The following is a 144,179-nucleotide window of genomic DNA, read 5'->3' on the forward strand; positions in this document are numbered from 1 at the left end:
AAGGACGTCCTCTGTACAGTAACTTCAGTCTAGATGTCTCAGTACAGAGGTGACTAGATCAGAGTTGCTGTACTGAGATTCATAGTTTGTGTGCACTGTACTGTGTATAAGGACGTCCTCTGTACAGTAACTTCAGTCTAGTTGTCTCAGTACAGAGGTGACTAGATCAGAGTTGCTGTAATGAGATTCATAGTTTGTGTGCACTGTACTGTGTATAAGGACGTCCTCTGTACAGTAACTTCAGTCTAGTTGTCTCAGTACAGAGGTAACTAGATCAGAGTTGCTGTAATGAGATTCATAGTTTGTGTGCACTGTACTGTGTATAAGGACGTCCTCTGTACAGTAACTTCAGTCTAGATGTCTCAGTACAGAGGTGACTAGATCAGAGTTGCTGCAGTAAGGTTCATGATTTCTGTGCACTGTACTGTGTATAAGGACGTCCTCTGTACAGTAACTTCAGTCTAGATGTCTCAGTACAGAGGTGACTAGATCAGAGTTGCAGCACTAAGGTTCATGATCTCTGTGCACTGTACTGTGTATAAGGACGTCCTCTGTACAGTAACTTCAGTCTAGTTGTCTCAGTACAGAGGTAACTAGATCAGAGTTGCTGTACTGAGATTCATAGTTTGTGTGCACCGTACTGTGTATAAGGACGTCCTCTATACAGTAACTTCAGTCTAGATGTCTCAGTACAGAGGTGACTAGATCAGAGTTGCTGTACTGAGATTCATAGTTTGTGTGCACTGTACTGTGTATAAGGACGTCCTCTGTACAGAAACTCCATTGTAGATGTCTCAGTACAGAGGTGACTAGATCAGAGTTGCTGTAGTGAGATTCATAGTTTGTGTGCACCGTACTGTGTATAAGGACGTCCTCTGTACAGTAACCTTAGTCTAGTTGTCTCAGTACAGAGGTGACTAGATCAGAGTTGCTGTACTGAGATTCATAGTTTGTGTGCACCGTACTGTGTATAAGGACGTCCTCTGTGCAGTAACTTCAGTCTAGATGTCTCAGTACAAAGGTGACTAGATCAGAGTTGCTGCAGTAAGGTTCATGATCTCTGTGCACTGTACTGTGTATAAGGACGTCCTCTGTGCAGTAACTTCAGTCTAGATGTCTCAGTACAGAGGTGACTAGATCAGAGTTGCAGCACTGAGGTCCATGATCTCTGTGCACTGTACTGTGTATAAGGACGTCCTCTGTACAGTAACCTCAATCTAGATGTCTCAGTACAGAGGTGACTAGATCAGAGTTGCTGCAGTAAGGTCCATGATTTCTGTGCACTGTACTGTGTATAAGGACGTCCTCTGTACAGTAACCTCAATCTAGATGTCTCAGTACAGAGGTGACTAGATCAGAGTGGCTGTACTGAGATTCCAAGTTTGTGTGCACTGTACTGTGTATAAGGACGTCCTCTGCACAGTAACTTCAATTTAGATGTCTCAGTACAGAGGTGACTAGATCAGAGTGGCTGTACTGAGACTCATAGTTTGTGTGCACCGTACTGTGTATAAGGACGTCCTCTGTACAGTAACTTCAGTCTAGTTGTCTCAGTACAGAGGTGACTAGATCAGAGTTGCTGTACTGAGGTCCATGATTTCTGTGCACTGTACTGTGTATAAGGACGTCCTCTGTACGGTAACTTCAGTCTAGTGGTCTCAGTACAGAGGTGACTAGATCAGAGTTGCTGTAGTGAGATTCATAGTTTGTGTGCACTGTACTGTGTATAAGGACGTCCTCTATACAGTAACTTCAGTCTAGTGGTCTCAGTACAGAGGTGACTAGATCAGAGTTGCTGTAGTGAGATTCATAGTTTGTGTGCACCATACTGTGTATAAGGACGTCCTCTGTACAGTAACTTCAGTCTAGATGTCTCAGTAAAGAGGTATCTAGATCAGAGTTGCTGTACTGAGATTCATAGTTTGTGTGCACTGTACTGTGTATAAGGACGTCCTCTGTACAGTAACTTCAGTCTAGTTGTCTCAGTACAGAGGTGACTAGATCAGAGTGGCTGTAATGAGATTCATAGTTTGTGTGCACCGTACTGTGTATAAGGACGTCCTCTGTACAGTAACTTCAGTCTAGTTGTCTCAGTACAGAGGTGACTAGATTAGAGTTGCTGTAATGAGATTCATAGTTTGTGTGCACTGTACTGTGTATAAGGACGTCCTCTGTACAGTAACTTCAGTCTAGATGTCTCAGTACAGAGGTGACTAGATCAGAGTTGCAGCACTAAGGTTCATGATCTCTGTGCACTGTACTGTGTATAAGGACGTCCTCTGTACAATAACCTCAATCTAGATGTCTCAGTACAGAGGTGACTAGATCGGAGTTGCAGCAGTAAGGTTCATGATCTCTGTGCACTGTACTGTGTATAAGGACGTCCTCTGTACAGAAACTCCATTGTAGATGTCTCAGTACAGAGGTGACTAGATCAGAGTTGCTGTAGTGAGATTCATAGTTTCTGTGCACCCTACTGTGTATAAGGACGTCCTCTGTACAGTAACTTCAGTCTAGTTGTCTCAGTACAGAGGTAACTAGATCAGAGTTGCTGTACTGAGATTCATAGTTTGTGTGCACTGTACTGTGTATAAGGACGTCCTCTGTGCAGTAACCTCAGTCTAGATGTCTCAGTACAGAGGTGACTAGATCAGAGTTGCTGCAGTAAGGTTCATGATCTCTGTGCACTGTACTGTGTATAAGGACGTCCTCTGTACAGTAACCTTAGTCTAGATGTCTCAGTACAGAGGTGACTGGATCAGAGTTGCAGCACTACGGTCCATGATCTCTGTACACTGTACTGTGTATAAGGACGTCCTCTGTACAGAAACTCCATTCTAGATGTCTCAGTACAGAGGTGACTAGATCAGAGTTGCTGCAGTAAGTTTCATGATTTCTGTGCACTGTACTGTGTATAAGGACGTCCTCTGTGCAGTAACTTCAGTCTAGATGTCTCAGTACAGAGGTAACTAGATCAGAGTTGCTGTACTGAGATTCATAGTTTGTGTGCACTGTACTGTGTATAAGGACGTCCTCTGTGCAGTAACTTCAGTCTAGATGTCTCAGTACAGAGGTGACTAGAACAGAGTTGCTGTACTGAGATTCATAGTTTGTGTGCACTGTACTGTGTATAAGGACGTCCTTTGGGCAGTAACTTCAGTCTAGTTGTCTCAGTACAGAGGTGACTAGATTAGAGTTGCTGCAGTAAGGTTCATGATTTCTGTGCACTGTACTGTGTATAAGGACGTCCTCTGTACAGTAACTTCAGTCTAGATGTCTCAGTACAGAGGTGACTAGATCAGAGTTGCAGCACTGAGGTCCATGATTTCTGTGCACTGTACTGTGTATAAGGACGTCCTCTGTACAGTAACTTCGATCTAGATGTCTCAGTACAAAGGTGATTAGATCAGAGTTGCTGCAGTAAGGTTCATGATTTCTGTTCACCGTACTGTGTATAAGGACGCCCTCTGTACGGTAACATCAATTTAGATGTCTCAGTACAGAGGTGACTAGATCGGAGTTGCAGCACTGAGGTCCATGATCTCTGTGCACTTTACTGTGTATAAGGACGTCCTCTGTACAGTAACTTCAGTCTAGTTGTCTCAGTACAGAGGTGACTAGATCAGAGTTGCTGTACTGAGATTCATAGTTTGTGTGCACCATACTGTGTATAAGGACGTCCTCTGAACAGTAACTTAAGTCTAGTTGTCTCAGTACAGAGGTAACTAGATCAGAGTTGCTGTACTGAGATTCATAGTTTGTGTGCACCATACTGTGTATAAGGACGTCCTCTGTACAGTAACTTCGATCTAGATGTCTCAGTACAAAGGTGATTAGATCAGAGTTGCTGCAGTAAGGTTCATGATCTCTGTGCACTGTACTGTGTATAAGGACGCCCTCTGTACGGTAACTTCAATTTAGATGTCTCAGTACAGAGGTGACTAGATCGGAGTTGCAGCACTGAGGTCCATGATCTCTGTGCACTGTACTGTGTATAAGGACGTCCTCTGTACAGTAACCTCAATCTAGATGTCTCAGTACAGAGGTGACTAGATCAGAGTTGCTGCAGTAAGTTTCATGATTTCTGTGCACTGTACTGTGTATAAGGACGTCCTCTGTACAGTAACTTCAGTCTAGATGTCTCAGTACAGAGGTGACTAGATCAGAGTTGCTGTACTGAGATACATAGTTTGTGTGCACCGTACTGTGTATAAGGACGTCCTCTGTACAGTAACTTCAGTCTAGATGTCTCAGTACAGAGGTGACTAGATCAGAGTTGCTGTACTGAGATTCATAGTTTGTGTGCACTGTACTGTGTATAAGGACGTCCTCTGTACAGTAACTTCAGTCTAGTTGTCTCAGTACAGAGGTGACTAGATCAGAGTTGCTGTAATGAGATTCATAGTTTGTGTGCACTGTACTGTGTATAAGGACGTCCTCTGTACAGTAACTTCAGTCTAGTTGTCTCAGTACAGAGGTAACTAGATCAGAGTTGCTGTAATGAGATTCATAGTTTGTGTGCACTGTACTGTGTATAAGGACGTCCTCTGTACAGTAACTTCAGTCTAGATGTCTCAGTACAGAGGTGACTAGATCAGAGTTGCTGCAGTAAGGTTCATGATTTCTGTGCACTGTACTGTGTATAAGGACGTCCTCTGTACAGTAACTTCAGTCTAGATGTCTCAGTACAGAGGTGACTAGATCAGAGTTGCAGCACTAAGGTTCATGATCTCTGTGCACTGTACTGTGTATAAGGACGTCCTCTGTACAGTAACTTCAGTCTAGTTGTCTCAGTACAGAGGTAACTAGATCAGAGTTGCTGTACTGAGATTCATAGTTTGTGTGCACCGTACTGTGTATAAGGACGTCCTCTATACAGTAACTTCAGTCTAGATGTCTCAGTACAGAGGTGACTAGATCGGAGTTGCAGCACTAAGGTCCATGATCTCTGTACACTGTACTGTGTATAAGGACGTCCTCTGTACAGAAACTCCATTGTAGATGTCTCAGTACAGAGGTGACTAGATCAGAGTTGCTGTAGTGAGATTCATAGTTTGTGTGCACCGTACTGTGTATAAGGACGTCCTCTGTACAGTAACCTTAGTCTAGTTGTCTCAGTACAGAGGTGACTAGATCAGAGTTGCTGTACTGAGATTCATAGTTTGTGTGCACCGTACTGTGTATAAGGACGTCCTCTGTGCAGTAACTTCAGTCTAGATGTCTCAGTACAAAGGTGACTAGATCAGAGTTGCTGCAGTAAGGTTCATGATCTCTGTGCACTGTACTGTGTATAAGGACGTCCTCTGTGCAGTAACTTCAGTCTAGATGTCTCAGTACAGAGGTGACTAGATCAGAGTTGCAGCACTGAGGTCCATGATCTCTGTGCACTGTACTGTGTATAAGGACGTCCTCTGTACAGTAACCTCAATCTAGATGTCTCAGTACAGAGGTGACTAGATCAGAGTTGCTGCAGTAAGGTCCATGATTTCTGTGCACTGTACTGTGTATAAGGACGTCCTCTGTACAGTAACCTCAATCTAGATGTCTCAGTACAGAGGTGACTAGATCAGAGTGGCTGTACTGAGATTCCAAGTTTGTGTGCACTGTACTGTGTATAAGGACGTCCTCTGCACAGTAACTTCAATTTAGATGTCTCAGTACAGAGGTGACTAGATCAGAGTGGCTGTACTGAGACTCATAGTTTGTGTGCACCGTACTGTGTATAAGGACGTCCTCTGTACAGTAACTTCAGTCTAGTTGTCTCAGTACAGAGGTGACTAGATCAGAGTTGCTGTACTGAGGTCCATGATTTCTGTGCACTGTACTGTGTATAAGGACGTCCTCTGTACGGTAACTTCAGTCTAGATGTCTCAGTACAGAGGTGACTAGATCAGAGTTGCTGTAGTGAGATTCATAGTTTGTGTGCACTGTACTGTGTATAAGGACGTCCTCTATACAGTAACTTCAGTCTAGTGGTCTCAGTACAGAGGTGACTAGATCAGAGTTGCTGTAGTGAGATTCATAGTTTGTGTGCACCGTACTGTGTATAAGGACGTCCTCTGTACAGTAACTTCAGTCTAGATGTCTCAGTAAAGAGGTATCTAGATCAGAGTTGCTGTACTGAGATTCATAGTTTGTGTGCACTGTACTGTGTATAAGGACGTCCTCTGTACAGTAACTTCAGTCTAGTGGTCTCAGTACAGAGGTGACTAGATCAGAGTTGCTGTACTGAGGTCCATGATTTCTGTGCACTGTACTGTGTATAAGGACGACCTCTATACAGTAACTTCAGTCTAGATGTCTCAGTACAGAGGTGACTAGATTAGAGTTGCTGTAATGAGATTCATAGTTTGTGTGCACTGTACTGTGTATAAGGACGTCCTCTGTACAGTAACTTCAGTCTAGTTGTCTCAGTACAGAGGTGACTAGATTAGAGTTGCTGTAATGAGATTCATAGTTTGTGTGCACTGTACTGTGTATAAGGACGTCCTCTGTACAGTAACTTCAGTCTAGATGTCTCAGTACAGAGGTGACTAGATCAGAGTTGCTGTAGTAAGGTTCATGATCTCTGTGCACTGTACTGTGTATAAGGACGTCCTCTGTACAATAACCTCAATCTAGATGTCTCAGTACAGAGGTGACTAGATCGGAGTTGCAGCAGTAAGGTTCATGATCTCTGTGCACTGTACTGTGTATAAGGACGTCCTCTGTACAGAAACTCCATTGTAGATGTCTCAGTACAGAGGTGACTAGATCAGAGTTGCTGTAGTGAGATTCATAGTTTGTGTGCACTGTACTGTGTATAAGGACGTCCTCTGTACAGTAACTTCAGTCTAGTTGTCTCAGTACAGAGGTAACTAGATCAGAGTTGCTGTACTGAGATTCATAGTTTGTGTGCACTGTACTGTGTATAAGGACGTCCTCTGTGCAGTAACCTCAGTCTAGATGTCTCAGTACAGAGGTGACTAGATCAGAGTTGCAGCAGTAAGGTTCATGATCTCTGTGCACTGTACTGTGTATAAGGACGTCTTCTGTACAGTAACTTCAGTCTAGATGTCTCAGTACAGAGGTGACTAGATCAGAGTTGCAGCACTGAGGTCCATGATTTCTGTGCACTGTACTGTGTATAAGGACGTCCTCTGTACAGTAACTTCGATCTAGATGTCTCAGTACAGAGGTGACTAGATCAGAGTTGCTGCAGTAAGGTTCATGATTTCTGTTCACCGTACTGTGTATAAGGACGTCCTCTGTACAGTAACTTCATTGTAGATGTCTCAGTACAGAGGTGACTAGATCAGAGTTGCTGTAGTGAGATTCATAGTTTGTGTGCACCGTACTGTGTATAAGGACGTCCTCTGTACAGTAACTTCGATCTAGATGTCTCAGTACAGAGGTGACTAGATCAGAGTTGCTGCAGTAAGGTTCATGATTTCTGTTCACCGTACTGTGTATAAGGACGTCCTCTGTACAGTAACTTCATTGTAGATGTCTCAGTACAGAGGTGACTAGATCAGAGTTGCTGTAGTGAGATTCATAGTTTGTGTGCACTGTACTGTGTATAAGGAGGTCCTCTGTACAGTAACCTTAGTCTAGATGTCTCAGTACAGAGGTGACTGGATCAGAGTTGCAGCACTACGGTCCATGATCTCTGTACACTTTACTGTGTATAAGGACGTCCTCTGTACAGAAACTCCATTCTAGATGTCTCAGTACAGAGGTGACTAGATCAGAGTTGCTGCAGTAAGTTTCATGATTTCTGTGCACTGTACTGTGTATAAGGACGTCCTCTGTGCAGTAACTTCAGTCTAGATGTCTCAGTACAGAGGTAACTAGATCAGAGTTGCTGTACTGAGATTCATAGTTTGTGTGCACTGTACTGTGTATAAGGACGTCCTTTGGGCAGTAACTTCAGTCTAGTTGTCTCAGTACAGAGGTGACTAGATTAGAGTTGCTGCAGTAAGGTTCATGATTTCTGTGCACTGTACTGTGTATAAGGACGTCCTCTGTACAGTAACTTCAGTCTAGATGTCTCAGTACAGAGGTGACTAGATCAGAGTTGCAGCACTGAGGTCCATGATTTCTGTGCACTGTACTGTGTATAAGGACGTCCTCTGTACAGTAACTTCGATCTAGATGTCTCAGTACAAAGGTGATTAGATCAGAGTTGCTGCAGTAAGGTTCATGATTTCTGTTCACCGTACTGTGTATAAGGACGCCCTCTGTACGGTAACATCAATTTAGATGTCTCAGTACAGAGGTGACTAGATCGGAGTTGCAGCACTGAGGTCCATGATCTCTGTGCACTTTACTGTGTATAAGGACGTCCTCTGAACAGTAACTTAAGTCTAGTTGTCTCAGTACAGAGGTAACTAGATCAGAGTTGCTGTACTGAGATTCATAGTTTGTGTGCACCATACTGTGTATAAGGACGCCCTCTGTACGGTAACTTCAATTTAGATGTCTCAGTACAGAGGTGACTAGATCGGAGTTGCAGCACTGAGGTCCATGATCTCTGTGCACTGTACTGTGTATAAGGACGTCCTCTGTACAGTAACCTCAATCTAGATGTCTCAGTACAGAGGTGACTAGATCAGAGTTGCTGCAGTAAGTTTCATGATTTCTGTGCACTGTACTGTGTATAAGGACGTCCTCTGTACAGTAACTTCAGTCTAGATGTCTCAGTACAGAGGTGACTAGATCAGAGTTGCTGTACTGAGATACATAGTTTGTGTGCACCGTACTGTGTATAAGGACGTCCTCTGTACAGTAACTTCAGTCTAGATGTCTCAGTACAGAGGTGACTAGATCAGAGTTGCTGTACTGAGATTCATAGTTTGTGTGCACTGTACTGTGTATAAGGACGTCCTCTGTACAGTAACTTCAGTCTAGTTGTCTCAGTACAGAGGTGACTAGATCAGAGTTGCTGTAATGAGATTCATAGTTTGTGTGCACTGTACTGTGTATAAGGACGTCCTCTGTACAGTAACTTCAGTCTAGTTGTCTCAGTACAGAGGTGACTAGATCAGAGTTGCTGTAATGAGATTCATAGTTTGTGTGCACTGTACTGTGTATAAGGACGTCCTCTGTACAGTAACTTCAGTCTAGATGTCTCAGTACAGAGGTGACTAGATCAGAGTTGCTGCAGTAAGGTTCATGATTTCTGTGCACTGTACTGTGTATAAGGACGTCCTCTGTACAGTAACTTCAGTCTAGATGTCTCAGTACAGAGGTGACTAGATCAGAGTTGCAGCACTAAGGTTCATGATCTCTGTGCACTGTACTGTGTATAAGGACGTCCTCTGTACAGTAACTTCAGTCTAGTTGTCTCAGTACAGAGGTAACTAGATCAGAGTTGCTGTACTGAGATTCATAGTTTGTGTGCACCGTACTGTGTATAAGGACGTCCTCTATACAGTAACTTCAGTCTAGATGTCTCAGTACAGAGGTGACTAGATCAGAGTTGCAGCACTAAGGTTCATGATCTCTGTACACTGTACTGTGTATAAGGACGTCCTCTGTACAGAAACTCCATTGTAGATGTCTCAGTACAGAGGTGACTAGATCAGAGTTGCTGTAGTGAGATTCATAGTTTGTGTGCACCGTACTGTGTATAAGGACGTCCTCTGTACAGTAACCTCAATCTAGATGTCTCAGTACAGAGGTGACTAGATCAGAGTTGCTGCAGTAAGGTCCATGATTTCTGTGCACTGTACTGTGTATAAGGACGTCCTCTGTACAGTAACCTCAATCTAGATGTCTCAGTACAGAGGTGACTAGATCAGAGTGGCTGTACTGAGATTCCAAGTTTGTGTGCACTGTACTGTGTATAAGGACGTCCTCTGCACAGTAACTTCAATTTAGATGTCTCAGTACAGAGGTGACTAGATCAGAGTGGCTGTACTGAGACTCATAGTTTGTGTGCACCATACTGTGTATAAGGACGTCCTCTGTACAGTAACTTCAGTCTAGATGTCTCAGTACAGAGGTAACTAGATCAGAGTTGCTGTACTGAGATTCATAGTTTGTGTGCACTGTACTGTGTATAAGGACGTCCTCTGTACAGTAACTTCAGTCTAGTTGTCTCAGTACAGAGGTGACTAGATCAGAGTGGCTGTAATGAGATTCATAGTTTGTGTGCACCGTACTGTGTATAAGGACGTCCTCTGTACAGTAACTTCAGTCTAGTTGTCTCAGTACAGAGGTGACTAGATTAGAGTTGCTGTAATGAGATTCATAGTTTGTGTGCACTGTACTGTGTATAAGGACGTCCTCTGTACAGTAACTTCAGTCTAGATGTCTCAGTACAGAGGTGACTAGATCAGAGTTGCAGCACTAAGGTTCATGATCTCTGTGCACTGTACTGTGTATAAGGACGTCCTCTGTACAGAAACTCCATTGTAGATGTCTCAGTACAGAGGTGACTAGATCAGAGTTGCTGTAGTGAGATTCATAGTTTCTGTGCACCCTACTGTGTATAAGGACGTCCTCTGTACAGTAACCTTAGTCTAGATGTCTCAGTACAGAGGTGACTGGATCAGAGTTGCAGCACTACGGTCCATGATCTCTGTACACTGTACTGTGTATAAGGACGTCCTCTGTACAGAAACTCCATTCTAGATGTCTCAGTACAGAGGTGACTAGATCAGAGTTGCTGCAGTAAGTTTCATGATTTCTGTGCACTGTACTGTGTATAAGGACGTCCTCTGTGCAGTAACTTTAGTCTAGATGTCTCAGTACAGAGGTGACTAGATCAGAGTTGCTGTAGTAAGGTTCATGATTTCTGTGCACTGTACTGTGTATAAGGACGTCCTCTGTACAGTAACTCCATTCTAGATGTCTCAGTACAGAGGTGACTAGATCAGAGTTGCTGTACTGAGGTCCATGATCTCTGTGCACTGTACTGTGTATAAGGACGTCCTCTGTACAGTAACTTCAGTCTAGTTGTCTCAGTACAGAGGTGACTAGATGGGAGTTGATGTACTGAGATTCATAGTTTGTGTGCACTGTACTGTGTATAAGGACGTCCTCTGTACAGAAACTTCAATTTAGATGTCTCAGTACAGAGGTGACTAGATCAGAGTGGCTGTACTGAGACTCATAGTTTGTGTGCACCGTACTGTGTATAAGGACGTCCTCTGTACAGTAACTTCAGTCTAGTTGTCTCAGTACAGAGGTGACTAGATGGGAGTTGATGTACTGAGATTCATAGTTTGTGTGCACCGTACTGTGTATAAGGACGTCCTCTGTACAGTAACTTCAGTCTAGTTGTCTCAGTACAGAGGTAACTAGATCAGAGTTGCTGTACTGAGGTCCATGATTTCTGTGCACTGTACTGTGTATAAGGACGTCCTCTATACAGTAACTTCAGTCTAGTGGTCTCAGTACAGAGGTGACTAGATCAGAGTTGCTGTAGTGAGATTCATAGTTTGTGTGCACTGTACTGTGTATAAGGACGTCCTCTGTACAGTAACTTCAGTCTAGATGTCTCAGTACAGAGGTGACTAGATCAGAGTTGCTGTACTGAGATTCATAGTTTGTGTGCACTGTACTGTGTATAAGGACGTCCTCTGTACAGTAACTTCAGTCTAGTTGTCTCAGTACAGAGGTGACTAGATCAGAGTTGCTGTACTGAGATTCATAGTTTGTGTGCACTGTACTGTGTATAAGGACGTCCTCTGTACAGTAACTTCAGTCTAGATGTCTCAGTACAGAGGTGACTAGATCAGAGTTGCTGTAGTGAGATTCATAGTTTGTGTTCACTGTACTGTGTATAAGGACGTCCTCTGTACAGTAACTTCAGTCTAGATGTCTCAGTACAGAGGTGACTAGATCAGAGTTGCAGCACTAAGGTTCATGATCTCTGTGCACTGTACTGTGTATAAGGACGTCCTCTGTACAATAACCTCAATCTAGATGTCTCAGTACAGAGGTGACTAGATCGGAGTTGCAGCACTAAGGTCCATGATCTCTGTACACTGTACTGTGTATAAGGACGTCCTCTGTACAGAAACTCCATTGTAGATGTCTCAGTACAGAGGTGACTAGATCAGAGTTGCTGTAGTGAGATTCATAGTTTGTGTGCACCGTACTGTGTATAAGGACGTCCTCTGTACAGTAACCTTAGTCTAGATGTCTCAGTACAGAGGTGACTGGATCAGAGTTGCAGCACTAAGGTTCATGATTTCTGTGCACTGTACTGTGTATAAGGACGTCCTCTGTACAGTAACTCCATTCTAGATGTCTCAGTACAGAGGTGACTAGATAAGAGTTCCTGTACTGAGATTCATAGTTTGTGTGCACCTTACTGTGTATAAGGACGTCCTCTGTACAGTAACTCCATTCTAGATGTCTCAGTACAGAGGTGACTAGATAAGAGTTCCTGTACTGAGATTCATAGTTTGTGTGCACCTTACTGTGTATAAGGACGTCCTCTGTGCAGTAACTTCAATTTAGATGTCTCAGTACAGAGGTGACTAGATCAGAGTAGCTGTACTGAGACTCATAGTTTGTGTGCACTGTACTGTGTATAAGGACGTCCTCTGTACAGTAACTTCAGTCTAGTTGTCTCAGTACAGAGGTGACTAGATGGGAGTTGCTGTACTGAGATTCATAGTTTGTGTGCACCGTACTGTGTATAAGGACGTCCTCTGTACAGTAACTTCAGTCTAGTTGTCTCAGTACAGAGGTGACTAGATGGGAGTTGCTGTACTGAGATTCATAGTTTGTGTGCACCGTACTGTGTATAAGGACGTCCTCTGTACAGTAACTTCAGTCTAGTTGTCTCAGTACAGAGGTAACTAGATCAGAGTTGCTGTACTGAGGTCCATGATTTCTGTGCACTGTACTGTGTATAAGGACGTCCTCTATACAGTAACTTCAGTCTAGTGGTCTCAGTACAGAGGTGACTAGATCAGAGTTGCTGCAGTAAGGATCATGATCTCTGTGCACTGTACTGTGTATAAGGACGTCCTCTGTACAGTAACTTCAGTCTAGATGTCTCAGTACAGAGGTAACTAGAGAAGAGTTGCTGTACTGAGATTCATAGTTTGTGTGCACTGTACTGTGTATAAGGATGTCCTCTGTACAGTAACTTCAGTCTAGATGTCTCAGTACAGAGGTAACTAGATCAGAGTTGCTGTACTGAGATTCATAGTTTCTGTGCACTGTACTGTGTATAAGGACGTCCTCTGTACAGCAACTTCAGTCAAGTTGTCTCAGTACAGAGGTGACTAGATCAGAGTTGCTGTAGTGAGATTCATAGTTTGTGTGCACCGTACTGTGTATAAGGATGTCCTCTATACAGTAACTTCAGTATAGATGTCTCAGTACAGAGGTGACTAGATCAGAGTTGCTGTACTGAGATTCATAATTTGTGTGCACCGTACTGTGTATAAGGACGTCCTCTGTACAGTAACCTTAGTCTAGATGTATCAGTACAGAGGTGACTAGATCGGAGTTGCAGCACTGAGGTCCATGATCTCTGTGCACCGTACTGTGTATAATGACGTCCTCTGTACGGTAACTTCAGTCTAGATGTCTCAGTACAGAGGTAACTACTTCAGAGTTGCTGTAGTGAGATTCATAGGTTGTGTGCACCCTACTGTGTATAAGGACGTCCTCTGTACAGTAACCTCAATCTAGATGTCTCAGTACAGAGCTGACTAGATCAGAGTTGCTGCAGTAAGGTTCATGATCTCTGTGTACTGTACTGTGTATAATGACGTCCTCTGTACAGTAACTTCAGTCTAGATGTCTCAGTACAGAGGTGACTAGATGGGAGTTGCTGTAGTGAGATTCATAGTTTGTGTGCACCCTACTGTGTATAAGGACGTCCTCTATACAGTAACTTCAGTATAGATGTCTCAGTACAGAGGTGACTAGATCAGAGTTGCTGTAGTGAGATTCATAGTTTGTGTGCACCCTACTGTGTATAAGGACGTCCTCTGCACAGTAACCTCAATCTAGATGTCTCAGTACAGAGGTGACTAGATCAGAGTTGCTGTAGTGAGATTCATAGTTTGTGTGCACTGTACTGTGTATAAGGACGTCCTCTGTACGGTAACTTCAATCTAGATGTCTCAGTACAGAGGTGACTAGATCAGAGTTGTTGCAGTAAGGTTCATGATTTCTGTGCACCGTACTGTGTATAAGGACGTCCTCTGTACAGTAACTTCAGTCTAGATGTCTCAGTACAGAGGTGACTAGAACAGAGTTGCTGCAGTAAGGTTCATGATCTCTGTGCACTGTACTGTGTATAAGGACGTCCTCTGTACAGTAACTTCAGTCTAGATGTCTCAGTACAGAGGTGACTAGATCAGAGTTGCAGCACTGAGGTCCATGATTTCTGTGCACTGTACTGTGTATAAGGACGTCCTCTGTACAGTAACTTCAGTCTAGTTGTCTCAGTACAGAGGTGACTAGATCAGAGTTGCTGTACTGAGATTCATAGTTTGTGTGCACCATACTGTGTATAAGGACGTCCTCTGAACAGTAACTTAAGTCTAGTTGTCTCAGTACAGAGGTAACTAGATCAGAGTTACTGTACTGAGATTCATAGTTTCTGTGCACTGTACTGTGTAGAAGGACGTCCTCTGTACAGTAACCTCAATCTAGATGTCTCAGTACAGAGGTGACTAGATCAGAGTTGCTGCAGTAAGTTTCATGATTTCTGTGCACTGTACTGTGTATAAGGACGTCCTCTGTACGGTAACTTCAATTTAGATGTCTCAGTACAGAGGTGACTAGATCAAAGTTGCTGCAGTAAGGTTCATGATTTCTGTGCACTGTACTGTGTATAAGGACGTCCTCTGTACGGTAACTTCAATTTCGATGTCTCAGTACAGAGGTGACTAGATCAGAGTTGCTGCAGTAAGGTCCAAGATCTCTGTGCACTGTACTGTGTATAAGGACGTCCTCTGTACAGAAACTTCAGTCTAGATGTCTCAGTACAGAGGTAACTATATGGGAGTTGCTGTACTGAGATTCATAGTTTGTGTGCACCGTACTGTGTATAAGGACGTCCTCTGTACAGTAACTTCAGTCTAGTTGTCTCAGTACAGAGGTGACAAGATCAGAGTTGCAGCAGTAAGGTTCATGATCTCTGTGCACTGTACTGTGTATAAGGACGTCCTCTGTACAGTAATTTCAGTCTAGATGTCTCAGTAAAGAGGTATCTAGATCAGAGTTGCTGTACTGAGATTCATAGTTTGTGTGCACCGTACTGTGTATAAGGACGTCCTCTGTACAGTAACTTCAGTCTAGTTGTCTCAGTACAGAGGTAACTAGATCAGAGTTGCTGTAATGAGATTCATAGTTTGTGTGCACTGTACTGTGTATAAGGACGTCCTCTGTACAGTAACTTCAGTCTAGATGTCTCAGTACAGAGGTGACTAGATCAGAGTTGCTGTACTGAGATTCATAGTTTGTGTGCACTGTACTGTGTATAAGGACGTCCTCTGTACAGTAACTTCAGTCTAGTTGTCTCAGTACAGAGGTGACTAGATCAGAGTTGCAGCACTAAGGTTCATGATCTCTGTACACTGTACTGTGTATAAGGACGTCCTCTGTACGGTAACTTCAATTTAGATGTCTCAGTACAGAGGTGACAAGATCGGAGTTGCTGTACTAAGATTCATAGTTTGTGTGCACTGTACTGTGTATAAGGACGTCCTCTGTACAATAACCTCAATCTAGATGTCTCAGTACAGAGGTGACTAGATCGGAGTTGCAGCACTAAGGTCCATGATCTCTGTGCACTGTACTGTGTATAAGGACGTTCTCTGTACAGAAACTCCATTGTAGATGTCTCAGTACAGAGGTGACTAGATCAGAGTTGCTGTAGTGAGATTCATAGTTTGTGTGCACCGTACTGTGTATAAGGACGTCCTCTGTACAGTAACCTTAGTCTAGATGTCTCAGTACAGAGGTGACTGGATCAGAGTTGCAGCACTACGGTCCATGATCTCTGTACACTGTACTGTGTATAAGGACGTCCTCTGTACAGAAACTCCATTCTAGATGTCTCAGTACAGAGGTGACTAGATCAGAGTTGCTGCAGTAAGTTTCATGATTTCTGTGCACTGTACTGTGTATAAGGACGTCCTCTGTGCAGTAACTTCAGTCTAGATGTCTCAGTACAGAGGTAACTAGATCAGAGTTGCTGTACTGAGGTCCATGATGTCTGTGTACTGTACTGTGTATAAGGACGTCCTCTGTACAGTAACTTCAGTCTAGATGTCTCAGTACAGAGGTGACTAGATCAGAGTTGCTGTATTGAGATTCATAGTTTGTGTGCACCGTACTGTGTATAAGGACGTCCTCTGGGCAGTAACTTCAGTCTAGATGTCTCAGTACAGAGGTGACTAGATCAGAGTTGCTGTAGTAAGGTTCATGATTTCTGTGCACTGTACTGTGTATAAGGACGTCCTCTGTACAGTAACTTCAGTCTAGATGTCTCAGTACAGAGGTGACTAGATCAGAGTTACTGTACTGAGATTCATAGTTTGTGTGCACCGTACTGTGTATAAGGAGGTCCTCTGTACAGTAACTTCAATTTAGATGTCTCAGTACAGAGGTGACTAGATCAGAGTTGCTGTACTGAGATTCATAGTTTGTGTGCACCGTACTGTGTATAAGGACGTCCTCTGTACAGTAACCTCAATCGAGATGTCTCAGTACAGAGGTGACTAGATCAGAGTTTCTGTACTGAGATTCATAGTTTGTGTGCACTGTACTGTGTATAAGGACGTCCTCTGTACAGTAACTCGATTCTAGATGTCTCAGTACAGAGGTGACTAGATAAGAGTTCCTGTACTGAGATTCATAGTTTGTGTGCACCTTACTATGTATAAGGACGTCCTCTGTACAGTAACTTCAATTTAGATGTCTCAGTACAGAGGTGACTAGATCAGAGTTGCAGCACTGAGGTCCATGATCTCTGTGCACTGTACTGTGTATAAGGACGTCCTCTGTACAGTAACCTCAATCTAGATGTCTCAGTACAGAGGTGACTAGAACAGAGTTGCTGCAGTAAGGTTCATGATTTCTGTGCACCCTACTGTGTATAAGGACGTCCTCTGTACGGTAACTTCAGTCTAGATGTCTCAGTACAGAGGTGACTAGATCAGAGTTGCTGCAGTAAGGTTCATGATCTCTGTGCACCGTACTGTGTATAAGGACGTCCTCTGTACAGTAACTTCAATTTAGATGTCTCAGTACAGAGGTGACTAGATCAGAGTGGCTGTACTGAGACTCATAGTTTGTGTGCACCGTACTGTGTATAAGGACGTCCTCTGTACAGTAACCTCAATCTAGATGTCTCAGTACAGAGGTGACTAGATGGCAGTTGCTGTACTGAGATTCATAGTTTGTGTGCATCGTACTGTGTATAAGGACGTCCTCTGTACAGAAACTTCAGTCTAGTTGTCTCAGTACAGAGGTAACTAGATCAGAGTTGCTGTACTGAGGTCCATGATTTCTGTGCACTGTACTGTGTATAAGGACGTCCTCTATACAGTAACTTCAGTCTAGTTGTCTCAGTACAGAGGTAACTAGATCAGAGTTGCTGTACTGAGATTCATAGTTTGTGTGCACCGTACTGTGTATAAGGACGTCCTCTGTACAGTAACTTCAGTCTAGTTGTCTCATTACTGAGGTGGCTAGATGGGAGTTGCAGTACGGAGATTCAAAGTTTGTGTCCACCGTACTGTGTATAAGGACGTCCTCTGTACGGTAACTTCAATTTAGATGTCTCAGTACAGAGGTGACTAGATCAGAGTTGCTGTAGTGAGATTCATAGTTTGTGTGCACCGTACTGTGTATAAGGACGTCCTCTGTACGGTAACTTCAATTTAGATGTCTCAGTACAGAGGTGACTAGATCAGAGTTGGAGCATTGAGGTCCATGATCTCTGTGCACTGTACTGTGTATAAGGACGTCCTCTGTACGGTAACTTCAATTTAGATGTCTCAGTACAGAGGTGACAAGATCGGAGTTGCTGTACTAAGATTCATAGTTTGTTTGCACCGTACTGTGTATAAGGACGTCCTCTGTACAATAACCTCAATCTAGATGTCTCAGTACAGAGGTGACTAGATCAGAGTTGCTGCACTAAGGTCCATGATCTCTCTACAATGTACTGCGTATAAGGACGTCCTCTGTACAGAAACTCCATTCTAGATGTCTCAGTACAGAGGTGACTAGATCAGAGTTGCTGTACTGAGATTCATAGTTTGTATGTGACGCGCCCCTGGGCCTACTTGGTGTAGCGTTGCGTTGCGCACGCGGGAGCTTACCCGGAGCCGGATCTCTTGAGGGTTGTAGTCTCGTGGCGGTGATCCGGTCCGTGCCCAGGGAGTCAGACTAAGTGGCGCTGTATCAGCGGTAGATGATGGACGACTACGCCACCCGTTGAATGCAGCTATGGAGCTGCCGCTGCAGGGCAGACCGCTGAGGCCGGTGGAAGGATGGTGCAGCGTGGATGGTATAACCCCCAACGGGAGGGGTATGGCCTCAGGGCAGCCGACGTGGATGATGGGGGTAGCAGGAACCACTCAGAGACGATGCGGTGTAGTTCAGGGTCTTTACTGGTGACAAAGATAGACCCTCCCGGAGTACTGGCTAGCGGTTGGGGCCTGGTCAGTCCTTGAGCAGATGGGATCTCCCCTGGCCAGGCGGAGTTGTAGGCCTCCCAAACTAACGATACTCTTCTGGCTACCTTGCTAGAAGCGAGTATAAGTAGCCCACGTCCCTGAGTGTACCGTGTGGTGCTCACCCGTATGGCCGGTGACTCGGGGCCTTCTAGTAGCTTCCGCTCCACGACGGCGGTGCTGGTCCCATGCGTGTGACCGTGCCTTCGGGTTTCTTGGCCAGAGGACCTGAAATCCCCTGCCGGGCGGTTTCTGCTGCTGGGTAAAGATTAGTCCCCACAGCCTCGGACTCCGGGTCCGGTAAGAAATCTTCTCAGTCAGGGCGAGCTCTGCAGCTGCCAGCCCCTGACTCTTTGTAACACTGCTCCCACAGAGCTCCTGTTGTTTCTTCCTATGCTGCTTCTCTTCTCTACTTCTGGCATGGCCCAGCCGGAGCCACAGCTCCCTGTCAGCCCTCCTGGCTGAACTCTCCCTCTGAACTCCCTAACCCTGCCTCAGCCCCAGGTTTATATAGGGGAAGTCCTTCCCCTCCCAGGACTGGGCAGGAGGTGTGGCATGCATAGGATTCCTGACCAAGAGACCTCCCACCTGCTCTCAGACATAACATTGCATTACTGTGGAAACCAGACCCCTGGGGTGCCACATTCCCCCCTAGTGAAATTTAGTACTCCGGGACTAAACATATTTTTAGAAAAACATAACAAGGTATAAACAATAATAATACAATAAGAAAAACACATAAAGATGGTTACGGCGTGTCCGCAACCGGGTGCAGTCTTTGAAGAAAACAAAGGTGTCCATTTCACCAAAACAGGGAGACGTAACCAGGTAGGGGTCTGTCCTGCCCCGAGTCCTTAACAGTCTTTTAGTCCATTCCTGGGTTACGCTCCAACCAATTGTACAAGGATTCCCGGTAAATCCACCAAGGACTCCTAAAAATAACTAGAAACACATAATTATTTACAAGTAACAGACAGGTGACCACAAATAAAACAATTTAAACACTTCAAATCCTCCAACGTGCGGGTAACTGGCCTCTAGTGGCCCTAGTGGACCTACGGAGCTGACTGTCTGGCCCTGAACTACAGGGTGTAGGAGCTATCAAGGATAAACTGGGCAGCTGTCTACGGGCTCTTTGGCTCACTAGGGGTATGGCAGGCTCACTATGAGCAGAGGGTTGATCCTCCTGTTCTGCTTGTGTGGAGTCTGCTGCCTCCTGGACCGGCTGCTCTTCCAGCTCTACCTGTTGCTCCGTAGGCACTTGGGATGCTGGTTGGAGGAACGTGAGGACGAGTACCACAACTGCACCATTGACTTGAGTCCAGGATCGAGGGAAGTCTCCGAGCACAGTACTAACCATATCTTCCCTTTCCTCTACGGGTCGAGGGTCTTCTTGCTCTCCTTCTGGGTTCCGTAGCTGTTCGGGACACTTCTTCAGGTGATCCCGGGATACAATGGCTGTGGTTTCCCCTCCGTCTTTACTGATGGTACAAACCTTTGGGTTGTCGTGGCTTGAGGGCAGTACGGTGTACGGGTCCTTCTCCCACTGGTCGTCCAACTTGTGGAGCCGTCTCTTCCTCTTCAAGACCTGCTCTCCGGGTACCAGGGGAACAGCGGGAGCATACTGGTTGTAATTTTTCTCTTGTCTTTCCCTAGCGAGACAGAGACTTCGCTCCACGCTCTCTTGTACTTTCCGGTACTGCTGCTGCCTCTCTGTGTCCCAGTCTGTTTCCGGTGAAGTGTCCTCGGGTGTCAGGACTCCCATTTCCAGGTCTACAGGTAACTTACCAGGTCTCGCCCTCATTAGGTAAGCCGGGGTACAGTTGGTGGAACCTACCGGGATGTGGTTGTATAGGTCCACCAGATCGGGCAGCTTCTCAGGCCACAGACTGCGTTCTTCCAGGGGCAACGTTTTCAGGAGATCCATTAGCACCTGGTTCATTTTCTCACAAAGTCCATTAGTTTGCGGATGATAGGGTGTCGTCCTTATCTTCCGGCAGCCATACAGATTGCAGAATTCTTGGAAGATCTCCGCTTCAAAGGCAGGTCCCTGGTCCGTCAGCACTTGGTCCGGGTATCCGTGTGGACGGCAGAAGTGCTGCTGGAAGGCTCTAGCTGCTGTTTGAGCCGTTAAGTCCTTAACGGGGACGACAACCAAGAACCGGGAGTAATGATCCACAATGGTTAACGCGTAGACGTAGCCACTTCTGCTTGGGGTCAGTTTTACATGATCCAAGGCTACCAGTTCCAACGGCTGCCGGGTGACGATGGACTGCAGGGGAGTCTTCTGGCTGGCACGGTCCTTCCTTCTTAGGTTGCACGGGCCACAGTCTCTGCACCACCTCTCGATGGTTCCCCTCATGCCTACCCAGTGGAACCGCCCACGCAGCAGGAACTCCAGTTTCTTCCATCCGAAGTGTCCAGCCCCGTCGTGGTATGCCTCTGTGGCACCCCAGGGGTCTGGTTTTCCACAGTAATGTAATGTTATGTCTGAGAGCAGGTGGGAGGTCCTTTGGTCAGGGATCCTGTGCATGCCACACCTCCTGCCCAGTCTTGGGAGGGGAAGAACTTCCCCTGTATAAACCCGGGGCTGAGGCAGGGTGAGTCAGACAAGTGGAGTAGAGACAAGAAGCAGCATAGGAAACAGCAGAGTTACAAGGAGTCAGGGGCTGGCAGCTGCAGAGCTCGCCCTGACTAAGAAGACTTCTTTCCGGACCCGGAGTCCGAGGCTGTGGGGACTAACTCCTACCCAGCAGCAGAATCCGTCAGGCAGGGGATTTCAGGTCCTCTGGCCCAGAAGCCCGAAGGCACGGTCACACGCGTGGGACCAGCACCGCCATCGTGGAGCGGAAGCCATTAGAAGGCCCCGAGTCACCGGCCATACGGGTGAGCACCACACGGTACACTCAGGGACGTGGGCTACTTACATCAGCTTCTAGCAAGGTAGCCAGAAGAGTACAGTCAGTTTGGGAGGCCTACAACTACGCCTGGCCAGGGGAGATCCCATCTGCTCAAGGACTGACCAGGCCCCGTTCGCTAGCAAGTACTCCGGGAGGGTCTATCGTTGTTACCAGTAAAGACCCTGAACTACACCGTACCGTCTCTGAGTGGTTCCTGCTACCCCCATCATCCACGTCGGCTGCCCTGAGACCATACCCCTCCCGTTGGGGGTTATACTATCACGCTGCATAATCCTACCATCGGCCTCAGCGGTCTGCCCCGCAGCAGCAGCTCCCTGGCTGCACTCAACGGGTGGCGTAGTCATCAACTATTTACTACTAGTAGACTGCCGTCCAGTTTGACTCCCTGGGCACGGACCGGGTCACCGCCACGAGACTACAACCCTCCATGGATCCGGCTCCGGGTAAGCCCCCGCGTGCGCACCGCAGCGCGACACAGGCCCAGGGGCGCGTCAATTTTGGCGTAGTCGGCAGGATTTCGTGCCCGCAACCACCGGGTACTGCGTGCCTGAAAAGCAAAGACTGTTCAAACTTACCAGTGGTGAAGATTCCCGCTATCCGTGGAGGTTTCCCGCCATCCGGCGCCATCTTCTACCTTCTTCCCGCCATCCGCGAAGTTTTCCCGCCATCCGGCGCCATCTTCGACCTTCTTCCCGCCATCCGTGGAGTTTTCCCGCCATTGGACGCCATCTTGAGGACGCCGCGCGGGAAGAAGAGGGGCGTGGACTCCGAAAGCGCGCGAGAACTGAAGCCCCGCCTCACGTCCGGACGTTGCGTAAGGTCCTGGAAGGAGCCCAGCAGACGCCGACGTCACAGGAGCGCGACGGAAGGTCCTCAACCCTGACGATCCACTGCGGAGCCGCGGCCTACGGAAGAGGATCATCGCAAGGTAGGCCACGGTCCACTAGGGGGGAGGAAGATGTCGGATACGGAGGAGAGCTTCACTGCCTCAACCCCCGCCAGCGCTACCGCTGCTGCAGTTATGCCCTTCACCATGCCCTATATCCCGGGAGCAGCTTGGCTACCCCAGTACTCAGGGGAGTCACATACCCTGCATGACTTTAGAGAAAAGCTGGATAGCCTCTTCCAGGTATACCCCCTCACAGAAGAGCAAAAAGTGAGCATCCTGGTGGCCCAACTAACAGGGGCAGCCAAAAGGGAAGTAAAATCCTGGCCACCTGGGAGGAAGACTGTCGCAGGGATACTAACCCGGCTGAAGGACACCTTTGATACCCGCACCTCAGCCGAGATTAAGCTTAGATTCTACGGGTGCAAGCAGCGAGCGCATGAGAGTATAAGGGACTATGCACTAAACCTACAAGAGGCCCTGAGGGCCATAAAGCAGACCGACCCTGATGGGGTGGGAAACGAGGACAGGCTGTTGACTGAACAATTTATAGAGGGTTTATATTGCAATGCCCACCGAACCCAGTTGCGGGCAATGGCCTTACAGGATCCCCATCTGGACTTTGCACAGTTCAAGGACAGAGCCATCCGGGTGCTCCGAGAACCGGCACCGGGTGGCGTTGTGACCCACAGGCGCCCAGCTATCACTTACCACCAGGAGGCGGCGCCCTTGTCGGCAGGGCCTGTGGGAGCTGATGCGCAGGCTTTGGACAATGACCCGGCTCCAGACCTACGCCATCAGGTCCAAGAGCTAGCTAAGAGCGTTGCTGCGCTAACCCGAACTGTGCAGTCTTTACAGGTTTCCACCCCAGGGAAGATCCAGCTGGCATCCGGACCGGAGGACATCCCGTGGCGTCGACCAAGGAGGACCCCACCGGCCAGAGGAAGACCCAGTGACCGATACAGCGAGGACGGACGACCCATCTGCCGCCGCTGCAATCAACCCGGACATATGGAAAGGTACTGTTCTTTAAACGGGCACAACCTGGGGTAGAGGGCCAACCCCCAGGAAAAAGATCACCAGGCCCATCGAACTGGCGCGACAGATATGTGGGAGGACGTCCAGTCTTGCCTGTGGTACTGGATGGCATTCCCATGAGTGCCCTACTGGACACCGGGTCACAGGTCACCACTATCCCGTACGTGCTCTTTAAGCAGTACTGGAATGACTCGGATATTACCCGCTACCCTGACGACGACTTGAGTATCATCGCCAGCAATGGCCAGCCCGTGCCACAGATCGGATTTAAAGAGGTGACCATCAAAATCGGTAGAGTCGAACTGGCAGCACAGGGACTGATCATTGTAGACATTGACAAACATGAGAGCCACCCAAAAATAACTCTAGGAACTAATGTAATTGAGAATTGTCTTGCAGAGGTGATTTTCCTTCTACAGCAGGTTGCCAAGAACGCCAGCTCCGGCGAGCAGCGAGTGCTCCAGAAAGAGATCCGGGCACTGATGCGACGGCAACAGGTGGAACTCTCCGGCGGTGAGATTGGTAGCGTAAGAATGTGTGACCCTTTCCCTATTGCCATGCCCCCAAAAAGTGAAATGATGATTTGGTGCCGGGCAGCTATTGGTCTGAGAGGTAGAGATTACCAGGCAATGGTAGAACCAGTTTACTCAGACAGTAGGCCCACCATTTTGACAGCACGGGGGGTCGTCAATGTACGCCATGGGAGGGTGCCCGTTCGCATAATAAATATCGGGGAGAGGGAAGTGTACCTGCCCCGGTATGCCACGCTAGCCAAATTATATATCACTAATCAAAATTCTATACAATCTGTGGAACCCTTGCCTCCATCTCACCCGGAGGAAGGTAACGGCTCTAAGAAAGACATGGAGGACTGGTGTCAGCAACTACATCTGGGTACTGACTCCACTCCCTCACATCAGAAACAAGGAGTCTATCGGGTGGTTCAAGAGTATGAGAGAGTGTTTAGTAAACACCCGTTAGACTTCGGGCGAGTCAAGGGGGTAGAACATCGCATCCCCACGGGAGATCATCCTCCCATAAAAGAGAGGTATCGACCCGTACCCCCTGCACATTACCAACACGCCAAGGGGATGCTTAGAGACATGAAGGAGGCTGGGGTAATCCGGGATAGTTGTAGCCCCTGGGCAGCCCCATTAGTTTTAGTCAAAAAGAAAGACAACACCATGAGGATGTGTGTAGATTACCGGAAAATCAACCGTATCACACACAAGGATGCGTACCCCTTACCAAGGATAGAGGAGTCATTGGCTGCTTTAAGATCTGCTAACTTCTTCTCTACCTTGGATCTCACTAGCGGGTACTGGCAGGTTCCTGTAGCAGAGGCGGACCGGGAGAAGACCGCATTCACCACCCCGATGGGACTTAGCGAGTTCACCTGCATGCCGTTCGGACTCTGCAACGCACCAGGAACCTTCCAACGCCTAATGGAGTGTTGTCTGGGCCACAGAAACTTCGAGACGGTCCCGTTGTACCTGGACGATGTCATCGTATATTCCAAGACGTATGAGGACCACCTGAAACACCTGGCGGAAGTGTTCGAGGCTCTGGCGAGTTACGGCCTAAAGGTGAAACCCTCCAAGTGTCACCTCCTGAAACCAAAGGTGCAGTACCTGGGACACGTAGTGAGCGCTGACGGAGTGGCTCCCGACCCTGATAAAATCACCGCAATTAAGGAATGGCCAAGCCCCTCCAGCGTAAAGGAAGTGCGGCAGTTCCTCGGGTTGGTAGGCTACTACCGAAGGTTTATTCCCGGTTTCACCAAAAAGGCAGCACCTATGCAGGACCTCCTGATAGGCCAGTCCCGGAAGGCCAAGAACCAGAAGCCGCCCTTCAAATGGGAAGAGCTGGAAGAAGAGTCCTTCCGCCAGCTGAAGATGGCCCTCACGGGGGACGAAATCCTGGCGTACCCGGATTATAGCCAGCCCTTTATCCTCTACACCGACGCCAGTAACATCGGGCTAGGAGCCGTACTGTCCCAGATCCAGCAGGGGAAGGAACGAGTAATCGCCTACGCCAGCCGAAAACTGCGACCCACCGAAAGGAACCCCGAGAATTACAGCTCATTTAAGTTAGAGTTCCTGGCCGTAGTATGGGCAATCACTGAGCGCTTTAAGCATTACCTCGCTTCTTCCCGGTTCACCGTGTACACGGATAACAACCCGCTGACACACCTGGACACGGCAAGACTCGGTGCCCTGGAGCAGAGGTGGATGGCCCGTCTGTCCAACTACGAGTTCACAATTAAATACCGGGCAGGACGCTCCAATACCAACGCGGATGCCCTGTCCAGGATGCCCAACCTGCCGGACGGAGGAGAAGATCCGGAGGGACTGGAAGAAGTTGAACTCCCTGCGTTCCACCGTCATGGGACTATTCAGTATTCCCACCGGGTAAGGAGTAAGCAGGCTGCTACGTTGAACCCCTTACCCCACTACAACTGGGCGGAAACGCAAGACAGCGACCCTGCCGTCCGACTGGTGAAGGAGATGCTGACTCGGCCGGAGGCTCGCCTTGAACCAGACGCTCCGGAGGAAGCCAAACAACTGTGGGCAGAGAAGAGTCGACTGTTCCTTTACAAAGGGAAGTTGTGCCGCAGAATGGTTAACTCCCGGACGCATGAATTACTCTGGCAAGTAGTGGTGCCACGAAGAGACGCAGCCATGGTGATGGAGGCATACCACGACGGAGCTGGACACTTTGGGTGGAAAAAGCTGGAGTTCCTGCTGCGCGAGCGGTTCCACTGGGTAGGCATGAGGGGAACCATCGAGAAGTGGTGCAGAGATTGTGGCCCGTGCAACCTGAGAAGGAAGGACCGAGCCAGCCAGAAGACTCCCCTGCAGTCCATCGTCACCCGGCAACCGTTGGAACTGGTAGCCTTGGATCATGTAAAACTGACCCCAAGCAGAAGTGGCTACGTCTACGCGTTAACCATCGTGGATCATTACTCCCGGTTCTTGGTTGTCGTCCCCGTCAAGGACTTAACGGCTCAAACAGCAGCTAGAGCCTTCCAGCAGCACTTCTGCCGTCCACACGGGTACCCGGACCAAGTGCTGACGGACCAGGGACCTGCCTTTGAAGCGGAGGTCTTTCAGGAATTCTGCAATCTGTATGGCTGCCGGAAGATAAGGACGACACCCTACCATCCGCAGACTAATGGACTTTGTGAAAAAATGAACCAGGTGGTAATGGATCTTCTAAAAACGTTGCCCCTGGAAGAACGCAGTCTGTGGCCTGAAAAGTTGCCCGATCTGGTGGACCTATACAACCACATCCCGGTAGGTTCCACCAACTGTACCCCGGCTTACCTAATGAGGGCAAGACCTGGTAAGTTACCTGTTGACCTGGAAATGGGAGTCCTGACCCCCGAGGACACTTCACCAGAAACAGACTGGGACACAGAGAGGCAGCAGCAGTACCGGAGAGTACAGGAGAGCGTGGAGCGAAGTCTCTGTCAGGCTAGGGAAAGACAAGAGAAAACTTACAACCAGTATGCTCCCGCTGTTCCCCTGGTACCCGGAGAGCAGGTCTTGAAGAGGAAGAGACGGCTCCACAAGTTGGACGACCAGTGGGAGAAGGACCCGTACACCGTACTGCCCTCAAGCCACGAGAACCCGAAGGTCTGTACCATCAGTAAAGACGGAGGGGAAACCACAGCCATTGTATCCCGGGACCACCTGAAGAAGTGTCCCGAACAACTGAGGAACCCTGAAGAGGAACAAGAAGACCATCGACCCGTGGAAGAAAGGGAAGATATGGTTAGTACCGTGCTCGGGGACTTCCCTCAGTCTTGGACTCAAGTCAATGGTGCAGTTGTGGTACCCGTACTCACCTTCCTCCAACCATCATCCCAAGAACCTACGGAGCAACGGGTAGAGCTGGAAGAACAGCCGGTCCAGGAGGCAGAAGACTCCACACAAGCAGAACAGGAGAATCAACCCTCTGCTTATAGTGAGCCTGCCGTACCCCTAGTGAGACAAAGAGCCGGTAGACAGCTGCCCAGTTTACCCTTGACAGCTCCTACACCCTGTAGTTCAGGGCCAGACAGTCAGCTCCGTAGGTCCACTCGGGCCACTAGAGGCCAGTTACCCGCACGCTGGAGAATTTAAAGTGTATAAATTGTTTTATTTATGTTTTTCTGTGTCTTGTTGCTTGTGTATAATTTTGTGTTTCTAGTTATTTTTAGGAATCCTTGGTGGATTTACCGGGAATCCTTGTACATAGTTGGAGCGTAACCCAGGATGGACTAGAGACTGTTAAGGACTCGGGGTAGGACAGACCCCTACCTGGTTACGTCTCCCTGTGTTGGTGAAATGGACACCTTGCTCTCTTCAGAGAATGCACCCGGTTGCGGACACGCCGTAACCATCTTTATATGTTTTCTTATTGTATTATTAATGTTTTTGCCTTGTTATGTTTTTCTAAATGTGTTTAGTCCCGGAGTACTAAATTTCACTAGGGGGGAATGTGGCACCCCAGGGGTCTGGTTTTCCACAGTAATGTAATGTTATGTCTGAGAGCAGGTGGGAAGTCCTTTGGTCAGGGATCCTGTGCATGCCACACCTCCTGCCCAGTCTTGGGAGGGGAAGAACTTCCCCTGTATAAACCCGGGGCTGAGGCAGGGTGAGTCAGACAAGTGGAGTAGAGACAAGAAGCAGCATAGGAAACAGCAGAGTTACAAGGAGTCAGGGGCTGGCAGCTGCAGAGCTCGCCCTGACTAAGAAGACTTCTTTCCGGACCCGGAGTCCGAGGCTGTGGGGACTAACTCCTACCCAGCAGCAGAATCCGTCAGGCAGGGGATTTCAGGTCCTCTGGCCCAGAAGCCCGAAGGCACGGTCACACGCGTGGGACCAGCACCGCCATCGTGGAGCGGAAGCCATTAGAAGGCCCCGAGTCACCGGCCATACGGGTGAGCACCACACGGTACACTCAGGGACGTGGGCTACTTACATCAGCTTCTAGCAAGGTAGCCAGAAGAGTACAGTCAGTTTGGGAGGCCTACAACTACGCCTGGCCAGGGGAGATCCCATCTGCTCAAGGACTGACCAGGCCCCGTTCGCTAGCAAGTACTCCGGGAGGGTCTATCGTTGTTACCAGTAAAGACCCTGAACTACACCGTACCGTCTCTGAGTGGTTCCTGCTACCCCCATCATCCACGTCGGCTGCCCTGAGACCATACCCCTCCCGTTGGGGGTTATACTATCACGCTGCATAATCCTACCATCGGCCTCAGCGGTCTGCCCCGCAGCAGCAGCTCCCTGGCTGCACTCAACGGGTGGCGTAGTCATCAACTATTTACTACTAGTAGACTGCCGTCCAGTTTGACTCCCTGGGCACGGACCGGGTCACCGCCACGAGACTACAACCCTCCACGGATCCGGCTCCGGGTAAGCTCCCGCGTGCGCACCGCAGCGCGACACAGGCCCAGGGGCGCGTCACCTCCATCACCATGGCTGCGTCTCTCCGTGGCACCACTACTTGCCAGATTAGTTCATGCGTCCGGGAGTTAACCATTCTGCGGCACAACTTCCCCTTGTAAAGGAACAGTCGACTCTTCTCAGCCCACAGTTGCTTGGCTTCCTCCGGAGCGTCTGGGTCAAGGCGAGCCTCTGGCCGAGTCAGCATCTCCTTTACCAGCCGGACGGCAGGGTCAATGTCTTGCGTTTCCTCCCAATTGTAGTGAGGCAAGTGGTTAAACGTAGCGGCTTGCTTACTCCTTACCCGATGGGAATATTGGATAGTCCCATGACGGTGGAACGCGGGGAGTTCGACTTCTTCCAGTCCCTCTGGATCTTCTCCTACGTCCGGTAGGTTTGGCATCCTGGACAGGGCGTCCGCGTTGGTATTGGAGCGTCCTGCCCGGTATTTGATTGTGAACTCGTAGTTGGACAGACGGGCCATCCATCTCTGCTCTAGGGCACCGAGTCTTGCCGTGTCCAGGTGTGTCAACGGGTTGTTATCCGTGTACACGGTGAACCGGGAAGAAGCGAGGTAGTGCTTAAAGCGTTCGGTGACTGCCCACACCACTGCCAGGAACTCTAGCTTAAATGAGCTGTAATTCTCAGGGTTTCTTTCGGTGGGTCGCAGTTTTCGGCTAGCGTAAGCGATTACTCGTTCTTTCCCCTGCTGAACCTGGGACAGTACGGCTCCTAGCCCGATGTTACTTGCGTCGGTGTAGAGGATAAAGGGCTGGCTGTAATCAGGGTACGCCAGGATTTCATCCCCCGTGAGGGCCATCTTCAGCTGGCGGAAGGACTCTTCTTCTAACTTCTCCCATTTGAAGGGCGGCTTCTGGTTCTTGGCCTTCCGGGACTGGCCTATCAGGAGGTCCAGCATAGGAGCTGCCTTTTTGGTGAAACCGGGGATGAATCTGCGGTAATAGCCTACCAACCCGAGGAACTGCCGCACTTCCTTTACACTGGAGGGACTTGGCCATTCCTTAATTGAGGTGATCTTATCAGTGTCGGGAGCCACTCCGTCAGCGCTCACCACGTGTCCCAGGTACTGCACCTTTGGTTTCAAGAGGTGACACTTGGAGGGTTTTACCTTTAAGCCGTAGCTTGCCAGAGCTTCGAACACTTCCGCCAGGTGTTTCAGGTGGTCCTCATAAGTCTTGGAATATACGATGACATCGTCCAGGTACAACAGGACCGTCTCAAAGTTTCTGTGGCCCAGACAGCACTCCATTAATCGTTGGAAGGTTCCCGGTGCGTTGCAGAGTCCGAACGGCATACAGGTAAACTCGCTAAGTCCCATCGGGGTGGTGAATGCGGTCTTCTCCCGGTCCGCCTCTGCTACAGGAACCTGCCAGTACCCGCTAGTGAGATCCAAGGTAGAGAAGAAGTTAGCAGATCTTAAAGCAGCCAAAGACTCCTCTATCTTTGGTAAGGGGTACGCATCCTTGTGTGTGATACGGTTAATTTTCCGGTAATCTACACACATCCTCATGGTGTTGTCTTTCTTTTTAACTAAGACTAGTGGAGCTGCCCAGGGGCTACAGCTATCCCTGATCACCCCAGCCTCCTTCATGTCCCTAAGCATCCCCTTGGCGTGTTGGTAGTGTGCAGGGTGTACGGGTCGATACCTCTCTTTTATGGGAAGATGGTCTCCCGTGGGGATGTGGTGTTCCACCCCTTTGACTCGCCCGAAGTCTAACGGGTGTTTACTAAACACTCTCTCGTACTCTTGAACCACCCGATAGACTCCCTGTTTCTGGTGTGAGGGAGTGGAGTCAGTACCCAAATGTAGTTGCTGACACCAGTCCTCCATGGTTTCCTTAGAGCCGTTACCTTCCTCCGGGGAAGATGGAGGCAAGGGTTCTACAGACTGTATGGAATTTTGATTGATGGTATACAATTTGGCTAGCGTGGCATACCGGGGCAGGTACACTTCCCTCTTCCCGATATTTATTATGCGAACGGGCACCCTCCCATGGCGTACATTGACCACCCCCCGTGCTGTCAAAATGGTGGGCCTACTGTCTGAGTAAACTGGTTCTACCATTGCCTGGTAATCTCTACCTCTCAGACCAATAGCTGCCCGGCACCAAATCATCATTTCACTTTTTGGGGGCATGGCAATAGGGAAAGGGTCACACATTCTTACGCTACCAATCTCACCACCGGAGAGTTCTATCTGTTGCCGTCGCATCAGTGCCCGGATCTCTTTCTGGAGCACTCGCTGCTGGCCGGAGCTGGCGTTCTTGGCAACCTGTTGTAAAAGGAAAATCACCTCTGCAAGACAATTTTCAATTACATTAGTTCCTAGAGTTATCTTTGGGTGACTCTCGTGTTTGTCAATGTCTACAATGATCAGTCCCTGTGCTGCCAGTTCGACTCTACCGATTTTAATGGTCACCTCTTTAAATCCAATCTGTGGCACGGGCTGACCATTGCTGGCGATGATACTCAAGTCGTCGTCAGGGTAGCGGGTGATATCCGAGTCATTCCAGTACTGCTTGAAGAGCACGTACGGGATAGTGGTGACCTGTGACCCGGTGTCCAATAGGGCACTCATAGGGATGCCATCCAGTACCACAGGCAAGACTGGACGTCCTCCCACATATCTGTCGCGCCAGTTCGATGGGCCTGATGATCTTTTTCCTGGGGGTTGGCCCTCTACCCCAGGTTGTGCCAGTTTAAAGGACAGTACCTTGCCATATGTCCGGGTTGATTGCAGCGGCGGCAGATGGATCGTCCGTCCTCGTTGTATCGGTCGCTGGGTCTTCCTCTGGCCGGTGGGGTCCTCCTTGGTCGACGCCACGGGATGTCCTCCGGTCCGGATGCCAGCTGGATCTTCCCTGGAGTGGAAACCTGTAAAGACTGCACAGTTCGGGTTAGCGCAGCAACGCTTTTAGCTAGCTCTTGGACCTGATGGTGCAGGTCTGGAGCCGGGTCATTGTTCAAAGCCTGCGCATCAGCTCCCACAGGCCCTGCCGACAAGGGCGCCGCCTCCTGGTGGTAAGTGGTAGTGGGGCGTCTGTGGGTCACAACGCCACCTGGTGCTGGTTCTCGGAGCACCCGGATGGCTCTGTCCTTGAACTGTGCAAATCCCAGATGAGGGTCCTGTAAGGCCATTGCCCGCAACTGGGTTCGGTGGGCATTGCAATATAAACCCTCTATAAATTGTTCAGTCAACAGCCTGTCCTCGTCTCCCACGCCGTCAGGGTCGGTCTGCTTAATGGCTCTCAGGGCCTCTTGTAGGTTCAGGGCATAGTCCCTTATACTCTCATGTGCCCGCTGTTTGCACCCGTAGAATCTAAGCTTGATCTCAGCTGAGGTGCGGGTATCAAAGGTGTCCCTCAGCCGGGTTAGTATCCCTGCGACAGTCCTCCCCCCAGGTGGCCAGGACTTTACCTCCCTTTGGGCTGCCCCGGTTAATTGGGCCACCAGGATGCTCACTTTTTGCCCCTCTGTGAGGGGGTACACCTGGAAGAGGCTATCCAGCTTTTCTCTAAAGTCATGCAGGGTATGTGACTCCCCTGAGTACTGGGGTAGCCAGGCTGCCCCCGGGATATAGGGCATGGTGAAAGGCATGACCGCAACAGCGGTGGCGCTGGCGGGGGTTGAAGCGGTGAAGCTCTCCTCCGTATCCGACATCCTTCTCCCCCCTAGTGGACCGTGGCCTACCTTGCGATGATCCTCTTCCGTAGGCCGCGGCTCCGCAGTGGATCGTCAGGGTTGAGGACCTTCCGTCGCGCTCCTGTGACGTCGGCGTCTGCTGGGCTCCTTCCAGGACCTTACGCAACGTCCGGACGTGAGGCGGGGCTTCAGTTCTCACGCGCTTTCGGAGTCCACGCCCCTCTTCTTCCCGCGCGGCGTCTTCAAGATGGCGTCCAACGGCGGGAAAACTCCACGGAAGGCGGGAAGAAGGCTGAAAATGGCGCCGGATGGCGGGAATCTTCACCACTGGTAGGTTTGAACAGTCTTTTTCAGGCACGCAGTACCCGGTGGTTGCGGGCACGAAATCCTGCCGACTACGCCAAAAGTTGACGCGCCCCTGGGCCTACTTGGTGTAGCGTTGCGTTGCGCACGCGGGAGCTTACCCGGAGCCGGATCTCTTGAGGGTTGTAGTCTCGTGGCGGTGATCCGATCCGTGCCCAGGGAGTCAGACTAAGTGGCGCTGTATCAGCGGTAGATGATGGACGACTACGCCACCCGTTGAATGCAGCTATGGAGCTGCCGCTGCAGGGCAGACCGCTGAGGCCGGTGGAAGGATGGTGCAGCGTGGATGGTATAACCCCCAACGGGAGGGGTATGGCCTCAGGGCAGCCGACGTGGATGATGGGGGTAGCAGGAACCACTCAGAGACGATGCGGTGTAGTTCAGGGTCTTTACTGGTGACAAAGATAGACCCTCCCGGAGTACTGGCTAGCGGTTGGGGCCTGGTCAGTCCTTGAGCAGATGGGATCTACCCTGGCCAGGCGGAGTTGTAGGCCTCCCAAACTAACGATACTCTTCTGGCTACCTTGCTAGAAGCGAGTATAAGTAGCCCACGTCCCTGAGTGTACCGTGTGGTGCTCACCCGTATGGCCGGTGACTCGGGGCCTTCTAGTAGCTTCCGCTCCACGACGGCGGTGCTGGTCCCATGCGTGTGACCGTGCCTTCGGGTTTCTTGGCCAGAGGACCTGAAATCCCCTGCCGGGCGGTTTCTGCTGCTGGGTAAAGATTAGTCCCCACAGCCTCGGACTCCGGGTCCGGTAAGAAATCTTCTCAGTCAGGGCGAGCTCTGCAGCTGCCAGCCCCTGACTCTTTGTAACACTGCTCCCACAGAGCTCCTGTTGTTTCTTCCTATGCTGCTTCTCTTCTCTACTTCTGGCATGGCCCAGGAGCTGGGCCCAGCCGGAGCCACAGCTCCCTGTCAGCCCTCCTGGCTGAACTCTCCCTCTGAACTCCCTAACCCTGCCTCAGCCCCAGGTTTATATAGGGGAAATCCTTCCCCTCCCAGGACTGGGCAGGAGGTGTGGCATGCATAGGATTCCTGACCAAGAGACCTCCCACCTGCTCTCAGACATAACATTGCATTACTATGGAAACCAGACCCCTGGGGTGCCACATTTGCACCGTACTGTGTATAAGGACGTCCTCTGTACAGTAACTTCAGTCTAGTTGTCTTAGTAAAGAGGTGACTAGATCAGAGTTGCTGTACTGAGATTCATAGTTTGTGTGCACTGTACTGTGTATAAGGACGTCCTCTGTACAGTAACTTCAGTCTAGTTGTCTTAGTAAAGAGGTGACTAGATCAGAGTTGCTGTACTGAGATTCATAGTTTGTGTGCACTGTACTGTGTATAAGGACGTCCTCTGTACAGTAACCTCAATCTAGATGTCTCAGTACAGAGGTGACTAGATCAGAGTTGCTGCAGTAAGTTTCATGATTTCTGTGCACTGTACTGTGTATAAGGACGTCCTCTGTGCAGTAACTTCAGTCTAGATGTCTCAGTACAGAGGTGACTAGATCAGAGTTGCTGTACTGAGATTCATAGTTTGTGTGCACCGTACTGTGTATAAGGACGTCCTCTGCACAGTAACTTCAATTTAGATGTCTCAGTACAGAGGTGACTAGATCAGAGTTGCTGTAGTGAGATTCATAGTTTGTGTGCACCGTACTTTGTATAAGGACGTCCTCTGTACAGTAACCTCAATCTAGATGTCTCAGTACAGAGGTGACTAGATCAGAGTTGCTGCAGTAAGGTTCATGATCTCTGTGCACTGTACTGTGTATAAGGACGTCCTCTGTACAGTAACTTCAGTCTAGTTGTCTCAGTACAGAGGTGGCTAGATCAGAGTTGCTGTACTGAGATTCATAGTTTGTGTGCACCGTACTGTGTATAAGGACGTCCTCTGTACAGTAACTTCAGTCAAGTTGTCTCATTACAGAGGTAACAAGATCAGAGTTGCTGTACTGAGATTCAAAGTTTGTGTGCACCATACTGTGTATAAGGACGTCCTCTATACAGTAACTTCAGTATAGATGTCTCAGTACAGAGGTAGCAAGATCAGAGTTGCTGTACTGAGATTCATAGTTTGTGTGCACCTTACTGTGTATAAGGACGTCCTCTGTACAGTAACTTCAGTCTAGATGTCTCAGTACAGAGGTGACTAGATCAGAGTTGCTGTAGTGAGATTCATAGTTTGTGTGCACCGTACTTTGTATAAGGACGTCCTCTGTACAGTAACCTCAATCTAGATGTCTCAGTACAGAGGTGACTAGATCAGAGTTGCAGCACTGAGGTCTATGATCTCTGTGCACTGTACTGTGTATAAGGACGTCCACTGTACGGTAACTTCAATTTAGATGTCTCAGTACAGAGGTAACTAGATCAGAGTTGCTGTACTGAGACTCATAGTTTGTGTGCACCGTACTGTGTATAAGGACGTCCTCTGTACAGTAACTTCAATCTAGATGTCTCAGTACAGAGGAGACTAGATCAGAGTTGCTGCAGTAAGTTTCATGATTTCTGTGCACTGTACTGTGTATAAGGACGTCCTCTGTACGGTAACTTCAATTTAGATGTCTCAGTACAGAGGTGACTAGATCAGAGTTGCTGCACTGAGGTCCATGATTTCTGTGCACTGTACTGTGTATAAGGACGTCCTCTATACAGTAACTTCAGTCTAGTTGTCTCAGTACAGAGGTGATTAGATCAGAGTTGCTGTACTGAGATTCATAGTTTGTGTGCACCGTACTGTGTATAAGGACGTCCTCTGTACAGTAACTTCAGTATAGATGTCTCAGTACAGAGGTGACTAGATCAGAGTTGCTGTAGTGAGATTCATAGTTTGTGTGCACCGTACTGTGTATAAGGACGTCCTCTATACAGTAACTTCAGTATAGATGTCTCAGTACAGAGGTGACTAGATCAGAGTTGCTGCAGTAAGGTTCATGATCTCTGTGCACTGTACTGTGTATAAGGACGTCCTCTGTACAGTAACTTCAATTTAGATGTCTCAGTACAGAGGTGACAAGATCGGAGTTGCTGTACTAAGATTCATAGTTTGTTTGCACCGTACTGTGTATAAGGACGTCCTCTGTACAATAACCTCAATCTAGATGTCTCAGTACAGAGGTGACTAGATCAGAGTTGCTGTAGTGAGATTCATAGTTTGTGTGCACTGTACTGTGTATAAGGACGTCCTCTGTACAGTAACCTTAGTCTAGATGTCTCAGTACAGAGGTGACTGGATCGGAGTTGCAGCACTGAGGTCCATGATCTCTGTGCACTGTACTGTGTATAAGGACGTCCTCTGTACAGTAACTTCAATTTAGATGTCTCAGTACAGAGGTGACTAGATCAGAGTTGCTGTAGTGAGATTCATAGTTTGTGTGCACCGTACTTTGTATAAGGACGTCCTCTGTACAGTAACCTCAATCTAGATGTCTCAGTACAGAGGTGACTAGATCAGAGTTGCTGTAGTGAGATTCATAGTTTGTGTGCAGCGTACTTTGTATAAGGACGTCCTCTGTACAGTAACTTCAATTTAGATGTCTCAGTACAGAGGTGACTAGATCGGAGTTGCAGCACTGAGGTCCATGATCTCTGTGCACTTTACTGTGTATAAGGACGTCCTCTGTACAGTAACTTCAGTCTAGTTGTCTCAGTACAGAGGTGGCTAGATCAGAGTTGCTGTACTGAGATTCATAGTTTGTGTGCACTGTACTGTGTATAAGGACGTCCTCTGTACAGTAACTTCAGTCAAGTTGTCTCAGTACAGAGGTAACAAGATCAGAGTTGCTGTACTGAGATTCATAGTTTGTGTGCACCGTACTGTGTATAAGGACGTCCTCTATACAGTAACTTCAGTATAGATGTCTCAGTACAGAGGTAACAAGATCAGAGTTGCTGTACTGAGATTCATAGTTTGTGTGCACCTTACTGTGTATAAGGACGTCCTCTGTACAGTAACTTCAGTATAGATGTCTCAGTACAGAGGTAACAAGATCAGAGTTGCTGTACTGAGATTCATAATTTCTGTGCACCGTACTGTGTATAAGGACGTCCTCTGTACAGTAACCTTAGTCTAGATGTCTCAGTACAGAGGTGACTGGATCGGAGTTTCAGCACTAAGGTCCATGATCTCTGTGCACTGTACTGTGTATAAGGACGTCCTCTGTACAGAAACTTCAATTTAGATGTCTCAGTACAGAGGTGACTAGATCAGAGTTGCAGCACTGAGGTCCATGATCTCTGTGCACTTTACTGTGTATAAGGACGTCCTCTGTACGGTAACTTCAATTTAGATGTCTCAGTACAGAGGTGACTAGATCAGAGTTGCAGCACTGAGGTCCATGATCTCTGTGCACTTTACTGTGTAAGGACGTCCTCTGTACGGTAACTTCAATTTAGATGTCTCAGTACAGAGGTGACTAGATCAGAGTTGCTGTAGTGAGATTCATAGTTTGTGTGCACCGTACTGTGTATAAGGACGTCCTCTGTACAGTAACTTCAGTCTAGTTGTCTCAGTACAGAGGTGACTAGATCAGAGTTGCAGCACTGAGGTCCATGATCTCTGTGCACTTTACTGTGTATAAGGACGTCCTCTGTACGGTAACTTCAATTTAGATGTCTCAGTACAGAGGTGACTAGATCAGAGTTGCTGTAGTGAGATTCATAGTTTGTGTGCACCGTACTGTGTATAAGGACGTCCTCTGTACAGTAACTTCAGTCTAGTTGTCTCAGTACAGAGGTGACTAGATCGGAGTTGCTGTACTGAGATTCATAGTTTGTGTGCACTGTACTGTGTATAAGGACGTCCTCTGTACAGTAACTTCAGTCTAGATGTCTCAGTACAGAGGTGACTAGATCAGAGTTGCTGCACTGAGGTCCATGATTTCTGTGCACTGTACTGTGCATAAGGACGTCCTCTATACAGTAACTTCAGTCTAGTTGTCTCAGTACAGAGGTAACTAGATCAGAGTTGCTGCAGTAAGGTTCATGATCTCTGTGCACTGTACTGTGTATAAGGACGTCCTCTGTATGGTAACCTCAATCTAGATGTCTCAGTACAGAGGTGACTAGATGGGAGTTGCTGTAGTGAGATTCATAGTTTCTGTGCACTGTACTGTGTATAAGGACATCCTCTGTACAGTAACTTCAGTCTAGTTGTTTCAGTACAGAGGTAACTAGATCAGAGTTGCTGTACTGAGGTCCATGATTTCTGTGCACTGTACTATGTATAAGGACGTCCTCTATACAGTAACTTCAGTCTAGATGTCTCAGTACAGAGGTAACTAGATCAGAGTTGCTGTACTGAGATTCATAGTTTGTGTGCACCGTACTGTGTATAAGGACGTCCTCTGTACAGTATCTTCAGTATAGATGTCTCAGTACAGAGGTGACTAGATCGGAGTTGCAGCACTGAGGTCCATGATCTCTGTGCACTGTACTGTGTATAAGGACATCCTCTGTACAGTAACTCCATTCTAGATGTCTCAGTACAGAGGTATCTAGATCAGAGTTGCTGTACTGAGATTCCTAGTTTGTGTGCACCGTACTCTGTATAAGGACGTCCTCTGTACGGTAACTTCAATTTAGATGTCTCAGTACAGAGGTGACTAGATCAGAGTTGCTGTAGTGAGATTCATAGTTTGTGTGCACTGTACTGTGTATAAGGACGTCCTCTGTACAGTAACTTCAGTCTAGTTGTCTCAGTACAGAGGTAAGTAGATCAGAGTTGCTGTATTGAGATTCATAGTTTGTGTGCACCGTACTGTGTATAAGGACGTCCTCTGTACAGTAACTTCAGTATAGATGTCTCAGTACAGAGGTGACTAGATCAGAGTTGCTGCAGTAAGGTCCATGATTTCTGTGCACTGTACTGTGTATAAGGACGTCCTCTGTACAGTAACTTCAGTCTAGTTGTCTCAGTACAGAGGTAAGTAGATCAGAGTTGCTGTATTGAGATTCATAGTTTGTGTGCACCGTACTGTGTATAAGGACGTCCTCTGTACAGTAACTTCAGTATAGATGTCTCAGTACAGAGGTGACTAGATCAGAGTTGCTGCAGTAAGGTCCATGATTTCTGTGCACTGTACTGTGTATAAGGACGTCCTCTGTACAGTAACTTCAGTCTAGTTGTCTCAGTACAGAGGTGACTAGATCAGAGTTGCTGCAGTAAGGTCCATGATTTCTGTGCACTGTACTGTGTATAAGGACGTCCTCTGTACAGTAACTTCAGTCTAGATGTCTCAGTACAGAGGTGACTAATTGGGAGTTGCTGTACTGAGATTCATAGTTTGTGTGCACCGTACTGTGTATAAGGACGTCCTCTGTACAGTAACCTCAATCTAGATGTCTCAGTACAGAGGTGACTAGATCAGAGTTGCTGCACTGAGGTCCATGATTTCTGTGCACTGTACTGTGCATAAGGACGTCCTCTATACAGTAACTTCAGTCTAGTTGTCTCAGTACAGAGGTAACTAGATCAGAGTTGCTGCAGTAAGGTTCATGATCTCTGTGCACTGTACTGTGTATAAGGACGTCCTCTGTATGGTAACCTCAATCTAGATGTCTCAGTACAGAGGTGACTAGATCAGAGTTGCTGTACTGAGGTCCATGATTTCTGTGCACTGTACTATGTATAAGGACGTCCTCTATACAGTAACTTCAGTCTAGATGTCTCAGTACAGAGGTAACTAGATCAGAGTTGCTGTACTGAGATTCATAGTTTGTGTGCACCGTACTGTGTATAAGGACGTCCTCTGTACAGTAACTTCAGTATAGATGTCTCAGTACAGAGGTGACTAGATCGGAGTTGCAGCACTGAGGTCCATGATTTCTGTGCACTGTACTGTGTATAAGGACATCCTCTGTACAGTAACTCCATTCTAGATGTCTCAGTACAGAGGTAACTAGATCAGAGTTGCTGTACTGAGATTCCTAGTTTGTGTGCACCGTACTCTGTATAAGGACGTCCTCTGTTCGGTAACTTCAATTTAGATGTCTCAGTACAGAGGTGACTAGATCAGAGTTGCTGTAGTGAGATTCATAGTTTGTGTGCACTGTACTGTGTATAAGGACGTCCTCTGTACAGTAACTTCAGTCTAGTTGTCTCAGTACAGAGGTAAGTAGATCAGAGTTGCTGTATTGAGATTCATAGTTTGTGTGCACCGTACTGTGTATAAGGACGTCCTCTGTACAGTAACTTCAGTCTAGATGTCTCAGTACAGAGGTAACTAGATCAGAGTTGCTGCAGTAAGGTCCATGATTTCTGTGCACTGTACTGTGTATAAGGACGTCCTCTGTACAGTAACTTCAGTCTAGTTGTCTCAGTACAGAGGTGACTAGATCAGAGTTGCTGTACTGAGATTCATAGTTTGTGTGCACCGTACTGTGTATAAGGACGTCCTCTGTACAGTAACCTCAGTCTAGTTGTCTCAGTACAGAGGTGACTAGATCAGAGTTGCTGCACTGAGGTTCATGATCTCTGTGCACTGTACTGTGTATAAGGACGTCCTCTGTACAGTAACTTTGTTAAATGGTTAATTATGGAAATTCATTTGGAATGTTAATTAATAATCGATAATCATTTTTCTTAAATCTGAGTTCTATGCCTCAGCCATCGTGTCTAGTTGACATGCGCTATTTGTGTGTGTATTTTTGGTTTACTACCATATGTAGAACAGGTGTGCCATACGACTGGCTATAAAAGCCCATGGTACAGAAAGGGGGGACTCTCTTGCTCTTCTCACCCCACAAGACACAGAAGAAGAATCTTCATGCTGAGAAGCAGATGACATGTAGGCCTGGACACGTGCTGGACAAAGACATGATTTACCAGCCAGGATCCAAGGAAAGATGGGTGAATCTCAACAATTAAGCTAATTATGGACAATTACTTTATAACTAATTATTATATGTACCTGCTGCAATCTGATTCTTTTTAATGGACAATCCAAGAATAAATAGATACATTTTTTCATAAGAATATCGTGATATTGATACTTTGAGAAGTCCTCAGTAGAAAAAATAATACAGAGAAGAGTATTATTTTACAATGGTGAGCCAGCCAGCCCTGTTTTTTCGTTTTTTTAAATTACGTAAGTGAATTTCTTCCCGTGAACAAGGGGGGAAGTCCTGACGAGCTGAACAGCTGTTGTTCACGTGTCAGTAAATTCACTAATTTGTCACGAGAAGCAGAAAGGAGCCTACAGACTGAGGACTAACGGGAAGCAGAGGTACTAACAAGGAACAGAATCAGACGAACTGAAGACAGGACGTGCTGATAAAGAAAAGCTAAGGAATCTTAAGGTAAGCAAAATATGGGTATAATTTCTTCTTTTGCTAAACAAAGTAATATTAATTTTCAAATTAATGTAGGAAATGACTTAGACGTTTTGTGGCTCAGTTTATACAAAGAATGTGAATTGCAGAATTTACAGTTAACTTCTAAATTGGTAAATAGAGACAAACAGAAGTTGAGAAATATTCTACATTTGGTAGATTTTTTTCATAGTCTTGTGTCAGAGATTTTTAAGCAGAAAAATAGTGCAGAAGTGTCAGATGGTGACAATGATTCTGACTGTAATGTGGAAAATGAACAAGAAGTAAGACACGTGTCTGTAACTGAAGGAGACCTTGGGTCTGACCAAGAGACGGACAAACAGAAACCTGACATGGGAGGAGACATGACTGACATACGAGAAACCGACATACTAGGTGATGTGGGAGTAGACGTGAGTGACGTAGGAGGAACGGACGTACAAGAGCCACTAAAAATATCAGAGAATTCAGGAATTACCCAGGCTCAACTGCAAATTAAAAGGAGGAAAAATTTGCTGAAATTATACAAAATCATGCCAAAATATGATGTCAAAATCCATGCCTGTAGAAATTCAGAGACATTTGAGAGCTTCTCTGATAAGTTTGATTTATCCCATGAGGAGAGGAATCAATTATTTAAAATATGGATTCCTGTGACATTGTCCAGATGTTACTCTCCTAATGGATGGGAAAAATGATTCGGACTGGTTAAGATATTTGATTTATTGTGTCACAAAGGATTTTCCCAACATAGAAGATCTGCAGAAACTAAGGATTGGTAGGAAGGAATGTACATATACATTCATGTCCATATTTGAACGGTTGTACAAAGCTCTCATCAAAAATGGAAAAGTACAACAAATGATAACAACTTTTGTACAAAAATTCAAATTCCTAGATCCAGTATCTAGAGTTATAGCGTCACAAAAAGAATCCCTATTCAAATGTGCGCAGTTGCTGGATTCTGTTAGAAAACATGAGAATCGTGCAAAGAAAAGAAATCAAGTTAAATTTATAAAACCAGGAAAGGTAAAATCTTACCAAAAGCCAATATCAAACTCTTCTAGACTGAGTCATCCCCATAGTGAACTCTATCAAATACGCAGGAGATTTCATATCTGTTATAAGCCATATCAGCCAGGGCAAAGGTCCATCTCTTCACAGAAAGAGTTAAAAATCCAAAGCTGTGACTTCTCCCTGGAAAGGAAAATGGCCGAAATAGATGGACAGAGACAGGTGAGACGACCAGGTGAGAGTGACGTCAGGGAATGTGGACAGAAGGACAGGCAGTTCTCTGAGGTTTTGAAGAATAGAAAAATGTCTTTCCTAAATAGGACGTTCCTGGAGATATTTGAGAGAGACAGAAGATTTGGTTTAGGGAGTGGCTAAGAAAAAACTGTAATTATGATGTTGTATCAAAATGTTATACAATGTCTCAATATTTATTTATAATCTTATACAGTAAAATTGTAGTTACATAGTTTCTAATAGTTCATATATATATATGACGCGCCCCTGGGCCTGCTGTGTCGCGCAGCGTCTCGCGCACGGGGGCTTACCCGGAACCGGATCAGATGAGGGTTGTAGTCTCCGAGTGGCGGGGACCCGATCCGTGCCCAGGGAGTCAACTCAGTGTGTGGCAGTCTTGATAGATGTTATTTGAGTGTCGACTACGCCACCCGTTGATTTGCAGCTATGGAGCTGCCGCTGCAGGGCAGACCGCTGAGGCCGGTGTAGAATTGTGCAGCGTGATAGTATAACCCCCAACGGGAGGGGTATGGCCTCAGGGCAGCCAACGTGGAAGATGAGGGTAGCAGGAACCACTCAGAGACGGTGCGGTGTAATTCAGGGTCTTTACTGGTAACAACGATAGACCCTCCCGGAGTACTTGCTAGCGAACGGGGCCTGGTCAGTCCTTGAGCAGATGGGATCTCCCCTGGCCAGGCGGAGTTGTAGGCCTCCCAAACTGACTGTACTCTTCTGGCTACCTTGCTAGAAGCGGATATAAGTAGCCCACGTCCCTGAGTGTACCGTGTGGTGCTCACCCGTATGGCCGGTGACTCGGGGCCTTCTAATGGCTTCCGCTCCACGATGGCGGCGCTGGTCCCACGCGTGTGACCGTGCCTTCGGGTTTCTGGGCCTGAGGACCTGAAATCCCCTGCCGGTCGGCTTCTGCTGCTGGGTAAGAGTTAGTCCCCACAGCCTCGGACGCCGGGTCCGGTAAGAAAGCTTCTCAGTCAGGGCGAGCTCTGCAGCTGCCAGCCCCTGACTTGTAGTAGTATTGCTCCCACTGAGCTTCTGCTGTTTCTTCCTGTGACTGTTTCTTGTCTCTACTCTCCTTGACTGACTAACCCTGCTTCAGCCCCGGGTTTATATAGGGGAAGGTCTTCCCCTCCCAAGACTGGGCAGGAGGTGTGGCATGCACAGGATCCCTGACCAAAGGACCTCCCACCTGCTCTCAGACATAACATTACATTACTGTGGGAAACCAGACCCCTGGGGTGCCACATTCCCCCCTAGTGAAATTTAGTACTCCGGGACTAAACATATTTTAGAAAAACATAACAAGATATAACAACAATAATAGTACAATAAGAAGAAACACATAAAGGTGGTCACGGCATGTCCGTAACCGGGTGTAGTATTTGATGAAAAGCAAGGTGTCCATTTCACCAAAACAGGGAGACGTAACCAGGTAGGGGTTTGTCCTGCCCCGAGTCCTTAACAGTCTTTAGTCCGTCCTGGGTTACGCTCCAACTATGTACAAAGGATTCCCGGTAAATCCACCAAGGACTCCTACAAATAACTAGAAACACAAAATTATACACAAGCAACAATACACAGGTAAACATAAATAAAACAATTTATACACTTCAAATCCTCCAACGTGCGGCTAACTGGCCTCTAGTGGCCCTAGTGGACCTACGGAGCTGACTGTCTAGCCCTGAACTACAGGGTGTAGGAGCTGTCAAGGGTAAACTGGGCAGCTGTCTACCGGCTCTTTGGCTCACTAGGGATATGGCAGGCTCACTGCAAGCAGAGGGTTGATCCTCCTGGTCTGCGGGTGTGGGGTCTTCTGCCTCCTGGACCGGCTGTTCTTCCAGCTCTACCTGTTGCTCCGTAGGTGCTTGGGATGCTGGTTGGAGGAAGGTGAGTACGGGTACCACAACTGCACCATTGACTTGAGTCCAAGACCGAGGGAAGTCCCCGAGCACAGTACTAACCATATCTTCCCTTTCCTCTACGGGTCGATGGTCTTCTTGTTCCTCTTCAGGGTTCCTCAGTTGTCCGGGACACTTCTTCAGGTGGTCCCGGGATACAATGGCTGTAGTTTCCCCTCCGTCTTTACTGATGGTACAAACCTTCGGGTTCTCGTGGCTTGAGGGCAGTACGGTGTACGGGTCCTTCTCCCACTGGTCGTCCAACTTGTGGAGCCGTCTCTTCCTCTTCAAGACCTGCTCTCCGGGTACCAGGGGAACAGCGGGAGCATACTGGTTGTAAGTTTTCTCTTGTCTTTCCCTAGCCTGACAGAGACTTCGCTCCACGCTCTCCTGTACTCTCCGGTACTGCTGCTGCCTCTCTGTGTCCCAGTCTGCTTCTGGTGAAGTGTCCTCGGGTGTCAGGACTCCCATTTCCAGGTCAACAGGTAACTTACCAGGTCTTGCCCTCATTAGGTAAGCCGGGGTACAGTTGGTGGAACCTACCGGGATGTGGTTGTATAGGTCCACGAGATCGGGCAGCTTCTCAGGCCACAGACTGCGTTCTTCCAGGGGCAACGTTTTCAGAAGATCCATTACCACCTGGTTCATTTTCTCACAAAGTCCATTAGTTTGCGGATGATAGGGTGTCGTCCTTATCTTCCGGCAGCCATACAGAGTGCAGAATTCTTGGAAGACCTCCGCTTCAAAGGCAGGTCCCTGGTCTGTCAACACTTGGTCCGGGTACCCGTGTGGACGGCAGAAATGCTGCTGGAAGGCTCTCGCTGCTGTTCGAGCTGTTAAGTCCTTGACGGGGACGACAACCAAGAACCGGGAGTAGTGATCCACGATGGTTAGTGCGTAGACGTAGCCACTTCTGCTTGGGGTCAGTTTTACATGATCCAAGGCTACCAGTTCCAATGGCTGCCCGGTGACGATGGACTGCAGGGGAGTCTTCTGGCTGGCACGATCCTTCCTTCTTAGGTTGCACGGGCCACAGTCTCTGCACCACTTCTCAATGTTCCCCTCATGCCTACCCAGTGGAATCGCTCGCGCAGCAGGAACTCCAGCTTCTTCCACCCGAAGTGTCCAGCTCCGTCGTGGTATGCCTCCATCACCATGGCTGCGTCTCTTCGTGGCACCACTACTTGCCAGAGTAGTTCATGCGTCCGGGAGTTAACCATTCTGCGGCACAACTTCCCCTTGTAAAGGAACAGTCGACTCCTCTCTGCCCATAGTTGTTTGGCTTCCTCCGGAGCGTCTGGTTCAAGGCAAGCCTCCGGGCGAGTCAGCATCTCCTTCACCAGTCGGACGGCAGGGTCGCTGTCTTGCGTTTCCGCCCAGTTGTAGTGAGGTAAGGGGTTCAACGTAGCAGCCTGCTTACTCCTTACCCGGTGGGAGTACTGGATAGTCCCATGACGGTGGAACGCAGGGAGTTCAACTTCTTCCAGTCCCTCCGGATCTTCTCCTTCATCCGGCAGGTTGGGCATCCTGGACAGGGCGTCCGCGTTGGTATTGGAGCGTCCGGCCCGGTATTTGATTGTGAACTCGTAGTTGGACAGACGGGCCATCCACCTCTGCTCCAGGGCACCGAGTCTTGCCATGTCCAGGTGTGTCAACGGGTTGTTATCCGTGTACACGGTGAACCGGGAAGAAGCGAGGTAATGCTTAAAGCGCTCGGTGACTGCCCATACTACGGCCAGGAACTCTAGCTTAAATGAGCTGTAATTCTCGGGATTCCTTTCGGTGGGTCGCAGCTTTCGGCTGGCGTAGGCGATTACTCGTTCCTTCCCCTGCTGGATCTGGGACAGTACGGCTCCTAGCCCGATGTTACTGGCGTCGGTGTAGAGGATAAAGGGCTGGCTATAATCCGGGTACGCCAGGATTTCGTCCCCCGTGAGGGCCATCTTCAGCTGGCGGAAGGACTCTTCTTCCAGCTCCTCCCATTTGAAGGGCGGCTTCTGGTTCTTGGCCTTCCGGGACTGGCCTATCAGGAGGTCCTGCATAGGTGCTGCCTTTTTGGTGAAACCGGGAATAAACCTTCGATAGTAGCCTACCAACCCGAGGAACTGCCGCACTTCTTTTACGCTGGAGGGGCTTGGCCATTCCTTAATTGCGGTGATCTTATCAGGGTCGGGAGCCACTCCGTCAGCGCTCACCACGTGTCCCAGGTACTGCACCTTTGGTTTCAGGAGGTGACACTTGGAGGGTTTCACCTTTAGGCCGTAACTCGCCAGAGCTTCGAACACTTCCGCCAGGTGTTTCAGGTGGTCCTCATACGTCTTGGAATATACGATGACATCGTCCAGGTACAACAGGACCATCTCGAAGTTTCTGTGGCCCAGACAACACTCCATTAGTCGTTGGAAGGTTCCTGGTGCGTTGCAGAGTCCGAACGGCATGCAGGTGAACTCGCTAAGTCCCATCGGGGTGGTGAATGCGGTCTTCTCCCGGTCCGCCTCTGCTACAGGAACCTGCCAGTACCCGCTAGTGAGATCCAAGGTAGAGAAGAAGTTAGCAGATCTTAAAGCAGCCAATGACTCCTCTATCCTTGGTAAGGGGTACGCATCCTTGTGTGTGATACGGTTGATTTTCCGGTAATCTACACACATCCTCATGGTGTTGTCTTTTTTTCTGACTAAGACTAGTGGAGCTGCCCAGGGGCTACAGCTATCCCTGATCACCCCAGCCTCCTTCATGTCTCTAAGCATCCCCTTGGCGTGTTGGTAGTGTGCAGGGGGTACGGGTCGATACCTCTCTTTTATGGGAGGATGGTCTCCCGTGGGGATGTGGTGTTCTACCCCCTTGACTCGCCCGAAGTCTAACGGGTGTTTACTAAACACTCTCTCGTACTCTTGAACCACCCGATAGACTCCCTGTTTCTGATGTGAGGGAGTGGAGTCAGTACCCAAATGTAGTTGCTGACACCAGTCCTCCTTTGTTTTCTTAGAGCCGTTACCTTCCTCCGGGTGAGATGGAGGCAAGGGTTCCACAGATTGTATAGCATTTTGGTTAATGGTATATAATTTGGCTAGCGTGGCATACCGGGGCAGGTACACTTCCCTCTTCCCGATATTGATTATGCGAACGGGCACCCTCCCATGGCGTACATTAACCACCCCCCGTGCTGTCAAGATGGTGGGCCTACTGTCTGAGTAAACTGGTTCTACCATTGCCTGGTAATCTCTACCTCTCAGACCAATAGCTGCCCGGCACCAAATCATCATTTCACTTTTTGGGGGCATGGCAATAGGAAAAGGGTCACACATTCTTACGCTACCAATCTCACCGCCGGAGAGTTCCACCTGTTGCCGTCGCATCAGTGCCCGGATCTCTTTCTGGAGCACCCGCTGCTCACCAGAGCTGGCGTTCTTGGCAACCTGCTGTAAAAGGAAAATCACCTCTGCAAGACAATTTTCAATTACATTAGTTCCTAGAGTTATTTTTGGGTGACTCTCATGTTTGTCAATATCTACAATGATCAGTCCCTGTGCTGCCAGTTCGACTCTACCGATTTTGATGGTCACCTCTTTAAATCCGATCTGTGGCACGGGCTGGCCATTGCTGGCGATGATACTCAAGTCGTCGTCAGGGTAGCGGGTAATATCCGAGTCATTCCAGTACTGCTTAAAGAGCACGTACGGGATGGTGGTGACCTGTGACCCGGTGTCCAGTAGGGCACTCATAGGGATGCCATCCAGTACCACAGGCAAGACTGGACGTCCTCCCACATATCTGTCGCGCCAGTTCGATGGGCCTGGTGATCTTTTTCCTGGGGGTTGGCCCTCTACCCCAGGTTGTGCCCGTTTAAAGAACAGTACCTTGCCATATGTCCGGGTTGATTGCAGCGGCGGCAGATGGGTCGTCCGTCTTCGCTGTATCGGTCACTGGGTCTTCCTCTGGCCGGTGGGGTCCTCCTTGGTCGACGCCACGGGATGTCCTCCGGTCCGGATGCCAGCTGGATCTTCCCTGGGGTGGAAACCTGTAAAGACTGCACAGTTCGGGTTAGCGCAGCAACGCTCTTAGCTAGCTCTTGGACCTGATGGTGTAGGTCTGGAGCCGGGTCATTGTCCAAAGCCTGCGCATCAGCTCCCACAGGCCCTGCCGACAAGGGCGCCGCCTCCTGGTCGTAAGTGATAGCTGGGCGCCTGTGGGTCACAACGCCACCCGGTGCCGGTTCTCGGAGCACCCGGATGGCTCTGTCCTTGAACTGTGCAAAGCCCAGATGGGGATCCTGTAAGGCCATCGCCCGCAACTGGGTTCGGTGGGCATTACAATATAGTCCCTCTATAAATTGTTCGGTCAACAGCCTGTCCTCGTTTCCCACTCCATCAGGGTCGGTCTGCTTAATGGCCCTCAGGGCCTCTTGTAGGTTTAGTGCATAGTCCCTTATACTCTCATGCGCTCGCTGCTTGCACCCGTAGAATCTAAGCTTAATCTCGGCTGAGGTGCGGGTATCAAAGGTATCCTTCAGCCGAGTTAGTATCCCTGCGACAGTCTTCCTCCCAGGTGGCCAGGATTTTACTTCCCTTTTGGCTGCCCCGGTTAGTTGGGCCACCAGGATGCTCACTTTTTGCTCTTCTGTGAGGGGGTACACCTGGAAGAGGCTATCCAGCTTTTCTCTAAAGTCATGCAGGGTATGTGACTCCCCTGAGTACTGGGGTAGCCAAGCTGCTCCCGGGATATAGGGCATGGTGAAGGGCATAACTGCAGCAGCGGTGGCGCTGGCGGGGGTTGAGGCAATGAAGCTCTCCTCCGCATCCGACATCTTCCTCCCCCCTAGTGGACCGTGGCCTACCTTGCGATGATCCTGTTCCGTAGGCCGCGGCTCCGCAGTAGATCGTCAGGGTTGAGGACCTTCCGTCGCGCTCCGGTGACGTCGGCGTCTGCTGGGCTCCTTCCAGGACCTTACGCAACGTCCGGACGTGAGGCGGGGCTTCAGTTCTCGCGCGCTTTCGGAGTCCACGCCCCTCTTCTTCCCGCGCGGCGTCCTCAAGATGGCGTCCAACGGCGGGAAAACTCCACGGATGGCGGGAAGAAGGCTGAAGATGGCGCCGGATGGCGGGAATCTTCACAGATGGCGGGAAGAAGGCTGAAAATGGCGCCGGATGGCGGGAATCTTCACCGATGGCGGGAAAACTTCACGGATGGTAAGTTTTAAAAGTCTCTTTTTCAGGCACGCAGTACCCGGTGGTTGCGGGCACGAATTCCTGCTGACTACGCCAAAGTTGACGCGCCCCTGGGCCTGCTGTGTCGCGCAGCGTCTCGCGCACGGGGGCTTACCCGGAACCGGATCAGATGAGGGTTGTAGTCTCCGAGTGGCGGGGACCCGATCCGTGCCCAGGGAGTCAACTCAGTGTGTGGCAGTCTTGATAGATGTTATTTGAGTGTCGACTACGCCACCCGTTGATTTGCAGCTATGGAGCTGCCGCTGCAGGGCAGACCGCTGAGGCCGGTGTAGAATTGTGCAGCGTGATAGTATAACCCCCAACGGGAGGGGTATGGCCTCAGGGCAGCCAACGTGGAAGATGAGGGTAGCAGGAACCACTCAGAGACGGTGCGGTGTAATTCAGGGTCTTTACTGGTAACAACGATAGACCCTCCCGGAGTACTTGCTAGCGAACGGGGCCTGGTCAGTCCTTGAGCAGATGGGATCTTCCCTGGCCAGGCGGAGTTGTAGGCCTCCCAAACTGACTGTACTCTTCTGGCTACCTTGCTAGAAGCGGATATAAGTAGCCCACGTCCCTGAGTGTACCGTGTGGTGCTCACCCGTATGGCCGGTGACTCGGGGCCTTCTAATGGCTTCCGCTCCACGATGGCGGCGCTGGTCCCACGCGTGTGACCGTGCCTTCGGGTTTCTGGGCCTGAGGACCTGAAATCCCCTGCCGGTCGGCTTCTGCTGCTGGGTAAGAGTTAGTCCCCACAGCCTCGGACGCCGGGTCCGGTAAGAAAGCTTCTCAGTCAGGGCGAGCTCTGCAGCTGCCAGCCCCTGACTTGTAGTAGTATTGCTCCCACTGAGCTTCTGCTGTTTCTTCCTGTGACTGTTTCTTGTCTCTACTCTCCTTGACTGACTAACCCTGCTTCAGCCCCGGGTTTATATAGGGAAAGGTCTTCCCCTCCCAAGACTGGGCAGGAGGTGTGGCATGCACAGGATCCCTGACCAAAGGACCTCCCACCTGCTCTCAGACATAACATTACATTACTGTGGGAAACCAGACCCCTGGGGTGCCACATATATATATATATATATATATATATATATACATACACATATATATATATATATATATATATACATACACTTGTCTAAGTAGAGATTGTGTATAATTGTATTTATATATATATTTATAAAAAATATATATATATTAATTAATAAATTAGAACTTCATATATAAATTTAAGTAGCAATATTTTGAATTACATTAGAACCAACCAATATATGTATAAGATATTTAAATAATTCTGTTTCTGTATGAATTTGATATTTAATTTTATTTTCTTATATTTCCTTAGAGGTTTCATTCCAAAGCAGGATTTGCTCAAACAACTCTAAAATGGATTTATTTCTTTATTCACACAGGAAGTTGAAAAATTGCATGATTTTATGTGTATAACATTTTAAAATAATAACAATATAACTAGTTGGATTATTATTAGTGTTGAGCCACCCCCGTAGTGTTCGAGTTCGGTTCGGTTCGTCGAACACCCGTGTGTTCGCCGAACTGTTCGTCGAACTCCTTCGAACACCGTTAAAACCAATGGCAGGCAAACAAAAACACATAGAAACACAGAAAACACCTTCAAAGGTGTCCAAAAGCTGACAAACTGCTCAGAAGACACAACTAACACATGGAAAAGTGACAAGTACATATAGTCATGCGAAAAGAAAAGAGGTGGAGGAGTAAAAGGAGGGGGAGACACAGATATAGGCATGTCATGCCCTTCTAAAATCCAAAAAGTGAGAAGCCGACACGTTCAGTCCGCTCCTGCCCGTGCCACCTCCGTGTCGCCGGGTTTGTGCCAGAGCCGCGGTGAACCCTGACAGCCAGCCCCCCTCTCCCAATACTGGTGCCTGTCCGCTGGTGGGTCGAGCGAGCCCCCCTGTGGTGGAGGCAGCTCTAAGCTTTTTAATTTAAATTGTCTCTCTAATTTGAATGAATACACTTTAAATCCATTTACAAGGATCTATTGGAGGGCAAGTCTCATGCCAGCAGCCGCGTAATTCCAGCTCCAGTAGCGTCCACTAAAGCTGCTGCAGTTAAAAAGCTTTTATAAGGATCGAGCTCGGCTGTCCACCGCAAGGCATCCTACTGCCAGTCCCAGCCCCTATGCCTTGGGGTGCCTCCTGATGCTCTTCACTGAGTATCCCGTGGTCCCGAAGCATTTCCTTTGAAAAAATTAAGTGTCCAAACTACAGGTGGTGTAGCTTGCTTAACAGCCGGGATAATCCGCTGACTAGCAGACACTGCTACTAGGCACAAAGTATTTCCTGGGCGAGATGCAGTTAAAAATTTGTAATTAGATACTCTCGTTGGATGCTGAGAAAGCATTCCATAGAGTCTCCTGGCACGCCATATATGATTCTCTTAAAAAGCTTGGGGTAGGGGTCTAGGGGACCCTTTTATAGCCAAAATCACGGCCCTGTATCGCAATACGTCACCTAGGCTGAAGATAAATGGAACTGTAGCACCCTGAGGGCTCGGTTGCTACAGAGGTATTGCACCTCACCCAGAGGTGTTGTAGCACCCTGAGGACTCGGCTGCTACAGGGGTATTACACCTCAAGCCAGAGGTGTGGTATTCCACTCCCGGGTAAGGATGGAGTGTGGAACTGAGCTCAGTAGGCTGCATGCACTACATACATCCCATTTCCGGGGGACAGATCGACGGTACTCCCACCAGTTTATGTGCAGGTACGATAGTGTCTGTCCCTGGCTGGAGTGGGAAGGGGGTGGAACATCCCAGTAGTGTAGGGGCAGATAGGGGGAGCAGTCTGGGTAAAGCTAGGAGCTCATTGGGTGCTGGTCACCTGAGCTCACACATAGAGGGAGTATATAAGGTGGGAACCATCTTAGATCAGGGTCAGACAGGCAGACAGCTACTAGTCAGTCTGTTGTAGAGGGTCAAGCAGTCCTGAAAGAAGAGAGAGAGGAGTTAGAAGGACCCAGAGGGGAAGAAGAGGGAACCCCAAGAGCCCAAATACAAGCAACAGGGTGAAGGGTTGGCACAAGGGTACCGGATCCCAAGCTGGTGGAGGGCACTAATCCTCAGCCAGAGACCGGAGGTTGTGGGCAGGATCTGCCACGACCCCCCACTAAATCCACCAGGAAGGCAGACCAAGTATAGGGTCAGGGAACCCAGAGGAGGTGTACCCACCAAGAGACCCGAGGGAGCCGGACATAGGTGGATACCTGGTGGGGAAGGCCAGAGAAAAGGAACGTCAGAAAGGGAGCTCAGGATCACGCTCCAGAATTACCTGGGGGTTGGCCGAGTCCAGGACCTGGTGGACGCAGCACGGCTCGGGCGGTCACTCAAGGCCGGAGTGACCAGAACAACAGCAGTAAGTAAACACCCTGAACTGCACAGCCCGACTCTGAGTCTTAATACCATCCTCACTGCACCACCACAACCACCACCCTCTACAACTGACCCCCTGAGGCTATACCCCTCCTGTTGGGGGTTATACCACCAGAAGCTGCACACACACCACCAGCCTCAGCGGACCCTGCTGCAGCGGCGGCCGTATTAACCGCAAATCAACGGGTGGCGTAGTCGACACGAAAGAACATCCAGCAACATCTGTAGGACTGCCACACACTGAGCTTGACACCCTGGGCACGGACCGGGTCACCGCCACTCGGAGACTACGACCCCCATCTGATCCGGCTCCGGGTAGCCCCCAAACAACACTGGCCCAGGGGGCGCGTCAGTGTGATATCTCACTCTCAGGTAAGGATGTAGTGTGGATCAGGACCCGACACCTGCATGCATTACACCACATTGCCGTGGGGCAGGGCGACCAATATGCCCCTGAGATGGGCACGACAGTCCCTGTCCCTGGCTGGAGTGGGGGGAGGGAACACTGAGGAAGGGGAACCCTGTAGTGCAGGAGCAGGGAGGAAGCAGTTCCTGGGTGCATTGAGAAAGGAGTATAAAAGGTGGGCACCATCTTAGTTCAGTGCAGAGAAGTCTGAGCAGAAGTGGCAGGGAGCAGGGGCTCTGCATGAGCTCTGCTCCGGAGGCGGGCCTAGTAACAGAGGCCCAGGCCTGGAAGAGGGAGAAGGAAGGAAGAGGAGCGGAGAAGGCTCCAGGAACGAGGAACGAAGGGATCCCAAGGGTGCGGACGGGCGAGTCGCCACCGCACGCCCGAATCCACCTGCGTGGAGGGGTCAGGCCAAAGGGGGAGACCGGTCCCCGAAACTAGTGGAGGCAGGAAACGACCCTCAGCTAGAAACAGGAGGCTGTGACATTTTATGTGGCGCAGCCCCTCGCTACACCCGCTAGGAAGGCACCACATAGGGTCAGGGAAACTGGCGCCAAGTTTACCAAGAGGAGGCCCGAGGCAGCCGGACAGAAGGGTTGGTAAGAAAGGCCAGACAAAGGACACACAAAGGGGGTCCTGTGAAGCGCTCCAAAGTTATCTGGGAGTTGTCTGAGCCCCTCACCTGGTGAGCACAGTACGACGTGGGCAGCCGTTACCTGCAGACGTGGTCTGGATAATAAGAACTGTGAGTAAAGGCCCTAGACTGCATCACTGACTCCGTGTCGTTACTGCTGCTGCCCTGCACCATCACCCCCATCCTCCGCATACACTGCCCTGAGGCTATACTCCTCCCGTGGGGAGTTATGCTACGCTCTGCTGCACCCACAACACCAGCCTCAGCGGTCTGCCCTGGAGCGGCGGTTCACTCTGACCGCAATCCACGGGTGGCGTAGTCGGACATTTAAACATCAAAACCACATAAATAGTTCCGCCACTGGTTTGACCGCCCTGAGCCACGGAACCGGGTCGCCGCCACGGAGACTACAACCACCAGCATCCACCAAAAAGGGTCCGGCTCCGGGTGTCCCAAGGCCCAGTGGGCGCGTCAGAACATTTTCATCACCTTTCACAATCACCAATGGGACAAGGCAGGGATGTCCTCTGTCCCCTCTCTTATACATCCTAGTGACGGAGCACCTGCTCTCATCAATTCGCCATAACCCCAATATTAGGTGGATTGAGGTGGGAGGCACCGAGTACAAGTGCTCTCTATTTGCTGATGATGTCCTAGTATATATCACTCAATCACATATATCCATCCCTGCTGTTATGGCTGAAATAGATCACTTTGTTACATGGTCAAATTTTAAAATCAATGCAGCGAAGTCTGAGGCCCTCGATGTCTCCCTCCCCAAATCCATATAGGATTCCATCCAGTCCAACTTTCCCTTTGCCTGGCCCTCACAGGGTATCAAATACTTAGGAATTCCTATTCATAGAGACCTCTCCCATCTATGTTATCTTAATTTTGGGCCCTTTATTGAACAACTCCATACAGACCACGGTTGGCAAGTTAGAACTGTAAGATTCACTACGTAAACCTCTGGTGTTTTGTGGAAAAGCACATGTACACTGTGTTCCAAATTATTATGCAAAAAGTGTTTAGGAGTGATAAGGGAAGAATTTGTTTGTTTGTCAGTTAAACTCATTGATGGTGATGTGTGTCAGGGCTCTTTATATCACTGTAAGCAATTGCAGACACCTGTGCTAATTAGTTTGGCAGGTGTGTCCAATGAAAGGCAAGACTACTTAAGAAGGCTCTCTCACATTATTAAGCAGCCTACATTTTCTGCCAAAATGGGAAAGAAAAAGGATGTGTCGGCTGCTGAGAAGCAACAAATTGTGGAGTGTTTAGGTCAAGGCATGACTACAATCAACATTGTGCGATGATCAGGATGAAGTGTCTTGGCAATCAAGAAGTATGTAGCTGATTCACAGTACACACGTGTGCGTGCTGATAAGGGCAAATTGAGGACTCTTTCCTACAGGCAATTACGTCAGGTTGAAAGAGCAGCGGCAAAAAAGCCTTGTCATAGCAGCAGACAAGTTTTTGAAGCTGCTGGTGCCTCCAACGTCCCCCGAACAACAAGATGCAGGGTCCTTCAGAGGTTTGCAGCTGTGCATACGCCATCCTGTCGACCTCCTCTATCCACTTCACACAAGCAGAAACGGCTCCAGTGGGCCAAACATTACATGAAGACTGATTTCAAAACTGTTTTGTTCATGGATGAGTGCCGTGCAGCGCTCGATGGTCCAGATGGATGGAGTGGAGGATGGCTGGTTGATGGACACCCCATGCAAACACGGCTACAGCGTCAACAAGGAGGAGGTGGAGTAATGTTTTGGGCTGGAATCATGGGGAGAGAGATTGTCGGCCACTTTAGGATCCCTGAAGGCGCTAAAGATGAACTCCATAATGTATGTGGATTTTCTCAAACAGCACTTCCTGCCATGGTTCAAGAAGAAGAACCGTGTATTTCACAGCAAGATCATTTTTTTGCATGATAATGCACCATCTCATGCTACACATAAAACATCTGCATCTCTGGCTGATATGGGCATAAAAGGGGACAAACTTATGGTGTGACCCCCATGCTCCCCTGACCTCTACCCCATTCAGAACCTTTGGAGCATCATTAAAAGGAGTGTCTATGATGGCGGGAGGCAGTTCACATCTAAGCAACAGCTCTGGGAGGGTATTCTGTCCTCATGCAAAACAATTGAAGCAGAAACCATCCAAAACCTGACAAATTCAATGGACGAGAGAGTTCAGAAGCTCCTTTCGAACAAGGGGTCCTATGTGAAAATGTAACATCACCTAGAATAAAGTTTTGAGTTGAAAACTGTTTGATTTCAGTTTCTAACAACCTGCTAATGCTTATAATTTCAAAAATGACCATTTTTTTGGTCTTTATTAAAATGAAAAGGTTGATCGAAAAGTTTGGGGGATCTAAGAGTGTGGCAACCCAGTAGACATGATTACTTCGAATTCTGACAATATGAGGGTCATGCTGCAGGTAGTGCAGCAAGAAGGCACTTATGTGTCTTGCACATCTCGGAGCCCCAAAATTATTTTCCGGGCTAGATGCAGCTAAAAATTATTATTAATTTTAAATCTGGTGAAGCTTTAGTATAGATGGCCTAATAGGATCAGTGCTGCACACTGCTACAAAGCCCAAATTATTTTCCAGTCAAGATACAGATAAACATGATTAGTAATTTTAAATCTGGTGGAGCTTATTATAGATGGCCTAATAGAATCAGTGCTGCACACTGCTACAAAGCCCAAATTATTTTCCAGTCAAGATACAGATAAACATGATTAGTAATTTGAAAGCTTAAAACGGTTGGTAGGGTGATTTTAACCAATCATCAAGCTTTTACTCTCCCCAGGATGACACAGGGGTAGAAAAGTCGTTTCGGATCCATGATTTGTTCATCTTTATGAACGTGAGTCTGTCTACATTATCAGTGGAGAGCCGCGTGCGCTTATCTGTCAGCACACCACCAGCAGCGCTGAACACACGTTCAGACAGAACGCTGGCTGCGGGGCATGACAAGATCTCCAAGGCGTAAGTGGCTAGCTCCGGCCATTTATCCAGATTGGAAGCCCAAAAAGAGCAAGGGTCCAGTGACACAGTCATGGCTTCAATGTTTACTTGGAGATACTCCTGTACCATCGTCTCTAGGCGTTGACTATGTGTCAGACTTCTTGTCTCCTGTGGCCTTGCAAAGGATGGGCTAAAAAAGTGGTGAAATGATTCCGCAAAATTGATGTTACCAGCAGATACTGTGGTTCTGTTACGGTTTGAGTGCTGAACACTTGACGGTCCCACGGTTGGCAAGTTGGAACTGTGAGATTCACTACGTGCACCACTGGTATTTTGTGGAAAAGCACATGTAAGATTCTGCAACAGTCTCTGCTGATACTCCTGCATGCGTGCATCCCTTTCTATGGCAGGAATAATTTCTGCAAATTTACTTTTGTACCGGGGATCTAACAGTGTGGCAACCCAGTAGTCAGGATTATTTCTAATTCTCACAATTCGAGGGTCATGTTGCAGGTAGTGCAGCAAGAAGGCACTCATGTGTGTTGCGCATCCAGGAGCACCAAGTCCCTGTTGTGTTGGTGGCGAGGTAACAATCATGCTTCCTTCCTCTGTCCTCTCCCCCCAACCTCGCACAACAGAAATGTGATCAAGGTCTCCCTCATCTGATGAGTCTTCCATCAGTTCGTCCTCCACTTCTTCCTGGGCTCCTGCACCTTCCTCACTAGTTTGGCTGCTACCATGCGCCCTGGTAAAACCATCTCCCCCACCCTCACATGCCTGCCGCCTTGGTGCTGCCGACCGTCTGGACCTTGCAGATGTTAGCCCTTCCGCATACAACTCCTCCTCCTCTACTTCCTCCACCTCCTCTTGTGCCACCACCTGACTCCGAATTCTGTTTAACATGTGCTCCAGCATGTAAATCACCGGAATAGTCATGCTGATAATGGCATCGTCAGCACTAAACATCTTCGTCGCCATTTCAAAACTGTGCAGAAGGGTGCATAGGTCCCTGATCTGAGACCACTCCTCCAGCGTGATTTGCCCCACCTCTGAATCTCGTTGGCCCAGGCTATACGTCGGAACGTATTGCACCAGGGCTTGTCGGTGCTGCCACAGTCGCTGCAACATGTGCAGAGTTGAATTCCACCGGGTAGGCACATCACATTTTAGCCGGTGAAGTGGCAGGCCCAACGACTTCTGTAGAGATGTAAGTCGCTGAACTGCGGGATGCGAACGGCGGAAGTGAGCACACAGCGACCGTGCCCTCTGCAGAAGGCCATCTAGTCTGGGATAGTGGGCTAAAAATTGCTGGACAACCAGGTTCAACACGTGAGCCATACAAGGCATGTGTGTGACATTGCCCCGGCGAAGGGCCGCACCCAGGTTTGCAGCATTGTCGCACACGGCCTTCCCTGGTTTCAGGTCCAGTGGAGACAACCATTCATGAAATTGGTTCTCCAGAGCTGACCACAACTCCTCAGCTGTGTGACTCACATTTCCCAGACATTTCAATGTAAAAACCGCCTGATGACGTTGAGCCCTACTGCCAGCATAGTAAGGAGGTGTGCAGGATCCCTTCTGCGCAGTTAGAAAGCTTGTGGCATGACCAGACAGGCTTTGGGTGCAGGTGGAAGACCGAGAGGAGGTTGAGGAGGCAGAAGCAGTGGAGGAACTTTGACATAAAGAGGATTGACGCACAACTCGTGGGGACGGCAAGACTTGGACAGCAGCCCCTTGTCCTGCTGTCACCATAGTTACCCAGTGCCCAGTCAGCGACATGTAACGCCCCTGTCCATGCCTACTCGTCCAAGTGTCTGTGGTGAAATGCACCCTGTCACACACAGAGTTTCTCAAAGAAGCGGTGATGTTGTGTGCGACATGCTGGTGGAGCGCAGGCACACCTTTCTTTGAGAAGTAGTGCCGACTGGGCATCTGGTACTGGGGCACTGCGACGGACATAAGGTCTCGAAAATCCTCTGTGTCCACCAGGCGGAAAGGCAGCATTTCTGTAGCCAAGAGCTTGCAGATGGTGAAATTCAACCTCTTAGCTTTCTCATGGCTAGGAGGAAATGGTCTTTTACTTGTCCACATCTGAGGGACCGAGGGCTGGCTATTGTGCTTAGACGGGGTTGATAAGGGTGTCCCCGGCAAACTGCCGGTCTGTGAGGAAGATGCAGGCGGACATGTTAGGTTGCCTTGATCCAAAGGTGGTGCTATCGATGTCGGACAGCGCTCAACACCAGCTGGTGTTACCACCTCCAAAGAAAATGATGACCTGCCAATCACGCTGGCTGTTGCGGGTAAAGAGGTGGCAGGTCTGCGCCCCAAAACAGGTGTGACTGCTGTCCCCCCAGTCACAGAGGATGAAGAGGCCGCAGATGCACAAGATATGGCAGACGGTGGTTGGCCCGGCCGGCTAGGCCGCATTGTAGCACACTGAGCTTCCCACTGCAACTTATGCTTCATGTCCATGTGCCGGTTCATGCATGAAGTACTCAAACTATGTATTTTTTGGCCTCTACTTAGCTTTTGCTGACAGATGTTACAGATAACACGAGTTGGGTCATCTTTATCGATCTGAAAAAATGCCCAGGCTATGCAAGGCTTAGCACCCATGCGACCTGAAGAGCCACCACGACTTGTGGTGAGAGGCAGAGTTGTGTTTGAGGATGCAGTTCTTGACGTGCTTCCAGTACTACGTCTCTGTCCAGGAAGGCGCAACCTGACCTCGTCGTCACTAGCATCTTCCTCCTCTGCTGACCTCATCTCTTGGCTGACTGTGGGTTGACAGTAAGTGGGATCTCCAACCTCATCATCATCACCCTGTGCGTTATCACACCCGTCGTCCTCAGAGCCAACCTGTTCCTGCCCTGACAAAAAACTAAAGTTGTCGCTCCAATCAGGTATTTGAGTCTTATCATCGTCTTCCTCATTGTCTCCACCAACAGGAGTTACAGTTTGGGAATGAGGGTCTACATTATGGTCAGAACCTTCTGCGTCTGGTCCTGGATCCGACTCATAAAGATTCTGGGCATCAGTGCAGATGATTTCCTCGTCTGGATTCACAGAAGCGCTGGAGTCGACCTCTGATTCCCAGGCTATAGTATGAGTAAACAGCTCTGCAGACTCAACCATCTGTTCTACCTCATACTCAGACGGGCAGCTGGAGATTTGGGAGCTGTGAGGAAGCAAGTGCGATTGGGGCGACACCTTTGAGGACTGGAGTATTTGTGATGTTGAAGTTGATGTGGAGGAGAGCCCACTTAAAGGAGCACTTGATATCCGTTGAAGCACCTGCTGTTTTTGTGCCTCATCTGGAATTTGTAGCGATTGGCGTGGCCGTAAGAAAGGGATCTTATCACATTGTCCGCTAAAAGAAGTAGACATTTTAGTTTGGCTGGAAGATGGTCTTTCTTCTGCAGATGTTACTGTTGCTTTAACACCTACCCCACGGACACAACCTTTTTTCCCCTTCCCAACACGCCTATTCCCCTTTCCACCAGCAGCAGGCCTTTTTCCACTCATTTTGGTGGTTAACTAATTCACAACTCTGGAGTTGTTTGCACAAAAAAACAATGGATGGGAACCGAGCAGAGCTGAGTGGCCAAACTGTGGTATTAGGCCAAAACTATTGGCTGGGTTAGATGCAGAAAAAAATTATATTCAGTTTGCAACCTGATGGAGGTCTGTATAGATGGATTAATAGAACAAGTCCCACACACAGCTACAAGCCCAATATTTTTTCAGAGGTAGATGCAGAAAAAAATATATTCAGTTTGCAACCTGATGGAGGTCAGTATAGATGGACTAATAAAGAAAGTCCCACACACTGCTAGAAGGCCAAATATTTTTTCAGAGCTAGATGCAGACAAAAAATTATTTTGAATTTGCAACCTGATGGAGGTCAGTATAGGTGGACTAATAGAACAAGTCCCACACACTGCTAGAAGGCCAAATATTTTTTCAGAGCTAGATGCAGAAAAAAATTATATTCAGTTTGCAACCTGATGGAGGTCTGTATAGATGGATTAATAGAACATGTCCCACACACAGCTAGAAGCCCAAATATTTTTTCAGAGCTAGATGCAGATAAAAATTATTTTTAATTTGCAACCTGATGGAGGTCAGTATAGATGGACTAATAGAGAAAGTCCCACACACTGCTAGAAGGCCAAATATTTTTTCAGAGCTAGATGCAGAAAAAAATTATATTCAGTTTGCAACCTGATGGAGGTCAGTATAGATGGACTAATAGAGAAAGTCCCACACACTGCTAGAAGGCCACATATTTTTTCAGAGGTAGATGCAGAAAAAAATATATTCAGTTTGCAACCTGATGGAGGTCTGTATAGATGGATTAATAGAACAAGTCCCACACACAGCTAGAAGCCCAATATTTTTTCAGAGGTAGATGCAGAAAAAAATATATTCAGTTTGCAACCTGATGGAGGTGTGTATAGATGGATTAATAGAACAAGTCCCACACACAGCTAGAAGCCCAATATTTTTTCAGAGGTAGATGCAGAAAAAAATATATTCAGTTTGCAACCTGATGGAGGTCAGTATAGATGGACTAATACAACAAGTCCCACACACAGCTAGAAGCCCAATATTTTTTCAGAGGTAGATGCAGAAAAAAATATATTCAGTTTGCAACCTGATGGAGGTCTGTATAGATGGATTAATAGAACAAGTCCCACACACAGCTAGAAGCCCAATATTTTTTCAGAGGTAGATGCAGAAAAAAATATATTCAGTTTGCAACCTGATGGAGGTCAGTATAGATGGACTAATACAACAAGTCCCACACACAGCTAGAAGCCCAATATTTTTTCAGAGGTAGATGCAGAAAAAAATATATTCAGTTTGCAACCTGATGGAGGTCTGTATAGATGGATTAATAGAACAAGTCCCACACACAGCTAGAAGCCCAATATTTTTTCAGAGGTAGATGCAGAAAAAAATATATTCAGTTTGCAACCTGATGGAGGTCTGTATAGATGGATTAATAGAACAAGTCCCACACACAGCTAGAAGCCCAATATTTTTTCAGAGGTAGATGCAGAAAAAAATATATTCAGTTTGCAACCTGATGGAGGTCAGTATAGATGGACTAATACAACAAGTCCCACACACAGCTATAAGCCCAATATTTTTTCAGAGCTAGATGCAGAAAAAAATATATTCAATTTGCAACCTGATGGAGGTCAGTATAGATGGATTAATAGAACAAGTCCCACACACAGCTAGAAGCCCAATATTTTTTCAGAGCTAGATGCAGAAAAAAATATATTCAATTTGCAACCTGATGGAGGTCAGTATAGATGGACTAATAGAATGATGCTATGCCCAAAAGATTTTACTTCACTAGGTGCAGTAAAAAAATTGGTATTCTATACACAGGTGGTATATCTTGCAACACAGATAGGCTACTCCACTGACTAACACACTCTGCAATAGGCCAAAAAGGATTAGCTTTGCTAGATTCAGCCAAATGCTGTGGAAAAAACTTGCACAGCACTGGCACAGACCTGCCTGGCAAAAACTGATAGGAACTGATGTAACTTAGTCCTGAAAAGGACTCCAATTACAATTAGTCTTTACTCCCACAATCTATCTATTTAAGAGCACAGACCTGCCTGATAAAAGTCGTAGGAAATGCTGTAACCTAGTCCTTAAAAGGACTGCAATCACAACTATTCCCTACTCCCAAGCTAGCTGTAGATTTGTGCGAAAATTGGCTTGAAATTAACAAGGCATAGCGCACACAGCAACAGCGGTGCCGTCTAACACGCAGCTGCAGCAGTGAGAAAATGGTGGCGACGGGGAAAATGGCTTGGTCTTATAGGGCAAGGACATGTGACATACACTGCCAATGACACATTCCCTTGCTTGTGTGAAAAAAAGCACTTCGCTCCGTGTGTGCGCTGCTGATAGGCTGACAGATTGCACCTATCCACTGTAAATGCGGGAAAGAGAAAAAAAAAATGGAGATCTTCATTATTCCTGCAGAGATCCATCCCCTGCCCCTCCCCCCACCCCGCTGTACACTCAAACTGCGCATTAACATTAATTTTCATCATTACTGAGAAAAAATCCAGTTATGATTTTGGTGCACGAACAGTTATCGAACATAACCTCGAACAGCCAAATTTTTCTCAAATTGTTCGTGTTCGCCGAACGGCTCGAAGACCGCCCAAAACAGCTCGAATTTGAGATTGGCGAACAGTTCGAGTAGAACAACGCTCATCTCTAATTATTATGTGTAGCACTTATGAATTAATATTTTCTGTGCATGAAGTGTTCGTTATAACAAGTAGCTTTACAGCATGACGTGTGACAGCTGCGGCCTTTGAACTTTGAGCTAATAGTATAGATCCCATTCATTCTATTTTCAGCTGATGTAACTTAAAACCTGGCAGCCAGTGAAAAAAGAATCTAAGTCAAGAGTTTTTTCAAGTGTCTGAAATTCCAGTGACTTACTCTCATATTATATAATATGTACTTGGGGAATATTCAAAGAAATATAAAGATATTCAATTTAACTGATAGTTTGCAATGCGCATTAATAAATTGGGATACAATTTTGGGTTAAATATATATATATATATAAAACTTCATATGTGGAATGTTTGAGTTGAACAGATCTGTGAATGTCAGAGTGAGGGTGACAGATGAGTAAATCAGCAGCTGCTAAGTGTGATTGATGTGACAGAGGCCTCGTATGTTTGTATGTTTGGAAAAAAAAAAAATGTTTCTTTATGTGAAGGTACAAAAATATATTTAATTCTGAGGAAATTATAATACATAATTAGGTATTATCTACATATATAGATTTCTATATTTCTTTAATAATTATTATTTCTTGATTTAACTAATAGTGGATAAGGGCAACCACACATCAAATGGTTTACAAAGCAAATTTACATTTAGAATAATTTTTCCACATGATAATATTCTTGAATAACTATAATATTATTTTTAATGGTTACCTAAATAGGTACACACCTCTCTTTAGACAAATCTATGCTACTCATCGATATGAAATTTATGCAAAATATTTCTAGAAGAATAATTATTTTAATTTGGTTCTGATATATACATAAATTTTATAAAATAATATTTTTTGGTATTAAGGGGGAAAATGTGTTTTTGATCCTGATTACATAATCACTTTTGATCAATACTTATTTTCCACACATTTTAATAAAGGTAAAACAATAATAAGGTACAATGGTATAATTAAGAAGGGTATTACATGCAAAGTTGCATAATTTAATAATTTTTGGTGATACAAGGTTATGACAAATATGAAATCATCCAGATAATGGAGATATAAGGGTATTTTTTATGGAGAATATAATTACTCTGCATTTGTCATTACAATTTAAAGGCCTTATTTTTATTTTTATTCTTATTTTTACTCTTAATTTTATTTTTCATTTTTAAAATTGTATTCTTACTTATTTTCTTATTTTTCCATTTTTCATTTTTAATTCTCAATTTTTGATTTTAATTCAGTTCAAGATTTCAATTGAGAAAACACATTAATATTTAATGGGGTAATGTCAAGTACAAGAATATTGCTTCATCAAACATAATGATATGAATTAATATAAGAAAAATGTTTACATTTTCTGAGTAAACACAACAATTCATTCATTCATTCTTACATTCATATATTTATTCATTTTAGTTCAGCAGTATACATTCTTTGGTATTATTGGTTTAATAAAGATATAAACACTTGTTTCAAAACACACTGACACCTATGGGTTGGAAAAGGTAATTACCCCTATGACATAAAAATGTTCTATCATATGGAGAACTTGATTAATAATGAATTATTATCTATTATTGTTTATTATTCCAAACATAATTTATTTAATATTTTGATAATAATTAGATGGATATTATTGATTGCTATGGTACGCTGTGATATTATAGGTTAGGAAAAACTGCCAGATTTGGTATCAGATTAGGGAATGAAGACTTCAATCAAGACAACACAATTATGAATTCTATCTTAATAAAGACTTTTCATATTTATAAATCAAAGAGACTCTCAAAAGTTACAAGAAGAAGCAACTGATATCCGGAAGTCTCAGAAGGTAACAGGTGTGAATGCTGAGTGATAATAGACTGTGTCAGATACAATTCACACCACTGATCACCAGGACGGCAGAGGACGATGATCCTATATGAACTGTGCTGTGTTCAGGTTTCATCACGTTCCAGTGGTTTCTTATCACCTGCAACGCTTCAATGAAAGCTGGTGAACAGGTAATACCTGACATATGTGTCCTGTATATAAAGGACTGAGTACTGGTTATGGGGCTATATAAAGCAGGGAAGTGTCAAGTTAACCCTTGCTTTACTGACCAAAGACGTCACATCTGTTCCAAAAGTGACACGAGACCAGTGCGGACGACACGGAAGATTCCAGAACTATCCACCGTAAGTCCAGGTGACATCGCACAGATATTAAAGCTACATTTCATCCATGGACTTTGTTTTCTTATCAGTTGACACACATGATCTTTCTAATAAAGAGCACAGTTTATAGACTGCACAATGATGAATACAATTATGGACTGTACAATATCTACATGCTATAATTTATTTCAAAGGAGTTTTCATCTAAAGACTGTGTTATAAAAGAACCAAGAAGAAGACGAGACGACGACCCGATGACATCAGACGATGACGATTGGACCCGCGATTGCTTCAATTTAGATATAGGGAAGTATAATTATACATATTAAATGAATATTAGTCACGGCTTACCATAACATGAATTCACATCATTATATAACAATAATCCGATATTGATATTAATAATAATAATAATAATATCAATATTATTATTATGGAAATTTAATAATATTGCCAAGGAAGAAGAAAAGGAAAAAAATGATTGTTATCCTAATGATAAACCTGTCTTCTTTTGAGGATTTTTCAGTCCTTTTTATCCTCAAAAAGGGGGGAATGTTAAATAATTAATAATCGATAATCATTTTTCTTAAATCTGAGTTCTATGCCTCAGCCATCGTGTCTAGTTGACATGCGCTATTTGTGTGTTCACTACCATATGTAGAACAGGTGTGCCATACGACTGGCTATAAAAGCCCATGGTACAGAAAGGGGGGGCTCTCTTGCTCTTCCCACCCCACAAGACACAGAAGAAGAATCTTCATGCTGAGAAACAGATGACATGTAGGCCTGGACACGTGCTGGACAAAGACATGATTTACCAGCCAGGATCCAAGGAAAGATGGGTGAATCTCAACAATTAAGCTAATTATGGACAAATGGACAATTACTTTATAACTAATTATTGTATGTACCTGCTGCAATCTGATTCTATTTAATGGACAATCCAAGAATAAATCGATACATTTTTTTTATAAGAATATTGTGATATTGATACTTTGCGAAGTCCTCAGTAGAAAAAAATAATACAGAAAGAGTATTATTTTACAGTGTTACAGGGGCCCACTGAGACCCTTTCGCCCAGGGCCCACGAAAACCTGGAGCCGGCCCTGGTTGAAAGCAGTGATGGAGGAGGGAGCATCATGTGACACTCCCTCTCCCATCATTCCTCCTCTGCGTCTGACGCAGCGGCATGATGACGCGCCACGCTGTGCCAGACAGTGGAGCTGGCAGCTGCTGAGGTGATCAGCTGCAGAGACTGAAGCAGCAGGGAACGAGGAGCGGTAAGTATGCATTTATTTATAAATCAGTGTGTACTGATAATACTGGAGGACTGGGGCTGCATTTTACCCTATGGTGGGGGACCGCATTTTACTCTTTGGGGGGCTGCACTATACTGCGTACAGGACCATGGGGAGTGCATTATACTGTGTGGAGGACCATGGGGTGTGCATTATACTGTGTGGAGGACCATAGGGTGTGCATTATACTGTGTGGAGGACCATAGGGAGTACGTTATACTGTGTGGATGACCATAGGGAGTGCATTATACTGTGTGGAAGACCATAGGGAGTGAACTATACTGCGTGGAAGACCATAGGGAGTTCATTATACTGTGTGGAGGACCATAGGGAGTGCATTTTACTGCATGGAGGACCATAGGGAGTGCATTATACTTAGTGGAAGACCATAGGGAGTGCAATGTACTGTGTGGAGAACCATAGGGAGTTCATTATACTGTGTGGAGAACCATAGGGAGTTCATTATACTGTGTGGAGGACCTTAGGGAGTGCATTATACTGTGTGGAGGACCTTAGGGAGTGCATTAATCTGCGTGGAGGACCATGGCGAGTGTCTTATACTGTGTGGAGGACCATGGCGAGAGTCTTACACTGTGTGGAGGACCATGGTGAGGACCTTACACTGTGTGCACTTTCTGCTGCTCACGGCACTTTACTAAAACTGTGGATGGATGTTAGCAGAAATAACCATATCAAACCCACTAAAATGTAACGCTAATTCCCAGGTGCCGGTACGTGTGATCCTGATGCGGCACACTGTTGCCACACGTGTGACAAACAGGGACACACGGGACACGGATATCTCTGGTACCGTTTTTTCCTTTCCGGTACTGGAAATAAATGGACGTGTGAAACCGGCTTTATAGGGAGTCTGGCCGACTCTGACAGCGGCTCACCGCTCCTGCAGCTGCACGATCTCGCGACCTAAACACAACAAGGTAAAGGATTGAACTTTATAAAGACACAACGATCAATGACAATGATGTAAATGATTTATCACTTTTTATTAATTCTTCAATACCTTCAATATTTGTCACAGTTGTTAATAGTAAACTAAAATGTTCTATGGAGAAAAAAAAGACAAATGAGGAATAAACCTACACATTATTTCCCATATGACGGAGTATATCTTTTGGGTGTGTTCACAATTGGCTGTTTTTCTGCGGCAATAACACTGCACTTTAAAGTACGAGCTTAGTGTATGAGATTTCTGAAGTCTCATTCACATGCTGCGTTTCTTTTCTAGTGTTTTTTGAATTCTGCAGCTTGTCAATCCTTTTAGGGCCGTTGCAGCGTTTTTCACCAATTCAAATGAATGAGAAAAAAAACAATTAAAAACACAGCAAAAACGTGCGTATTTTACTCAGTGTTTTTCCTGCCACCAGTTTGGTTTTTGTTGAACAAAAAATGCTGCAAAAATGCAGCGTGTGAACATACCCTTATACTGGTTGTGTTCTAACTGGAAATAAAAGAGAACGGTCATGATAACATGGAGATGGATTTTATTCTATGGAGTTTCCACTGTACACATTGCTCGGCAGCATCTGTTTGTGCAGAGTCGCCTCTTGAAGATTCTATCACAAGATTCCATCATGACATCACTGGTGATGCTCGCCCATTATGACATCACAGCTCACAGTCACTACTTCTACAATGTACACAGGGTAGCGGGTGCCATTTTGGCTCCATAGCTAGTTACTGAGCGCACTTACAGTTTCTCACTATGGCCGGATTTTTTCTGGATAATTTTCAGGTACAAGCACTATGGGGTATTCTTATCAACAATCGCCCTAACATTGTGCTTCTACCACCCGATGGCGTTCTCAGCTTCACTCACCGGCTGGTGGTGCAGCTAGTAAGGAACTGCCTGACCAAACACCAACAAGGTCATCTCACCTCAGAGTATGTGACGGATTTACTTCATAACATCAGGACATTACTACAGCAGGTAAATAGCGGACGCTCCGCACAAAACTTCTCCATATAGATAACTAGCTATTGAACCCTTTCTACACCCTGGTGACAAGCATTTTTATTGGTACAATTTCGGCACCATTTTTTTAAAGACTGTGTCTGCAAATTCACACATAGAGTGTCTTCAATAAAATGCAGCCGGATAGCGTAGTATGCGCACACGCAAACCCCCATAGCCTCCCCACGTCCAGCAGGAGAACCCCATAACCTCCCCACCTCCAGCAGGAGACCCCCATAGCCCCCCCACCTCCAACAGGAGACCCCCATAGCCTCCCCACGTCCAGCAGAAGACCCCCATAGCCTCCCTACGTCCAGCAGGAGACCCCCATAGCCTCCCTACGTCCAGCAGGAGACTCTCATAGCCTCCCTACGTCCAGCAGGAGACTCTCATAAACTCCCCACGTCCAGCAAGAGACCCCCATAGCCACCCCACATCCAGCAGGAGACCCTCATAGCCTCCCTACGTCCAGCAGGAGACCCCCATAGCCTCAATGCATCAAGCAGGAGACCCCTATAACCTCCCCACGTCCAGCAGGAGACCCCTATAACCTCCCCACGTCCAGCAGGAGACCCCTATAGCCTCCGCACGTCTAACAGGAGACCCCCATAGTCTCCCCCGGTCCAGCAGGAGACCCTCATAGCCTCCTCACGTCCAGCAGGAGACCCCCATAGCCTCCCCATGTCCATCAGGAGACCCCCATAGCCTAAACACGTCCAGCAGGAGACCCCCATAGCCTCCCCACCTCCAACAGGAGACCCCCCATAGCCTCCCCACGTCCAGCAGAAGACCCCCATACCCTCCCCATGTCCAGCAGGAGAACCCCATAACCTCCCCACCTCCAGCAGGAGACCCCCATAGCCCCCCACCTCCAACAGGAGACCCCCATAGCCTCCCCACATGCAGCAGAAGACCCCCATAGCCTCCCTGCATCCACCAGGAGACCCCCATAGCCTCAATGCATAAAGCAGGAGACCCCTATAACCTACCCACGTCCAGCAGGAGACCCCTATAGCCTCCACACATCTAGCAGGAGACCCCCATAGTCTCCCCCGGTCCAGCTGCAGACCCTCATAGCCTCCCCACATCCAGCAGGAGACCCCCATAGCCTCCCCACGTCCATCAGGAGACCCCCAGAGCCTCCACACATCTAGCAGGAGACCCCCATAGTCTCCCCCGGTCCAGCTGCAGACCCTCATAACCTCCCCACATCCAGCAAGAGACCCCCATAGCCTCCCCACATCCAGCAGGAGACCCTCATAGCCTCAATGCATAGAGCAGGAGACCCCCATAGCATCCCCATGTCCAGCAGGAGAACCCCATTGCCTCCCCACGTCCAGAAGGAGACCCCTTTAGCCTCCGCACATCCAGCAGGAGACCCCATAGCCTCCCCTGGTCCAGCAGGAGACCCTCATAGCCTCCCCACATCCAGAAGGAGACCCCCATAGCCTTCCCACGTCCAGCAGGAGACCCCCATAGCCTCCACACATCCAGCAGGAGACCCCCATAACCTCCGCACATCCAGCAGGAGACCCCCATAGCCTCCCCACATCCAGCAGGACACCCCCATAGCCTCCATACATCCAGCCGGAGACCCCCATAGCCTCCGCATGTCCAGCAGGAGACCCGCATAGCCTCCCCACCTCCAGCAGGAGACCCCCATAGCCTCCATACATCCAGCAGGAGACCCCATAGCCTCCACACGTCCAGCAGGAGACCCCCATAGCCTCCGCACATCCAGCAGGAGACCCCCATAGCCTCCTCACGTCCAGCAGGAGACCCCCATATCCTCTGCATGTCCAGCAGGAGACTCCCATAGCCTCTGCACGTCCAGCAGGAGACTCCCATAGACTTCTCACGTCCAGCAGGAGACCCTCATAGCCTCCACACGTCCAGCAGGAGACCCCCATAGCCTCAATGCATTGAGCAAGATACCGCATAACCTCCCCATGTACAGCAGTAGAACCCCATAAACTCCTCATGTCCAGCAGGAGACCCCCATAGCCTCCCCACATCCAGTAGGAGACTCCTATAGCCTCCCCACGTCCAGCAGGAGACCCCATAGCCTCTGCACGTCGAGCAGCAGACCGCCATAGACTCCCCACGTCCAGCAGGAGACCTCCATAGCCTCCACCCCTCCAGCAGGAGACCCCCTTAGCATTTGCATGTCCAGCAGGAGACTCCCATAGCCTCCGCACATCCAGCAAGAGACCCCGATAGCCTCCCCACGTCCAGCAGAAGACCCCCATAGCATTTGCACGTCTAGCAGGAGACCCCCATAGCCTTCCCCGGTCCAGCAGGAGACCCTTAAAGCCTCCCCACGTCCAGCAGGAGACCCCCATAGCCTCCCCACGTCCAGCAGGAAACCCCCATAGCCTCTGCACGTCCAGCAGGAGACTCCCATAGACTCCCCATGTCCAGCAAGAGACCCCCATAACCACCCCACATCCAGCAGGAGACCCTCATAGCCTCAACGCATCGAGCAGGAGATCCCCCATGGCCTCCCTATAGTCCAGCAGGAGACCCCCATAGCCTCCGCACGTCCTGCAGGAGACCCCCATAGCCTCTGCACGTCCAGCAGGAGACCCCCATAGCCTCCGCACGTCCAGCAGGAGACCCCCATAGCCTCCGCATGTCCAGCAGGAGACCCTCATAGCCTCCGCATGTCCAGCATGAGACCGCCATAGCCTCCTCACGTCCAGCAGGAGACCCCTATAGCCTCTGCATGTCCAGCAGGAGACCCCCATAGCCTCTGCATGTCCAGCAGGAGACCCCCATAGCCTCCGCACATCCAGCAGGAGACCCCCATAGCCTCCCCACATCCAGCAGGAGACCCCCATTGCCTCCCCACGTCCAGCAGTAGACCTCCATACAGGGGCGTACATAGGAATCATGGGGCCCCATAGCAGAAGCGCTAAATGGAGCCCCTCCAAAAAAGTGAAAATTGTCGGGGGTCAAGGAAGAGCATATCTCATAACTTTCCAGCCTTTACACAGTAATTTTTCTCCTGCTGAAGTCCTAGATTCCTCTTTTATTTCCCCATAAGGTATGATGCCAACAACAGTGCCCCCCCTAAACACAGTATGTTACCCCCATGGTGAATTCCTCCACATGCACAGTATAATGACTCTACCGTACCCCACCTCAACTCTCAAGGCAAAGTATGGTGACTCCAACACAGTATGATCCCTCAACTGTGACCCCCACACAGCCCTCCATGTAGTATAATGGCCCCACACCTCTCCACACAGTATAATGCACTCGCCATGGTCCTCCACACAGTATAATGCACTCGCCATGTTCCTCCACACAGTATAATGCACTCGCCATGGTCCTCCACACAGTATAATGCACTCCCTATGGTCCTCCACACAGTATAATGCACTCCCAATGGTCCTCCACACAGTATAATGCACTCCCTATGGTCTTCCACACAGTATACTGCACTCCCTATGGTCCTCCACACAGTATAATGCACTCCCTATGGTCCTCCACACAGTATAATGCACTCCCTATGGTCCTCCACACAGTATAATGCACTCCCTATGGTCCTCCACACAGTATAAGACATTCTTCATACAGAATACTGGCCCCCATATAGTCCTCTCCATACAGTATACTGGCCTGCATATAGTCCTCCATACAGTGTACTGGCCCCCATATAGTCCTCCATACAGTATACCGGCCTCCTTATAGTCCTCTATAGAGAATACTGGCCTCATATAGTCCTCCACACAGTGTATGGGTCCCAATATAGCCCTCCATACAGTGTATTGGCCCCCATATAGTCCTCCATACAGTATACTGGCCCCCATATAGTCCTCCATACAGAATACTGGCCCCCATAGAGAATACTGGCCCCATATAGTCCATACAGTGTACTGGCCCCCATATAGTCCCATATAGTCCTCAATACAGTATACTGGCCCTCATATAGTCCTCCACGCAGTGTATGGGCCCCCATATAGTCCTCCCTACAGAATACTGGCCCCCATATAGTCATCCATACAGTATACTGCCCCTCATATAGTCCTCCACACAGTGTATGGGCCCCCATATAGTCCTCCATACAGAATACTGGCCCCCATATAGTGCTCCATACAGTGTACGAGCCCTTATATAGTGTATGGGCCCCAGGCCTCCATACATTAAAAAAAAAAAAAATGACATACTCACCTCACCTGCTGCCGCTGCTCTGCTCCGGACTCCTCAGCGTCGCTGTCTTCCCGCTCTGCAATGTGACTGCTCAGCAGAGGGTGTGGTGGAAAGACGTCATCCCACCCTCTAACCTGAGACGTCACAGCACAGGACGCGGAAGACACCGGAGCTGCGGAGGCACGGGGAGAGGTAAGTATTGTGCCGGGGCCCTGAGCGGAGTGGGGCCCCCTGCCTGCTCAGGGACCTGGCACTTGCCCGGGTGCTAACGCCGGGCCTGGGAGCGGAGCCTGTTGCAAGGGCCCCGATGCGGGGCATACACGGTGCAGGCAACTGCTATGGGCCCCCCCCCCCCGGCTCACGGGCCCCATAGCAGTGGCGTGGCCTGCCGCCATTGGCGGTACGCCACTGCCTCCATAGCCTCCCCACTTTTAGCAGGAGACCCCCCATAGCCATGATGAAATGACGCATACCTCTATTTCTGGCACCACACTCCTCCTCCATCCCCGTCCTCCTCCCGGTCTGGATGTGTTCTTCTGTCTGCGGCCACATTGTGCAGGCACAGTGCGCTTGCGCAGTCTATAGAGGCTTCGGAAAGAAGGACCCATCCCTGGTTATATTATAGATAATGGTGGGATAGAAGTTTCTTTCCTCCAATATAAAACACGATGAGTCCCCAGAGTTATTGTATCTGCAGAGAGGAGCAAATGTCACATACAATGGCGGCCTCCTCCATTGTGACCTTTCTCATCTCCAAATTTTCCTTTTTGTTTCTTTTCCTCTTTGTAGGCTGAAGAAAGATCTCAATATGGAGATTTGGCTTTTATTAAAGACCTGGCCGAAAAAGTCCTGTGTGTACTGGAGCGTCCGGCTCGCTCATTGGAACGCCTGGTAAGGAGCCGTCATCTTCTCTAGCACACGTCTGATTTGTACAGTTACAATTGGCTGCATCTGTAAATGCAGGTTTAGTCCTTCCTGATTTATCTATGTGATGATTTAGTGTAAGGTTCCACATGTTAATTATATATATTATATCTACCAGGAAACAGCAGAAGGCGACACCAAAGACGAGCAAAATCTAATCCCGGGACTGAACAGCGATCTGACTACAGGTAAGCCGATCACCCGACCTCCTACAAGAAATATCCAGATATTATAGCGAACAGGGGATAATCTTACATTTACTCTGTATATTCTGTGTAATGGGAACCTGTCAGCACATTTTTGCATATTGTGGTATGACTGTACTGGCCATTTCTCTGTAATAATTTTTTGCAGAAATCCAATGTCTCAGTCAAGGGAAATCTAATGTAGAAGCCGTATACAAATCAGCATGGAAGTGCACTGGGGGCGTGGAAGAAGAAATCCATACTGTGACACGCCCCCAGTGCACTTCCAGGATAATCTGCATATGGCTCCTACGCTTCAGCTCTCTTACCATCACTCACATGTACAGCGAGGGTGGGGGGGTCCTCATTCATGTGATGATTGGGGGAGTCCTTCATCATTTCCATTACGTTTATTCATGGATGCTCCGTACGTTCTCATATTTAGAATCCCTATATAATAAGTATTATTCCCATTTACAGACATCTTGTCATGTCTGAGTTATATTGTTGTAATATATATGTAGGATTAATATTGTCTAATACATTTTATTTCTTCATCATTTTTTCACTCTTTTAGAAACAACTGTGTTGGCGGATGCTGACAGTAGAATCTGTGAGATCCCGGAGATCCAAGAATCTGACGGTGTAAGTATCATGGAGAGAGATGTCGGTGTATCACCAGATTATGGGGTGTGAATGACACCTCCAGTATTGTCCCCCATATAACCATGGGATGTCTCTATTCTAAGAGGAGATGACAGAAGGGAGATGTTTTTGCATCTGGAGCTTTTTTCCAGCAGCTTCTATATCTTTATATAATTTCTTATTCTTTTATAGAGCGTGATCAAATCATTGACCCCGTCAAGACAGCCGCATAAGAGCGACTATGGGACATCCAAACTGATCAGCAGTGGAAGTTTTGGGTGAGTTTTCTGTTGGCATAATCCACATTTCTCAAGGTTCCCAATGACAATGCTCCAGACTCTGTGCTCTTCCCTTCAGTGTTATCATAGGGAAATTATATGATCTGTAGGAAAACAAACTATTAAGGAAAGGGATTAAAATAGAATAATATATTACACCTGCCTGTCCTAGACCCTCATCTGTTCTTACACTGCCACCCCCATCAGAGCTTCCCCCTCCTCCGCACCGGTCTGTTCTTTTCGGAATCCATTAGCGAACTGATAAGAGTAATTGGCAACACATGGTCAAGTGAGGGGGTGACACGAAATTTCATCAATGACATCTGCACCCCCCAACCTCCACCATGACCATGTGAGTCTACTCCCTGGTCTCAGCAATAAAGACTGGCACAGAGGACAAGTGGCTATAATGGGTTTCATTTTTTGTAGCTCCTTCGCTCCCCTCCATTTATTATGTTGTTATGTCTTGGGGTATGCGGGAGCATAATTAACGTCATGTTATGGCAATTGGAGCACTTTTAATTTGGACCAACTTTTATTTGCACTGAATCGTATCTACTGGTCTAATGTAGTGAATCTGCCCAAGAATAATTTCAGTAGATTCTCTCATCTGTAATGTGACCTGGGTGAGGGCTCCGGCGGACGTGGCATTGTGGACACCTCCCATAGGTGATCTATGTAGTGATCTTTTATCAAATTCTAGACATGGATTTCCAGTGACGGACAGACTTCTAGCATTAAACATTAGTACAAAACATTATATAATGACTTCTATAGATGTTCTTGTAGTAAAGATTCATTCTAACCATTGATTCTCTTTCTCTCCAGTGCCGTCTACTTAGCGCACCATAAAGACTCACACCAGATCTTTGCTTTGAAGAAAATGTTCAAGCGAAACCTGAACACTCCAAAAAGAGTGGCATTGGCCTTTCTGGAGAGGGACATCCTAACATTCGCAGATTGTCCCTTCGTGGTCTCCATGCTCTGCTCCTTTCCAACAAAATCTCACCTGTGTGTGGTCATGGAGTATGTAGGAGGTAGGACATGTATATTGTAGTATATTCAGCCCATGTCTGCTTACATCTTATCACTGCTCTTATAATTAGGATAATTAGGACAGTTACATCCTCACAGTGCGTTTACTGTAGGTTTTCTATTACCAAGATGCCTGGAAATTCATTGATCTGTGTGCAGGGGTGCTATGGTGCCAGTGAGTCAGATCGGGCCTGGCACCGCTCGGCACTGGGCCCCATTCCACCACCTGTCATCACAATTTCAGTGGTATTCACATTGTCAGAATATGAATACCGATGAAAACAATGGTGGATCAGGGAGCCAAAGGTTCCTAAATCCACCATTCAGCCTCCGCAGATGGGTCCGAGACTCCGTGTACTGCAGGTTCTTCGATGACGCCACAATATTGCATCTGTAGTGTGGAGTCTCAGTACTTACACTGCACAGGTGGGGCTGGTGGGGGCCATAACACTGAGTGATGGGGCAGGTGGAGACCATATGCTGAGTAGTAGGGCTGGTTGGGGCCATAATACTGAGTGATGAGGCTGGTGAGGGCGATAATTCTAAATGGTGAGGCTGGTGGGGGCCATAACACTGAGTGATGGGGCAGGTGGAGACCATATGCTGATAGTAGGGCTGGTTGGGGCCATAATACTGAGTGGTGAGGCTGGTGAGGGCGATAATTCTAAATGGTGAGGCTGGTGGGGGCCATAACACTAAGTAGTGGTGGGGGCCATAATACTGAGAGGTAGGGCTGGTGGGGGCTATAGTACTGAATGGTGGGGCTGGTGGGTGCCTTACTACTAAGTGGTGGGGCTGGTGGGGGCCATAACACTGAGTGGTGGGGCTAATAAGGGCCATAATTCTGAGTAGTGGGGTTGGTGAGAGCGATAATACTGAGTGTTGATACTGGTGGGGGCCATAATACTGAGAGGTGGGGCTGGTGGAGGTGGTAGTACTGAGTGGTGGGTGCCTTACTACTAAGTGGTGGGGCTGGTAGGGGCCGTAACAATGAGTGGTGGGGCTGGTGAGGGCCATAATACTGAGTGTTGAGGCTGGTGGGGGCCATAATACTGAGTAGTGGGGCTATTGTGTGCCTTACTACTAAGTGGAGGGACTGTTGGGGGCAATAACACTGAGTGGTGGGGCTGCTGAGGGCCATAATACTGAGTGGTGGGGCTGGTGAGAGCAATTATACTTAGTTGTTGGGCTGGTGGGGGCATAATACTGAGTTGCGAGATTGGTGGAAGCCATAATACTGAGAATTGAGGGTTGTGGGTACCATAATACTGAATGGTGTGCCGTGTGAGGGGCTATAGGGGACTGTGAATGCCGCTATATTGAGTTGGTGACTGTACATGCCCCTACACCCCCTGGGGGTCCTCATATTGACTGGTGTGCAGTGGGGGTCCTTATTCTGTGTGGGGATCCTAATTCTGTTTGATTGGCTTTGGGGGCCATCATACTGAGTGGGCAGTGGTGGAGACCATTATATTGTCTGAGGGGCTATGGGGGCCATTATATTAAGTAGGGGGGGCTGTGGGCGCCATTATACTGAGTAGGGGGTTGTGACTGGCCTCATACTGAGTGGGGACATTATAGACAGGTGCTACATTATATCTGTAAGGTGAAACTGGATTAAGATTTCACTGTGGGGATATCTAACTCAGTCTGTGGGTGGGGGCATTTTTGGGAGCATCATATGCTAAAATGGCTATAAAAGGTGTATTGCTGTTGAGAACATCGATTGACTTCAGTAAGGGTTTTTTTTGAAGGGGCGTGCAGTTAGAACTTTTGCTATGGGGCCCTGAGATTTCTCTGTCCGCCACAGTCTGTGTGATCTCCCTGTAAGTCCGCACTGAGCATGTCAGTATCTCCAGCTGTAGACGAGATGTGACATCACTTTATGTTATTAGTTACATGGACGACATTTCTCCATCGATTCAGACTAATATTATGTGCACTATACATTATATCTGTTTATATTCTCTCCTATCCCAATGTCTCCGCTCACTTCCCATTATACATCATGGTGATCTGCCGTATAAACCACTCACCCGTCATATTTCCTTTCTTCTATAGGTGGTGACTGTGAGACCCTCCTAAGCACCAGGGGTCCTCTATCTGTCCCCTTGGCCCGCTTATACTTTGGAGAAGCGGTTCTTGCTGTGGAATACCTCCATAGCTACGGTGTGGTGCACAGAGACCTGAAGCCGGATAAGTAAGTGCCCCTCGTAGTATAATAAAGGGGGGAAGTTATCATTTATTATCATACGGTCTGTGAGGCTAAAACCATCTTCTCTTCCACAGCCTCCTGATTACATCTGCTGGACACATAAAAGTTACCGATTTTGGGATTTCAAAAGTTGGTGTCATGATACCAAAAACCAACACCTACAAGGAATTAGCGGAGGACATCACCAGGGAGTTCCTGGACCGTGAGGTGGGTAACACTTACAGGAATTTAGCTTGTTCTTTACAAATCTCCAAGGACCAAAGCAAAGAAAGATCTTAAATATAACTTTTAATAGATACATTTAAAAGCACCCATATCAATATATAAAGACAAAATCCATAAAATGTGGCGGCAGCAGTATTCTCCGATCGGGGTGTATTTATCTCCCGCGTCTGTCCACTGACTCATTGTGGCTATCTCCTAATATGATCCCCTGATGAACCCCAAATTAGGAGGGGGAGAAACGTGTTGGGACAATTTACAGATAAGTCCTCTGGTTACTGCTGACTAAAATGCTTTTTTGGCAACTTTTTTTGTAATTCGCACACTGGATAATGCTCTGTCCCAACATTTGGACGTGTCCTGTGTAGATCAGTCCTGACTATAGATTAGCCAGGGTGGTTTTGAGGTTGTCTATATGTACGGTCTGTCCTAGACTATTATCTTCATGCTCAATGTCATTATATAGGTGACTTGTTACTACTTTGGACATATTTATGTTCCTATATTTACCGTTAATTGAGCACACGTGCTTTTATAATATTGTTCTTGTTGCCCGTAATTGCCAGCACTAATGTACTTTATGTATCTATAATAGGCTTCTGAATGATGGTTTATATATCATACTGAATTGTGTATAGATTGGTGCATTTGATATCCTATCTGTACTAGTGGAACTACATTATTTCAGCTTCCCTGTTTCCATATAATTGATACATTGAATATTGCCTTTTTTTCATTCAGCATGTTAGCAGCGACATGACTGTCTGCCTTTCATCATTATCTGTATATGTCTGTCTAGGGGTGGATAGGGTCACGGAGGGAGTGCCGATGTGGAGCGGGGGCGCCAAACCGATTAGCTAGGGTGTCAACCTCCACTGGCAGGCGGGATCTCAGCCCATTTGGGATCTCTAGGGCAAGCCTGCATGTCAATTATCCTACGTTTATCCCACTACCCATATATTGTACATTTTATGCATTTTGTCTTCATATATTGATATGGGTGCTTTTAAATGTAGCTATTAAAGATTCTATTTTAAGGGGTTTTCTTTGTTTTGCTTTGGTATTTGGTTAACTAATATACCCCATCTGTTCACCTTGCCTTTGGCATATGTTTTTTTTTCTTTACAAATCTCATCACACTATTGTGTCTTCTCTACATTCTTCATTTCTAGAGAACGTTTCCATTGATATTTTATCTTTTGTCATTGTGTTTTTATGGCGAGAACGTGTTATAATAACCATTTTATCATTTTCATCTTTATCTTCTGTTGTTTTCCAGTTATGTGGCACCCCATATTACATCGCCCCAGAGGTCATCCTCAAAGAAGGCTATGGAAGACCTGTTGACTGGTGGTCAATGGGGATAATCCTACATAAATTTCTCACGGGATCTGTACCATTTGATGGAGATTCTGTAGCTGAGCTTTATGACAGGATTGTCATTGGTAAGTGGAATGATCCGACCATTGCTTTGATCAGTTACATTGGTTTAGGTGTTTACTTTGCTTTAGCTTACAGTCCAGTAAAGAGATTTTATTTTCTGTATAACAGGTGACATAATTTGGGATTGTAATTCCGCTCCTACTCCCAATGCACAGAACCTGATTACTGAGCTGCTCAGAACAAATCCTGCAGATAGACTTGGGACAGGTAAGAGATATAATACTATTCATATTAGTATTAATATTCACCTATCACACTTATCACTCATGTCCTTGAGGATCAACACTTCTCTATCAGATTGTCCATTTCTAGTTCTCCACACTATAACTTTCAGTCTTCTTCCTTCATGTTGACTCAGTTATGTCATTAATTCAGATTAAGTTAAACTGTTCAGATGTGAAGCAATCTCTGACAATGTCCACATCACTTTTGTTTTGTTCTTTTTCCAGGAGGATCACTTGAGATCAAGAGTCATCCATTCCTGAGTGACTTAGATTTTAACAACCTTCTAAGTCAGAAGCCAGAGTACATTCCTCAGCTTGCCTCAGATGTGGACAACAGCTTATTTATCGGTAAGTAGAAGAAGACATCATCTAGACTAAGCGGCTGTTTGTCTTGTCTTCCATAAAATGTAATAATCAGTACCCACTAATATTGTGATAAATGACGCCTGTTTTATACTAACAACCTCTAATAATACTTCATTACTTTTGTAGATCACTCTGAAATAGACCATTCGGTCTCAGAGGATGAGGAGGGTACAAGTGAGAACAATGAGAACCTTGACTTCCAAAATTTTACATCATCTTCTGAAAGGCTTTCTAAAGTAAGTACCGTATGTGATCAATAAATCCAAAATATGTGAAACAAAAAAGACCTCTAAAAGTAAAAAAAAGTATTTCATATCTTGTTTTTGTCCATGTTTAGCTCTGTACCATCACTACCAGAACGATGAATGATGAGGACCAGAAGTCTCCTCCAGAGTGTACGCCAGCAACCAATACAAATATCTCAGAAATGTGAGTAGATTATGGGGTCATTAATGGGAGTTCCAGGCTGATATATATGCACAACACATAATATAGGACATAAATACCATAATATCAAATTCAGCCTCAATGATTAGCGGTCATTGTGCTTTTGGCTTCAGAAACCGTTGGTGATAATAGCCCATAATTGCAGCCATTCACGTGTATTAGAGCTGCCCATACTGTAGGAGAGATGTAGTATTACATGCCAGCCATTATTGCTAGTTGTTTTTCGCTCTGATCCATAGAAGGTAGATTGGAGCATAAAACCTTCCTCACTATGACAGTCATATGTCCTATTAGGCCCTCTAGTCGGTGTTCTTCTAGTGAGACCACCCCTTTTATTCTGCATTGACTTGTGATTTACATGTTTTTCTTAAATCATAGAATGGGAGAGTTGGAAGTTACCTCCTGGGTCTTCTGGTCCGACCCCCTGATTCTTCCTGACAGGCAGACAGAATCGCTTTCTGAATCTGATAGCGACAATGCTATAAACAGCTTGCCCTCCTCGTTCCCATCATCAGGTATGTATGTACAGCATCAAAAGGTGAATGTTGACTTCAAGGCTCAAATATTTGGTTTTTCTGTATTAGGTCTCCTATGTTGTCCAGGTTTCATGGATCCCAATTATTTTTTCCATGGGCCCATACTGTATTTCTATTTCCTTAATTTTATCCAGGAATTGTTTTCATGGATTCTGTAAAATACGTTTTAGCATCCAGGAACTCACTTCAATATAAGAAGACATCGTCTCCTATAGTAGAATATCGCTCATTAGTGATGCACCACGTGGCGGCACACAGGGCGCTTACTGCTCCATATCAGTGATACATCTAATGCCCCTCAGATTAGGTCATGAACGGTATATAGGACTTATTCTGCCCTATAATAATGCAATGCCAGATTATCAGGACTATAGGGGACAGGACTAGAACAATTCTTCTATATACAGTACACAAAGCAGATCCTATAAGAATATTTCTTTACTGAGTTTTTTTACTTTCTGATCAGAATTTACAACTGAAGAGGAAAGAAAATCTGAAATGAATCTGAGTATAGACCAACAAAACTCAGAAAATGGGAAAAAGGGGAAAAAGAGACGAGGTAAGTGTGAGAATCATCTCCATGTTGTGTGATGTTAGTGATGAGAATAAGTCATGGGGAGCAGATGTCATCTGTCAGTGATGGGATTGTCACATGTATGATGGCTGACAATGACCCCGGACATCTGTGTGAATAAGATTCCTCTGCTGTCCGGCCGGCCACACTGACCGCACAGTAGCATCATGTAATATGGAGTCCCATCACTTACATTGTATGTATTTCTCTTCTCTTAGGTTCCATCTTCCGCCGGATCTTATCATCCTGCCGGCGTGGACTATCTAGCGCAGCTCGTGCATTTGCATGCTGTCGCTGTTGCCCAAGTGTCATCTAAAAGACGGAAAAGCTCCGCATCTAGCGGAGTACAGCTGATCCACCATCACTGCTGGACCTGTAAAGAAGGACCTTCACCATCTACCTGTGGCCTTCTAACTGTAACACCTCTACCCGGACTTGTTTCGGTAATGCCTCTGTCACCAGGCTCCGCTCTATCCATACTGCTCGCCTGACTTGGCTTTTTTTACTGATCACCTGGTATCTGACCCGGATTTCTTCCTGACTATGATTTTGTCTACTGATTCTGTCCCTGATTTTGTTCATCCCTTATCCTTCTACCCTATCCCTAATAAAAAAAAAAAACAACTTCTATATTTATTGAGATTTTCTTATATCTATCAAACTTCACTCTGCATTCTGCTAAGCGATAAAAAATACATATTAACACTTCTGCTTTTAAAAGAATTTTAATTATATATATATATATATATATATATATATATATATATATATATATATATATATATATATATATATATATAATAGAGAGAGAGAGAGAGAGAGAGAGAGAGAGATCAGGGCTGGAATGGGATGAAAAATGAAAAAGCACGCCTGTCACACAAACCCCACCAGCCCACATACCAAATCACCGCCCCCCTCATCCCATTGAGGCACAATGAAAAGTTCAGCACATTTTGCTTTCTTGTTCATGCCCCTCACCACTCCATTATAGGGGATGTTTATTAAGCCACGTGTGAATGGAGCTGCAATGCGAATGATCGACTACCGCTCCATTCACCCAGAGCTCTTCAGATCCCTGGTTCTCGGAAACAGTGGGGGTCCCGGCTGTTGGACCCCCAGCAATCAGAAAATTATTCCATATCCCAATGATAGAGGACAATTTCCAAACTTCAGATAACCCCTTTAAACAAGATGTTCAGGATTAATTTTTATTTAACCATAGGATTGTAGACATAGAAAATAATAAACCCATCAGTACTGACCCTCCCCAAAGCCAATGCCACCTCTTCTTCAGCAGAACAGGAGAAGTGGTACTGTGCAGAGTATATATACAGAATAATACAGATACTGAACATTACACCCAGTATACAGGACAGGAGAAGTGGTACTGTGCAGAGTATATATACAGAATAATACAGATACTGAACATTACACCCAGTATACAGGACATGAGAAGTGGTACTGTGCAGTGTATATATACAGAATAATACAGATAGTGAGAATGACACCCAGTATACAGGACAAGAGAAGTGGTACTGTGCAGTGTATATATACAGAATAATACAGATAGTGAGAATTACACCCAGTATACAGGACAGGAGAAGTGGTACTGTGCAGTGTATATATACAGAATAATACAGATACTGAGAATGACACCCAGTATACAGGACAGGAGAAGTGGTACTGTGCAGTGTATATATACAGAATAATACAGATAGTGAGAATTACACCCAGTATACAGGACAAGAGAAGTGGCACTGTGCAGTGTATATATACAGAATAATACAGATACTGAGAATGACACCCAGTATACAGGACAAGAGAAGTGGCACTGTGCAGTGTATATATACAGAATAATACAGATAGTGAGAATGACACCCAGTATACAGGACAGGAGAAGTGGTACTGTGCAGTGTATATATACAGAATAATACAGATAGTGAGAATTACACCCAGTATACAGGACAAGAGAAGTGGCACTGTGCAGTGTATATATACAGAATAATACAGATACTGAGAATTACACCCAGTATACAGGGCAGGAGAAGTGGTACTGTGCAGTGTATATATACAGAATAATACAGATACTGAGAATTACACCCAGTATACAGGACAAGAGAAGTGGTACTGTGCAGTGTATATATACAGAATAATACAGATAGTGAGAATTACACCCAGTATACAGGACAAGAGAAGTGGCACTGTGCAGTGTATATATACAGAATAATACAGATACTGAGAATGACACCCAGTATACAGGACAAGAGAAGTGGTACTGTGCAGTGTATATATACAGAATAATACAGATACTGAGAATTACATCCACTATACAGGACAAGAAGTGGTACTGTGCAGTGTATATATACAGAATAATACAGATACTGAGAATGACACCCAGTATAATATACAGAATAATACAGATTGTAAGGCAGCGCTAGTCATCATACTGGGGGTTACTCGCTTCGCTGCGTCAATCAATGCACACGTGCAATGTCTTTACGTTTTTCTCACAATGTTGCAGTTTATTACATCATAAGCCACAGTTCACCAGGTCCAACTCCGTGGCACGCCGACACACATATCTACAACATTCATGAGACAAGTGGCACACAGGCCCACTTGCTCCAGGTTACAGCCTACGGCAAGGTAATAAATTATCAGTGACCATAACACAGTCCATGTAACAAAGTGTACTACCTTTGCCGGGTTTAGTTGCTGCAGTCCATTTTAATCCGCCACCACTGTGGCTTTGTGGCTTCCCAGGTAGGGGTCTCCAGCCGTCGTTCCCTCAAAGGCCACTGACATCCACACAGGATCCAGGCTCTGCCTTTCAGGACTCTTCCTCAATAATCCGCCACCACTGTGGCTTTGCGGCTTCCCAGGTAGGGGTCTCCAGCCGTCGTTCCCTCAAAGGCCACTGACATCCACACAGGATCCAGGCTCGACCTTTCAGGTACCAGGCTTCACTCCAAAGCCGCTGCCTTCCAAGGCCACTAGCATCCGCACAGGATCCAGTCTTTGCCTTTCAGGCTGCCAGGCTTCACTCGGCCTCACTAGGCGTCTCACAAACGGTGTCCCACACACACGGAGCACAGGCCTCACGCCTCACACCGAACACACCTGTCTCCAATTACCGGGGTTTATATATCCTGTGCACACATACACCCATACTGACAGGACCTTGCTGATGTCACAGTCATGTGATCAGTCAGCTGTGTGTATAGGTCCTGTGTGCTGTCCCAGTCATGTGTACAGACCTTTACTGTGCATACAGGACCTGTGTGATGTCACAGTCATGTGACCAGTCAGTTAAAGGGGAAGGTACATGGTCAGGTAAAACACATCCTGGACCATTTACAGTAATGCTAGCAAGCTGCTGCATTACAAGATACTGAGAATTACACCCAGTATACAGGACAAGAGAAGTGGTACTGTGCAGTGTATATATACAGAATAATACAGATACTGAGAATGACACCCAGTATACAGGACAAGAGAAGTGGCACTGTGCAGTGTATATATACAGAATAATACAGATACTGAGAATTACACCCAGTATACAGGACAAGAGAAGTAGTACTGTGCAGAGTATATATACAGAATAATACAGATACTGAGAATGACACCCAGTATACAGGACAAGAGAAGTGGTACTGTGCAGTGTATATATACAGAATAATACAGATACTGAGAATTACACCCAGCATACAGGACAAGAGAAGTAGTACTGTGCAGAGTATATATACAGAATAATACAGATACTGAGAATGACACCCAGTATACAGGACAGGAGAAGTAGTACTGTGCAGAGTATATATACAGAATAATACAGATACTGAGAATTACACCCAGTATACAGGACAGGAGAAGTGGTACTGTGCAGTGTATATATACAGAATAATACAGATACTGAGAATGACACCCAGTATACAGGACAGGAGAAGTGGTACTGTGCAGTGTATATATACAGAATAATACAGATACTGAGAATGACACCCAGTATACAGGACAGGAGAAGTGGTACTGTGCAGTGTATATATACAGAATAATACAGATACTGAGAATTACACCCAGTATACAGGACAGGAGAAGTGGTACTGTGCAGTGTATATATACAGAATAATACAGATACTGAGAATTACACCCAGTATACAGGACAAGAGAAGTAGTACTATGCAGAGTATATATACAGAATAATACAGATACTGAGAATGACACCCAGTATAATATACAGAATAATACAGATACTGAGAATTACACCCAGTATACAGGACAAGAGAAGTGGTACTGTGCAGTGTATATATACAGAATAATACAGATACTGAGAATTACATCCACTATACAGGACAAGAGAAGTGGTACTGTGCAGTGTATATCTATATATATAATCGTCTTATCCCGTCTGTCTGTCTGTCTGTCTGTCTGTCTGTCTGTCGGTGTGTCTGTCTGTCCAGGAAATCCCGCGTCGCTCATTGGTCCGGCAGTGGCCAATCAGCGCCGGGGGATTTCTAAAAAAAAATGGCGGCCGTTAGCGGCTCATCTGCGGGACGGAGCTGAGCGGCAATGCAGCCGGGAGATGAGCGCCGCGAGGCGCTCATCTCCCGGCCGGCAACAGCAGAAGGAACCCGACCGCCGGACCCATCTACGGGAAGGAGATGCAGCCGGGAGATGAGCGGCGCGAGGCGCTCATCTCCCGGCCGGTAGCAGCGGAAGGACCGCCGGCGCCGCTGACCTCCATGCGGAAGGGAGGATCGGGGACCAGCGCTGCGGGTCGGGATACTTCTGCTGCGAGCGCCCGCGATGTCCCGGGTTCTCGCAGCGTAAGTAGCCGCACAGGCAGCGCCGCTCCCCGGTCCTCACCAAGACGATTCGATGATTGGTCGGGGTCTATCACTGATCTTAGACTTAAACACCGCTGTGCTGATTGGTCGCCGACGCTGCCCGCGACCAATCACCGATTTGGGCGCCGAATTTAAATATCGGCCGTGACCAATCACCACAGCGGTGTTTAAATGTGGAGCCAAGATCGGTGATTGGTCGCGGCCGATATTTAAATTTGGCGCCCAAATCGGTGATTGGTCGCGGCCGATATTTAAATTTGGCGCCCAAATCGGTGATTGGTCGCGGTCAGCGTCCGCGACCAATCAGCACAATAGTGTTTAACTTTGGCGCCAAGATCAGTCATTGGTCGCGGGCCAAGACAGCGACCAATCACCGAATTGTGCGGCAATTTTAAATAGCGTCCGCGACCAATTGGATGTCAGCGCCGCTGCCTGTGCGGATACTTCCGCTGCAAGAACCCGGGACATGAGCGGGCGCTCGCAGCAGAAGTATCCAGATTTGCAGCGCCGCTCCCCGGTCCTCCCTTCACACCCTAGCCACTGATGTCCCCACTGTATCCGCATGGTGTTACAAAGGTCCGGAAATTTGTGTTAAAAATCGCTGATTGGTCGCGGGCGCTGCCCGCGACCAATCACCTATTTGGGCGCCAAATTTAAATATCGGCCGCGACCAATCAGCACAGCGGTGTTTAAATGTGGAGCCAAGATCGGTGATTGGTCGCGGCCGATATTTAAATTTGGCGCCCAAATCGGTGATTGGTCGCGGGCAGTGCCAGCGACCAATCAGCGATTTTTAACACAAATGTCCGGACCTTTGTAACACCATGCGGATATTGTGGGGACATCAGCGGCTAGGGTGTGAAGGGAGGACCGGGGAGCGGCGCTGCGGGTCGGGATACTTCTTCTGCCAGCGCCCGCTCATGTCCCGGGTTATCGGAGCGGAACTATCCGCACAGGCAGCGCCGCTGACATCCATGCGGCTATGGTGTGAAGGGAGGACGGGGGAGCGGCGCTGACATCCAATTGGTCGCGGACGCTATTTAAAAGTGCCGCACAAATCGGTGATTGGTCGCGGTCTTGTCCCACGACCAATCACGGATCTTGCCGCAAAAGTTAAACACTACGGTGCTGATTGGTCGCGGATACTGCCCGCGACCAATCACCGATTTGGGCGCCACATTCAAATATCGGCCGCGACCAATCACCGATCTTGGCTCCACACCGCTGTGCGGATTGGTCGCGGACGCTATTTAAATGTGGCGCCAAAATCGGTGATTGGTCGTGCCCAGCGTCGGCGACCAATCAGCACAGCGGTGTTTAAATGTGGAGCCAAGATCGGTGATTGGTCGTGGCCGATATTTAAATTTGGCGCCCAAATCGGTGATTGGTCGCGGGCAGCGTCCGCGACCAATCAGCACAGTACTGTTTAACTTTGGCCGCAAGATCAGTGATTGGTCGCGGGCCAAGTCGGCGACCAATCACCGATTTGTGCGGCACATTTAAATAGCGGCCGCGACCAATTGGATGTCAGCGCCGCTCCCCGGTCCTCCCTTCACGCCCTAGCCGCATGGATGTCAGCGCCGCTGCCTGTGCGGATACTTCCGCTCCGAGAACCCGGGACATGAGCGGGCGCTCGGAGCAGAAGTATCCCGACCCGCAGCGCCGCTCCCCGGTCCTCCCTTCACACCCTAGCCGCTGATGTCCCCACAGTATCCGCATGGTGTTACAAAGGTCTGGACATTTGTGTTAAAAATCGCTGATTGGTCGCTGGCGCTGCCCGCGACCAATCACCGATTTGGGCGCCAAATTTAAATATCGGCCGCGACCAATCACCGATCTTGGCTCCACATTTAAACACCGCTGTACTGATTGGTCGCGGACGCTATTTAAATGTGTTGCGCCAAAATCGGTGATTGGTCGCGCACAGCGTCGGCGACCAATCAGCACAGAGGTGTTTGAATTTGCCGCCAAGATCGGTGATTGGTCGCGGCCAGCGCCAACGACCAATCAGCGATTTTTAACACAAATGTCCGGACCTTTGTAACACCATGCGGATACTGTGGGGACATCAGCGGCTAGGGTGTGAAGGGAGGACCGGGGAACGGCGCTGCGGGTCGGGACACTTCTGCTGCGAGCGCCCGCTCATGTCCCGGGTTCTCGCAGCGGAAGTAGCCGCACAGGCTCCCCGGTCCTCACTAATACGATTCCGCTCCCCGCTCCTCACCAATACGATTCGCTGATTGGTCGCGCTCTCCACACCCGACCAATCAGTGATCTTGGCGCTAAAGTTAAACACCGCTCTGCTGATTGGTCACGGCCGCTGCCCGCAACCAATCACCGATTTGGGCGCCACATTTAAATACTGCTGTGCTGATTGGACGCGGACGCCGGACGCGTCCAATCAGCGAGATTGGCGCCAAGTTTAAACAATGCTCTGCTGATTGGTTGCGGACTCCAGCCGCGACCAATCAACGAGATTGGCGCCACATTTAAGCAACGCTCTGCTGATTGATCGCGGTCGCTGGCCGAGATCAATCAGCAGTATTGGCGCAAAATTTAAACACCGCTTTGCTGATTGGTCGCGGTTGTCGGCCGTGACCAGTCAGCAGTATTGGCGCCAAATTTAAACCTCACTCTGCTGATTGGTCGCAACCACCGGCCTCGACCAATCTGCGTTTTTTGTGCCAAATTTAAACAACGCTCTGCTGATTGGTCGCGGTCGCCGGCCGCGACCTATCAGCATTATTGGTGCCAAATTTAAACCCTGCTCTGCTGATTGGTCGCGGCCGCCAGCCGCGAACAATCAGCGAGATTGGCGCAAAATTTAAACACCGCTCTGCTGATTGGTCGCGGTTGTCGGCCCTGACCAATCAGCAGTATTGGCGCCAAATGTAAACCTCACTCTGCTGATTGGTCGCGGCCGGTGGTTGCGACCAATCAGCACTATTGTCGTCAAATTTAAACACCTCTTTGCTGATTGGTCGCGGTCGCGACTAATCAGCGATTTTGGTGCCAAATTTAAACACCGCACTGCTGATTGGTCGCGGCCGCCATCCGCGACCAATCAGCGAGATTGGCGCCAAATTTAAACAACTCTCTGCTGATTGGTCGCTGTCGCCGGCCTCGACCAACCAGCGATTTTGGCGCCAAATTTAAACAACGCTCTGCTGTTTGGTCGCGGCCGGTGACCAATCAGCGATTTTGGCGCCAAATTTAAACCCCGTTCTGCATCGCTCTGCTGATTGGTCGCGGTCGGCGGCCGCGACCAGTCAGCAGTATTGGCGCCAAATTTAAACACCGCTCTGCTGATTGGTCGCGACTAATCAGCGATTTTGGTGCCAAATTTAAACACGCTCTCCAGTCTTCACTAACACGGTTCGCTGATTGGTCGCGGCCTCCGCCCGCGACCAATCATCGATATTGCCGCCAAATTTAAACACCGCTTTGCTGATTGGTCGCGGTTGCCGAACGCGACCAATCAGCGATTTTGGCCCCAAATTTAAACACAGCTCTGCTGATTGCACCCGGTCGGCCGCATACCTATTCTAGAATACCTGATGCATTAGAATCGGGTCACCATCTAGTCTATATATATAATCGTCTTATCCCGTCTGTCTGTCTGTGTGTCTGTGTGTCTATGTGTCTGTCTGTCCAGGAAATCCTGCGTCGCTCATTGGTCCGGCAGCAGCCAATCAGCACCGCGGGATTTCTGAAAAAAGATGGCGGCCGTTAGCGGCTCATCTGCGGGACGGAGCTGAGCGGCGATGCAGCCGGGAGATGAGTGCCGCGAGGCGCTCATCTCCCGGCCGGCAACAGCAGAAGGAACCCGACCGCCAGACCCATCTGCGGGACGGAGATGCAGCCGGGAGATGAGCGGCGCGAGGCGCTCATCTCCCGGCCGGTAGCAGCGGAAGGACCGCCGGCGTCGCTGACCTCCATGCGGAAGAGAGGACCGGGGAGCGGCGCTGCAGGTCGGGATTATTCTCCTGCGAGCGCCCGCTCATGTCCCGGGTTCTCGCAGCGGAAGTAACCGCACAGGCAGCGCCGCTCCCCGGTCCTCACCAAGACGATTCGATGATTGGTCGCGGTCTTCGGACCCGACCAATCACCGATCTTGGCTCCAGATTTAAACACCGCTGTGCTGATTGGTCGCCGACGCTGCCAGCGACCAATCACCGATTTGGGCGCAACATTTAAATATCGGCCCCGACCAATCAGCACAGCGGTGTTTAAATCTGGAGCCAAGATCGGTGATTGGTCGCGGGCCAAGACCGCGACCAATCACCGATTTGTGCGGCACATTTAAATAGCGGCCGCGACCAATTGGATGTCAGCGCCGCTCCCCAGTCCTCCCTTCACACCCTAGCCGCATGAATGTCAGCGGCGCTGCCTGTGCGGATACTTCCGCTGCGAGAACCCGGGACATGAGAGGGCGCTCGCAGCAGAAGTATCCCTACCCGCAGCGCCGCTCCCCGGTCCTCCCTTCACACCCTAGCCGCTGATGTCCCCACAGTATCCGCATGGTGTTACAAAGATCCGGACATTTGTGTTAAAAATCGCTGATTGGTCGCCGGCGGTGCCCGCGACCAATCATCGATTTGGGCGCCAAATTTAAATATCGGCCGCGACCAATCACCGATCTTGGCTCCACATTTAAACACCGCTGTACTGATTGGTCGCGGCCGATATTTAAATTTGGCGCCCAAATCGGTGATTGGTCGCGGGCAGCGGCCGCGACCAATCAGCAGAGCGGTGTTTAACTTTAGCGCCAAGATCACTGATTGGTCGCGTGCGGAGAGCGCAACCAATCAGCGAATCATATTGGTGAGGAGCGGGGAGCGGAATCGTATTAGTGAGGACCGGGGAGCGCCGCTGCCTGTGCGGCTACTTCTGCTGTGAGAACCCGGGACATGAGCGACTGCTCGCAGCAGAAGTATCCCGACCCGCAGCGCCGCTCCCCGGTCCTCCCTTCACACCCTAACCGCTGATCTCCCCACAGTATGCGCATGGTGTTACAAAGATCCGGACATTTGTGTTAAAAATCGCTGATTGGCCGCTGGCGCTGCCCGCGACCAATCACCGATTTGGGCGCCAATTTTAAATATCGGCCGCGACCAATCAGCACAGCGGTGTTTAAATCTGGAGCCAAGATTGGTGATTGGTCGCGTCCGATATTTAAATTTGGCGCCCAAATTGGTGATTGGTCGCGGGCAGCGCCAGCGACCAATCAGCGATTTTAACACAAATGCCGCGACCAATCAGCAGTATTGTCGCCAAATTTAAACACCTCTTTGCTGATTGGTCGCGGTCGCGACTAATCAGCGATTTTGGTGCCAAATTTAAACACGCTCTCCATTCCTCACTAACACGGTTCGCTGATTGGTCGCGGCCGCCGCCCGCGACCAATCAGCGATTTTGGCGCCAAATTCAAACACCGCTCTGCTGATTGGTCGCGGCCGCCATCCGCGACTAATCAGCGAGATTGGCGCCAAATTTAAACAACGCTCTGCTGATTGGTCGAGGCCGGCGACCGCGACCAATCAGCAGAGCGATGCAGAGCGGGGTTTAAATTTGGCCCCAAAGTCGCTGATTAGTCGCGTATGACGGCCGCGACCAATCAACAGAGCGTTGTTTAAATTTTGCGCCAAAATCGCTGATTGGTCGCGGCCATCAGACGCGACTAATCAGCGACTTTGGGGCCAAATTTAAACCCCGCGCTGCATCGCTTTGCTGATTGGTCGCGGTCGGCGGCCGCGACCATTCAGCAGTATTGGCGCCAAATTTAAACACCGCTCTGCTGATTGGTCGCGACTAATCAGCGATTTTGGTGCCAAATTTAAACACGCTCTCCAGTCCTCACTAACACGGTTCGCAGATTGGTCGCGGCCGCTGCCCACGACCAATAACCGATATTGCCGCCAAATTTAAACACCGCTTTGCTGATTGGTCGCGGTTGCCGAACGCGACCAATCAGCGATTTGGGCGCCAAATTTAAACGCCGCTCTGCTAATTGCGCCCCGTCGGCCGCATACCTATTCTAGAATACCCGATGCGTTCGAATCGGGCCACCATCTAGTATACAGAATAATACAGATACTGAGAATTACACCCAGTATACAGGACAGGAGAAGTGGTACTGTGCAGTGTATATATACAGAATAATACAGATACTAAGAATGACACCCAGTATAATATACAGAATAATACAGATACTGAGAATTACACCCAGTATAATATACAGAATAATAGAGATACTGAGAATTATACCCAGTATACAGGACAAGAGAAGTGGTACTGTGCAGTGTATATATACAGAATAATACAAATACTGAGAATTACATCCACGATTCAGGACAGGAGAAGTGGTACTGTGCAGTGTATATATACAGAATAATACAGATACTGAGAATTACATCCACTATACAGGACAAGAGAAGTGGTACTGTGCAGTGTATATATACAGAATAATACAGATACTGAGAATGACACCCAGTATACAGGACAAGAGAAGTGGTACTGTGCAGTGTATATATACAGAATAATACAGATACTGAGAATTACATCCACTATACAGGACAGGAGAAGTGGTACTGTGCAGTGTATATATACAGAATAATACAGATACTGAGAATTACATCCACTATTCAGGACAGGAGAAGTGGTACTGTGCAGTGTATATATACAGAATAATACAGATACTGAGAATTACATCCACTATACAGGACAAGAGAAGTGGTACTGTGCAGTGTATATATACAGAATAATGCAAATACTGAGAATTACATCCACAATTCAGGACAGGAGAAGTGGTACTATGCAGTGTTTATATACAGAATAATACAGATACTGAGAATTACATCCACTATACAGGACAAGAGAAGTGGTACTGTGCAGTGTATATATACAGAATAATACAGATACTGAGAATGACACCCAGTATAATATACAGAATAATACAGATACTGAGAATTACACCCAGTATAATATACAGAATAATATAGATACTGAGAATTACATCCACTATACAGGACAGGAGAAGTGGTACTGTGCAGTGTATATATACAGAATAATACAGATACTGAGAATTACATCCACTATTCAGGACAGGAGAAGTGGTACTGTGCAGTGTATATGTATTTCACCCAAAATTGTACTAATAAAAGCATCATCTAGCCAAGGCAAAAATAAGCCATCACACAGCTCCAGTATATAGAGGAAATGTCCAGTGCGCTGTAGTATATAGAGGATGTGTCCCGTGTGGTGTAGTATATAGAGGATGTGTCCCGTGTGGTGTAGTATATAGAGGATGTGTCCCGTGTGGTGTAGTGTATAGAGGATGTGTCCCGTGTGGTGTAGTATATAGAGGATCTGTCCCGTGTGGTGTAGTGTATAGAGCATGTGTCCCGTGTGGTGTAGTGTATAGAGGATGTGTCCCGTGTGGTGTAGTATATAGAGGATCTGTCCCGTGTGGTGTAGTGTATAGAGCATGTGTCCCGTGTGGTGTAGTATATAGAGGATGTGTCCCGTGTTGTGTAGTATGTTATGCACACACCTGGGCTGACTGGCATGTGCGTGATTTAGTGATTCCACTGTGCCATGAACCGGAGAGTGCCTGGAGGGGCGTAACTAAGTATCAACCCGATCCGACCAAGTTCGCACGACGGCTAACGACGCCGTGCACCAGGGAGGAACCGAGCAGTGGGACCAGGTGCTACTCCAGGCCAGATCCCGGACACGGCTGTTGACCCACACCGGGGAATACAGGAACAGGCGGGTTAGGCTTGCACACAGACAGGTGGGTATTGGCATGCACAGCTGGAGTGCAGACAGGAGGATACTGGCAGGCACGGCTGTTATGCAGACAGGAGGGTACTGACCAGTGCGGCTGGCGTGCAGACGGGGAGGTACTAGCAGGTTGGAGCACAGGCTGGATAGAGTCCAGTACAGACTGGGATACAGGAACAGAACCGCAGATGCAGTAGACAAGCAGAGCAGAGAGGTACCGCCGGAGTGGTGGGAAAGGCGGAGCAGAGAGGTACAGCTGGAGCTGTAAGCAATCAGAGCAGGGAGAAACCGCTGGAGCGGTGAGCAAGGCAGAGCGGGCAGGAACCGCCGGAGCGGTGAGCAAGGCAGAGCAGGCAGGAACCGCCGGAGCAGTGAGCAAGGCAGAGTAGGCAGGAACCGCTGGAGCGGTGAGCAAGGCAGAGCAGGCAGGAACCGCCGGAGTGGTGAGCAAGGCAGAGCAGACAGGAGCCGCCGGAGTGGTGAGCAAGGCAGAGCAGGCAGGACCCGCCGGAGCGGTGAGCAAGGCAGAGCAGGCAGGAACCGCTCGAGTGGTGAGCAAGGCAGAGCAGGCAGGACCCGCCGGAGCGGTGAGCAAGGCAGAGCAGGCAGGAACCACTGGAGCGGTGAGCAAGGCAGAGCAGGCAGGAACCGCCGGAGCGGTGAGCAAGGCAGAGAAGAGGGGACAGGGCTCTGTTCACACGGAACAGACTGGAAGGGAAAGGCAGATACTTGCAATGAAGTAGCGAGTGGACTCTAAACTCACAAACGGAAGTACAGCGACAACGAGTAGGAGTTAGGTGCAGGTTCAGACTCTGCAGAAAAAGGGAAGGTACGGACATAGAGAAAAACAGGTAACAGGCTTGGAGAGTGTTCAGACAGGAACTGAGTGTTCAGACAGGAACTGACACTGCAGCGAGATACAGGAGCGAGTCTGGGTATGCGGCCCCCAGAATGGCGGACAAACAGGCTAGAAGACACAGATAACAGGTCTGGGTATGCGGCCCCCAGAAGGCGGGACGAACAGGCTAGGAGCGTGTTCAGACAGGCCTGGGAATACAGCCTCCAGGAAGGCGGACAGGCAGGAAAAACAGAACAGGACCGGGCACATCAGGCAAGAAGCCCTCGGAGGATAAGAGTTGCTCAGGCACCAGCTTCAAGGTGGAGCTGGTTTAAATATCCAGTGACAGACAGCAATAGGCTGAGGACGCATTAGGGGTGTGCCCACAACAGCTACAAAAAACAGGAAGTAACCGGGCTGCTGCCCTAAGCAGTCAGAACAGAGACAAACAGACAGCATGAATAGAAGCCAGGCTAGCAGACTGGACTGAAGATCAATTTGCAATCTTGCATAGTGAGAGATGGTGCACCATGCAAGCCCGCCACCAGGTATGTTACAGTGTATATAGAGGATCTGTCCCGTGTGGTGTAGTATATAGAGGATGTGTCCCGTGTGGTGTAGTATATAGAGGATGTGTCCCGTGTGGTGTAGTATATAGAGGATGTGTCACATGATGCGTAGTATATAGAGGATGTGTCCCTTGTGGTGTAGTATATAGAGGATCTGTCAGCTCTCCTGTGTGGTGTAGTATATAGAGGATCTGTCCTGTGCGCTGTAGTATATAGAGGATGTGTCCCGTGTGGTGTAGTGTACAGAGGATCTGTCGGCTCTCCTGTGGGGTGTAGTATATAGAGGATCTGTCCTGTGCGCTGTAGTATATAGAGGATGTGTCCCGTGTGGTGTAGTATATAGAGGATCTGTCCCGTGTGGTGTAGTATATAGAGGATGTGTCCCGTGTGGTGTAGTATATAGAGGATGTGTCCCATGTGGTGTAGTATATAGAGGATGTGTCACATGATGTGTAGTATATAGAGGATGTGTCCCTTGTGGTGTAGTATATAGAGGATCTGTCAGCTCTCCTGTGTGGTGTAGTATATAGAGGATCTGTCCTGTGCGCTGTAGTATATAGAGGATGTGTCCCTTGTGGTGTAGTATATAGAGGATGTGTCACATGATGTGTAGTATACAGAGGATCTGTCCCGTGTGTTGTAGTGTATAGAGGATCTGTCGGCTCTCCTGTGTGGTGTAGTATATAGAGGATCTGTCCCGTGTGGTGTAGTGTATAGAGGATCTGTCGGCTCTCCTGTGTGGTGTAGTATATGGAGGATCTGTCCTGTGTGGTGTAGTATATAGAGGATCTGTCCCATGTGGTGTAGTATATAGAGGATCTGTGCCATGTGGTGTAGTGTATAGAGGATCTGTCGGCTCTCCTGTGTGGTGTAGTATATAGAGGATGTGTCACTTGTGGTGTAGTATATAGAGGATGTGTCCCGTGTGGTGTAGTATATAGAGGATGTGTCCTGTGTGGTGTAGTATATAGAGGATGTGTCCCGTGTGGTGTAGTGTATAGAGTATCTGTCGGCTCTCCTGTGTGGTGTAGTATATAGAGGATCTGTTCTGTGCGCTGTAATATATAGAGGATGTGTGGCGCCCTGCTGCGCAATAGTGCCACAGATCCTAGAGGGGTGCTTGGACGGATTTCTCCACAAGAGGCCCTCAGAGCATACACACACCTCCACCCTACCTCAGACCACCAGACGGAGCCCGGATAGGGACATATATATACGGAGGGTGGAGTTAGGCAGTCAGAACAGAGCAGGAAGCTCCTGCAAGTACAGCCTGTGAGTCTGCTGCAGCCACAGAGCAGAACAGTCTAGTTGTGTTTTAGTGTAGGCTCAGACACAGAAACAGGTCTGCAGCCAGTTCCTGCAGGAGTCAGTCTGCAGAGGTAGGCCAAGCTAGACTCAAGTAGCTCAGGTTAGTGAGCTTAAGGTGTACCAACGCCATAAGAGCGGTGAAGCGCAGCCTGCCAGCTGCTAGTGTGTATAGCCTAGTGAGGGCCCCGAGTAGGCTGAAGGCTAGTGGAGTGAGTAGCATTGGGGGCAGAGGAGCTGTACAAGCTCACCACAGAAACATATACCGGACACCGGGTCCGCGTCTACAGGGCCATATATTCCCCTGTAGAGACAACCGGATTCCCTGGAAGACTTCAGGTCCCAGGATCACCCAAGAGCTGATACGTACCAGAGCCAGGAGTCACGGAGGCCCCGCAAGCAGGGAGTGTGAACTCCAAGAGAAGGCCCTATCAGAAGATCAGCAGGTGCAGGACAGTGACAAAGTTAGGCCTAGCTCCAGGCAGGTCAGAAACTTACTACACAAAGGCAAGAAACAGGAGGCCCTATACCTGCTCACTGGGGAGAATCCTGATATGCACCCTTCACCCTATAGTGCTCCGGAATGTGCCTGAATTTCCACCAGTAAAAGGTACTGAAGTGAACTGTGTGTGGTTGCCAATCCTTCTTCAGACCCGGCTGGGTCCCCTCTGTCCTGCATCCCTACATTTACACTGCCCTGAGGCCCAGCTCCACCTGTGGGGAGCTATACCACCCAAGCTGCCTTAACACCGGCCTCAGCGAACTGCCGCAGCGCTGGTGATCCTCACCAGACACCACAGGTGGCATCACGAACTTTCACATAATTATCCACCTTTTTAAAGAGAGGCCCAGGGTACGGGCCCGGGAGCCGACTACCGCGACATCCCCCAAGGCCAGGCATCAAGGCCCAGGCGCCAAGTACATCCCCATCCCCTGGGCTCGTCATCTCTTTCCTGGCGTCACGAACAGGATAGCGTGCCCGCGGCTACGGAAGGAGTTGTGCCCGTTGCCACCGGATACTGTGCGCCTTTATTCACGAACTGTATATTGTACTGTGGCGAAGATTGATGCCATTGTTACGTCACTGTGCGAGAAGAAGGGCGTAACCACGCGAAAACTAGGAGGCGTACCTGTGTAACCGCGCGAAGTCTCTGACACGCCCCACGCACTGACGCAGAGTCAGGTCCTGGCAGGAAGCCCCAACGCACGCTCTGACGTAAGACGAGAAGCGACGCAAGGTCCTATCCGAAGACCGTCACCTGCAGAGCTGCGGCCTACGGAAAAAGAAGGTAGGCCACGGTTCGCTAGGGGGGTGCCAGGATGTCGCAGGAGCAGCCCGATACCGGGGTTCGGGTCGAGAACCCCAATGATCCCACCGGGGATGATGCCGCGCGGGATGGAGCAACCGCCCCATCAACAGGGCCTGTAGCGCCTATCGTACCATTGACTTTACAGTACATGCCTGGAGCAAAGTGGCTCCCCCAGTACAGCGGCAAGCCAGACACCCTGTCTGGATTCAAGCGAAAAATATGCAGCATACTGGACATGTATTCTATGATGGGCAAACAAAGAGCTGCACTTGTTGTGGGACAATTGACTGGTGCTGCGGAGAGAGAAGTAGAGACTTGGTCGGCCGCAGACCAGGAGTCAGTGTCCGTAATCTTCAAAAAGTTACAAACTTCTTTGAGGCAGACCTCCAGATGAGGTTCTACCACTGCTCACAGAAACCGGTGGACAGTGTTCGGGACTATGCCTGCCGTTTGCAAGGGGCCCTGCGGGCTCTGAAACAGGTCAGTCCAACCAGCATAACTGATGAAAGTAAAATGCTAAAAGAACAATTTGTCCGGGGGCTGAGGTCCCAAGAGGAGAGCAGGACTGTGCGTTGGTGGTCCTTGGATCATCCAGATGCTACCTTTAAGGACATGGCTATAAAGGAACTGCAACCCCTGGAAACAGCAGATACTGCTATACAACATTACCAGGGTAGGGCCACTCCAACGCCCGCAGCACCCACCTTTTCCCCACTGGCTAATGAAGCCAAAGTGCAGGCAGCGCCCCCTTGTGAGCTGGACAGTCTGGGCTCAGAAGTGCGCCAGCTGACTAAAAACCTGGTCACTCTGATGAGTGCCCTGCAGCTACGGACGGAGCCAGAGACGGAGGGAAGGATCCTGCTAGCCGACTGCCCTGAGGATGTCCCCTGGAGGAGAAGAAGGAGGAGGACGCCGCCGCCCCGGAGGAGGACAACGCCGCCCGGGAGGAGGACAACGCCACCTCGTGGAAGGACCAACAACCAGCGCCACCCTCAACGAGAGTTTGTCAGCCACCGCTGCCAGAAGGCAGGCCACACAGTGCGCAATTGCCCTTTAAAAGAGCAAACCCTCGGTCCGAGGGCCAACACCCGGGAATAGACTCAGCAGGCCCCTCAGACTGGCACAGCAGGTTCGTGGGAGGAAGACCTTTCCTGTCCATAATCCTGGACGGCATTGAGATACCTGCCCTGCTGGACACTGGATCTCAGGTAACCATAATGCCTGATGCCCTTTACAAGAGATTCTGGTCCATGGACAATCTCCAACCCCCAGATACAGATTTCTCCGTTTATGCCTCTAACAACCTCCCTCTTAACCTAGTCAGGGTTAAGGATGTGGCGGTAAAGGTGGGGAGAGTGGAGCTGAAGGACCAGGGGTTCATTGTAGTAGAGACTCTCTCTGATGAGAATGGACTGTATATGGTACCAGGTACTAATATTGTTGATAACTGTTTGGAGGAAGTGGTGTTTTTACTCCAACAGCTCGCTGACGTCGCCAGACCGGGGCAGAGGAGAGCCCTCCAGAAGGAGATTCGAGCCCTGATGTACCAGCAGCAAGTAAAGTTATCCGGTGGTGAGATTGGTAATGTGCGGGTAGCAGACCCGATGCCCATTGTGATTCCCCCAATGAGTGAAATGCTTATATGGTGTAGAGCAGCAATAGGTCTTAAAGGACAGAGTTACCAGGCGGTAGTAGAACCCCTTAGCTCAGAGCACAGACCTACACTCTTAACTGCCAGAGGGGTAGTGGATGTACGCAATGGGAGGGTGCCCGTCCGTCTTCTCAACTATGGGGAAGACGAGGTCAGATTACCACGATATACCACTGTTGCCAAGTTACATGCTGTAAATAACAACTCCATCCACACGGTGGAGTCCTTAACCTCCCCAGACCAAGTGGAGGATAATGACCCGGCAACCCAGGTGGAGGACTGGTGTCAACAGATCCATGTTGGGACAGACACCACTCCAGCTCACCAGAAACAGGGGGTACACCGGGTGGTTCAGGAATACGCGCAGGTATTCAGCAAGCACCCACTTGACTTTGGGAGGATTTAGGGGGTACAACATCACATCCCCACAGGCAACCATCCCCCCATCAAAGAACGGTACAGGCCTATACCACCAGCACACTACCAGAAAGCCAAGGAGATGTTGCACGACATGAAAAAGGCAGGGTAGTAAGGGATAGTTGTAGTCCCTGGGCAGCTCCCCTAGTGTTAGTCAGGAAGAAGGATGGAAGCATGAGGATGTGTGTAGATTACAGAAAAGTAAATCGCATTACACATAAAGATGCATACCCTTTATCACGAATAGAGGAATCCCTGGCTGCCTTAAAGTCTGCAAATCAAATTACTTTTCCATCCTTGACCTCACTAATGGGTACAGGCAAGTAGCTGTGGCTGAAGAGGATCGGGAGAAGACGGCCTTCACCACCCCGATGGAACTCTGCGAGTTCAACAGTATGCCGTTTGGACTCTGCAATGCCCCTGGAACGTTTCAGAGATTGATGGAGTGCTGCCTGAGACACCACAACTTCGAGACTGTGTTACTATACCTGGACGACGTGATTGTGTACTCCAAGACGTATGAGGACCACTTGAAGCACCTGGCGGAGGTATTTGAGTCACAGTCCCAGTATGGGATGAAGCTGAAGCCCTCAAAGTGCCACCTTCTCAAGAGAAAGGTACAGTACCTGGGGCACATTGTCAGTCCAGAGGGAGTGGCACCAGACCCGGAGAAGGTCACTGCCATCCAGAAATGGCCGGAGCCGAAGAACCTCAAGGAGGTACGTCAGTTCCTGGGACTAGTAGGATACTACCGGAGGTTTGTAAAAGATTACACCAAGAAAGCAGCGCCTCTGCAAGACCTCCTGGTAGGACAGTCCCCCCAAAGGCAGAAATCCCCCATTCCACTGGGGTGAGGAGCAAGCCGAATCATTTCAAGAGATGAAGGAGATACTGACAGGCGACGAGATCCTAGCCTACCCTGACTACAGCCAACCGTTCTTGCTGTATACTGATGCCAGCAATGAAGGATTAGGAGCTGTCCTAAGTCAGAAGCAGAATGGCCTAGAGAAAGTGACAGCCTATGCAAGCAGGAAGCTCCGCCCGACTGAGAGGAACCCAGAGAACTATAGCAGCTTCAAGTTAGAGTTCCTGGCCTTGGTCTGGGCCATCACTGAAAGGTTCAAGCACTACTTAGCCTCCAGCAAGTTCACTGCCTACACTGACAATAACCCCCTGACTCATCTTGAAACAACCAAGCAAGGAGCCATGGAACAGCGATGGATGGCTCGGCTGTCCAATTACCAATTCACAATTAAATACCGGGCGGGCCGCAAGAACGCCAACGCCGATGCCCTGTCCAGGATGCCTCACCAGTCAGACACAGAAGAAGAAGTGGATGACCTGGAGGAGATTGAGCTACCTGCCTTTCACCGGAATGGGATGATCCACGAGTAACGAGCCTCCAGGAGGCAGCGTGGTAAGGTTCCTCCCTGGAGAAGGATGCGTCTTTCCAAGCAAAACAGCTGTGGAATGAGAGAAGCCGGCTGTTCATCTATCGAGAGAAGCTGTGTCGGAGGTACATCAATCCCAAGACCCACGAGATGGTATGGCAGATAGTGGTCCCCAAGATGGACATCCAGATGGTGTTGGAGGCCTACCACGATCAGGCGGGGCACTTTGGCTGGAAAAAGCTAGAAACCCTGCTAAAGTGTCGATTCTACTGGGTGGGAATGCGCAGCTCCATTGAGAAGTGGTGCAGAGACTGTGGATCCTGTAGCCTCAGAAGCAAAGACTACAGCAGCCAGAAGGCGCCCCTGCAACCCATCAAGATGGCTTGACCCCTGGAGATCGTGGCGCTGGACCATGTCAAACTGTCACCCAGCAGGTCAGGGTACTCCTATGCCCTGACCATGGTAGATCACTACTCCAGGTTCCTGGTGGTCGCCCCTGTCAAAGACCTGACGGCAGAAACAGCAGCAAAAACGTTCCAAGCATATTTCTGCAGACCCCATGGATACCCTGAGCAGGTGCTGACAGACCAAGGCCCAGCCTTCGAGGCCGAGTTGTTCAAAGAGTTCTGCCATTTGTATGTGTGTAGGAAGATAAGAACTATACTGTACCACCCCCAAACCAATGGTCTCTGTGAAAAGATGAACAACATTGTCATCGACCTGCTGAAGACCTTACCACTTGAGGAGAGAAATCAGTGGCCAGACCTACTACCTGACCTGGTAGATCTGTACAATCACATACCTATGAGTTCCACCAATTGCACTCCAGCATATCTCATGCGAGCAAGACCAGGAAAGTTGCCCATGGACCTGGAGCTTGGTGTTGCAGAACCAGAAGCAGATATGTCCACTGAGGACTGGGACACATCCAGACAGGAGCAGTACAGAAGAGTACAAGCCTGTGTCGAAGACAGTCTCGCTAGGGTGAAGGACAAGCAGGAAGACCACTATAATAAGAGTGCGCCAGCAGAACCCTTCACACCAGGATAAGTGGTATTGAAAAGGAAAAGGAGAAACCACAAACTTGATGACCAGTGGGAGACAGAACCCTACCCTGTGTTGAATTTATAGGTTTGATAACAGGAAGACGTGTTTGATTAGCAAAGATGAAGGAAGAACAACTGCAACGGTATCTAGAGACCACCTGAAGTTGTGTCCAGAACTGCTAAAGCCCCAAGAAGAAGTGCCTCTCATCACCCCGGAGGAACCTGAAGAAGCAGTAATCCATACTGATTTAGGAGATTTCCCGGCAGATTGGCCTCAAATAGGAGGAGCAGTCATAATCCCAGTACTCCACTTCTTTCGACAGCCAGAAGACCCTCCACAGCCAGATGAACCTGTAAGTGCTGCAGAAGAGCCTAGTGCTGCAGAAGAGTCAGCTCAAGAAGAATCCCCGGACGAAGCATCCCCGGCAGGAGCAGAGCAAGAAGGCCCAGCCAATGGTGAACTTGCCAGGCCAAAGGGAGGTTAAGGCAGTTTTTCAATACCATCACTAGTAGAACAAATCGGGTAACTGACAACACAGATACCACACATTCTATGAAGAATCCTTTATCGTGATTAGTAATTCTTCTATATAAAGTAAATGACATGTGGGAGTATGGTGATGATTACCGCACCCATCCTTCTAAAATAATTCCAGTGCAGAAGAACAGCATGTAGTCTGACCTGGGTATCAGGGGTGTATTAAGGATAGCCAGGGCCCCGCGTGGCCCCCCCACGTGACGGGTCGGAGGTCACCATATACCTGAAACATTATTATTGAAAAAAATAGCTGCCGAGTGAAACTAACCTAAAAAACATCCATTAATCTAAAATTTACCTTCAGTTAAAAAAAATACTTTACCCATAGTATTGAACAGACCAACTTTAATATGTAATCAAGTCTCTTGCCAATTTTCACAAGGTTTTCATATCAATAGTGCAACAAACACAGAATACAGTAGAAAACATTAACAATATAACACTTCCATTACAATAGAAACATCAGTCATTATATCAATAAAGTGTCAAATGCATAACAATAAATAAATATATATTTTTCAAAAGCTGTCAGAACCATAAACTGTAGAAGCAAAGTATCCTCTCCCTAAGCCTAAGCTCCAGCATACCAGATAGTTTGGGGTATGTTACTTGCTACATTTAATAGGTTAATTTGAACTTTAACCAAGGGATGTTAGTAAAGATTTGTCTCTGGAAGTGTCACCCATTTCCCCTGTATGAGGTTGACCAACCAAACTGGAGGCATGAAGGAAAAAAAAAAGAAAAACCAACAGATTAAGGGAAGACCTCACCTTTTCTGAGTAATATAAGACTCATGTTTAAAGCAATACTGCAGTTTTTTTGTATTACGGCACTGGAGTAGAGCCACTAATCTAAGTTCCCTGCCCCTAGTCTCATCCTTACCAACCGGCATCTTCATCTGTATTCCGTGAGGCTCCTGACGTTCTCCAGCAGTTTGTGACCTGCCGGCTTGCTCCAGTGTTTGCTGGCCTATCAGGAAGTCATAACTCAATTTAAGCCCATGAGATCCAGAACAAGGCCAGCAACAGGCTCCCACACTTACACTGAGAGCTTCTGACCATTACTTCAGGTCAGTCCAAAGTTGCAGTCAAAACATGGCTGTGGGACTGAAGCGGCGCTGGGAAGAGCTGAAGACAGTGGCTAGTAAGTATAATAATAGGGTTAAGGAACCACTAGTTTAGTTGCACCACTCCAGCGCTGAAATAAAAGAAAACAAACCCTGGAGTGGGGCTTTAACCAGGTGACAAAACTGTCACTAGCAGTGATTACTGTGCAGGCGGAGGAGAGCAGAGGTGTGTGATTCCATATACTGCTCTGCATCTATCTCAGGCTGTGTGGAATAATGCCCTGGTACCTGAGGTAGATGCTGAGCGCTGTATGCGACACCTTCTGATCGGACACTGCAGCTCTCATCTCAGTAGTGTCCTGCTGCTGTGAGACTAGAGCTGTAGTGTGCCATCAGCACTTGTAACAAACAGCGCTCAGCATTTAGCCCAGGTGCCTGAAAGTTAGAAGGCAGGTTTTTTTTTTTAACTAGTTAGACATGAGTATTATATACAGAGAAAGCCAGCTCTCATATCCTCTGCGATTGTGCGCTTTATCCTCTGCCTGACACCTCCTGCACATTATTGGGTAACATCATACAGGGAAAAAAGTAAATGCCCCCTTACTTGAAGGGGAAATTGGCATAAAGTTTACAAGTAATTATAAAAACTGAAAATGGCTGCTGTGTCAGTCTGTGTGTTTTGTGAGTAACTTACAGTTTGGCTGGTACTTTGAAGAGGAAACACACGATGGTATGTGCTGTACTTGAATTTTCAATACCTAAAAGAAATGAGGCAAAAAATAATTTTTCTTAACATCTGTTTACACATATACATAGTAACAATCATCCTTCAACCTTAAAAAATAAGTCCATCTAGTTCAACCCATAGCCTAACATGCTGATCCAGAGGAAGGCAAAAAAAAACATGTGGCAAACACTAAGCTCCACATTGGGGAAAAAAATTCCTTCCTGACTCCATACGACAATCAGACTAGTTCCCTGGATCAACGCCCTATCAAGGAATCTAGTATACAGTACTGTGCAAATTAATTGGGACAAAGCCAAAAAAAAACATATTTTTGAATATGTAAGAATAAAATGTTATAATGCACTGTTACATACTAATTTTAGTAAGAAATATGTCCTCCTTTAGCAGATATGAGATTTTCAATGCATTTTGGCATTGATTCTACCAAGTTTTTGCATAAATTCTTCCATTCTTCATCATGGAACCACACTTGTATGGCACTGTTTATCATGCGTTCTTTGGTTGTACAGTCCATTTTGCCAAGACGTCTCTTCACAATGCTCCACAAATTTTCTATAGGATTTAAGTCTGGTGAATTGCCAGGCCAGTCCAGCACTTTTACTTTATTTTCTTCCAGGAATTTCTTCACACACTTGGAATTGTGGCATGGAGAAAAAGTACACTAAACCACTCCTCACAGAAACAAGCTCTCAACTGAAGCTGAGGGGGCAGCTAGCTGTTATTTTCTGACTAAAACCAGTCAAACCACATTTTGTTACTCACGGTTGTACACTCACACCTGTTCAAAAAAGTTAAAACTGGTTTGAATCACTGACTGGTAACCAACTTATGATTTTACTTAAAAAATGCTTTGTCCCAATTAATTTGCACAGCACTGTATAGAACCTGTAATATTATACTTATCAAGAAAGGCATCCATGCCCTTCTTACATGTTAGTAGTGAATCCCTCATTACAACATCATGCGGCAGAGAGTTCCATAGTCTCACTGCTCTTACAGTAAAGAATCCGCGTCTGTGATTATCATTAAACCTTCTTTCCTCCAGACGTAGAAGATGCCCCCTTGTCCCCGTCTCAGGCCTCAGAGTAAAAAGATCAGTAGAAAGGTCTTTGTACTGTCCCCTCATATACTTGTACATAGTAATAAGATCACCCCTAAGCCTTCGTTTTTCCAAACTAAATAACCCCGAGTGAAATTGATAAGAATGTGTGAGTGATATGCGAATGTACTTGAGAAACACTTACTAGAAAGTCACTGGATCTCTGTTTTGTCTTTCTCCAAGAGCTTCTTGGTCCTGACACATGTTCCATTGATCAAAGCATGAGAGAAGTTCCTGCAGACAAACCCTGAAAAACATAATGCGAGTCAGTTCTGACCAGATTGTCATCTACTTTTCTCAGAACGTCTACTTCTACTTCTCTTAACGTGAGAAAATGGCTGTGGATTTTTAACATTTCTTTTACTTTGTTAGTCCCCTTAGGCAACTTGAAACTGAACGTTAGATCACTTGTCTATATTCAAAAGTACTTTTGCATTGCTACATATAGGAAAAATCACTATTGCCTGTGAAGCCCAACCACAGAATGACAGTGTCATGTAAAGAGAACCTATTATGTCCATGTCCTCAAACACTATTGACGCGCCCACTGGGCAGCGGGGTACTTGCCAACCGGGCCTTGATGGATTTGGGGGATGTCACAGTGGCTGGCCCATTCCGTGACCCAGGGTGGTCAGTCCAAAAATAAAAGGGGGGATAAAAATGTAAACTAAAAAGGGGAAGTAGGGTAGGTTTGTAAATGTTCGTGACGCCACCCGTGGTACCCGGTAATGACTACTGGCGCTGCGACAGTCCTCTGAGGCCGGTGTTCCGGGCAGCTTAGTTGGTGCTACTCTCCACGGATAGAGTAGGCCTCAGGGCAGTGTAGATGTGATGTAGAGTGGTGGTTGGTGCTGTGCCGCGGTAGAAAGAACAGGCAGAGATAGCGGTTGAAGTCATCCGAGTCTTTATTCACTTTTTATCAGCTCAGAGCTTCTCTCTGCTGTCACACGGCGAGCTGCGGCCGTCAGGGTGGGGCTCAGCACTTTCCAGGTAGTTCAGGAGCACCTGCCAGGACCCCGCTCTAGTGTGTTCCTCTGTTGCTCAACTTCTCCCGCCGTGTGTTCCCCACTGAGTCCCGTACGGGTGCTGCGATGTCCCTATGGGCAGCGTGTAGTTCCCGGACCGACTGGGCGCCCTTTTTGGTGACTTGTGGTGAGGCTGAGGCGTAAGGCCGGGTCCCTCTGGGTAAACTCAGATTAGGGCATACAGGTGGCGACTCCGCTCCGTCCGTATCCCCCTGGGATCCACATAAGCCTCCGGATTCTTCCGACAGAGACGTGAAGTACAAAGTCAGATCGGGGACCGGTTACCCCTCTTCCGGCCAGGTCCCTCTGGCTAGGCCAGAATAAGGTATACAGGTGGTGGCTCCGCTCTGTCCATATCCCCTGGGATCCTTTCGCCTGTGGAGCTTGACTCCTCTGCTCCCCTCCTGGGCCTCCTACTCTCAGGACCCTGACCGAGACAGAGCCTACAGCAACTCTGCCTCGCTCCTCGTCTCGAGGCCTGAGACCGAGGACCGTGGACCCTCAGCTGGCTGCAGCATTGTGCTGTCTACCGACCAACGACCCACAACCAAAGACAATGATACCAAGATGGCCTCCATATATATATGATCCAGCTAAGTGCTCAAAATAAACGCTTCCTCCACCCTCACTCACTACATGGTTCCCCCTAACTTTGGTTCCCCCCAACTCCTCCAATCCGGCCCGGGGCGGCACTATGGTGCATATAGGCCCCCTTCAGAACTGGAGTGGTGTAGTGTTGAGTGTGTGTTTAGGGTCCTGTGTGGTACTCCATCCTTACCTGGAAGAGGAGATATCACACCCTTAAGTGGGGTGCAATAACTCTGTGGCGACTGAGCCCGCAGGGGCGCCACATTATTGACCTGCAGTGCAGGTTAATAGTATAGAAAGGTGCCCAACTGCTGTACTGAAAGTGCAGCTCATGGGAAAAAAATGGAATTTAAATCATTCCAAGAACCTTTACCGGCCTTCAGTCATACAGGTGTGTACAAAGCGTCTACAATTGCAGCTCATAGCACTGCGAGTGGCTCCTGCAGGCACGTGTGACGCTCACAGTCCTCCCTGGGAAGATGGGGGGGTACTCGGAGCCGGGTCAGATGTTGGGGGATGTAGCCGTGGCCAGGACCCGTTCCGTGCCCAGGGCCGTCACATTAAAAGATTTAATGGGCTTTCAGGGTTGGTGTTAATCGAGTGGTTGTATTGACTACACCACCTGTGGTGCCTGGTGATTCTTCACCAGCTCTGCGTTCAATCCTCTGAAGCGGGATGTAGTGGCAGCAGAAGATGGTACTACTCCCCACAGGAGGAGCAGGGCCTCAGGGAAAAGAGGACAAGAGGATGGGAGCTGTTGTGGAAGATGTTGTGGGGTGTAGTGCGGTGCCGCGTTGCAATAAGAAACCGGAGGCCATAGGGGTAGTCTTCCAAGCTTTACTCACGGTAGAATGCACAGCTGCAAGGCTTCTCCCTGCTCCTCACGGCGCGCTGCGGCCACCAGGACCGGGGGTCCGACAACCTCCAGGTAGTTCAGGTGCTTTGGTCAGGACCCCGCACCAGAGTTTTCCTAGACTTTCCCACTAGGTCCTCTCCTGTCCGTTTGTGGTGCGTGTACTAAGGCCGGGTCTCCCTCTGGACTATGCACAGAACAAGGGTACGGGTGGCGACTCCGCTCCATTACCCGGTGGGATCCACTGAGCGTCCGGGCTTCTCTGACTAAGACTTGTAGTGACAGAGTCAGATATCGGGGGCCGGTACCCCTTTTGCAGCAGGAATCCCTCAGACTAGGCCAGAATAGTGAGGACAGGTGGCGTATACCGCTCAGTCTGCATCCCCCTGGGATCCTTTTGCCTGCGGAGCTTTACTCCTCCGCTCCCCTCCAGGCCTTCTTAAGTAAGGACCTTGACCGGGTAGAGACAGCCGTTAACTCTTGCCCGTTCCTCGACACAAGGCCAGAGTTCGAGGACCGTGTCCCCATCAACTGCAGGTTCACACAGAAAGCCACGTTCAGCGATGAAGATCACAATCAAAGACCTTGAACTTAAGATGGCTGGCTATTAAATATGAATTTAGTACGTGTAACCTCTAAGTGTATCCTCCACCCTCACCCACTACTAGGTTCCCCCTTACTTTCGTTCCCCCATCTCCACTTATCCCGGCTGGGGCAGCACCCTGGTGCCTTAAAGCCCCCCTACAGGTGGGAGAGATGTAGTGTTGAATGCAGAGGTGGGGTCCTGACAGCTGCACCATCCTTACCTCGAAGGAGAGATACCACACCTCATTAAAGAGATGCAGTACCCCTGTGGCGACCGAACCCTCAGGGGCGCCACACACGCCCTGGCACTTTGACTGACAGCTGGCTCTACAGTTGATGCACTGCATCGCGAGAGGTCAAATTGCTAGGGTGTGCTTACAGCAGCCACTCACATACTCACATGTATGACTGAAAACCGGCGGTTCTTGTGATGAAGTCTATTTCTCTCTTCTCTTCTCTCAAACAATCCTGCTATTACATATAGACGCTCAAAAAAATTAAAATATCTTCTGGTAACAGCCACCTGGGGGGGGGGCCAGCAGCTAAGGGTTTATTTGGATCCAAGGGCCCAAGCTGGGGCTGCCACCCATGTGGCTCTTGTGTGGCGTGCCCCAATATGGAGTCTACGAAAATCTTTACAAATTCAAATGGTACGAAGCAATATAAGATTACTCATACCATCACATGTACCACAGTTGGGGTGATCTACTGTGCAAAATGCCCTTGCAACAGAATATATGTAGGCCTTACATCAAGAGAACTCTGAAGAAGAACCAGAGAACGCGTCTTGGATATCAAGGCAGCAAAAGAAACTGACAATGTGGATGAGCTCAAGACATTACCGCGTCACTTTAAGAAGTTTCATAACAGTGACCCTTCTGGTCTCCAGGTGAGTGGTTTTGATAAGGTCTACCCAGGCACTAGAGGAGGTAACTGGAAAAAAATCCTGGCACAGAAGGAGGCAAGGTGGATCACTGTGTTGAACACCTTAACCCCCCATGGTCTCAATTGTTTAATTTCTTTAATATTGTTGGGTGGTTCCTAGTGGAGTGCATTGTATTATGGTCGTTTTACTTTTACTTTTATATTAATTGTTTTTATTCGTTTATACTTACGTTTTCTTCTTTCCTTCTCTTCTTAGTTCTTTCGCCTGACGTTTGCTATTTTTCAGAGTTGGTCATCTTCTTGAGCGTCATCATCACCAGTGCATTTGAACCTCTTTTTATATTTTAAAGAATTTAAATATCTTCTAGTAATATATGTATAATGTCATGCATTTATGTGCCCCATGCCTTTTTGTTATATAAATATATTTTTCATCTCATCATATTTTTCACTACATATTCACTAGCACAATTGCACTGTATGGGTCATATTATATGATAGGTGTCACACTATCTAACATATATCATAGATATATAATTTTTTCATATGATATATATTCTCCTATAACATTTTCACGTTATTATCTCATATACTTTCCCTGCTATCCTGTTATTAATTTCCAGGGCAGTTCCCTTGTTAGCTAGCACTCACACACCTTTTATCTTTGCCCATGGTTTTCTTCATGAGTTCCACAGTGGAACACACACTGACTTCTCCTTTCCTAGACACGCTCCTTTTTTCCTTCGTGTTCCACAGTGGAACGCACACTGATCTCTCTTTCCCCAGACATGCCTATTACATCACTTCTGCTATATGCAGTCCACCCTGAGACGCACGCCGACGCCGCCTTCTACGGAGGTGCTGCGCTCCATGGAGACGCGGCTCGCCCAAGGAGGTCACGATCGGCTCACTGCAGCATGGCGCCATGCAAATATATACATTCATAGATGTTCGAAATTGACTGCCCAGTATGGACATTTTTGATTGGCCAAATTCCCTTTAAATACTTTACATTCACATTTCAACATTACATCCTCGTCAAAGCCAGTGGCAAAACGCGCGTTGGATCCGGGAAGTTCTCATGGGGTCAGTAATAGTTATCATCATTTCATATTGTGTGCTACCTTTTTACCTGTTGTCATGTATGTCACACGTCATTTGCCATGTAATTATTTATTCTGACTATTTTCTGGTTGATAGAGACATTACTGCTAATGTCCACAGCACTGTAAACCAGATTTTTATTTACATCTAGAGTAGTATGGAGCAGTTTACTTTGCACTGAGCACTTTATATTCTCCCTCTACATACCTTACTATTTATTTATAGATTTTTTATACTGCTAATCCAGTGTAGATTATTCACTATGTGACAGCATTTTTGTGGCACACTTGTAATTTATAATAAGTCTACTTTTGTACCCCCTAGCCTGACCGCTCTCTTTTTGTGTTACTTCTTCTCCCTCGTTTTGCACATACGATTCCGCATGCGGGTTGTCAAGCGTTTTTCAAGCGATTTTAGCATCACTTGGAAAAGTGCTTGACAACTTGGTCACACTATATAAATCCATGCAACCGTTAGTTAAAAAAAAGAATAAAAATGGTAAAAAATAAAAAAACAAATTATACTCACCTTCCAATGGCCCCCGGTCTCCTTATCCGATGCGACCCGTCGCATGACTAAATGACGTCATGAAAGGTCCTTTTAGACCATCGCGAGCCGCCGGGGAGCCAGGACGCATCACTAAGGAGACCGGGGGCCATCAGAAGGTGAGTATAAGGTTTATTTTTTATTTTAAATTCTTTGTTTTTTAACAGGTACTATGGTACCCGGGTCTGGAGGAGAGTCATCTTCTCCAGACCCGGGTACCATCCGCACATTGAACTGCATAATATCTGCATGTGTACATGTAGCGATTCAATGCAAGTCAATGGCGGCAAAAACGCCGTGCTTGCGCAAAATAATTGGTAGTGCTGTGGATTTTTCCGCAATGATAATAAGCAGCGGAAACCTCCGCAGCATCTGCACAGCACATGCGGATTATCATTGGGGAACATTGCAGACCTTCTACCAAGCGTTTAAGCGTTCCTGCGGCGAAATTGCCGCTGCGGAAACGCTTAAAAAACGCATAGTGGGCACACAGCCTTACGCGGTGAAATGAGCTGCATCTGGATCTCGTTCACCTAAAGGGACTGTCAGCACAGAATGACTGTTCAAACTAAGTCCCAACTCTCGGTGCTTCATGACGGGGCCAATCATTTATATACACCTTCCCACCTGCTTGTTTGCCCTCTATCCACACCCTCCTCTTCTTTGATTGACAGCTCTGGCTTCATAGAACCAGAGAAGGAAGGAGACCGAGGTGAAACAAGCAGGTGGGAAGGAGTATATAAAGGATTGGCCCACGCCGTGATCCACGGAGCGCTTGTACCTGGTTTCAATAGTCATTCTGTGCTGACAGTCCCTTTAAAATCAGTGTTTCCCAAACTCCAGTCCTCACGGCCCCCCACAGGTCATGTCTTCAGGATTTCCATAGTATTGCACAGGTGAGAGAATTCCTGATTCCTTGATGATACTTTCATCACATGTGTAATGTAGCACCCTGAGGATTCGGCTGCTACAGGGGTATTGCACCTCAAGCCAGAGGTGTGGTATTCCACTCCCGGGTAAGGATGGAGTGTGGAACTGAGCTCAGTAGGCTGCATGCACTACATACATCCCATTTCCGGGGGACAGATCAATGGTACTCCCACTAGGTATATGTGCAGGTACGACAGTGTCTGTCCCTGGCTGGAGTGGGAGGGGGGTGGAACATCCCAGTAGTGTAGGGGCAGATAGGGGGAGCAGTCTGGGTAATGCTAGGAGCTCATTGGGTGCTGGTCACCTGAGCTCACACATAGAGGGAGTATATAAGGTGGGAACCATCTTAGATCAGGGTCAGACAGGCAGACAGTTACCAGTCAGTCTTTTGTAGAGGGTCAAGCAGTCCTGAAAGAAGAGAGAGAGGAGAAGAGAAGGACCCAGAGGGGAAGAAGAGGGAACCCCAAGAGCCCAAATACAACCAGAAGGGTGAAGGGTTGGCACAAGGGTACCGGATCCCAAGCTGGTGGAGGGCACTAATCCTCAGCCAGAGACCGGAGGTTGTGGGCAGGATCTGCCACGACCCCCCCACTAAATCCACTGCGAAGGCACACCGAGTATAGGGTCAGGGAACCCAGAGACAAGGGTTTTACCAACAAGAGGCCCGAGGGAGCCGGACATAAGTGGATCCCTGGTGGGGAAGGCCAGAGAAAAGGAACGTCAGAAAGGGAGCTCAGGATCACGCTCCAGAATTACCTGGGGGTTGGCCGAGTCCAGGACCTGGTGGACGCAGCACGGCTCGGGCGGTCACTCAAGGCCGGAGTGACCAGCACAACAGCAGTAAGTAAAAACCCTGAACTGCACAGCCCGACTCTGAGTCTTATTACCATCCTCACTGCACCACCACAACCACCACCCTCTACAACTGACCCCCTGAGGCTATACCCCTCCCGTTGGGGGTTATACTACCAGAAGCTGCACACACACCACCAGCCTCAGCGGACCCTGCTGCAGCGGCGGCCGTATTGACCGCAAATCAACGGGTGGCGTAGTCGACACTAAAGAACATCCAGCAACATCTGTAGGACTGCCACACTCTGAGCTTGACACCCTGGGCACGGACCGGGTCACCGCCACTCGGAGACTACAACCCCCATCTGATCCGGCTCCGGGTATCCCCCAAACAACACTGGCCCAGGGGGCGCGTCAACTTTGGCGTAGTCGGCAGGATTACGTGCCCGCAACAACCGGGTACTGCGTGCCTGAAGAAAAGTTCACCGTTACCTCAAAAAGAAGTCTCCCGCCGGTTCCGGAGGGTCCCCGCCAACGGACCCCATCACAGGTCGTTTCCCGCCGGTTGTCCGCCATTTGCAGCTTTTTCCCGCCATCCATGGAGTTTCCCGCCACTGGGAGACGATTCCCGCCATTTCCAAAGATTTCCCGCCTTGGAAGAGCGGACGCCATTATGGGCGTGCCAGAGGGTGGCAAAAGGCCACCTCCCATCGTGGGCCAGGTCGAAGAATGGCGCCAAAAGCGGAAACCGCGCCCACCAACAGAGACTGTGATGCTGGAAGTGTCCATCAGCGTGAGAGAACTGCCCCTGGAACTGACAATCACTAAGTTGCCCCGGGACCACCCTCAATGTGGGCGGAGACGGAACAAAAGAGCGAAGATGGGTGCAGCCTGGAGGGGTCTGGAGAGAGCGCACCCGGAGACAAGAAGTCTGGAGAGGAGTCCAGAGAAAGCGTACCCGGAGATGGAGGGAGAGACAGGCAGCACCGACCCAGTGGTCAGGAGCCTGCTGCAAGCAACAACCCCACTAGGCTTAGTGGAGATCCTAGCACAGCTCCCCCGAGACCGGGAGTGTGCACAGACCGCGCTGGAGGGCCTCGCAAGGAGGATGGCCCAGGTGCAGCAAGACACGCTGACGGAGTGGAGCCGTGAGATGGCCCAGCAGACCGGAACCCGTCAGCGGAGCACGCCACCCGAGACGAGGAGACAGACCGCCTCTGAGGATGGTGCAGGAGGAGTGAAGGCCGGAGACGGCGCCGAGAAGGGAGCTGAACGGACGGAGGCAGGTAAAGGGGACGTCTTTACCCCGAGCCGAGAAACCGTGTACCTGTCCCAGCTCCCCGTCGCAGAGCCCGAAATTCCCCCTGCCGTGCCCGTCGCTGCATCGTCACCGTGCCGGACTAGGCCTCAAGTAGAAGCCGCGGCCGCGACCCCTGTGACGTCACACGCCTCGACCCTGAGCGCGACCAAACAGGAAATACCAACGGCCTGGTCGCAAGGTCTAGTACCTCCGGGCGCCGCAATTCCAACAGCGCCCCCTACCTCCGCGGAGCCACCGGCCTGGTCGCAGGGCCGAGTACCCCCGGGCGCCGCCGTCCTTACGGTGCCCTTTACCTTTAGGGTGCCCGAAGCCTGGTCGCAAGGCCTGGTCAACCCAGGCGCCGCTACCATCAACGCGCCCTCAACATCTCGAGTGCCGCACCTGGGCGAAGATCTATTTGCCCAGCACACGTGCCCGGATGGGCAGCCCTTTGTATGGCCCCAGGAGTACTACCAACTGGAACTCCAAAGAGCAAGGCCCCTGTGCGAGCCCCTGATTCCGGCTCCGAAGCCCGTCAGGAGAACCCCGCTCCCGCTAGAAGAAGCACAATTCGAGTGGGACCCCACCGGATGAGACCTCATGGGGTTCACTCAAGAAACGCGGGCAGCCGCAGCAGAGCGAGTGGAGTGCTGCCGCCAGCAGTTGGCAGCCTTCGAGCAAGAGCGGAAAGAGAGGCGGATCCGTGAGCAGCGGCTGCAGGAACAGAGCGCAGGGCAGAAGAGCCGGACCAGGAGGAACCCCCGTGCAGCTCATGGTCCCCGTACCACCGGGACTGTGATTAAATTCAACCTGCAGCATGGGTGGGGCTTCATAAGAGACCACCACACCCCCGGCGACGTCTTTGTCACCCGCAGAGACGTAGAGAGCCATCTGCCGGAGGGACACAGAGGTCGTGACCTGTACGTAGGGGACGAGGTCACATTCACCCGGCACAAGTGTGCCAAAGGACCCTACGCCCTCCATGTGCATCGCCTGACGGAGGAGGAGCTGCGGTGTGAGGAGGAGCAAGAGGACCCGGACGGGTCTGAAGACAAAGAAGGAGCAGGAGGACGCCGTTGTTAAAGTACGGTAAAGAGACTGTAAATAGTTACCCGTCGGGGTACAGTGAACTGTTGCTGCTTTAAATATGTCCCCGTTGGGACAAGTGTAAACTGTTACCCGTATGTCCCTTAATCCCACTGACCGAGGACTGAGAGCGGTCATTCCTTCCTTATACCTGGCCGAGGACTGAGAGCGGCCACTTTCCCCCTGTATATAGTTGCGCTTTCTAAGGCGCCCCCTACTGGTTTTATAAGGAAACCGTTTTTCTACAAGAGACTGTCGCACTTTACCCGGTCACAAGTCACACCGTGGCCGGAGGAGCAAGAGTGTTAACAAGAATATTGATATATATATAATGTTTTATATGTTATTGTTGTTATGAAAAATTGTATGTTTGATGTTTTTATTCTCTTACAGCCCGAGGACGTGCTGTGATTTACCAAGGGGGAATGTAGCACCCTGAGGATTCGGCTGCTACAGGGGTATTGCACCTCAAGCCAGAGGTGTGGTATTCCACTCCCGGGTAAGGATGGAGTGTGGAACTGAGCTCAGTAGGCTGCATGCACTACATACATCCCATTTCCGGGGGACAGATCAATGGTACTCCCACTAGGTATATGTGCAGGTACGACAGTGTCTGTCCCTGGCTGGAGTGGGAGGGGGGTGGAACATCCCAGTAGTGTAGGGGCAGATAGGGGGAGCAGTCTGGGTAATGCTAGGAGCTCATTGGGTGCTGGTCACCTGAGCTCACACATAGAGGGAGTATATAAGGTGGGAACCATCTTAGATCAGGGTCAGACAGGCAGACAGTTACCAGTCAGTCTTTTGTAGAGGGTCAAGCAGTCCTGAAAGAAGAGAGAGAGGAGAAGAGAAGGACCCAGAGGGGAAGAAGAGGGAACCCCAAGAGCCCAAATACAACCAGAAGGGTGAAGGGTTGGCACAAGGGTACCGGATCCCAAGCTGGTGGAGGGCACTAATCCTCAGCCAGAGACCGGAGGTTGTGGGCAGGATCTGCCACGACCCCCCCACTAAATCCACTGCGAAGGCACACCGAGTATAGGGTCAGGGAACCCAGAGACAAGGGTTTTACCAACAAGAGGCCCGAGGGAGCCGGACATAAGTGGATCCCTGGTGGGGAAGGCCAGAGAAAAGGAACGTCAAAAAGGGAGCTCAGGATCACGCTCCAGAATTACCTGGGGGTTGGCCGAGTCCAGGACCTGGTGGACGCAGCACGGCTCGGGCGGTCACTCAAGGCCGGAGTGACCAGCACAACAGCAGTAAGTAAAAACCCTGAACTGCACAGCCCGACTCTGAGTCTTATTACCATCCTCACTGCACCACCACAACCACCACCCTCTACAACTGACCCCCTGAGGCTATACCCCTCCCGTTGGGGGTTATACTACCAGAAGCTGCACACACACCACCAGCCTCAGCGGACCCTGCTGCAGCGGCGGCCGTATTGACCGCAAATCAACGGGTGGCGTAGTCGACACTAAAGAACATCCAGCAACATCTGTAGGACTGCCACACACTGAGCTTGACACCCTGGGCACGGACCGGGTCACCGCCGCTCGGAGACTACAACCCCCATCTGATCCGGCTCCGGGTATTCCCCAAACAACACTGGCCCAGGGGGCGCGTCATGTAATACTGAGGAAATCCTGAAAACCTGACCTGTTGGGTGCCATGAGGACTGGAGTTTGGGAAACACTGCTTTAAATGGAGCGGTGCTGCAGTTTTATTATTCAGCAATTAACAATTTCTTAAGCAATGAGAAAATGCAGTCCCTAATGATGTCCTCTGACAATAAGCGGATCACGGACAGCAGATGCATTGGGTTCTGCATTTCTTGGAGAATGGGATGGGGCAGCTTCTGTCTTCTCAGTGATACAATCAGGAAGGAGATGCAGCGTGAGACAATCCCTGTCTACATCTTTGATCTGATCATCAATACAGAGGGCTGATTGGTGAAGACAGAGGGAAAGGCTAATAAAATTATTAAAAAAAAACGTAGTTTTTCGGCTGCCACTTCCTCTGGGGTCAGTATGCCAACCTCATTGACTTCATAGCACTTGCCAGAGTGGGCAGACACGATTTTATTGCCTTTACACACGTCACCTCCACACAGGGCGATGCTGCTACGACGCCTCTGTAGTGATCAAACGTGGAGTCAAACAGCAGGGCTTTAAGAGGGCTGCCCTTTTCAATCTTGGGACTAAAACACAAAAATAAGACATCCTGTTAAGGGGGATAAAGGTAAGTAACAGCGTTCAGTCCAGAGTGATGAATTCCAAAAGACAAAGTTTATTCCGCCATCACATAACGTTTCGACCTGTTATAGATCTTTATCAAGTATATACAAAGACATACAGGGATACTGATCCCCTTTAAGGAAAATCAGTGGCCAGAACCCTTTAAATTCCCCTTAAATGGTCCAAAACTGAAACTGTGGGAACAGTATAATCCACTTAGGGTTCAGCAAACTTACAGTCAAGGGTTTGATAAAATTATCTACACCCTTGTGTCTCCAGAAAGCATAGCGTACGTTCACGTGCTGAAAATGCCGACCAGTGCTGGAGTGAGCGGAGGTCCGCAGCTTGTGACACTCCTGCTGTAGTGAAACTACAGGTCCCAGCAGACTGACGGTCTCTCATCAAGTTATGCTGGGAGCCGCAGTTTCACAAATAGTGCTAGAGGATCCATGTCAGAAATATGAGGCTGCCACTAGGGTTTCTCCCACAAATATGTAATCGGACGTGGAGCAGATCTGCACGTGGATGAGCCATATTCTCTATCTGTGAACATACTACTCCTTCACTCAGATTCTAAGTGGTTCTGCAGCGCATCTGTGCAGAGCAAGCTGTCAATCAAAATCCAGGCCGGGTTTACAGCCGTCGCCCCTGATATAGCGAGCGGTGCTGTGATCCAAGACTGTAGCCGCTCCGTGCACAACGATGAGTGAAGGCCGGCGGCTGCAGGGAGGAAAGAAGTTAATTTTCTCCCGGTACCTACACTATCAATAAGGCGGCCGAGCAGCATTGTAACAATATTTATCTGCAGATTAACCCTATACCTGCAGGTACATAGCATTCTCCAAGGTGACAGGTTCCCTTTAATAAAGAGAAGATGGATAGAGCCGCATTAGTCCGTACTCACGGTGGAAGCCTCCTGACAACTTCTTGAAGAACACTTTCCACATTTGTTCCAAGCTTCTCCGACATCTAATAGAAATAAACAGAGAAATGAATTTCTTAATACAGTTTAGAACTCGGCTACAACGAATCAGAAGAAATGAAACCTGTTTGAAGCTGACAAGCAATCAAGCCCCTCCGTAAGCCACACAGAACATGGCTACTTATGTCATCTGCAGGTGATTAAAGGAACCTGTCATGTTGAAATGGTATAAGATCTGTAGGGGGTGTTGTAGAGCAGAGAAGTTGATCAGACTGATAGACATATCTGTGGGAAGAGAGTCAGCAAAACTGGCATTTTATGCAGTGAAAAGTCCTGCCGTATGTACACTAGTCCAGTGGGCGGTCCTACTAAGTGATTGACAGTTCCCTGTATGACCATGCAGGCAAAGATAGCTGTCAATCACTAGTAGGACCGCCCACTGGACTCATCTGTACAAACAGCAGGATTCCACTGAATAAATTGATACAGGAAAAATATCTATCTTTGTTCCGTATTAGCCAGTAGATAGAAGAGTATTTAGATTTGAGAGTCCTCAGTGGTTGATACCATCTTTTCCGTTAGCCATTAAAAGGTAACAAATTACAAGCTTTCCAGACTACTCAGGTCTCAGGTCTGCCTGATGAAGAAGCCTGAGTCGTCTGGAAAGCTTGCAATTTGTTACCATCTTTTCAGTTAGCCATTAAAGGTATCAACCACCGAGGACTCTCAAATCTAATGAATAAATTACAATTTATACTGAATCTTCTCCCACAAACCTATATATCGTTCTGCTCAGTTTCTCAGGGATAAAACCTGTACATCTGAATGGGGCTTTAATGTTGTTATTACAATCATGTAAACGCAGATCACAAAATCTTTCATATGATCATTTTTTTAACACCTAAAACCCCAATGGGTCGTTCTTAGACCTGTGTAGCTTACCAAGCCCAATTTCTAAAAGTTGCAAGAGTGCTGTAAAATAGGAAGCTGCACATTTTTGCACAAAAATGATGCGTCACAAAAGTTTTTTTTTTTTTTAACACCAAAAATTGATGTAAATTCCTCGCTACATTGCCCCTTTTCCAGCCACATTTTGAAGAAAAAAATAAAAAGACAAGGTACAGACAGCGGAGTTAAATTTGCCTACAGGAATGATTTTGATCTGGAGCGCATCGTACCCGGATACAGTCACTAGCGGGAACGTCAAACATCTTCTCAATTTGTTTCTCCACCCTTTCCGGATCTGCATTCTTCAAGTCTATCTAAAAGCAAAAGTATAAATACTAATTATTTATCAAAGCTGGACAACATCTAGAAACCATATAATAAACCTGGCTTAAAATATAGTGTGAACAAGAGTTTAGGGAGAGATGTACAACTGGCCCTGGCCTATAAAAGGGATTGTGTAATCGTACAAAACTAGCAAAAATGTAAAGTGCCCGGAAAACAAGGAACGTGCAATTTACCTCTTAGTAAAATCCTATGCTTTCTCAAGAACAGAGGAATTTTAATTTCATATATTTTTTTTAATCAAATCATTTTTATTGAAAAACTCCAACTACAAATATTCCATCTTTCAAATAACATACACGACATAGTAATTCCATAGTAAAAATATGAACAAAGTATCTGAACTTCAATTCCCATAACCCACCCTAAACCCAAATCCCAACACTCCAGAGAGAACCATTTTCAGAGCAGTTCTAGAATAACGGACTATAGCATTCGTAGAAGGGGAAGAAGATAAAAAAGTGACTAACAAAGGGGTAGCAGCGTTTTAATGTTATCATTTACTGCTTGATGCCGGAGCCGGGGAGTGCACGCTGAAAACTGTTGCAGGCTGCTGTAATCACAGGACACAAGCAAACAGCATGGCATTTCCTATCAGCAGGGAGGAAGTAAAGGGAACAGTAATGAAAGTCTCCTCCTACTCCGCTCCATATTGAAATGAATAGTGTGCATCCTGCAAATGAGATGCATACAGCAAACAATTGATTTTCCATACATAGGTTTTGAGTTGACCACTGGATATACACACGTGTATCACTAATTACCAGAACTGGAAATCGAAAAAAAAGACGAGCAAGTTTGGGGTGAATCCTGCCTTCATTACTGCACAGCCGCTCAGAGGGATCGGTACTAGGAACAGCAGGAGTGCCGGCGATGGTCACAGATTTACCTGCTGCGGGACTGAAGGAGTCTGATCGCGCTCGGCTCGAAGCTTTTTACCTTGTTTACGACAGGAATAATTGAACGCTGTGCTTCAAAGGCCAGGAAGAAGTTTGCCACCGTTTGTGCTTGAATACCCTTAAGGGGGGGAAAAAATATATATACATATATACAAATACTGAAACATCTAAATGCATTAGAACATCAAACCCGGTGAACCGGTAAATGACTTGTCCTCCAGGGATACAGGCTACTGTCATTCAGTAATTATTTCATAGGAATTTTACATTTTATGTGATCACCACGCTAGAATGTAAATGGAGAAAAACACAACACAACTCCTCACCATATGAAGATATTTTGTGTTATAGAACAGGATTTCTGTGGCAAAACAAGACTGATTTACTATGTATGCACCATAGCCTTCATTTGATGTCACTTACTGTCACCTGTCACCTTGCCCCAACTCTGCAATCCCCAATATCACTCCATGACCTCAATGGGGTCACTATAAAATTCTAAAGAGGACTGGTCATGTCTCTATTAGAAAATAGACACACTTAGGATAGAAACAATATGAACATATACCCTGCTATAAGTAAGTAAAAAGCAATAGGAAATATACAGTGCCTACAAGTTGTATTCAACCCCCTGCAGATTTAGCTGGTTTGATAAGATGCAAATAAGTTAGAGCCTTCAAACTGCAAACGAGAGTAGGTTTTATGAACAGAAGCATAAATCTTACAAACCAAAAAGTTATGTTGCTCAGTTGAATTTTATTACATTTTTAACATAAGTGTGGGTCAATTATTATACAACCCCTATGTTTAATATTTTGTGGAATAACCCTTGTTTGCAATTACAGCTAATAATCGTCTTTTATAAGACCTGATCAGGCCGGCACAGGTCTGTGGAGTTATCTTGGCCCACTCCTCCATGCAGATCTTCTCCAAGTTATCTAGGTTCTTTGGGTGTCTCATGTGGACTTTATTCTTGAGCTCCTTCCACAAGTTTTCAATTGGGTTAAGGTCAGGAGACTGACTAGGCCACTCCAACACCTTGACTTTTTCCCTCTTGAACCAGGCCTTGGTTTTCTTGGCTGTGTGCTTTGGGTCGTTGTCTTGTTGGAAGATGAAATTACGACCCATCTTAAGATCCTTGATGGAGGAGCGGAGGTTCTTGGCCAAAATCTCCAGGTAGGCCGTGCTATCCATCTTCCCATGGATGCGGACCAGATGGCCAGGCCCCTTGGCTGAGAAACAGCCCCACAGCATGATGCTGCCACCACCATGCTTGACTGTAGGGATGGTATTCTTGGGGTCGTATGCAGTGCCATCTAGTCTCCAAACGTCACGTGTGTGGTTGGCACCAAAGATCTCGATCTTGGTCTCATCAGACCATAGAACCTTGAACCAGTCTGTCTCAGAGTCCTCTAAGTGATCATGAGCAAACTGTAGACGAGCCTTGACATGACGCTTTGAAAGTAAAGGTACCTTACGGGCTCGTCTGGAACGGAGACCATTGCGGTGGAGTACGTTACTTATGGTATTGACTGAAACCAATGTCCCCACTGCCATGAGATCTTCCCGGAGCTCCTTCCTTGTTGTCCTTGGGTTAGCCTTGACTCTTCGGACAAGCCTGGCCTCAGCACAGGAGGACACTTTCAAAGGCTGTCCAGGCCGTGGAAGGCTAACAGTAGTTCCATAAGCCTTCCACTTACGGATGATGCTCCCAACAGTGGAGACAGGTAGGCCCAACTCCTTGGAAAGGGTTTTGTACCCCTTGCCAGCCTTGTGACCCTACACGATCTTGTCTCTGATGGCCTTGGAATGCTCCTTTGTCTTTCCCATGTTGACCATGTCTGAGTGCTGTTCACAAGTTTGGGGAGGGTCTTAAATAGTCAGAAAAGGCTGGCAAAAGAGATCTTTAATCCACACATGTGAAGCTCATTATTCTTGGTGCCTGAACTACTTTTTAATACTTTAGGGGGACCAAACAGAATTCTTGTGGTTTGAGGGGTTGAATAATAAATGACACTCTGAATTAACTTTTAACGTTTAAAAAAAAAAAAAAAAATTTGCTGCAGTGCATTTCCCACTTCCAGGCTGATCTACAGTACAAATGTCACAATGCCAAGTTAATTCCGCATGTGTCAACCAGCTAAATCTGCAGGGGGTTGAATACTACTTGTAGGCACTGTATATAATATAGGGTACTTAGTAAACATGTTGTTTGATTAAAAAAAAAGCCATCCCACCAGCATCAAGGTGTACCCAGTCAGTTATGTGAAGTATATAATAAAATACACTTTAGTACAATATTAGTATCTTGTTCCTTTAAATCTGCAGCTACTTCTGTCACCATGGTAACTGCATTCATACTCAGCCAATAGGATTGCTCGGTTTGAATTTGAAGAAAAAAAAAAAAAAGTCCTATATGGTCAGTTTGTTCCATCTCATCTGAGTGTGAAGACAGACACCTGCGATCAGCGAGATTATAGGTATAAGACGTGATATAATATAACGGACGGAGCCGCATCCCATCACACGCACTCAGCGACCACAACTGACAGGAATCAGCACATTTATCAGAGGAGAAGTCATTATTCCCCAACACATGATAAGTGACAACTTCTAGATCTGCTGGGAACCCAACTAATCCCTGCTAGTACCTCCCTGGACCACCGCTCCATTCATTCTCTATGCAGGAGAAAGCTGAGTACAGCGCCCCCCATAGAGAATGAACGGACCGGCGGTTGAACATTTGCACTTCGCTCACTTCTATCTATAAGTGCTGTTCTGCTGATTGGGTCATAGCGGCCAAACCCACCGATCTAAGAGTCATCACCTATCCAGAGATCAGTGAGAACTTCTTCCAACTAGACATCCCCTTTAATTGAAGAGATCACATATCTAACAGCCAATCCTATTCATTCCCAATCTTCCCTGTGCCCAGTAATGCCCCTGGGTATATCGCCACTATGAGCCAATCACCAAACCCTCTGCTGACTGTTCCCCATGTTTTATAGATTTTGGATCCGTTTCTACAAGAGAAGATCTCAGCGGCCACCATGGGGATGGGTTACTCTGCCAGCGATGGAGCAGGTAGTATCCACCAGCCTGTGATATCTCACCTTCCTCCATATTCTGCTGTTACATGCGTTTCTTCAGCTTTACCCCTTCCCAACAGAACCAATTGATGGTTTTTTTCTGTTTTTTCCTTGGCTTTTTCCAAGCGCTATAACTTTTTCATGTCTGTCCACATAGTGTGAGGTCTTGTTATTTTGTAGGATGAGCGGTACTTATAAATCCCACCATTCATTTACCACATAGTACTAGAAAACGGGAAAAAAAGTCCAAGTGCAGTAAAAGTGCGAGGAAAAAAAAAGCCTGACACTGTTTTTCTGGGAAGGGTTTTAACGGCGTACATAGTGTGGTGAAAATGACCTGGTAATAGGATCCTACTCCTCAGTGTGATTACAGCAAGACCAAACTTCTCCAAGAGTTTTGGCAAAAGAAAAAAACTTTTTTTTATGGTGTCACCATTTTTTCTGAGACCCGTAACATTTTCGTTTTTCGGGTTGATGGAGCTGTGTGGGGGCTTATTTTTTGAAGGGCAAGAGGACTTTATTGATAACATTTTGGGACACATATGACACGGTCATCGCTTCTTACAGGATTTTCTGTAGTATTGTGGCGAACGAAAAAAATGCAATTTTGTCTTTTTGAATTTTTTTCTGTGTTCACTGATCGTTTGTTTTTTATATTTGGATAGATTATATTTCTCTGAAAGAGACCATACCACAAATGTGTATATTTTTATTATCTTTATTTTTAGTGGGAGGTGAGTTGAACGTGTGGGGTTTTAATATTTTACACTTTTTTTTTTTTTTTTATTTTCACTGCATTTGTAAACATCATCTGATTGCTTGTGCTATATACAGCGATACCACAGTAATGCTCCATATAGCAAAATCATGGTCTTCTTTACAGCCCAAATGAAGCTTTATGATGACAGGCACGGAGGCTTCAGCAGACCCCCGGATGTCATAGCAGTCCATCTGCACCCTGTGATCGCGTCACAGGAGCGCCGGTGGGCGCATGGAACGATGCGTCCCAATGCCGGCGCGCTGTTAATGCTGCTTTTAGAGATTGACAGCAGCACTGAACAGGTTAACAGTGGTGGGCAGATCTTCGCTCCACTCGCAGCTCTTAGAGGCAGGTCCTGGTTGTTTGTCACAGCCATTATCTGCCATGTACGGGGCGAGCTGACTCTGCTCCATACACCCGCTACTGACTTATACCAGACATGTACGGCAGATGTTGGTAAGGAGTTAAAGCGGTTGTCCTGCTTTGCGGCCATTTGTTTTTTTTACTTTAATGCAAGTATTTGGGGCTAAAATTGATTTCCGTTATTGAGTTTCATTAAAAATGTTGCCTTCTGTAGCATCTGTGCTGCACTGTCTATTCCTGGCTGCAAAATTAGCTAACTGAGAATCTATCAGTGAGCTCCTTCTGACAGTCTTAAGGGAGAGTTTGTAGATCTTTCATCTGTTTTTTTTTCCTGAGTGCCTTTTAGCTGATCTATGCCCAAAGAAAACATGAAACTTGAATGTGCAGGGAAGCAATAAGTCTGTAATAACCAGTGAAAAATGAAATCTAAATGTAAAAAATTACTTTTAGTAGTAAATACATGGACATAAGAAAATACACACTGCAATGTCCTGCATTAGGAAGAACCCAGGGCCCACCGCACCAGCATATTGTCTCACAAGGGGTCTTAGGATCTCATCTCTTAACCTAATGGCAGTCAGGCTACCTCTGGCGAGCACATGGAGGACTGTGCGGCCCTTCAAAGAAATGCCACCTCACACCATTACTGACCCACTGCCAAACCGGTCGTGCTGAAGGATGTTGCAGGCAGCAGATCGCTCTCCACGGTGTCTCCAGACTCCGTCACGTCTGTCACATGTGCTCAGTGTGACCCTGCTTTCATCTGTGAAGAGCACAGGGCGCCAGTGGCGAGTTTGCCAATTCTGGTGTTCTGTGGCAAATGCCAAGTGACGCACCCCCTGGGCCATATTCTTTAAGGGAATACCCGGAGCCGGATCAGATGGGGGTTGTAGTCTCCGAGTGGCTGTGACCCGGTCCGTGCCCAGGGTGTCAAGCTCAGTGTGTGGCAGTCCTTACTGATGTTACTAAAGTTCTTTATGTCGACTACGCCACCCGTTGTATTGCGGTCACTACGGCCGCCGCTGCAGCAGGGTCCGCTGAGGCTGATGGTGTTGGTGCAGCTTAGGTAGTATAACCCCCAACGGGAGGGGTATAGCCTCAGGGGGTCAGGTGCAGAGGATGGTGGTTGTGGAGGTGCAGGGAGGATGGTAATCAGAGACAGAGTCGGGTTGTGCAGTTCAGGGTTTTTACTTACTGCAGATGTTCCGGTCACTCCGGCCTTGAGTGACCACCCGAGCCGTGCTGCGTCCACCAGGTCCTGGACTCGGCCAACGCCCAAGTAGCTCTGGAGCGTGGTTCTGAGCTCCCTTTCTGTCCTGTCCTCGTCTCTGGCCTTCCCCACCAGGGATCCACCTAAGTCCGGCTCCCTCGGGCCTTCTGTTGGTAAAACCCTTGACTCTGGGTTCCCTGACCCTACGCGTGGTCTGCCTTCCGGGTGGATATGGTGGGTGGCCGTGGCAGATGCTGCCCACGGCCTCCGGTCTCTGGCTGAGGTATGCTGTAGCCCCCACCAGTTTGGGATCCGGTACCCTGTTGCCAACTCTTCACCCTGTGGTTGTATTTGGGCTCTTGGAGTTCCTTCTGTCTCCCCCTCTGGGTCTTTCTTTCTCCTCTCTCTCTCTGGGCCTTGGAGTTGCTCTGCTTCTCTGCTCTGCTCCTCTGACTCACCAAAAAGACTCCTCTGCAAAGACTGGCTGACTGACTCAACTCTGACAGACTGACCCTGATCTTAGATGGTTCCCACCTTATATACTCCCTCTATGTGTGAGCTCAGGTGACCAGCACCCAATGAGCTCCTAACTTTACCCAGGCTGCTCCCCCTATCTGCCCCTACACTACTGGGATGTTCCACCCCCCTCCCACTCCAGCCAAGGACAGACTCGGTCGTACCTGCACATTTCTAAGTGGGAGTACCGTTGGTCTGCCCTCCGGAAATGGGATGTGTGTAGTGCATGCAGCTTTCTGAGCTCAGTTCCACACTCCATCCTTACCCGGGAGTGGAATATCACACCTCTGGGTTGAGGTGCAATACCCCTGTAGCAGCCGAATCCTCAGGGTGCTACATTCCCCCCTGGTAAACCACAGCACGTCCTTGGGCTGTAAGAGATAAAACACCAAAACTTACAATTTTTTTTCATATAAACATAATAAAACATATAAAACAACATATATTAGCAGCATCATAAAACTTTTCATATAAAACTTTCTCGTAGTCGTTTCTTGCTTCTAGCTCCTCCGGTCACTGTGCAACTGATGACCGGGCAAAGTGCGACAGTCTCTTTCAGATTAAATACGGCTTTCCTATAAAACCAGTAGGGGGCGCTTTAGGACGCGCAACTATATACAAAAGATAGGTGGCCGCTCTCAGTCCTCGGCCAGGTAGTAAGAAGGAATGACCGCTCTCAGTCCTCGGTCAGTGGGATTAAGGGACACACGGGTTAACAGTTCAGTTCTCTGGTCCCAACGGGGACTATATTAGCAGCAACGGTTCACTGTGCCCCGACGGGCAACTATATACAGTATCTCCTCTACCGTACTCAACGACGGCGTCCTCCTGCTCGTTCTTTGTGGACTGTTTCAGTTTCAGACCCGTCCGGGTCCTCTTGCTCCTCCTCACACCGCAGCTCCTCCTCCGTCAGGCGATGCACATGGAGGGCGTAGGGTCCTTTGGCACACTTGTGCCGGGTGAAGGTGACCTCGTCCCCTAAATACAGGTCACGACCTCTGTGTCCCTCCGGTAGGTGGGACTCAACGTCTCTTCTTGTCACGAAGACGTCGCCTGGGGTGCGGTGATCCCTGATGAAACCCCACCCATGCTGCAGATTAAATTTTATCACAGTCCCGATGGTACGGGGACCATGCGCTGCACGGGGGTCTCTCCTGGTCCGGCTCTTCTGCTCCACGCTCCTGACTTGGGCTTGCTGTTCCCGGACCCGCCTCTCTCTCCGCTCCCTCTCAAAAACCTCGAGCTGCTGGCGGCAGCACTCTGCACGCTCCGCTGCGGCTGCCCGAGTCTCCTGAGTGAACCCCATGAGATCTTCTCCGGTGGGGTCCCACTCAAACTGGGTCTCTTCAAGCGGGGGCGAGATCCTTTTTACGGGCTTTGGAGCCGGGATCAGGGGTTCACACATGGGCCTTGCCCTCTGGAGTTCTAGTTCGTAGTACTCTTGGGGCCAGATGAAGGGCTGCCCATCCGGCCAGGTATGTTGGGTGAACAGGTTCTCACCCAGGTGCGGCACCCTTGATGCTACGGGCGCTGTGGTGGTAGCGGCGCCCGGGTTGCCCTGGCCTTGCGACCAGGCTTGGGGCACTTTGAAGGTGAAGGGCACCGTAAGGACGGCGGCGCCCTGTGTTACTCGGCCCTGCGACCAGGCCGGAGGCTCCGCGGAGGTAGGGGGCGCTGTTGGTATTGCGGCGCCCGGGGGTACTAGGCCTTGCGACCAGGCTGGTGGTACTTCCTGCTTGGCCACGCTCGGGGTCGAGGCGTGTGACGTCACAGGGGTCGCGGCTTCCGGTTGAGGCCTAGTCTGCGGCGGTGACGTTGCAGCGGCGGGCACGGCAGGGGGTACTTCGGGCTCTGCGACGGGGAGCTGGGGCAGGTGCGCGGTTTCCCGGCTTGGGGTAGAGACGTCCCCTTTACCTGCCTCCTTTCGTTCTACTCCCTTCTCGGCGCCGTCTCCGGCCTTCAGTCCTCCTGCGCCATCCTCAGAGGCGGTCTGTCTCCTCATCTCGGGTGGCGTGCTCCGCTGACGGGTTCTTGTCTGCTGGGCCATCTCACGGCTCCATTCTGCTAACGTCTCTCGCTGCACCCGGGCCATCCTCCGTGCGAGGCCCTCCAGCGCAGTCTGTGCACACTCCCGATCTCGGGGGAGCTGTGCCAAGACCTCCACTAAGCCTAGTGGGGTCGTTGCTTCTAGCAGGCTCCTGACCAACGGGTCGGTGCTGCTCTGCTCTCCTCCCGTTGTCTCCAGCAGGCCTTCTGGAGTGGCGACCGGCAACAGGCTCCTGACCACTGGGTCGGTGCTGCCTGGAGTGGCAGCCCGCATCAGGCTCCTGACCACTGGGTCGGTGCTGCCTGGCTCTCCCTCCATCTCCGGGTAGGCTTTCTCTGGACTCTGCTCCAGGCTTCTTGTCTCCGGGTGCGCTCTTTCTGGACTACTCCAGGCGACACCCATCTTTTCTCTCTTGTTCTCAGTCCTCCCACTTCGAGGGCGGTCCCGGGGCAACTTGGTGATTGTCAGCTCCAGGGGCAGTTCTTTCACGCTGACAGACACCTCTAGCATCACAGTCTCTGTTGGTGGGGGCGGTTTCCACTTTTGGCGCCATTTTCGGTCCCGGCCCACGATGGGAGGCGGCCTTGTGCCATCCTCTGGCACGCCCATAATGGCGTCCGCTTTGACAAGGCGGGAAACCTTTGGAAATGGCGGGAATCGTCTCCCAGTGGCGGGAAACTCTGCAGATGGCGGGAAAAAGCTGTTAATGGCGGACAACCGGCGGGAATCGATCTGTGATGGAGTCCGATGGCGGGGACCCTCCGGGACCGGCGGGAGACTTCTTTTTGAGGTAAACTTGTTCTTTTCTTCAGGCACGCAGTACCCGGGTGTTGCGGGCACGTGATCCTGCCGACTACGCCAAAGTTGACGCACCCCCTGGGCCATATTCTTTAAGGGAATACCCGGAGCCGGATCAGATGGGGGTTGTAGTCTCCGAGTGGCTGTGACCCGGTCCGTGCCCAGGGTGTCAAGCTCAGTGTGTGGCAGTCCTTACTGATGTTACTAAAGTTCTTTATGTCGACTACGCCACCCGTTGTATTGCGGTCACTACGGCCGCCGCTGCAGCAGGGTCCGCTGAGGCTGATGGTGTTGGTGCAGCTTAGGTAGTATAACCCCCAACGGGAGGGGTATAGCCTCAGGGGGTCAGGTGCAGAGGATGGTGGTTGTGGAGGTGCAGGGAGGATGGTAATCAGAGACAGAGTCGGGTTGTGCAGTTCAGGGTTTTTACTTACTGCAGATGTTCCGGTCACTCCGGCCTTGAGTGACCACCCGAGCCGTGCTGCGTCCACCAGGTCCTGGACTCGGCCAACCCCCAAGTAGCTCTGGAGCGTGGTTCTGAGCTCCCTTTCTGTCCTGTCCTCGTCTCTGGCCTTCCCCACCAGGGATCCACCTAAGTCCGGCTCCCTCGGGCCTTCTGTTGGTAAAACCCTTGACTCTGGGTTCCCTGACCCTACGCGTGGTCTGCCTTCCGGGTGGATATGGTGGGTGGCCGTGGCAGATGCTGCCCACGGCCTCCGGTCTCTGGCTGAGGTATGCTGTAGCCCCCACCAGTTTGGGATCCGGTACCCTGTTGCCAACTCTTCACCCTGTGGTTGTATTTGGGCTCTTGGAGTTCCTTCTGTCTCCCCCTCTGGGTCTTTCTTTCTCCTCTCTCTCTCTGGGCCTTGGAGTTGCTCTGCTTCTCTGCTCTGCTCCTCTGACTCAGCAAAAAGACTCCTCTGCAAAGACTGGCTGACTGACTCAACTCTGACAGACTGACCCTGATCTTAGATGGTTCCCACCTTATATACTCCCTCTATGTGTGAGCTCAGGTGACCAGCACCCAATGAGCTCCTAACTTTACCCAGGCTGCTCCCCCTATCTGCCCCTACACTACTGAGATGTTCCACCCCCCTCCCACTCCAGCCAAGGACAGACTCGGTCGTACCTGCACATTTCTAAGTGGGAGTACCGTTGGTCTGCCCTCCGGAAATGGGATGTGTGTAGTGCATGCAGCTTTCTGAGCTCAGTTCCACACTCCATCCTTACCCGGGAGTGGAATATCACACCTCTGGGTTGAGGTGCAATACCCCTGTAGCAGCCGAATCCTCAGGGTGCTACACCAAGCGTCCTGCACAGTGTTGGGCTGTGAGCACAACCCCCATCTGTGGACGTCGGGCCCTCATACCACCCTCATGGAGTCAGTTCTAACAGTTTGTGCAGACACATGCACATTTGTGGCCTGCTGGAGGTCATTTTGCAGGGCTCTGGCAGTGCTCCTCCTGTTGCTTCTTGCACAAAGGCGGAGGAAGCGGTCCTGCTGCTGGGTTGTTGCCCTCCTACGGCCCCCTCCATGTCTCCTGGTGTACTGGCCTGTTTCCTGGTAGCGTCTCCAGCCTCTGGACAGTACGCTGACAGACACAGCAAACCTCCTTGCCACAGCTCTCACAGATGTGCCATCCTGGATGAACTGCACTACCTGAGCATCTTCTGTGGGTTGTAGAGTCCGTCTCATGCTACCACGAGTGTGAAAGCACAACCAACATTGAAAAGTGACCAAAACATCAGCCAGAAAGCACTGGTACTGAGATGTGGTCTGTGGTCCCCACCTGCAGAACCACTCCTTTATTGAGGGTGTCTTGATAATTGCCAATAATTTCCATCTATTGTCTATTCCATTTGCACAACAGCATGTGAAATTGATTGTCAATCAGTGTTGTTTCCTAAGTGGACAGTTTGATTTCACAGAAGTTTGATTTACTTGGAGTTATATTCTGTTGTTTAAGTGTTCCCTTTATTTTTTTGAGCAGTGTATATAAAAAAATTACTGCAGCTTTAATGCTATTTATTACGTCTCAGGTAATTTTGTGACTAATACAGCATCAAAAATACCAAAAAGCTTAAATCGCCAATGGAAGCCGATAGCACCAGTGGGAACATGGCATAAGCGTAATTTAAAGGAAGAGGAGGACATTATTCACTCCAGTTTCCTGCGGCCCCTCGGGAGTATAGGTTGCTGCACAGTAGTCTGCATTCTGTGTAAAACAGGAAAAAACACTTTCTTAGAGGGATGAGGGCAGCGCGGTGGTCAGTAGTAGCACTCTGTCAGTTGAGGATTGCTCCTAATATCTGGTTGTGTTTCCTGAGAAGAGGAGACCCCACCAAAGAGGAGACCCCACCGAAGAGGAGACCCCACCGAAGAGGAGACCCACCAAAGAGGAGACCCCACCGTAGAGGAGACCCCACCGAAGAGGATACCCACCGAACAGGAGACCCAAGAGGAGACCCCACCGAAGAGGAGACCCCACCGAAGAGGAGACCCACCGAAGAGGATACCCCACCGAAGAGGAGACCCACCGAAGAGGAGACCCAAGAGGAGACCCACCGAAGAGGAGACCCAAGAGGAGACCCACCAAAGAGGAGACCCCACCGAAGAGGAGGCCCACCAAAGAGGAGACCCCACCGAAGAGGAGACCCAAGAGGAGGCCCACCAAAGAGGAGACCCAAGAGGAGACCCACCAAAGAGGAGACCCAAGAGGAGACCCCACCGAAGAGGAGACCCCACCGAAGAGGAGACCCACCGAAGAGGAGACCCCACCGAAGAGGAGACCCAAGAGGAGACCCCACCGAAGAGGAGACCCACCAAAGAGGAGACCCCACCGAAGAGGAGACCCCACCGAAGAGGAGACCCAAGAGGAGACCCCACCGAAGAGGAGACCCCACCGAAGAGGAGACCCACCGAAGAGGAGACCCAAGAGGAGACCCAAGAGGAGACCCAAGAGGAGACCCACCAAAGAGGAGACCCCACCAAAGAGGAGACCCAAGAGGAGACCCCACCGAAGAGGAGACCCCACCAAAGAGGAGACCCCACCGAAGAGGAGACCCACCGAAGAGGATACCCCACCGAAGAGGAGACCCACCGAAGAGGAGACCCAAGAGGAGACCCACCGAAGAGGAGACCCACCAAAGAGGAGACCCCACCGAAGAGGAGGCCCACCAAAGAGGAGACCCCACCGAAGAGGAGACCCAAGAGGAGGCCCACCAAAGAGGAGACCCAAGAGGAGACCCCACCGAAGAGGAGACCCCACCGAAGAGGAGACCCCACCGAAGAGGAGACCCAAGAGGAGACCCACCGAAGAGGAGACCCCACCGAAGAGGAGACCCCACCGAAGAGGAGACCCACCGAAGAGGAGACCCAAGAGGAGACCCACCAAAGAGGAGACCCAAGAGGAGACCCACCGAAGAGGAGACCCCACCGAAGAGGAGACCCCACCGAAGAGGAGACCCACCGAAGAGGAGACCCACCGAACAGGAGACCCCACCGAAGAGGAGACCCAAGAGGAGGCCCACCAAAGAGGAGACCCAAGAGGAGACCCAACGAAGAGGAGACCCAAGAGGAGACCCACCGAAGAGGAGACCCCACCGAAGAGGAGACCCCACCGAAGAGGAGACCCACCGAAGAGGAGACCCCACCGAAGAGGAGACCCACCGAAGAGGAGACCCCACCGAAGAGGAGACCCAAGAGAAGACCCACCGAAGAGGAGACCCAAGAGGAGACCCACCGAAGAGGAGACCCAAGAGGAGACCCCACCGAAGAGGAGACCCCACCGAAGAGGAGACCCACCGAAGAGGAGACCCCACCGAAGAGGAGACCCCACCGAAGAGGAGACCCACCGAAGAGGAGACCCAAGAGAAGACCCACCGAAGAGGAGACCCCACCGAAGAGGAGACCCCACCGAAGAGGAGACCCACCGAAGAGGAGACCCCACCGAAGAGGAGACCCACCGAAGAGGAGACCCCACCGAAGAGGAGACCCACCGAAGAGGAGACCCCACCGAAGAGGAGACCCACCGAAGAGGAGACCCACCGAAGAGGAGACCCCACCGAAGAGGAGACCCACCGAAGAGGAGACCCAAGAGGAGACCCCACCGAAGAGGAGACCCAAGAGGAGACCCACTGAAGAGGAGACCCCACCGAAGAGGAGACCCACCGAAGAGGAGACCCCACCGAAGAGGAGACCCCAAGAAGAGGAGACCCCACCGAAGAGGAGACCCAAGAGGAGACCCACCGAAGAGGAGACCCCACCGAAGAGGAGACCCCACCGAAGAGGAGACCCAAGAAGAGACCCACCGAAGAGGAGACCCCACCGAAGAGGAGACCCACCGAAGAGGAGACCCACCGAAGGAGACCGAAGAGGAGGCCCACCGAAGAGGAGACCCACCGAAGAGGAGACCCACCGAAGAGGAGACCCAAGAGGAGACCCACCGAAGAGGAGACCCACCGAAGAGGAGACCCAAGAGGAGCCCCACCGAAGAGGAGCCCCACCGAAGAGGAGACCCACCGAAGAGGAGACCCCACCGAAGAGGAGACCCCACCGAAGAGGAGACCCAAGAGGAGACCTACCGAAGAGGAGACCCACCGAAGAGGAGACCCACCGAAGAGGAGACCCAAGAGGAGACCCACCGAAGAGGAGACCCACCGAAGAGGAGCCCCACCGAAGAGGAGACCCACCGAAGAGGAGAACCACCGAAGAGGAGACCGAAGGGGAGACCCACTGAAGAGGAAACCGAAGAGGAGACCGAAGAGGACAGAACTGCACCTTAAGATCCCTAGGGGGAAAGGGATGGCCAAAGGCCAGAAAAGACAACAATCGATCCTACAACAAAAAGGAAGAAGCAGAACCAGAACAAAGTCCGCCATTACATCAACCGGTATTTGAGAGGAAAGAGGAACATCATGTGGACCATCCTGCTGGGACCTCTCTGCCGATAACATCATACGGCAATACCGGCTGGTAAGTATAAATCCACCAAAGTAATAATAGCAGGATAGTAGTAATATAGTGGCAGTATATCAGTATTAGTGTAATTTGAGTAATAATACTAGTGATAATAGTAAGAAAGTAATAAAATAACAGTAGTAATAGTAGTAGGTAGAATAGCAGTGTGATCCAAGGTTCTAGGACTGATCGCCTTTTCTCGGGGTCAAGAAGGAATTTTTCCGCTGTGACACAAATTGGCTGAAGGTGTCCTGAGGTTTTTGCCTTCTTTTGGATCAACACTCTAGGAATAGGGTAGTATTAGTAGCAATAGGAAAGAAGAATAATACCGTAATAAGATAGCGGGTTATTATTATTATTAATAATAAATATAAACTAGTTATTGTTATGTTCTGCTACCAAAGCTAAGGAAAGAGAGGAGATCTGTCCCTACTATAGGACTCAGCTGAATCCCTACGATGTAACAGGGAACCTGATCCTGCGATCAGACCTGCTAAAGTCCTAATCTAGTCTGTACGAAGACCTATAGATGTGGGGAGGGAATCCCTACAAGTACTAAGGACTGGGAGGAATATGGGACACCTCCTAACAGAAATAGTAGCAGACAGAAGAACAAACAAAATAGATAGAACATAGAGGTCCGTAGACCAAGCAAACTAACAGAGTAGATACAGAGCACAGGCTAGCTAGAAAGTAGATATACAATGAAGTCCAGCAAAGCCAGAAGGGCGGAGCAGGATTAAATAGGCCAACAAGGTCATGTGACCAGCAAAGGAAAAAAAACCTAACAGCAAGGTTCTAACAGTACCCCCCCTTCTAAGAGGATCCTCCGGATCCCCTAGGACCAGGCTTATCAGGAAATCTCCTGTGAAACGCTCTGATAAGTCTGGACGCGGAAACATCATCTGACCTCACCCAAGAGTTATCCTCGGGTCCGAAACCTTTCCAGGCCACAAGATACTGCAAACTACCTCTATACAGTCTAGAGTCAAGGATGCGAGAAATTTCATATTCCCCGTCCTCCACCACCGGAGGAACAGAGGCAGAGGCGTCACCATCCGACACAACAGCTTTTTTTAACAGAGAGACATGAAAGACCGGATTAATTCTCCAGGAGGTAGGAACCTCCAACCTAACAGCAGATTGGTTGACAACCTGAAGCACCTTAAAGGGCCCTACAAACTTGGGACCCAATTTCTTAGAAGGAATCCTTAACCGCAGATTCCTAGAGGACAACCAAACCATGTCACCAACAGCGAACAAAACCTCCTGTCGTTTCCTATCAAAGTAGTCTTTAGATTTTCTGTTGGCCTCCTGAAGATTACCACGCACATCCGTCCAAACTCTTTCCAAATCACCGGAAAAATTCTCCTCCTCAGGCACGGCAGATCCCAACTTGGAGAACGACCCAAACGACGGATGTCTCCCAGAACAACAAAAAAAAAGGCGAACAACCAGCAGAAGAAGATGTATGATTGTTCAGAGCAAATTCGGCAAGTGGCAGAAACTCAGACCACCCCTCTTGATTGTCTGCCACAAAACAACGCAAGAACTGCTCAACATCCTGGTTTTTCCTTTCTGTCTGGCCATTAGATTCAGGATGATATCCGGACGAAAACGACAAATGAATTCCCAACCTGTCACAAAAGGCACGCCAAAAACGAGCCACGAACTGAGGACCCCTATCAGAAACAATGTCAGTCGGAACGCCATGAAGTCTGACAATTTCCTTGACAAAGGCCTTAGCGAGAGTTTTAGCGCAGGGCAGTTTGACGAAGGGAACCAAGTGACACATCTTGCTAAAACGGTCCACGACCACCCAGATGACAGTAAAACCCTCAGAGGGGGGAAGGTCAGTTATAAAGTCCATAGCCAAATGTGTCCAAGGAGCACTGGGGACCTCCAAAGGACAAAGCAACCCCGCAGCAGGAGTATGTGAGGACTTAGATCTAGCACATATAGTACATTGGCGCACCCACTTAATGACTTCCTTCTGCCATCCAGGCCACCAAAAACTGCGACCCACCAGTCTCTTGGTCTCAGAGATTCCGGGATGACCTGCCAACCGAGATTCGTGACACTCAACAAACAAATCTCTCCTAAAGGTCCCAGGCACAAACAACCTCCCATGAGGAGTGTTAGATGGGGCATTCTCCTGAGCTTTAAGAATCTCATCTTCCAAAACGGAGTCTAAAGCAGCTATCACAACACCTTCTTGTAAAATGTTTTCCTCTTTCTCAGCACCGACTATGGGAGAAAAACTGCGAGACAAGGCATCCGCCTTAACATTCTTAGTACCAGGGATGTAAGTAACGGAGAAATTAAACCGCGAGAAAAACAGTGCCCACCTAGCCTGACGGGCATTCAGGCGCTTGGCAGCGTCAAGATATATCAGATTTTTATGATCCGTAAGAACCTGAACGGGAAATTCCGCACCTTCCAAGAAGTGGCGCCAGTGTTCAAATGCGAGTTTAATAGCCAATAATTCCCGATTACCAATATCGTAATTCAATTCAGTCTCCGAAAAATTTTTTGAAAAAAAGGCACAGGGATGTAATCCATCCCCGTTATCCTGAGACAATACTGCGCCAACCCCCACAGAGGAAGCATCAACCTCAACCAAAAACGGCCTAGTAACATCAGGCTGCATAAGGATGGGAGCAGAGGTGAACCTCTCCTTGAGATACACAAAAGCTTCAATGGCCTCAGAAGACCACTGAACCGCATCAGCACCTTTCCTGGTGAGATCAGTCAGAGGTTTGACAATACTAGAAAAATTTTTTATGAATTTTCTATAGTAATTGGCGAAACCCAAAAACCTCTGTATCGATTTCAAACCAATAGGCCTAGGCCATTCCTGCACAGCCTGAACCTTAACCGGATCCATCTCAAAACCTTTGCTGGAGATAATGTAGCCCAAAAAACTAATTCTCTGTACAGCGAACTCACATTTCTCCAGCTTAGCAAAAAGCGAATTGTCCATTAATAACTGTAATACCTCACGCACGCTCCGCCAATGAGACTCCAGATCTGGCGAATAAATCAAAATGTCATCCAAATACACAACCACATTTTTACCGATCAAAGGTCTAAGGATGTCAATCAGATTCTGAAAAAATGCAGGAGCATTAGTAAGACCAAAAGGCATAACCAGATTCTCAAAATGACCCACAGGAGTGTTAAAAGCAGTCTTCCATTCATCACCCTCCTTCATGCGCAACAGATTGTATGCCCCCTTAAGGTCAATTTTAGAGAACCACTTGGCCCCCAATAACTGGTTAAACAGATCAGGAATCAATGGCAGTGGGTAAGGATTGCGTACCGTAATTTTGTTAATCTCACGAAAATCCAGACAAGGACGTAAACCGCCGTCCTTTTTTTTTACAAAAAAAAATCCAACCGCCACAGGAGACTTAGAGGGCCTAATGTGACCGGCGGCCAAACTTGTCTGTATGTATTCCTCCAAAGCCTTCCTCTCAGGAATAGTAAGGTTAAATAAACGACTTTTAGGAAGAGTCGCTCCAGGGACAAATTCAATAGAACAATCATAGTCTCTATGGGGAGGCAAAACCTGCGATTCCTTCTCAGAAAAAACTCTCCAAAAATCCTGAACCGACACCATGATGGAACAAAAAAAATCTTTCCTTAGAGAATTTGCTGGCTGGACTTACTGTTATGTTCTGCTACCAAAGCTAAGGAAAGAGAGGAGATCTGTCCCTACTATAGGACTCAGCTGAATCCCTACGATGTAACAGGGAACCTGATCCTGCGATCAGACCTGCTAAAGTCCTAATCTAGTCTGTACGAAGACCTATAGATGTGGGGAGGGAATCCCTACAAGTACTAAGGACTGGGAGGAATATGGGACACCTCCTAACAGAAATAGTAGCAGACAGAAGAACAAACAAAATAGATAGAACATAGAGGTCCGTAGACCAAGCAAACTAACAGAGTAGATACAGAGCACAGGCTAGCTAGAAAGTAGATATACAATGAAGTCCAGCAAAGCCAGAAGGGCGGAGCAGGATTAAATAGGCCAACAAGGTCATGTGACCAGCAAAGGAAAAAAAACCTAACAGCAAGGTTCTAACAGTTATATCTATAGAAAGAACAAAGAGTAAATAAAAATAATTATAGACGTAGTTTAATCAATACAGTAATATTAAATAGTTATAGAAAAGTTAGAGTAGTACTTTAATAAGAAAGCAGGACATAAGACAAAATATATAAAAAACTATATTAAAAACAACTGTAGTAGTACATTTAGTACAGTAATAGTAATTACATAACTAGTAACATAATTAGGTTTGATCCAGGGTTCTAGGACTGATCGCCTTTTCTCGGGGTCAAGAAGGAATTTTTTCCCTGTGACACAAATTAGCTGAAGGTGTCCTGGGGTTTTTGCCTTCTTCTGGATCAACACTGTAGGTATAGGGCAGTATTAGTAGTGATAGGAAAGAAGAGTAATACTGTAATAAGATAGCACAATGTTAATAATAACCATATCAAATAGTTAGATTTATAAAAACAAATTAAAATAACTCCAGTAGTACAATAATTAGTGTAATATTTAACTTGTAATAACATTATTAGGTTTGATCCAGGGTCCTAGGACTGATCGCCTTTTCTCGGGGTCAAGAAGGAATTTTTCCCGTGACACAAATTGGCGTTAGGTGTCCTGGGGTTTTTGCCTTCTTCTGGATCAACAGCTTTAGGCATAGGGATTTTAGTAATACCATTATTAGAATCACAAGATTAATAAAAAAAATAGAATTTAATTTTTTTAATTAGTTTTATAACAGTTACAATTAATTGGATTAATGCAATAATAATAAATAGTAAAAATGGTGGTAATAATAAAAAAACTAGTCTCAGTTACTAAGTTAGTGTAGTGTTAGTGTAGGGACCCATCTGAAGAGGTCGCCTTGACGTTGGCAGATGGGCTCGCACAATTTGCTCAAAATGTGCGCTAAGAACCTCATATTTCTATGTACAGGAGATCTAGCAGTAATTCCATTCAGGAGATAGATATCTGTGTACACACACACTTTGTTATATACTTTTGTGCAGCACACAGGGCAGGTATACAGGTACAGGGTGAGAGTGTTACAGTGATATTATAACTTGGCCTTAAGGATAAAATGCTGACAACTACAGATCCTGGAAACACATCTGAAACTAGACCTTGTTAGTAACTGGTTCCCAGCTAGTGGTGAATATGTACAGGGCAGTCCGGTACCAGGACCCGCTCTATAGGACACATTATCATCAGGCAGGTCCTGTCAGGACTCTTACAAGATCTGCGGCAGAAGTGTGGCTGTATAACACAGTCCTGCTCCTGCCTCAGCCACCGACAGTGGAGCCAACCCTGACCCTGGCAATTTAATCCACTGTATGACACAGTAGGGGGCTTCCACAGCATTTAGGCACTTTAGACAGGAGAGGGAGGCGCGATCATGGTGCCGATGAGTTTCTATGGCAGCCGAGATCTAACAATGGACCCCATGACGGCCATCTTACTCCTCCTATTAGACCCCGGCTGAGCAAAGGTCTATGAGGACGCCGGTGAGACTTATGTCGCCTGCTCTGCACATATTAGAAATGCCTAGAGCTGATTAGTTTGCCATTTGTAAATCTGATCCAGCAGTGCTGGGCTACCACTGACGTGATCAGGGCTATTGAGCTCCTAGATTGGGCAGAGGAGCTCAGTCTTCAGCAGGAGCTGGCCGAGGAGAGCGGAGCAACTTGCATGGGGCAGCTGCACAAGAAGCAACTCAAAAGGTGGAGATTTACCCAGAGACGTGGTGCCCGGGCTGTGATCTGCTGTGCAGGCTGCATAGACGATGCCTCCTAGGACCCGAACTTCACCCCTAACAGGCACAGCAGAGCTCGGACGGCTGCAAGTGAACGGAGAGCGGCTGATTAGTAACTGCTGCGTCTCCTGCAGCTCAGGTAAGAACCGTACAGAGCGGGGGCTCAGTAATGATGAATACGGGAAGTGTCCGCCCCTCACATGTCCTATATGCGGCCTCCAGAGGTAAAGTCTCCCCTGTAACCAGCGCCTTCTCCCACCTTCTCTGCTGCCATGCTCCATTGCTTAAAGGGGATGTCTGAAGAAAACAAGTTATCACTTATCCACAGGCTCGGTAATCACTTACTGATTGTGGGGTCTGACCGCTGCGAACCATTGTCTGATCGGGAAGGAGTGGAAAGTCAGGGATCAACTGCAGCTCCATTCATTCTCTATGGGGCTCCAGAAAAGCCGAGCTCAGGGCTTGAATGCCACATAGGGAAAGAATGGAGCTGATCCTGGAGTAATAACATGTCCTCCTCTCCTCAGCTTTCTGTCTGTGTAAGTGGCTCAGCCCTTGTCTCCCCTTCTGCACCGGCTTCTGTACTGGTCCCTGTAGACTTTCTTCTATGAGGAAGAGGAAAACCCTCTGCCCTTCTGTTCTCAGTCCTCTGCGGCTTTTCCCCATCGCTCAGTGCAGCCATTATATGTAATAAGGATCATTCTTGTCCGGCTTTCATTCCGCCCAGCTGACAAGATAATAAACATGTGAGGTGGAAGGTTCACAATTATTAGATGTGTTGTGAAAAGTCTCCACAGCAAATTCAGAGAAAACTGCAGGGTGACCGCTTGTGAAACCAGCACAAAATCCAGCGGACAGCGCCTCCCTGCCCCCCGCCGGTCTCTGTATCCTGGCATTCAGCTGTTCCATTTGGTGCTTATTCAGGGAGGAAAACAAAAATGTGATGTTCTTACACAGACGCCTGAAGACGCGACGTTCGCTGCTGTGACGCCCAGCTGCGCTTGGTATCACAGATCCTAGAAGTGTGCATTGATGGATTCCTCCACAAGACGCCCTCATAAGCATTCACACACCTCCACCTTCCACCTCAGACCACCAGAGGGAGCCCGTTAGGGATATATAAAGGGAAGGTGGAGCCAGGCAGCCCAGAAAGTGATTCAGCAGTTTCCTGCTCAGACACAGAAGGACTCAGTGCAGTCGAGCCAGAGCCTAGCAGTTCCTGCAGAAAGAGTTCAGTACAGTCTGTAGAGTGATTCCAGACTAGAACTCAGCTCAGGATAGAGAGCTAGGAGTGTGCCGACGCTCTGAGAGCGGCGAAGAAGAGCAGTGTCCCGGCTGCAGTGTGTGTTGCCTAGTGAGGGCCCGAGCGGGACCAAAGGTGAGTGGAGAGTGAATACATAGAGGGCAGAGGAGCTTAATTAGCTCACCCCGAAGAAATTACCGGACACCAGGTCTGAAGCTTAGCGGGATCTCTACGACCCAGTAAGACATAACCGGAATCCCTGGAGAACTACAGGTCCCAGGATCGCTAGAGTGCTGATACGTAACAGAGCCGGGAGACACATAGGCCCCGCAAGCTGAGGAGCGTGTACTCCAAGAAACGGCCCTACCACAAGGTCAGCCAGCGCAGGACAGAGACAAAGTTAGGCCTAGCTCCAGGCAGGTCAGAAACTTACTATGCAGAGGCAAGAAACAGGAGTCCCTACACCCGCTCATTGGGGAGGATCCTGATATGCACCCTTCACCCTACAGTGCTCCGGGATGTGCCTGACCTTCCATCAGTAAAAGGTACTGAAGTGACTACCGTGTCCATCCCCGTTCTTGCTCTGACCCGGCTGGGTCTCGCCTGTCCTGCATTCCCCTTGCATACGCTGCCCTGAGGCCTAGCTCCGCCTGTGGGGAGCTATACCATCGAGCAACCTTATCACCGGCCTCAGTGGACTGCCGCAGCGCTGGTGATTATCATCAGAAACCACAGGTGGCGTCATTAACGTTCATAAAATTAACAAACAACCACCCTTTTAAAGAGTGACCCCAGGGTACGGGCCTGGGAGCCGACCACCGCGACATCCCCAAGGCCAGGCAAAGGCCCGGGTACCGAGTCATCCCCATCCCCTGGGCTGGTCACTGCTTTTCATCATCCATGTTGGGCAGTTGTACGACGTGTGGACTACTCTGCTTGTTGGATTCTTGAATTACCACAAACGCTGCCTTTATTTTGTGATTTCTGTGCCGCTTCCCATTTCTATTGACAGCGTGATATACCAGCACGTGAGCGCTGCCACAATCATGTGTCAATAGGTTATTGATGGAGGCCGTGATACAGAGACCGTCCTGGACCAGGGAGGAGTTGGTACAGAAGCAGCTAGAGAGGGGGGTACAGGGACTTCATTTCAATTTTAAAACTTAGCTGGATTGTGTTTAGCTACAAGAATGGAAAGAAAAATAGAAAAAAAAAATTAAGACTTTATTATTTGGCAAAATCGTCCATCAGAGGTTTGGCCACTACCAAAAAGTTTTTGATGAACTTACAGTAGCAGCTGGCAAAACCCAAAAAACTTTGTAACGCCTTTAAGTCCTGAATATAATACCAATCCAGTACCGTCCGGACTTTTGCCAGATCCATGCAAAAATAGTGAATGATAAGAAATAACCCAAAAAAGGGACCTCCTGATGGAGAACATAAATTATTTGTCAAACCAGAGAAATGTATTATCTTTGAGTATCTGTAAGACCTGCCTGACATGTACCTGATGTGATACGAGGTGAATAAATTAGACTGTGGGGACCCCCAACGAAACCCCGATGCTCAGCCCCCCTACCGCCACCCCTTCCTTAACAATACAATAATGTAACTCTTACAACTGGATGGGTGAGGATAGGTCACAGCTTTATTAACTCTTTAACTCATTCCATTAGAAAGGCATTTTATTTCCAAAAATAATTCCGCTTGTTGCAGCATGCCCTG

General features: G+C 48.4%; 1 protein-coding gene across 1 annotated transcript; it reads left to right on the forward strand.

The window, feature by feature from the left end:
* Nucleotides 1-40,689: 40,689 nt before the first annotated feature.
* Nucleotides 40,690-110,903, forward strand: LOC141203890 (microtubule-associated serine/threonine-protein kinase 3-like). The gene is made up of 15 exons (XM_073663864.1): nucleotides 40,690-41,258; nucleotides 73,711-73,812; nucleotides 73,964-74,033; nucleotides 74,608-74,675; nucleotides 74,868-74,953; nucleotides 75,782-75,990; nucleotides 78,050-78,188; nucleotides 78,278-78,410; nucleotides 79,705-79,870; nucleotides 79,977-80,075; nucleotides 80,318-80,440; nucleotides 80,585-80,694; nucleotides 80,796-80,887; nucleotides 81,284-81,420; nucleotides 110,812-110,903. The coding sequence occupies exons 6-15, from the start codon at nucleotides 75,837-75,839 to the stop codon at nucleotides 110,901-110,903; spliced, it is 1,245 nt and encodes a 414-aa protein (XP_073519965.1). The 5' UTR covers nucleotides 40,690-41,258; nucleotides 73,711-73,812; nucleotides 73,964-74,033; nucleotides 74,608-74,675; nucleotides 74,868-74,953; nucleotides 75,782-75,836.
* Nucleotides 110,904-144,179: the final 33,276 nt, after the last annotated feature.

The sequence above is a fragment of the Phyllobates terribilis genome, unplaced genomic scaffold (assembly GCF_046119375.1).
Source record: "Phyllobates terribilis strain yellow unplaced genomic scaffold, ASM4611937v1 Scaffold_130__1_contigs__length_5004896, whole genome shotgun sequence".
NCBI lineage: Eukaryota > Metazoa > Chordata > Amphibia > Anura > Dendrobatidae > Phyllobates > Phyllobates terribilis.

Bases quoted from the DNA above. Each gene is read 5' to 3' on its own strand.
- LOC141203890 (XM_073663864.1), top strand. From the start codon at position 75,837: ATGTTCAAGCGAAACCTGAACACTCCAAAAAGAGTGGCATTGGCCTTT. The intron at 78,189-78,277 runs GTAAGTGCCCCT...TCTCTTCCACAG, and splicing joins AGAGACCTGAAGCCGGATAA to CCTCCTGATTACATCTGCTG. The intron at 81,421-110,811 runs GTATGTATGTAC...TTCTCTTCTTAG, and splicing joins CTCCTCGTTCCCATCATCAG to TTCTTTCGCCTGACGTTTGC.